The sequence below is a fragment of the Sarcophilus harrisii genome, chromosome 6 (genome assembly GCF_902635505.1).
Source record: "Sarcophilus harrisii chromosome 6, mSarHar1.11, whole genome shotgun sequence".
NCBI classification, from domain to species: domain Eukaryota; kingdom Metazoa; phylum Chordata; class Mammalia; order Dasyuromorphia; family Dasyuridae; genus Sarcophilus; species Sarcophilus harrisii.
Genome location: NC_045431.1, coordinates 195460850 through 195588112, shown reverse-complemented (window position 1 = coordinate 195588112; position 127263 = coordinate 195460850). Strand labels below are relative to the sequence as shown.

Below are 127263 nucleotides of genomic sequence, written 5' to 3'. Positions count from 1 at the left end.
CTTGAAAGAACATCAATATTGCTTTTACAAATGGATAATTGCTTTCATTGTGAATAGGTCCTCTATTCTGTGATTTGCAGTTTTTATTAGCGCATCATAAATTGTTTTTAATCTGTATGAATTAATACCTAGCCAAAATGAATCTGGTAAGGTGATGAGGACCAATTTTCAAACCTATTCAACATTGTCACATCAACAGTTCTCATATGTTGATCTCCAAAGAATTGTTGAGAACTTCTGTGGCAGATCATACAAATTTGGCTATGTTGCTATTCAAGGTGTTTTTCAGTTTTTAAAATCCTGGATAAAACTAGATTTAAAAAATAAATGAAGACCCCTGAGAATTTAAAAAACTTCTCAGACAACTTATTCTCAGTGTTGATAATTTCCCCTATCCCAGTGGAGTTCACATTTAAATGTGAAATTTTAATGATAATTACTTTTGCTCTTAAGGTTCTCAAGAGGTTATATCCCAAATGCTACAAAATTCAACATAAGTAAGTGCTGTCATACAAAAATAATTCCTTGGAGTGTAAAATCATCTTCCATCAATAGGTATCTCTGATGTTCTTTATTATAAGATAATATAAACACATGGATCAATTTTTTCATTTTTAATTGTATTCAATTTCATTTGTAGTTCATTTCATGGAGAGATATTTATTTCTCTTGCTATATCATGAAAATCTTCTCTTTTTGGGAAAGCAATTAGTGTTAAATCACTTGCCCAGGAAGTGTTAAGTATCTAAGGTCAACAGTTACATGTCTGTAACATGCTATGGTGCAAAGGAGCAAAGTATTAGGGTAAGATTGTATCATAGACACGTAGAAAGTGACCAGAGAATATTTCCTGAATGCATCAATATTCAAATCCTAGTCCTGTATTCTATTTTAATCTTCTTCTCTTCTGTCTAATAGGAACTCTTTCCAAGACAGATGTCTGGCAATAACTGCACTGCTGTGACTGAATTCATTCTTTTGGGGTTAACAGATGATCCAACCCTTCTTGTCATCCTCTTTATGTTATTCCTGTGTGTCTATGCAGTTACATTAGTTGGTAACCTTAGCTTAATCATATTGATCAGAATTAGCTCCCAACTTCACACTCCAATGTACCTTTTCCTCAGTCACTTGGCTTTTGTGGATATTGAAATTTCCTCATCTGTCACACCTCTCATGTTCATGAATTACCAAGGACATCACCTTAATCTCTCTGCCAGGGTGTATGGCCCAAATGTGCTATGGATTCATCTTTGGGGCATCTGAGTGCTTCCTGCTGGCTGCGATGGCCTATGATCGGTATATGGCCATCTGTAACCCCCTACTGTATTCCATTAACATGTCTCCTAAGGTCTGTACTCTGTTACTCATCACATCTTATGTGGGCGGTTCTGTGAATGCTTGGATCTTTACTGCTTGCTTATTGAATCGGTCCTTCTGTGGAACCAATAAGATCAATCACTTTTTTTGTGATTATTCACCACTTTTGAAACTTTCCTTCTCTGAAGATAATCTTGCTGAAATTCTTCCTCCTGCCTCTGCTGGATTACTACTTATGGTCACAGTATTCATTATCATGATTTCTTATGTGTACATCCTCTTTTCTGTCTTGAAGATAAACTCTACTGAGGGGAGATCGAAAGCTTTCTCAACTTGTACCTCCCATCTCACAGCAGTCACTCTGTTCTATGGAATGCTTATTTTAACTTATGCAATGCCTAAGTCTAACTATTCAACAGATGAGAATAAAGTGATTTCTGTTTTCTACAGTGTATTGATCCCCATGTTGAACCCCCTAATCTACAGTTTAAGGAACAATGAAGTAAAAGGGGCCCTAAGGAAACTAATGAATAGGAAACATCTTTTTTCATGAATTCAGCTAAATACAGGTATTTTTGACATTTATTTTAAATATTCTTTTATTTTTAAATTTTGAGCTTCAAAATTTCTTTGTCCTTCTCACTCTCTCTTTCAAAACTACTGAGAAGGCAAGTAATATTATGTCAATTATAAAGTTGAAATCATGTAAAACATATTTCCATTTAGCTATATTTCAAAAAAAAGTAAGAGAAATAAAGTTAAAGAATTATACTTTAATCTGCACTAAGGATTCATCAGTTTTCTCCTTTTTCACCATGAATCCTTTGAAATTATCTTAGATCATTGTTCTAATTGGAATAGCCTTATCTTCAGCAATCAATCATTATTTCAACATTATTGCTACTGTGCACATTAATCTGCCACTTTTTACTTCACTTTGCTTCCGTATATAGAGTTCTTTTCATATTTTTCTGAAGCCATCACCTTATCATTTCCCAAAGCACAATAGTACTTCCATAACAATAATATGCCACAAGTTGGTCAGTCATTTCCCAATTGATGAGCATTCCTTTTATTACCAATTCTTTGGTACCATGAAAAGAGTTGCCATAAATATTTTTGTACATATAGGTCCTTATTCTTTTCCTTTCATCTCTTTTGAAGAGATTAGTACTAGTATAATTGAGTCAAAGGATCTGCATAATTTTATAGCTCTGTGAACATAGTTCCAAATTCCTCTCTAGAATTCCACCAGGAGTTCATTAGTATGCCTAATTTTCCATCATCTCTTCCAACATTTATTATTTCTGATAGGTATGAGATGGTATCTCATAGTTGTTTTAATTTGCATTTCTCTAATCAAAAGTGATTTAGAGCACTTTTTATGTATCCAAAGGCAGTTTTGATTTTTCTGAAAACTGCCTATTTATATTCTATGACCATTTGTCAATCAAGGAATAGCTCTTATTTTTTTTAATATAAACTTAACTTGTCTATATTCAGTATATATTTAAGAAGTGAAAACTTTATTAAAGAAACTTAATGTAAAAGTTTTTGATCTTACATTTCTATGTACCCTTTTTAGTATAATGTAATTCCACTAATAATATTTTAATTAAGTCTAATTTTGCTTTTGCTTTGTCTGTGATCTCGATTACTATCCCTGCCTTTTTTTATATCAGCTTCAACATATTATGCTCCAGTGCTTTATTTTAACTCAATATATATCTGTATCAAATGTGTCTCTTATAAAAAAAAAATTATTGGATTCTGCTTTTTAATCCATTCTGCTATCCAAGTGGCTGAGCTCATCTCCTTTATATTCACAGTATAACAGCATAATTTAGATTACCTTCAGTTCAGCTGGACCACTATCCACTATCCTTTTGCTCAGCAATACAGGTATTTATTAAGTACATATTGTGTCCCAGGCACTGTATTAGGCTTGGGGGATACAGTGACAGAAATTAAATAGTCCCTGTGTGTAAGAATAATTAATAGTCTACTGATATAAAGGTTATGATGAAGTGATATTAATAAATGGGATTTAGAAAAAAGTATTTGTTGATTGATAAACAACTTCAATTTCATTCTCTAAATGATCTCCAGATTTCTAATATTTTCATAAAATGAAGGCAGGACTGGACATAGTATTCCATATCTGCTCTTATTAAGATAAAATCAAGTGGAATTATAATCTTTTTAAATTTTTTTAAAATCTGTTTTTCCAATTACAGCTAAAAAATTTAATCTTTCATTTTAAAACATTTTGATCTTCAAGTTCTCTCCCTTCCTTTCTTCTTGGTCTCCTCATTGAGAATAGAAGCAGTTGTATATAAGTTATATATTTTCAGTCATGCAAAATATATTTCCATATTAGTCACGTTGCAAAAGAAAACACAAAGTCAGACCCTCCAACACCATCTCCCATAAAGGAAAAATAAAGGGGAAAAAAAAGTACACTTTGATCTCCATTCAGAATCCATCAGTTCTTTCTCTGGATGTGATTAATACTCTTCAGTATAGGTCTTTCTGAATTTTCTTAGATTATTGTATTACTGAGAATAAGTCAGTCATTCACAGTTGATCATGATACAATATCACTGTTACTGTGTACAACTGGGTACTTCTCTCATTCCCCTCCTCAGTCCACTTTGCACCAGTACATGTAAGTCTTCTCAGGATTTTTTTGAGATCATCCTGCTCCTCATTTCTTAGAACACTATAGTATTCCATCATAATCATATGCCATAACTTATTTGGGAATCCCATAATTGATGAGCATTCTCTCAATTTGCAATTCCTTACCAACATAAAAAACCGCTATAAATACTTCTATACATATAGACCCTTTTCTTTTTTAATTTATTCTGTGGGTACAGATGACGAAATTGTATTGCTGCCAAGTGTTTACACAGTTTAAAAAGTTTTTAAGCATAGTTCCAAATTGCTCTTTAAAATAGTTGCATCAATTCACAAAACCAATAACAGTTTATTAGTGTTCAATATTTTCTCATTGCCTTCCAACAGTTGTCATTTTCCCCTGTTATATTAGCATCTGATAACTAGATGGTGGTATATAGAATTGTTAATTTGCGTTTCTTTAATCCATTGTGATTTTTATATGACTATAGATAGCTGTGAGTTCTTCTTTTGAAACCTGCCTGTTCATATCCTTTGAAGATTGATCAGTTGGGGAATGAATAGTATTCTTAAAAGTTTAACTTAGTTCTCTATATATCTGAGAAATGAGGCCTTGCTTAGAAAAAACAGTTACAAAATTTTTTCTGCCATTTTTCTGTTGGATTTGTAATCTTGACTACATTGATTTTTTTCAAAACTTTTTAATTTAAAGTGATCAAAAGTATCTACATGCTTTCTTAGTTTGCATATGATAGTACTTATGTCTAAATTATGTGCCCATTTTCACCTTATCTTCATGTACTTCATGTGAGATCTTAGTCTATAATTATTAAAAAAAAAAAACCCAAACATTTGTCAAATTGCTTTCCAATTATTCCAGCTTATTTGAGAGTTCTGCTCCCCACAACCAGGATATTTTATGTTTCTCAAATACCAAATTACTAACAGCATTAGGTATTGTGTATCTAATGTACTGCACAGATTCACCACTTTATTTCTTAATCAGTACCAGATTGTTTTGAAGATTATTGCTTTGTAATACACTTTGAAAGCTGATACAATTAGGCCATCTTCTTTCACTCTTTTTTCCCATTGATTTCCTTGATAATCTTGACATTTTATCCTTCAAATAGAATTTGGTGTTATTTTGCCTGACTCTACAAAATAATTTCTTGGTGGTTTGATTAGTATGTCACTGAATATATAGAGTCATTTAGGTGGAATTGTCATTTTTACTATATTGGTTCAGCCTATTATAAGCAATGAATATTTTTCCAATTATTTGGATCTCAGTTTGTGTAAAAGATGTTTTGTAATTGTGTTCATATGCTTCCAGGGTTTATCTTGACAGGTAAAATCCCAAGGGCTTTAGATTTTCTGCAGTTATTTTAAATGTAATTTCTCTTTATATCTCTTCATGTTAGACTTTGTTGGTAACATGAAGAAATGCTGATTATTTCTTTGTAAAAGATGTCAACACATAAGTTACAATCATTTTTATCAAGGTCTTTTTGCAAATTGTTTTAATAAGCTTTGCAATATGAAATGAGAAATGTCTCTGTTTCTTGTTATCTTTAGACATAAGATAATATCTGCTCCACCAATTCTCTTCTTTGCCTCTTTAAAAACAATCTCAGAACCATTTCATCATTTTGCATTCTGGTTTCATTTGAAAGAAAAAACCTTGTTATAATTCAACTATTCTAGGATAATATACACCACTTGACAGCTAGACAAGAATCCAGTTACATTTAGAGAAAGAATAGCTCAGTTAACATTTATATACAGGCAAGATCTGGCTTTTTTTGTTGCAGAGCTATGCTAGAACTACTTCTCATAAATCTTTTAATGTACCATGATGTGGTTATGGGAATGTTTTTATATAAGCCTCTAGACTCAAGCCTACACTATACTGTGTTCCTCTATTGTAGGCTGACAATAATAACTTCTCTAGTTCCAAATTTCCAATTAATAACAAGGCAACTTTACAAAAGGGTGTTTGCTTGAAAGATATCCCCTACTCCCTAATCCCTATAGGACAAGCAGATTTTCCTTTATACCAATCTGGTCCCTGGAGAGAGAGGGCTCAGAATTACCACAATTTCTACATAGTTCATATCCAAATGTGACAAAGCAACAGGATGAGACTTGGTCTCGGTTAATCTTAGACCGAGACATTAAAGAATGTCATTTATCAGTATCTGTATGCTAAACTCACTATTCTACTCCTAAATCTCAATATGATTCACCCTCTTCAGTTTCTTAAGTTGACATTTGAGAATTGGGAGAGAATATTTTACAGTAAGCTTCTCTGATAAAGATCTCACTTTTCAAACATATTGAGAACTTAGTCAACTTTATAAGAATATGAGTCATTTTCCAATTGATAAATAGTCCATGAATGTGAGCAGGTAGTTTTCAGTAGAAAAAACCAAAATTATCTGTATAAATGTGAAAAAATATTCTAAATAATAATTAATCAAAAATGAACATTTAAATAACTTTGAGGAGCCAGCTTACAGTTATCAGATTGGTCAATATGACAGAAAAGAAAAATGGCATATATTGGAGGGAATGTAGAAAAACTGGGACAATAATGTATTATTGGTGAAGTTGTAAATTGATTGAACTGTTCTGAATTGCAACACAAAACTTTCTCCAAGAGGCTATCGAATTTTGCATACACATCAATCTAGCAATAGCACTACTAAGTCTGTAGCCTCAAAGCAATCAAAGGGAAAGGAAAAGGACTTACATGTATAAAAATTTTATTGAAGCTCTTTTTGTGTTGGCAAAGAATTGGAAATTGAGGTGATGCCTCAATTGGGGAATGACTGGGGGGAAAAAGTACAAATATGACACTGAGGTCTAATACAATTGATTAACCAAGCTCTAATTTGTCCCACCATGTTCTGTAACATAATAGGCTAACACATATGAAGGTCTTTTAAAGAAGCCCTTTCAAGCTTCTCTTTTTCAGGGCATATAATATGACCTAAAATGAGTCTAAAAATGAATCTGGTGAAATTACGAGGACCAGTTTTTATATCTAGTCAACATATTGACGACCACAATGGCCACATATTGGTCGCAGAACAATTATTTAGATCTTCCTATGTTACTCTCCAATCTTGTTTTTCACTTTTTAAAAAATCCAGATAAAAACAGAGAAAAGTAAACCAAGAGCCCTGAGAATTTAGAGAAGTTCTCACAGTACTCATTTTTAGGTTGGTCATTTTCCCCTTTCTCAGTGGATTTTGAATAGCATTTCAATGGCATTTAGAATTAAGATATTTAAGATGCTAAATATTAAGGTATTTATTTATAATTCAAATGCTACTAAATTTAATATAAATATAGAGCTACTATGCAAAATAGTTCCCTGGAGTCCAAAATTATCATCTTCTTGAATCAATAACTATTGATGCCATTCTTAATTTTGTTATGAAAATATTTAGATATATTTTTAATTTGTAGCTTATTACAGAAGTTCTGTTTATTCCTCTTGCCATGCCAAACTTTGTAAAGATTTCTATTTCACATGAAGCTTAAATGCATCTCTCTCTGTCTTTGTCTCTCTATCTCTGTCTGTTTGTCTGTCTCTTCTCCCTCTGCCCCATTTAAATGACCAAGATTCATTCCTGATCTGGATTTTCAGGTTTCTGCTCCCATCTAGTGCCATATAAAGTCAAAGATCTGGAAGTGAGTTATATGTGTAGAACAATATTACAGAATTAGTAAGTAAAATTTTAACCTGCCACAGGTCATATTATACATCCTGAAACCTTGCTACAAACAGTAAATACCTTCTAGGTCATGATTAGGTAAGGAAAAGTAGATAAAGGTCTTTATGTATATATGGGTCATTGGTTTCAGGTATTCAATTTCCTCACTTCTCAAAGAGACCCTTTGCCTGAAGGATTTTTGCTCATATATTTGTTGCATCATGTAGTGGGAAAAGAATTAGACTTGAAATAAGGAGAACTGGGTTTGAATATCACCTCTTGAGTTTTACTGGCAATGAATATGTTTGTGGGTAATTACCAGCTACCTCTATGATCCTCACTTACCTCAGCTGTAAAATGAGAATGACACTATTTTCCTCTAAAAAATGTATGAGTCTTTAACTCAGAGAACTTACCTTCTATTGAAGAAGAAGGAATAAAATATTTATACAAATAAATAAGCAGAAGGTAAGTTAATGTAGGGCAGAGGTTTAGAGATTAGGCTTCCTAGAAGTAGTACCCACGAGCTGAGGCACAAAAAAAGCTTGAGATTCCGAGAAGCAGAATAGAGAAAGAGCATTTTGAGCATGGAGATGGGGTAGACTTCTGAGTCTGGAGAACAAACAACAGACTAATTAGGCTAGAATTTCGAGTACATGCCTGAAAGGGAAATTAATCTGAAGAGGGAATCTGGATTCAGATTGCACAGTATTTTAAATATCTAGCTAAGGAATTCTTATTTCATACTCAAAGCAATAATGAATATGTTCAAGTAGAACATTAAGCAGAAAACATGTTCAACTGTGTGTTATAGGAAGATCATTCATATAGCTTTTTGGAGGATAGTTAGAGGAAGGTGAGACTGAACTTCTAATTAAGAGGCCTTTGCAATAATCTAATGAGAGGAGATGCAAACGAGTTAAAATGGTGGCTGTGTGAGAGACAGAAGAGGAGATATGCTCAGTGTTGAGCTAGAAGTGGCAAGAATTATCAGTTGTCTGGATGGGAAAGAGAAGATGGGAGAGAAGAGTAGAGATTAATTTCAGGATTGCAAACCATGGTACCTAAAGGATGATCAGGCACTTCATGGAAATAAGAAATTATAGAGTTAAGTGGTCTTAACATTGAATGTTAGGGATAAGATGAATTCTCTGTTAGACTTATTGAGCTGAAAATGCTCTGAGAGATTGAGATGCAGATATCCAACTGTTAGTGATATGTGGATTTGAGTTTACAGTTAAATATATATATGTGAGATTCTTTTGATTGGAGATGTTAATGGCAACGGAAGCTAATAAGTTTGTTGAGAAGGTATAGAAAAAGGTTAAAGGGCTTAGGGCACCAGGTAGGACACATGTACAATTAGAAAGCTGCATCTGGATCATGATCTTCCAAAGGAGGCTGAGAAGAAAATGTCAGAAACATAGTAGGATTGCTAACACCAGGGCAGGTAGTGCCATGAAAAAACCTGAAGAGAATATATCCAAGAAAAGTGGATGGTTTGCTGTGCCACACACTGTAAAGAGGCCAAGAATCAATTAATCAACAACCATTAATTATCACCTACTATATTTGCTAGTGATATAAATAAAAATGCTGAAACAATTCCTATCTTCTATGTATTTAAATGGAGATTACAAAGATATCATTCTTTAAAAATTAAGAAATTATTGAAAACTTCGTAGAGAATAGTTTGAGTGGAGTGATGGGGTGAGAAATCAGATTAGAATGAGTTAAATTAGTTGGGATAATAGGCAAAGAAGAGATCTTTCCAAACTCCTTTTATGAACAAATATACAGATGCCTACCAAGAAAGAGTAAAAATAGAGAAAGAAAATGATCGATTCAAAAATTAAATACAATACTAGTTAAAGAATTACAATAATGTCTTAAAAGGTTATGACTTATGACTAATGGCATTTATACCAGGAATGGAAGGGTAGGCTAACATTAGGAAAACTATTAACATAATTGATTACAGTTTTTAATACTGTAATAGTTTTTACATTATATTATATTAAATAGACGCAGAAAAAGATTTTGATAAAGTGCAACCCTCACCTACTTAGTCAAAGCCATTCCAATAAATTAGCAAAAAAATTTTTTTCAACTAGAAGAAATAAAATTCACTTAAAGAGCAAAGGGTCAAGACTATCAAAAGGATTAATGAACAAAAATAAGGGAAGGAGATTTACCTGTATGAAATCTTATACTATGTTATGTCAGTAATTATCAAAACTTTCTGGTACTGATTAAGTAGAAAAATGGATAAGTGGAATGGAGTAGACACACAATAAATAATTATTTTAAAAGATTATAACAACTTTGTGTTTGAAAAAAATTAAAGATTTAAGCTTTTGATATAAAAATTCACTAGTTGGTCAAAACTATTGGGAAAAATGGGGATATAAAGACAGGTATTATAAGAAAAATAAGAGGACATGGAACTTATTACCTGTTAGACTTTTATATAGAAGAAGAATTGATGAAAACAAGAGATAGAAAGCATTGTGAAATGTAAAATGGATAATTATTGTGCCTCCCCCAATCATGAAATTGTGTATACTCTTTAGCTAAGCAACACCCCTATTAGGTCTATTTCTCAAGGGAAAAAGGAAAAGAATCTTTATGTTTTAAAATATTTATAACAGCTCTCTTTGTGGTGCTAAAGAACTGGAAATTCATTAAATGCCCATCAATTGGGGAATGGCTAAACCAGTTGTGGTATATGATTGTGATAGAATACTACTGTGGTGTAGGAAATGAAGAGCTGATTAATTTTAGAAAAACATGGAAAGATTTGCATGAAATAATGAAGAGTGAAATGAACAGAACTAAGAGAATGTTATATACACAGTAATAGCAATATTATTTGAAGAACAATTGTGAGTAAATAAATACTCAAATCAACTACAAAAGACATAAAAGAAAATGATTTCAACCTCTGGAGAATGAAATTAATGATTAAATAGAAGTATACATACGATCTTCTCTAGAGTAAAGTGGGAAGAGAGGAAGTTTAGAACTTAGAATTTAACTTAAATTAAATTTGGAAAAGTTTATTTGCATAAAATTAATAAAAATAAAATAAAATGTAAATGTAAAGTAACATTTTGATCCCCAAACAATTGATCCCAACATATTGATCCCAAAACAATCATTGAGAGCTTCCATGGCAGATCATATTAGTTTGGCTATCTTGCTATTGAATTTTGTTTTTAGTACTTAAAAATCTTAGATAAACATAGATAAAGAAAAAATAAATGAAGACCCCCCTGAGAATTTGGAAAACTTCTCAAACAATTTATCTGTGTTAGTAATTTTCCTCATCCTAGTAGATTTCAAATAACATTTTAATGATGTATTTTTACACTTGCTATTAAGATACTCAAGGGGTTATATCCCAAATGCTAGAAAACCCAACATATAAAGCATAGTGCCATACAAAAATAATTCCTTGGAGTCTACAGTTATCATCTTCTTGCATCAGTAGGTACCACTGCTGTTCTTGATTTCAGTATAAAAATACTTAAATCTAATTTTTTGATTGGTAGTCCAATTCAGGAAGGCTTGTCTCTTCCTCTTGCTATAGCAGACTTTAAATTGACTTCATTTTCCTTTGTTGTCTGACAATCTCTCTCTCTTTTCTCTCTCCCCTCCTTTCCTTACTCTCTATTTATTTTTCATTTCTAATAAAAGTCTTTATATTTGTGGTTCCTTATAATGCCATGTAAAGTCAAATATTTGAAATGAACAATAATCATGGAGCATTGCACTATATTAGAAAGTGTTTTGTTGTTGTTCTTTCCCTCCACTCATGTCTCACTATCCACTTAGTTACCTTTCCTGACTCATAGTAGAAATCCTCTCTTGTACGATCTATGTATAGTCAAATAACATACATCAACGGATTGGCCATGTATGGAAATGTTTGTCTCATTCTGTACCTCTAATCCATCACCTTTCTGTCAAGAAGTGGTAAGTAATATTTCCTCATCAGCCTTTTGAAGACTTGATTTATGATAATTTGGGTCCAAATTCTGAGCCTTCAAAGTGGTTTCTCCTCTCATGATTATTGAGGTTATCACATAAATTGTTGTTCTAGTTTTACTGAGTTCACTCTGTATCAGTTAATAGAAGTGTTCCCATACTATCCAAAGCAGTCATAGTCATCACTTCTTACAGAACAATAAAATGCCATGATTTTCCTATTCCATTTTGCTCAGCCATAATGGAAAGAAGCAACATGTAAAGAAGATGTGGTTAAAATAGGTTGCTTCATTGCCTCCCCACCCTCCCACTTAGAAAACAGCAACGTTTCCTCTGGGAAATTTTCCATAGTTCTTCAGAAAAGCAATAATATCTAGCATAGTGATAGCCCTTATGTCAAGTACAAAGAGCAAAATAAAATAAGAAGACTTAGAATCCAGATTTCTCCATTCCTCTTCTTTTGTGATTTTAAAGCACAAGGGTCTTCATGGAAACAAGGACTTTCCTCATAATCAGCATGAAGTGAATAACATCTTCAGTTGTGGAAGGTAATCTTTTGAGTAGTCAGGGATCCCAAAGCAGACTCTGTTTCTTTGGATGGGATTAGCAATAGTAGTTATTTGACAGAACAACATTTATATATTTGGATATAATCCTTGCATATTTCAAGAAAGATTCCTGTGGTTGGAAAACAGCTATCTTCAGTTCTTAAATGTTTTTTCATGTCGTCAAAATGGCAAAATTGGAAAATTATACAATATAGTTGGTCCATGGAGAAAAAACTGGAAGCAACAAATTTATTCATCTCTGTAATCTGGAGAAAAGTATAAGAGTAAGAATATATTATGGGCATGTAGGAAGTGGCTAGTGAATGTTTTCTAAATGCATCAATAACATATTCAAATCTTAATCCTGTATTCTATTTTAATCTCCTTCTCTTCTATCTAACAGGCGCTCTTTACAAGACAGATGTCTGGCAATAACTGCACTGCTGTGACTGAATTCATTCTTTTGGGATTAACAGATGATCCAGCTCTTCGTGTCATCTTCTTTGTGTTATTCCTGGGCGTCTATGCAGTCACATTAATTGGTAACCTTACTTTAATCATATTGATCAGAATTAGCTCCCAGCTTCATACTCCAATGTACCTTTTCCTCAGTCACTTGGCTTTTGTGGATATTGAAATTTCCTCATCTGTCACACCTCTTATGCTCACGAATTATCTCAAGGACATCACCTTAATCACTCTGCCAGGGTGTATGGCCCAAATATGTTGTACATTCTCCTTTGGAACAGCTGAGTCCTTCCTGCTGGCTGTGATGGCCTATGATAGGTATATGGCCATCTGTAACCCCCTACTCTATTCCATTAACATGTCTCCTAAGGTCTGTACTCTGTTACTCATCACATCCTATGTGGGCGGTTCTGTGAATGCTTGGTTTTTTATTGGTTGCTTATTGAATCGGTCCTTCTGTGGAACCAATAAGATCAATCACTTTTTTTGTGATTATTCACCACTTTTGAAGCTTTCCTACTCTAAAGATAATCTTGCTGAAATTCTTCCTGCTGCCTCTGCTGGGTCAATAATTATGATCACAGTACTCATTATCATGATTTCTTATGTGTACATCCTCTTTTCTGTCTTGAAGATAAACTCTACTGAGGGGAGATCCAAAGCTTTCTCAACTTGTACCTCCCATCTCACAGCAGTCACTCTGTACTATGGGACTCTTACTTTAATTTATGTGATGCCTAAATCTAGTTATTCCACAGATGACAATAAAGTGATTTCTGTTTTCTACAGTGTAATGATCCCCATGTTGAATCCCCTAATCTACAGTTTAAGAAACAATGAAGTAAAAGGAGCCCTAAGGAAACTGATGAATAGAAAACATCTTTTTTCATGAATTTACAATTAAACTTTAAAAAATGTATTTTAAACATTCTTTTATTTTTAAATTTTGAGCTTCAAAGTTTCTTTGTCCCTCTCACTCTCTCAAAACCACTGAGAAGGCAAGCAATATGATATAATATTTTCAAATTCTATATTTCAAAAGCTATATTTTCAAAATCATATAAAACATATTTCAAAGCCATCTTTCAAAAAAAAGCAAGAAAAATAAAGTTATAGAATTATACTTTAGTTTGTACTGAGTTCATCAGTTTTCTCCTTTTCCATCACAAGTCCTTTGAAATTGTCTTAGATCATTGTTCTGATCAGAGTTGCCACATCTTTGACAGTCATTATTACAATATTGCTTCTACTGTGCACAATTATCTCCCAGTTCTTCTTACTTCACTTTGCTTCAGTTTATATAGTTCTTGCCACATTTTTCTGAAACCATCCCCTTATAATTTCCCATACAAAAAGTACTTCATCACAGTCATATGCCACAGCTTGTTCAGTCATTTTCCATTTGAATAAGCATCCCCTTGATTTCCAGTTCTTTGACATCAAAAAAAAAAAAAAAGAGCTGCAATAAATATTTTTATTACATGTAAGTTATTTTCCTTTTTCTTCATCTCTAATAGTGGTGTTATTGTATTAATAGGTATGTACAATTTTATAGTCCTGTGAACATATCTCCAAATTGTTGTCCAGTATGATTAGATTAGATCTCTATCCCACCAGCACTTCATTAGTATACTTGTTTTCCCATCATCCCTTCCAGCATTTGTTATTTCTGATAAATGTGAGGTAACTATACATAGTTTTGATTTATTCTGAAAATTGCTTATTTATGCCCTGGGATCATTTATCAATCAATTAATAGCTCTTTTAAATAAATAAATTAGACTCTTCTATACTTAGTGCACATATATATATATATATATATATATATATATATATATATATATATGAAAAATGAGGCCTTTACCAAAGAAACTTGATACAAAAGTTTTTGACAGACTATTGTTTATGATACCTTTTAGCATAATGCAGTTTTCCTAATTATCTATTTTAATTAGGTCTATTTTTGCTTTTGTTGACTATCCCTGCCTTTCTTACTTCAACTGAAGCATATTGGATTCTGCTCTAGCCCTGTATTTTAAATCATTGTGTCTTTCTGTTTCAAGTATAAACAAAATATTGGATTTTCTAGCTTTTTATCTATTCTATTATACAGTTCTATTTTATGACTGATCTCATCTCATTAACATTCAGTTTGTGATTACTAACAGTATAATTCCATTCATTCTATTTTCTCTCCCTCTCTCTCTGTCTCTCTTCAAAACTCTTTTTGCTTGTAACCACTGCTTTTCCTAGTTCATCCTCTCTTTTGTCATTCTACTCTCTTTCATTTATTCCAATGCTCCCAGGTAAAAGAGTTCAAGTAGCAAGGGAAAAAATATTCAAATATTGTAGAACCACAGTTAGGTTCACATAAGATTTAGTGGCTTCCATGCTAAAGGAATTATGGGATTGGTATATGAATGTTTTTGAAGATGAAAGAGTAGGGATTACAAGCAAGAATACCCTACCCAGCAAAATAATAATAATAATAGAGGGCTTGGGAGGGCATGAGCATTCAGTGAAATAGAGGATTTTAAAGCATTTCTAATGAAAAGGCCAAAACTGAATAGAAACTGACATTAAAACAGAAAAATTAATAAAAACAAAAAAGGTAAAAATGAAAAAGAAATCATAAGGGAGTCAACAAAGTTGAATTGTTTACATTCCATTTTCATTTTTCCCTCTAGATCTGAGATATGAAGGAAATTCTTCTTGATAGTTTTTTGAAAGATGATGTCTAAGGTCTTTTTTTTTTTTTGATGATGGCTTTTAGGTAGTCCTATAATTCTTAAATTACCTCTCCTGGATCTATTTTACATTCAGTTGTTTTTCCTATGAGATAATTCACATTTACTTCTGTTTTTCAATTCTTTTTACTTTGTTTTATGTTTCTCAGTGTCTCCTGGAGTCATCAGCTTCCACTTGCTCAATTCTTTTTTTTTTTTTTTCTTGCTGAGGCAAATGGGGGTTAAGTGACTTGCCCAGGGTCATACAGCCAGTCTGAGACCGCATTTGAACTCAGATCCTCTTGACTTCAGGGCTAGTGCTCTATCCACTGCACCACCTAGCTGCCTCTCAATTTTAATTTTTAAAGAATTATTTTCTTTACTCTATTTGTGTACCTTTTTCCCAACGAGGCAAAATTGTTTTTTAAGGAGTTCTTATCTTCAGTAAGTTTTTATATCTCCTTTTACATTTGACCAATTCTACTTTTTAAAGAGTTCTTTTCTTCAGTGGATTTATAGATCTCTCTTACCATTTGGTTAATTCAATTTTTTAAGGTGTCATTTTCTTCAATATTTTTCAGGATTCTTCAGTATTTCTTCAGTATTTTCTTCAGTCTTTTACCAAGTTGTTCTTTTTTCATAATATTTAAAAAATCACTCTCATTTCTTTTCCCAGTTTTCCCTCTATTATTCTTATTTATTTCTTTAACTCTTCCAGGAATTCTTGTTGAATTTGGATACAATTAGTATTTTTCTTTGTGGCTTTTTCTGCTTTTTTTCACATCATTGTTTCCTTCTGAGTTTATGACTTGGTTTTACCCTGTTACCACTGTAGCTTTCTAGGTTCAAACTCTTATTGTTGTTGGGGTTTTTTGCTTATTTGAAGCCTATTTCTTGGCTTTTGATTTTATGTTAATTTTGGCCTCTGCTCACCTAGGGAATGGGAAGCATTGTCCAAAGTTTCAGGCTTTTTTTGTGTTACTGTTTTTAGAGCTAGTTCTCGGACTCTGTGTGTATGTATGATCCTGGGAGAATGCACTCACTACTCTCCTGGTATATACTCCCACCTCAGAAAGAATCCCTAAGCCCCTGCAATCCCAAACATTTTGGAGTCCTTGTTTCCTTGTCATCACTAGGATACCTCTCCATTCTCAAACTGTAACCTAGGGAACTGCATATGAACAATAGAATCTCCAATCAGTGCCAGCTATGGCCAGTGCCTGCATAGGGTTTTCTATAATCTCTGACCAGATATCCAACTCTCCTTGTTGTCTCTGGGTTGAGAGCTCTTGAAGCTGCTGCTGCTGCTTGAGCCACTGTTGCTATTATGACATGGATGGACTCCAGACTAGCCTCCACTTGGGTATACCAGATTTTCCTGCTGACTTTTAGTTTTCTTAGACTGGAAAAATATCTCACCTTGACCTTTTGTTTGTTATGTCTCTCTTTGGTTAGTTAACACTTCTTTTTGAGGTGTAATTTTGGAGAGGAATATTGGGATAGTTCAAATGGAGCACAGCCCCTATTCTGCCATTTTGGCACTGCCCATATAAGTATTTATTAAGTACATACTATGTCCCAGTTATTATGTTAGGCTTGAGGGGATACAGTCACAAAAAATAAATAGTCCCAGCGTGTAAGAATCTAACAGTCTACTGCTGTAATTGTCATGATTAAGTGATAAAAATAAATGGGTTTTAGAAAAAGTACATTTTCATTTACTGCATTAAATTTGTGAATTTATATGTTGACTGCAAAGATCTGAAAATACATGCAATATTCCACAAATGCGGACCATCCCATCTACAAAGGAGTAAGGAGAAGTGTCTTTTCTTCACTCTTATTTGGGTCCGCTATTTTTTAAAATATTGCAGTATTCATTTTCTTTTTTTTTATTTTTATTTAATAGCCTTTTATTTACAGGTTATATGTATGGGTAACTTTACAGCATTGACAATTGCCAAACCTCTTGTTCCAATTTTTCCTCTTTTACTCCCCACCCCTTCCCCCAGATGGCAGGATGATCACTAGATATTAAATATATTAAAATATAAATTAGATACACAATAAGTAGTGTTCATTTTCTTTTAATTATGGGGGGTTAGTCTTTCTATTACATTAGTGTGTATATTTTATATATTGATTTTTTGGCTCTACTGTTATCACTTTTTATCAGATTATGTAAATATTTTCCATCTTTCTGTATTAATATAATATTTGACTATGTTCATATGTCACAATTTGTTTAATCATCCCTCAGTCACTGGACATTTGCCTGTTTCCAGTTCTTTGCTACCACAAAAGTGATGCTATAGTTATTTTAGTATATGCAGAAACTTTCCTTTTATCAATGGTCAGTTTTGTGGCTTAGTATACCTATAAAATGTACTCTTTTTCTATGAGATAACTCTTTGGAAAGATGAGGAGGAAGAGCCACTTCAAGAAATTTAGGTCATGAAAAACAAAATATATCAATAAAGAATAATTTGAAAAATAAAGACCTTCACAACTTGTCCCATTCCTACATTTCTAGTCTTTCACTTTACTCCCATTCATACAATCATATAATCTAATTATACTAGATTATTTGCCTTTCCCCAGAAATGACACTCCATCTTCTTTGTCTTTATACTGGATGTCTAATAGTCCCAAGATACTTTGTTCTTCCACCTTTGTCACTTAGTTTCCTTGCCTTTCTTCCAGAAAACTCAAATCCTAATTTTTCCAAGAAGCCTTCCAGACCTCTCAAGCTAATAATAACTTCCTCTGAAACAAAGTTTACCTTTTCATCTATTCTGTGTATATGCTATTTTAAAAAATAACATTATCAGCTTTAATCTGTTTTCCCATTTTGGATTGTTCTCCCTGACATCAATCTCTAGTGGCAATTAATACCTCCCTAATATCATAATTTGATTCAATGACTCATTCCCCAATTTCATTCAACCAATTACCATCAATTACTGTTACCAAAAAAAAAAAAAAAAAAAAAAAGACAATTCCTGAGAAGATGTAATACAACCAGAAGTTAGATACATATCCCTGTGGATCATTAGCATACTCTCCACTTCCACCTCACCTTTGGGAGAATGACTTGAAATTTAAAGCAGCTTTCACAAAGCACTGGCTTTAATAAGTTTACTCCTAAATGCGGTATAGCTAAAGAATAGTCTGTCCCTTGCTTGTAGGAGGCATTGAAATCAATGCCTTGCTGGTATGGCTTCTGGTCACTTAGTACTCTGATAATAGGTCTAGAATTGGCTGCCCACACATTCTACAAACTCTTCTTCTGATTTTTGAAATTCACATTTCTAACAGTCTTTCACCTAAGTCACAATAGATACAACATAGACAGAAGCAAACACAGAATCTTTTGTTCATGGGTTCATGTCAACCTTGGTAAGGAGATTAGGTCATTAACACTGTTTTGAATGTCAGGAATTTTCCTAAATGGGGACTTAGATAAATTGTGACTAAACTTATAACTTTTCATCTTAAACTCCCTAAAGTCAAAAAGGAGGGAACTACATGGACTTTTGGGGACTACAAATCAACTCTGACGCTTAAACTAAACTAAACTAAACTAACAAGCCCATGAATCCAGCACAATATGAGTATTATCCAGTCCCGTGGGAATAGTTTATAAGTGATTATTTCAAATCATTAGTTGATGGGAGCGTAGGACCAGAGTTCTGGGACAGGAATAAGTTCTACAATCTTTGATTCACTTCACATAACACACGAGTGCATTGTCAAGAACTGACTGATTATTTCAAGCTACATTAAAGTTTGACTCCCAAGTCAGAAGAGGCAGCTCTGAGAATTCTAAATTATTAGTATATTCATTACTCATGTCATCTTGATAATTATGAAAATTATAGCAATTTTTCCTCAGTGGAAATGTGGCCTTTAGGGAAATGAACAGATACTAATGTGAGGCATAGATGGAGCTGGCTTGATCTGCTTTAGTGGAACAAGTAAGGGACTTATTCTTGTACAGTAAAATGGAAACTTCCTAAGTAAAAGAAGCATTATAGTGAGTAGAATTTATTTTTTTCTTTTCTTCTTTACTGTTGAGTGAAGACTTTTCTTTGAAAAAAAATTTTTGTGACTACATATATTGCAGCCAAAATGTTCAATAATTTTTTCTCTTTATAACCTGTAAGGAAAAAAACTGGGGTGGGGGGGGCTATCCTTCTACCCCAAACTTAAATTGTAACAACTATAAGATAATATTAGCTTCTTTTCAAATCACACTCAAAATCACTATTACCGATGTTTTGTGGACACTGTTCACCAATGGATAACAGTTAAATTCCAAGATCATTAAATATTTCATCATTAGGCTAATTGTGAAAAAAATGCTCTTTGTAGGCCTTCCCTCTTTTTAATAGTAACATGTTTCTAAAGCTGCAGAGGTAGTTGATTGTATGCTAAGTCTGAATTGACATTCCTGGCAAATAGTGAATTCATACGCATTGTTCATAATCTCAATTATGAATTCTCTAGCAGAATCTCCAGGAGGATTTGTTTGTATAAATTGAAATGAATCTGTTATGTTCCAGCAGAAAAGAAATGATTAGGAATTTTAATTTCTCTCTCTCTGGCCCCCAATTTTGGTTTGTGAGAACTGACAGTCTTTTCCAACTAACCCCCTCCTCCTCCTCCTAACAAATGTGACTTTTTCTTTAGTCCCCATCTTTGGCTCCATTCTTGTAAGAAGGTCTTTCTAAGAATGGGCAGAATGAGGAAGACCATATTATCTACCACCTTGTAATTTTGTCAAACCCTTCACCAGACAGAAACTATTGTTGAGTTCACCTTTTGTCTGAGGGGAAAAAACAGATTCATGTTTTTTACTCCACTTTTGGAAGTCATAGAATAAAAATCAATATGATCTTTTAATTGAGATCAGAATTTTCAGGAAGGAGGATCTTATTTCTGTATTATTTTTGTGTAACCTGCCATTACTCCTCTCTTGCATTCTATTTTCAATAATGAAACGTATATACACCAGAAATTACTGTGATCAACCACACTTTTGGCTGATACCATATTGCTATGCTGATCAAACAGAAATGTAAACAAATGGGATAAAACAAGGAAACTTTTGAATTAACATAGACTTCCCCAAGCTAGGTGGAGAAGTACAGAACTGGCAAATCACTGATATCAATTATGTCAAGTGGAAGGGTAATAATAATTGTTTTTCCCAGACAGGATCCTGCTTTCCTGGTCAAAAAGGATAAAGCTCCAATTGCTATTTTACCACCAAAACATCTCCAGTCTTTTAAAATTCTTGTCAAGTTCAAGCTTATCCTCTTCCTTTCACATCTTAGCACAAAAATTTTCCAGCGGAAGGGGAAGAGAAAAGAGAAGGAGCCTCTTTAAAGTATATTCTCTTCTGTGCTCTAGCCTCCACAAATGTAGAGGGATGATTATAGTTTGCAATGCTTCTTTTGAGATTTATTTGTTCATGATTTTTAAGCATCTATCTGCTGGGAAATGGCTTTGGAATGTTGTATATAGGTGTGTGCATATCCACATGTATATATTTTGTATATAGAATTTTATGTATATGGTCATAAATGTTTGTATATATGTAATACACACATGACAAGAGAGATGAGCTGAAAATAGAATGACACAAATGATATTCACATGTATATGTGTATGAATATATCAATATTTAATATAACTATATCTAGAATACTAAACTCATTTGAGAAATTTGTTACATTTTCCTCATTCAACCACTTCTTTATTTATCCTACAAGTATTAATTTTATTGGGGCCAAAACATTATGTCATCAAAATCATAAATTTTGTCTTTTATAAGATCCTTTATCCCTTGTTAAGACAAGAATACATCTACCCCATTGCAATGAGAGCAATTTGTTCTGCATTTCTTCTAATTTTTTATGGTATGATATTTAATATTAAAGTCACATATCCATTTAAAATTTGTTGTGGAATACAGTGGCAATTAGGTGGCACAATGGATAGAGTGCTGGGTCTGAGTCAGAAAGACCAGAGTTCAAATATGAGCTCAGATAACTTATTAGTTGTTTGACCATGGACAAATCACTTAACTGTGCTAGCCTCACTTAACTGTGCTTGCCTCAGTTTCCTCACCAGTAAAGTGAACAGAAGGAAATGGCAAACCATTCCAGTGTCTTTGTCAAGAAAACTCCAAATGGGGTTTCCAAGAGTCAAACATGACTAAACAAGAATACTTGTAAGGTCCTGATCCAAGTCTCATTTCTACCAGTCTGTTTTCTAGTTTTTCCAGCAGTTATCACATTTGGAGTTCTTTCCTAAATAATTTATATTTTGAATTCTCCTTTACTGCCCCCTTCATTTTAATCTCTGTTCATTATATTCCTTGATACTCTAGATCTTCTGTTTCTCCCACTGATATTGTTACTATTGTATCAAGTTCTCTAAAGGTTTTATTTTATTTATTTATTTATTTTTTTTGCTAATTTAACTAATATAGCAATGGGGAAGGAAAAAGGAATGGGCAAGCATTTATCGATGCCTACTATATACAAGCACTGTGTAAGCACTGTATGGATATTATTCAAACTAAATTAATTTTGGTGGCATTATGGTGGCAATCATATTGGCCATGTCTCAGCTATGAAAACTGAATACTCCTTCAAGCTAATTCGTTTTTTATTTCTTTAAGAAGCAAATTGGAATTATAGCTATACAAATATTGAAAGTGTTTGATTCCTTAATATTTATTCATTTTGTAATTATTTGGAATGCAATTTTTCCTATTATTGCCTTTGTTATTATTATTACTATATATGGACATGCTATTAGTTTTGCTGGTTTTATTTTTGTTTACTACTTTGCTAAAACTCTGAGGTGCCCCATTGACTTTATTTGATCATCTTAGATTTTCTAAATCTTAGGATTTTCTTAGTAAGCCATTCTAAATATGTCAGCAGCAAATAGGGTTAGTTTTTCCTTGCTTTACTCCTGTATTTATTGGGAGAGTTTCTAGTACATTCTAGTTGCAAATGACTTTAAATATTTTTAATGTTAAATAAACTGTCCTTTATATTTTGTAGGGATTTTAAAAAACATAAATGAATGTTATATTTTGTCAAAAGACTTTTCTGTATTTATTGAGATAATTATCAGGTTTTGGATGTTTTTGTTTTTAATGTGATTAAATATATTCATTGTTTTTCTAAAAAAAATTATCTCTTTAGACAGTGGATCCAAAAACAGAGGATATTTTGCTAAGATAACCAAAATATACAAATAATACAAATGCAAGATATCTCAATTCTTTATGATCCTATTCTGCAGTCATGATGGTAGTGGGGACATCAAAGAGAGCAAAGTATTCCAAAGATCATGTAGTTTTTGATTGTATATATTAAGGGGCAGTAGGTGGGGAGGAAGGAGGCAATTCTCCATCTTGAAGAGACTGAGGAACCTGCTTCCTGAAAGATATGATATGTAATGGAAATGCCTTGAACAGGTTTAGAGCAAACAGTGATATTCTGCAACTAGTTCTGAAAGTCACACAGTCTCTTTGATTGGTTATGGAATTAGAACAGAACTACTTTTTTAAAAGGCACTAATCAATGATGGTCATTCTCTTGCCTCTGGCTCTTTCTGGACTTGCTGACATTGTAAAAGAAGGTCTAGCTGACTGCTGAAGGCCTGTGTCTGAGGGAAGATGCATCAGGTTCTTCATTCCTTAATTCAGGAGTTATCCTTAAATATATACATGATATTGTCCGTTTAGCACATAAATTTCATCACATAACATCAGTGCCGAAAGAAAACTTAGCTAATCGAGACAAATTCATTTTTAAATAGCTTTTTATTTTTCCAAGTGCATGCAAAATTAGTTTTCAATATTCACCTTTGCAAAACTTTTGTATTCTAAATTCTTCTCCCATGATCCCCCCAACTCCCCTCCCCTAGACATTAAACAATCCAATATAGGTTAAACATATGCCATTCTTCTAGATATATTTGTAATATATTTCTATTTTGTAATTTCTATTTTGTAATATATTTCTAAATATATTTGTAATAAATGTATTTGTCATGTTGTATAAGAAAATTCAAATCCAAGGAGGCAAAAAAAAAACCTTAAGTAAAACAAACAAACAAACAAACAAACAAACACAAAACCAAACAACAACAACAACAAAAATGAAAATACTATACTTTGATCCACATTCGGTCTCCATAGTTCTCTCTCTGGATGTGAATGGAACTTTCTAACACAAATCTATTGGAATTGCCTTGAATCACTTCATTGTTGAAAAAAGCCATGTCCATCACAGTTGATCAACATAATCTTGTTGTTGCTGTTACGCCCCTATGGACTACTCTACCCTGGTAGCTCTTCTTTGAGCTACTCTTAATGCCCGTTCATCAATGGCCCGGCTAGGCCACACTTACCCGTCTTTGGGCACCAACCCGGATCCCACAGAGACAGACCACCAGTAGGTAGGGGTGAAGTGAAAGAGAACTTTATTCTTAGATAGCATATATTTATACCCCCTTGAGGTTCTGGGGGAAGGGGAGGTCCTCTAGGAACCTGGCAGAATGGGATTGGCCCGAGAAGAAGGAAGGAGGCGTGCTAGGCTTTGAGAGCACTAAGGAGGGAGATGTGGCACCTGGGGTCAGACACCGCCTCCTGGGGCTATGCCCCATCATCACATAGGACTCGCCTGTGCCTCGAAATCTCTCATCCCTTAGGTCCTCCCACATGCCTTGAACTGCATTCCTTGCTTCTAGAGGCTTTTTAACATTTACATTTCCCCCTCTTTTATTAATAAGACCAAATGTTCTCATGTTGACGAATGAGAAGCTCTTCCTTAAGCACCTCTAAAGAATTTTTAAAGAATACATATAAAGCATCCTAGCAAAGTAGGCAAAAGCAAAAGAAGCAGCAATACAAAATGGCTACATAGAGCCCATGGGATACAGTAAAAGGGGTTGGGAAAAGAAATATGTTGGATCCAATCACTAAGCCAGTCCAGCAAGGGTAGTCATCTCTCTGCTATGGTGCTGTTTTGGGCGTTTCTTGGGTCATCTTCTCTTCTTCTTCAGCCCCTGTTTTAATAGGGGCAACTTTCCTTGTCCTTCTTTCTGGAATCCAGTGGCTTTCCCCATCAGGATCTGCAAGACATAAATATCCCAGCCCTCTCCAAAGTACTAAGGATGGACCTTGCCAATGTCCTTCCTCGTCCTTCCAAAGGGCCTTTTGAATGTTCTTTGGTGCTTGAAGTGCAGTTTTCATGAAGCTTAGTTTTCTGTTCTGTCTATAAGATTGTGCCAAATGTGTCATTCCTGGAGAGAGGCCGGTATCCCTATCCAGGCACAAAAAATTGTAAGTATATAAAGTCTTATTCACATCTGCCTGTGTGGGCCTTTGGGGATTCTGTCTACTTTCTCCCCCTTTCTGTTTAAGAGGGGTAGCCTTCAGAGTACAATAGGCCTATTGCACTAGAACCTGACCCTGTGGATTATAGGGAATCCTTGTGACATGTTTAATGGTAAATGCGATGAAGAAGGTGGCCATCTGCTTAGAGGTATAAGCTGGCTCATTGTTGGTTTTTATGGTATTAGGAACTCTGTGCAAGGAGAAGTAACTATACAAATGTTTAATGACTGAAGGAATGTTCTCATGGGAGGCCACTGTGGCCCAAAGGAATCTAGAAAAGGTGTCAATACAAACCTGGATGGCCACACAGTCCATATGTGTCACATCCATTTGCCACAAATCATTAGGGAATAAGTCCTGGGGATTAACTCCTTTACTGGATGGAGGAAGGAGAACCTGAACACACTGGTTCCCTATCTGTCGGGTTTGTTCCCAGGTGAGGCCATAAAGGCGATGTAGAGAACTACTGGGTAAGTGGAGAAAATCATGGACACATTCAGGGGGTGTGGTGCCTGTGAGAAGGGAACATTGTAAGGCACGATCCACCACCTCATTGCCCCCAAATATGCCTCCTGCACAGCATTGGTAAGAGTATCCATGCAGGATGTAAATGGAATGTTTCCTAGTCTGTAAAATCAGCTGCAAATCAGCAAGTAGGTCAGCAATTGAAGGATTCTGAGGCTGTAGGACAGCATCCTCAATGTCTCTGAGCACTTAGCACATAAGCTGTCTGATATGATGTTAATGGGCTCTGGGTATCTCTTACATCCTTTCAAGATGCCATATAAAGGCTGCATCAAAGAAATAGGAATAAGGGCATGAACTCTTAACCACTGAATTTGTCCAACCAGTTTCTGAAATAGGTTCAGAGTATTTACCTTGTCTAAATGTAAGTTAGGTATCTGATTAGTCACTGCAGAAGTCCCCATGCAGAATCCCAGGTAAATGATGGGATAATTATGTTGGATCTTTTTGGGGACTACCACCAGTCCATGTGGAACAAAAACGCTCATGGTCTCTTTGAGCAGGGCAGAGAGATCTTTCCCACTGCTCACTAATAACAGTATATCATCCATATGGTGCAGTATCATGGCATGAAGCCACGCCTTCCTAGTTGGCTCTAGCACTGGCACTATGTACGCCTGACGCAAAATGGGACTACAACACATCCCTTGGGGGAGAACTTTCCATTGGTAATGCAGATCAGGTCTTGCATTGTTTACAGAGGGAATGGTAAAAGCAAATCTTTTCTCCTCCTCTGGGGCCAGAGGGATAGAGAAGAAACTATCTTATATGTCTGTTACTGTAACTGGCCAGCTGGTGGGTACTAGGTTAGGAGATGGCGTGCCAGGCTGTAGGGCTCCCATAGGTTCAATAGCAGCATTAATGGCCCTAAGGTCCATTAGCATTCTTAATTTTCCAGATTTTTTCTTTATGATAAATACAAGGCTATTCCATGAGCTGGACGTTGGTTCTATATGTCCAGCCTTCAACTGTTGTTGCATAATTTCATGTAAGGTTTGGGCTGTATAAACTGAGAAAGGCCATTGGGGCACCCAAACCGGGGTGTTAGATTTCCATGTTAATGGTTTGGGCTTGATATGAAAGGTGGTGCCCAAACCCCCAATGACCCCAATTAAAAATCCTGTGTAGATGGTATATAAACTGAGACCCCACAGGCCTTCAATATGTCCCTGCCCCATAGACTGTACCTGAGACTTGCAACCACCAGGGATTGGAATATCCCCTGTTTGTCTGCAAACTGCTAGGGCAGGTCTTCTGCTGAAATCCCTATAGATATAGCGGCCACAAGAGCATCCATTTGAAAGGCACTGGAGCTAATATTCTCACATCTCTTTATCAACTCTTCCAGGCCAGGCTCCCCATCTAAAGTAAGCATGACTTCCTGGTAGTTACTATTAGCATTCTCCCCTGCCAATTTCTGAACAAGGAGGCTGGAGGCTTCTCCTCTGCCCACTGATCTCTCAACAGCCGCCTGTAGGCGGGCCATAAAATCAGAAAAAGGTTCATCTGGGCCCTGTTTAGTTCTAGTCATTGAGGGCCTCTGCTTTCCAGAAGCTTGAATTTTGCTAAATTCTCTTTGGACATACTGGGACACAGCTGCATATACTGCTGCATCATACTGCATTTGATCCTCATTTCTTTTATACTTTCTAGCTTTCTGTATCATTTGTCCTAAACTTGTCTTGGAATCTCCAAAGCCTTCACAAGCGGGAGCAGAGGGAGCAGAGGGGAGACATATCTCCTCAGGGAGGACAGGGGAGGAGGGAGAAGGCCATGCCTCAGAGACAGAGGTGACCTTCCCTCTCTTCACTTTCTCCTCCCTTGTCTTATCACCTTCCTTTACTTCAAGGTCATATGTCTCTCTTTTTACTTTCTCATTACTCATCTTATCCCTGCCCCCTTCTGTTCTGTCACATCCACTTCCTGCTTCTTCCTCACTACCTCTTCCTTCTTTCACGTCATATCTACCTCCTTCATCTTCCTGTTTATTTCCTGGTTCTTTCCCACAGCTAAGTTCCCCCGGCTCCATTTTATGGGCACAGCTGGTCCCAGTGAGTGCTGGTTTATGACCCTATTTGTTTTATGATTCTCCTTTGTTTTATGACTCTCCATTTGCACTTCATTATCTACTTTTAATGGATTGCGGCTTGCACCTCTTAAAGTGCCCCCAATCACTTGATGCCATTCCAGGATGACTCCTGGAGTTTCTTTATCATAGGAAGCCATCTGACTACCTACTACCTCCCATGTTTTTAAATTCATTTCCAATTCTGCTTGTTTTACTATTCTATAGTAAATTCCCTGTTTCAGTATTCCCTGATACCTCCTGGTCTGGGACCCTCACAACAAACTGTCCCATTTTCCTAACTTTCTACTCACTCACTTGAGCAGAGTTCTGTCTCTCTTCCCACTTGTAGACCTGCTACAAGGTGAGGTCCTAGTCAAAATTGTCCCTGTTCGGGCGCCACTTGTTATGCCCCTATGGACTATTCTACCCTGGTAGCTCCTCTTTGAGCTACTCTTAATGCCCGTTTGTCAACGGCACGGCTAGGCCACACTTACCCATCTTCGAGCACCAACCTGGATCCCACAGTTGCTATGTACAATGTTCTCTAGTTCAGATCCAAATCCTCTTATCTGAACTAAATGGAACCATCTCTTAATTGGACCTATAGCTTCCAAATTCCCATTCTTCTAAATCAGTATTATTACTCTGGAGTCCATTGTCCCTTTAGAGGTCCATGGATAGATTTTTAAAGTCCATGAGTTAAATAGGGGGAAAAAAAATTACATCTTTATTTTCATTAACTTTTTTTGCTACCATTGTAATCTTATATATTTTATTTTAAAATGTTATTCTGGATAAGGGATCCATAGGCTTCAGCTTATTGTCCAAGCATTCTACAAAACAAAAAATATTCTAGAACTTTTGCTCTAAATGATTCCCTACAAAGCTAAAAATATGGTTTCCCTAAAGCAGAGGTCTCTTTGGATGACTCTCCTGCTCTCAAAGTTATGGGACCATTAATGGTTTTTCCTACTTTCCAAAGCTGACAAAGTCATAATCTTAGCCATTCCATCTCCAGATATTCATTCATGTAGGGGAAGGGAGGGAAAAATTTTGGATCACAAGGTTTTGCAAGGGTGAATGTTGAAAAGTACTCATGCATATGTTTTGAAAATAAAAAGATTTAATTAAAAAAAGAGAGAAACATCAGAGCATGAAAGCTTCAAAAGGAGTATGTAATTACAGAAAAAGTGATTTTTTGGGGGGTCACAAAATTGTAGACTCATAAGCAACCAATGGCTCCCTCTTGCCTCATAAATAAAACACAAACTCTTCAGATTAATATTTAAAGTTTTTTTACAATCTTCATCTACTCTGTTCATTCAGATGCATTTCACAGTTATATTTCATTCACTCAGCATTCTATTAAAACTGGCCAAATTGCTATTTTCTGAATCTGGAATTCCATTATCCACTTGTGTGCCTATGCAAAGCTGAATCCTTCCAGCCTCAAAGGACTGTCCTCTTATAACCCTAGCATCTTTTAAGTCTCTGTTAATGTGCTACTTCTTACAAGAAATTCAGTTTTCCTTGTTCTCCCCTTCCCCTAAATTGTCTTTTACTTAGTTATCTGATTTTTGTAAACTATAAGCTCTCTAAAGATAGGAATTTTTAAAAAATTTCCTTTGTATCTGCAATGCCTGACATAGTGCTATACATATAGTAGAAGCTTAATAAATGCAAATTGAATTGAATTGACTATTCACTTTTGAAAACTTCATTTCATTTATTATGGTATCATAATCATAATAATCACATGTAACTCTCTGATACTATAAGCTGTATAGCAAGTGGCAGTCCATATTGATAGAGGTACTATCTTCAATATGATTTCCCTATACCAATCAAACTACAAGTCTTGTCCAAAAATTAAAATCATATAACAGGAATACTAATAAATCAATTTAACATATTAACATTATTGTGTGTTCTGTCTATTTTTTACTTCTTCAGAATTTCAAAACTACTGTTTTAAATTACATTCTCACTGTCAAGTTAAGCCCTCAAAAGGCTGCTATTATTTCATGTTCCAGGGATAATCAGAAAGGGTGTTTTTTCCCTTTCATTATAGCTCATGAGCCCCAATCCATGCTTTTCCTTTTAGGTTATCATTTGATATAAATTACTAACCCAGGCTTTATTAGCTTTTAGAAAAGTGTATTTACTAAAGTAATATAACAAGAACAATTGGTACATATACATTTAACCTCCATCCCTAAACCTGCAATATTGTCCGGATAACACACACAAGAGAATACAAGAGAAAATAGGTTCAATCTTGGAGCAAAGGAGAATGTAGAGAATTTTGGAAATTCTTTTTTTAATAGGCTTCAAGATGTTCTACTTGGTTATTGACTAACTCTCTACTGGGTTCTTTCTAGAACTGCAAAGCTGCTTTACCTCCATGTATCTAGTTTATCCTTGGTTCCAAATACTACTGCCATTATTTTGGATGCTATCCTTTGATGGTGGTTGTTGGAAGACAGAGGAGCTCTACTCCCTACCCACCCTCCCCCCTTCCCAGAACATCTGCCTCTGAGCATCTAGGACTTTGTACAACTCTGGTGGTTTAGATATTGTAATTCTCTCTCTTTTTTTTAAATTAAAGCTTTTTATTTACAAAACATATGCATGGGTAATTTTTCCAACATTGACCCTTGCAAAACCTTTTCTTCCAAATTTTCCCCTCTTCCTCCCCATCCCCTCCCCTAGCTGGCAGAAAGTCCAAAACATGTTAAATATGTTAAAATCCAATGTATGTATACATATTTATACAATTATCTTAGTGCACAAAAAAAATCAGATCAATAAAAAGAAAACCTGAGAAAGAATACAAAATGCAAATAACAGAGAGAATGCTATGTTGTGTTCCACACTGTTCCCACAGTTCTCTCTCTGGGTGTAGATTGTTCTTTTCATCATTGAACAAGTGGAACTGGTCTGAATCATCTCATTGTTGAGAAGAACCACATCCATCAGAATTGATCATCGAATAATCTTGTTGTTGCTATGTATAATGATCTCCTAGTTCTGCTCATTTCCCTTAGCATCAGTTCCTGTAGGTCTCTCCAGGCCTCTCTGAAATCATTCTGATTGTTTCTTACAGAACAATAATATTCCATAGCATTCATATACCATAATTTATTCAGCCATTCTCCAATTGATGGGCATCCCCACTTTCCAATTCCTTGCCACTACAAAAAGGGCTGCCACGAACATTTTTGCACATGTGGGTCCCTTTCCACCTTTTAAGATCTCTTTGGAATATAGACCCAGTAGAAACACTGCTGTTTGATAACCTTTTGAGCATAGTTCAAACCGCTCTCCAGAATGGCTGGGTCTGTTTACAGGTCCACCAACAATGTATCAGTGTTCCAGTTTTTCCACATCCTTTCCAACAGTCATCATTATCTATTTTTTCCCCTCATTTTAGCCAATCTGACAGGTGTGTAGTGGTATCTCAGAGTTGTTTTAATTTGCATTTCTCTGATCAATAGTTATTTGGAGCATCTTTTCAAGACATTCTAATTCTCAAATGATAAATTAGCTTACTGATTTTCTGCAAATCGCAAAATATATGGCAAAATCTCAACCACTGTAAATGTAATCCCTGTAATACTTTGCTGAAACATTTTTGCTATATTGCTTGATTCAATAGACCTATTGTGTGGTTTGGGTGGATATTTTAAGTGGGTTGTCATGACTGATGATCCCACTCTTGTGCCTCTAAGAAAGGATCTATGGAATTAGTAAGACATAGAGGTTTGGTTTCACTCAAAAAGATCCTATCAGACTACTTTGGTCTCTAGTTCCCCAGAACAGATTGAAGCTGTTAAGTCTTAGAGAGGATCTGGCAGAGCAAAGTTTGGGCAGAATCTGCTGACCTTGGGGGAAAAAAGAATCAAGAGAGTTGGATACAGTCAGTTGATAGCAGACTTCCCCTTCTCTTCTCCAGAAAGGGAGCTAGGAAGAGAGGTGTTCTTAACTGATTCAGAAAGTAGAATTACCTAATTTTGTGGGTTTTTTTTTTTTAACTTTAATGATCCAAATCTGTGATCAGACCCCACAACTCATGTAATTTACTATCTTGGAAGTTGTTGGAGGCAGTAGAGATAAGGGAACCGGGAAGAGTTATGCCTTTTCCACAGCTAGTAGAGGATGTAGGCAGTTCTTGAAAACGGGTTTTTCTGATTGCTAGGCCTGCCACAATTCTACATCTTGCATAGTCTTGCATAAAAGCATCAAAGGGGTCACTCTGAATCCAGGATCTGGATGCTGGGGCTTAAAAGAAAAAGCTGGGAACTAACTGTGTTGGGGGAAGGGAAGGACGTAAGAACTCTTTCCTTCAACCTTCTCCTTTGAACTGTGAATGAAAATAATTTTATTGTGTTTTGTTTATGCACCACCGCGTGTGTTCGATTCTCGATCAAAGACTGTTCTTCCTCTGCCAATGAACGTCACCTGGGGTCCCTCCTTCCCGTGCTCTTTCTTTAGGTTGCGATAACGTCACCAGGCAGCCCCCTGTCCCGTGTTCTTTTTAGGTTGCAATTTTCTCTGTGTATTGTAACCAAGATTTTTAAACATAAACGAATGTGATTGGACACCGGAAACCCAGCGGGGAGAAGCCGTGACAAAGATCCCACGCACCTCCTCTTCCACCTTAATCCTCTGAGGTCCATGGCAACAGACTGTCACTTCTCAGCGTCACCTATCTGGCCTTGGATCCAGCTTCTAAGATGAAGGTAGAAACAGGAAATTAACTGTTTGAGATCATCACATCGAGAACATCTGAGTCTCTTATTCTGCTAAGGTTTTCAGGGCTGGGGATGTAGCTCAGTGGTAGAGCGCATGCTTCGCATGTGTGAGGCCCCGGGTTCGATCCCCGGCATCTCCAGATTTATTTCTTATGCTTTTTGATGACTAACCCCTCCCTTTGGAAATGCGCACCCCGAAATCTAGTCTCCAAGCCAAGTATTTCCAGAATACTCAAAGTGACACAAGCACAATAAACGCATCTGCCATTTCCAGTTTCGCTTAAAGTTCTTTCCTCAACTTGTGCACTTCGTTTTCGGCCCTGAAACGTACTCAACTTCCAGATGTTGAAATTCGCGCTGATACAGATCACTGACTTTTAGAGTTGTTTGGGACAGAGATTAATTTATTCATGCTCACTTGTGTCAATGTTCCTCCTAAAATGAGGCAACCACAATTGATATTCATGAATAACTGTTTCAGAGACATCAATCCCACTCTTTCAATACTTTTCCTATCTTTTTGTCTTTTCCTCTACTCCTTATGTGTTCTCCCAAGGGGTCTGTCTTTGGTATACTTCCCTTCACTCTGTAAGAGTGTCTCCCTTGTCTGCCTTATCTGTTAGATACTTGAAGAGGCTAGTTAAATAGGTGACACAGACAGAATGAAGGGAGGCATCTGTCTGAATAGTGGTGATAAGCTAAATAATATTTTCAGTTTTGGACAAATTGAGTTTAGGGTTCCTGAGGACTCCAAACAGAGGGACTATTTTGTGTACTATTGGATAACGATGCAGACACTGAAAGTCATTATTAAGGCCTTATTCTAATACATACTAGTTTCTGTAACCATGGATAAGTCATTCAACTTTTCAGGGCTCTAAGTAACTAAGATGTACCCAACTTGAATACTGTACCTCCAACACCCCATCTTCCAAAAACCAGGATACAGTTTCTGTGGATAATCATTCACTAATCACTAGATTTGCTGTAGGCCCCAATCCAGATGAATGGAGCCTGGGTAAAAATTAATCCCCTTAGCCCAGGATATCTGCTTCTAGGATCATACTTGGGCTACACTCCCATACTGCTATTCACCTGGACCATTTCACCTTGTACCTATAGCCCGGAATGCAATTCATTTCTCCAACCCACAATCCACAATTCTCTTCTTCACTCCCCAGAGCAAAATAGTCCTTCCTGGTCACCAATTTCCTAGATGTGCCATTCACCTTAATATCCTTGCCAGAGTGTCTAGGGGACTTATATGCCCGCTGGAGGTAAGGTACACATTTGCCGTCCCCCATCCCCCCTATGCTTGGCCCTGCTGTAACCTCGATCAAAAAAAGCAGTTTCTGTAGCTCGAACATTAGTGCCATCGACTGCTTATTACTCAAAGGGATAGTGGCTCTAGCCTTTTTTGTTGTTCTGCTTTTAGAGCACAGAACGTCGTTTAATTTTAAAAATACGTCAAATTTTTAAAATACGTCAAATTAGCGGTCAGCTAATTGCCCTTTCATTCATTTTATTCATTCATGTTGAGATGGTCTTTAATTGCAGTGGAAGGGGGGCAGTTTTCTTATTCAGAGTTCACTGTAGCGAGCTCTCCAGGAGTGTAGACCAGGGATATTTCTGGGCAGGGTCTTTAAAAAAAAAAGGGGGGGGGGGGAGAAAATTGGGAGTGGGGGAATACATAAAAAAGGTAAGACTTCAAAAAATCTCCAAACGTCCCTGAGTGGGCTTGAACTATCACTAAACTTTCGGCTAATAGGCGAAGCACTGACCGATTGCGCCACAGATGCCAGAAAGCATTATGATTTGGGTCAAATTGAAACTAGAGAAGACAAAAAAAAAAAAAAATCACCAAGGCAAAGTTTATGGCCACAGAATACGGTCTCTTCTAAGGAACCTCAAAGAAGAAATAAAGTCTCAGTATGGATATGGAACAAAATTAAAACCTAACAAATTCCAAAGTAGGAATTAAGAGTCACATCTTTCCTCCTGGGGAACACTAGCATGCGCCAAAGTCACACGGACTCTCCTTACTTCGGTGCTGAGGGACAACTATCTAAAAACCTGCTAGTCCAAAACTCCCATAAACCAAAAAGTAGATCTTTCCTTTGGGGATAGAGAGCATATCTTTTCCAGAGGCCAGCTGCTGAAGACTCGTTAGTGGAATGAGATGCAAAGAGAAATTCACGTTAGTCCCAAAAAATTGTGTTGGGAAGGTTTTTATGTCCTTTGATTTTTTTTTTTTTTTGAGCTTTTATTTCTCCAAAATTATAGATCTCAGCCTACCCACGACAGTCTCGTCAGGGTGCCCAGGGAATTTATGCCAGCTGGAGGTAAGGTACATATTTGCCGTCACCCATTCCCCCCCCCCCCCACATGCTTGTCTCTGCTGTAACTACGATGAAAAAGCAGTTTCTGTAATTCGAACATTAGTACCTTCGACTGTTTATTAGCTAAAGTGGCTTCATCCTTTTTTGTTGTTGTTGTTCCTCTCGGACTCTGCAAAATGGATTCGTACTTACCACAAAATATTTTACTAATTAATCTTTCTTCTCTGCCTCTTCAGTCCTTCCCTACGTCTTTTCCCATCTCTCCATTCCATAAGGCCAATGACCCGCATTCAGATCATTTTCCAGCCCTGACTTGTGTTCCATTTACCAAAAAGTTTCCACGAGGAAGTTCTTCTCCATCGCCTCTGCGGACTTGAGCTCAAATCGAAGGCTTGCATTTTCTGTCTTCCCACACTCAATAAGGACACCTTAGTTCCTCTTCAAATTTGCGAGGTTCCACCGTTACTCAGGGAGAGAAGGCATATAACAAGGGCATTAAAAGGTCTAAGCGGAAGTACCAAAAGACGCAGAAGGGCTAGGAAAGTGTGGTGAAGCAGAGCGGGGAAGGGATGGGGAATAGAGTTCAGAGTTGTGAGACTTAACAGATGAACCTTGTGGCAGACTTGAGAAATAGGACCACCAAACGGCAAACCTTTGATTCTTCTTTCTCCATCATCTCTCACGGGTTCTGTAACTTCCTAAGAAATCTTCCCAAAGCCTATCAATCCTAGCTCTGCTGCCACAATAAAGTTTCCTTTTAAAATTCGTAGTTTTCTTGGTATCTTTGTTTTTATTTCTCTTTCTTTTCCGAAATAATTTTGTTTCATCTCTGGCAAGCCATCTCTTGTTTAAAAAAAGGCGGGGGGGGGGGGGTAAGGGAGGGAAGTAATGCAGCAAAATTAATCAATCTTTCAAACTAGATTTCTCCCACTCCCTTTTTTTCTTCTTTCTCCTTCTCCGTCTGTTCTCTCTTTTCTCTTACACCTCTCCCTCTCTCCCTCTCTCTTTTTCTCCTTCTCTCTCTCTCTCTCTCTCTCTCTCTCTCTCTCTCTCTCTCTCTCTCTCTCTCTTTTCCTCAACTATAGTCTGAATTGGAGAATGAAATCGCAGAGCGTTTGCCGAGAAAATCCCAAATGGGATCACAAAGACTCGGACACGAAATTAACAAAAACCTTTAGTGTTTCCCAAGTAAAGTTCAAAAAAAAAAAATTTTTTTTGCTCGTTCGATTCCATTTCGAAAATTCAGAACTCAGGTGGAAGAAAGGCAATGGAAAATATCCTCCTTTCTATTTCTATGGTTACCCTATATATTCCTTAATGTTACTATCAGAATTTTTACCATCCTCACCTAGTTTAATGATACAACCAAAAAGGGAAAAAACTCAATAAATCAATTTTAGGAAAAGACTAAAATCGCAACATTGTGACGGGGATGTAGCTCAGTGGTAGAGCGCACGCTTTGCATGTGTGAGGCCCCGGGTTCGATCCCCGGCATCTCCACTATTTCTTCTGGATTTAAATTCTCAGAATTTAAGTCAATTTACCTTCTTGTCCAATGTGTTCCAAGACTCAGAAGTTATAGAGTCAATTGTTTAAATGGGATTAAAGGGCTTCAGTGCATGTTCGAGGCTCTCCCTTGAATTTTAGCTATTAAGTATCAGCGCATTTTCCACCCCTAAACACCTGCCTTTTCTTTCCCCATTACTGGCTGTCAAAACAGTTTCCTGATGGAATATCTGAAGAGGGAGCAGGGTCATTTTAAAATTTACTCTATTTTGAAATAGGACAATTAAATTTAAATCATGGCTCTCACAGTTCGTTTTTGTAAAACCTGATACCAATCATTAAAGGTCTCTGGGATTCATTTTCTTAATAAAAAAGAAGGTAAAGGGAGTGGTTGGGATATGTGGGCTATGAAGATTCCTAGAAGATCTATGTCAACCATGCCAGATACCTTGACGAGGTCATACTTTCTTCTCTTGCTAATAAGACCATTTTAGTGACTATCTTGAAATACTGTGGAAACAGATTCCTTTGCAAAATACATTGAATGCCACCTCTTCCAGTGATCCGTTTAGCTGCCTGGGAAAGGGCCTAGAAGATAAGGCTCTTACCCTTGTAATCTCTGTATTCTGTTACATACACCTTACTTAAAGTTGAATCCCAATGGAGCCTCTCTTAAAATTACAAGCAGTATCTATCTAAAATCAAGAGCAAGTATTATCTGTAAGGAAAAACTTGGAGCATTCCCAGTAAGATCAGGGGTGAAGCAAAAATGTAGATTGTCACCATTATTATTAATATTATACTGAGAGTTCTAGCTAAAGAATTAAAAGAAAAGAAATCAAAGTAATAAAAATAGGAAATGAAACTACCACTCTCTGCAGATAACATAATTGTCCTCTTAGAGAACCCTAAAGAATTTACTAAAAACTAGTTCAAACAACTTAACAAAGTTGCAAAATATAAAATAAACCCACATAACTCATTGCCAACAAAGCCTAGCTGGAAGAGATAGAAAGAGAAATCCTATTTAAAATTATTGCAGACAACAAAAAACACTTGGGGAGGGGGGCTGGTTTATATACCAAACACACCTAGGGATATATGAACAAAATTACAAAACACTTTTCACACAAATAGAGATCTAAACAATTGGAGAAATATTTATCGCTCATGAGTAAACTGAGGCAATATAATTAAAGTGACAATTCTATCTACATTAATTTACTTACTCAATGTCATACAATCAAACTATCAAAGAAAAAATGTGTTTCAAATAGAAAAAAATTTGAGAAGCCCTACTCTAGTTATACTAGACACGATGAGAATAAGATTAACCTAGAAGTTAATAAAAGTAAATGACTAGAGCAGTTTCATTAACAGGCATTGGGAAGATATTTTAAGACATTCATTACTCCATGTGATATGGCCTCATCTCATTATCATACTTTGAGACCTTGTCATCCGGTGTAAAGGTTGAAGCAGCAGCAATTCAATAGCACGAACATGAGAAGGTTTCTGGTTGGGTGTCAGGGTCTGCAGTTTGTGTTTATAATTTTTATTGTGGTGGTGATGCATTCATTCTGTGCCTTTATTCATACTCTTCCCTATGCCCTCCACGCTCATCTTCTCATTATCCCCATTAAAACATTTCTGTCCCAGGGAGTCTTGCCTGATGATTCTTAGCATTGTCCTCTCCCTCAGTATTTTACTTCAAATTTACCTTTGTAACTCCGGTGACTTTACCATAGAATAGCATGTACTGGCTTTATCCATTTTGATACTAGTGACTGTTAAGCGGTGTCTTCAGGTCACAATTGCCATTTTACATTAAGAAATATGAAAAAAACTATTAATTTTTTTTTCTTTTTTCATGTCTCAGGGTTCTACACACAATAGGAGGTAAGGCAAGGTAACAAGGATTTTTATATACAGTCACTATGTGCTAGGTACTCTGCTAAATGCTGGATATACAAAGAGAAGCTTTAGCAATGTTTCTTGTATTGGTAAAGTCAACAGCTTTGCAAAACCCAAGAAAGACGTGTTGTTTAATGGTTGAGTTCAATCACAGTTTCTTCTTCATGGATTTTGTCAAGAATATGGGCAAGTGTTATAGACACCTATGGCTTACTGTGGACTTAGAACATATCTCTCAGAAGATTACTATGCTCTCCTGCTAGAAGTTCATGATTCCACATTCTTTGGTTGAGTGGAACATACAGATATTAACACATACAGCACAGAGAATGAATCGCATCTGGACCATTCAATTTGAATAATAAAAATGTCTATATTTCTGTTTAAGTCTGCCATCTAGTGGGGAATATAAAACATCCTTCAGTTTTTTTCTCATCCTACACACTAGGGTTATTAGACTTATTTTTCTCTCCAGATTAATGTTCATTTTTTAAAAATCGTTCATTTCCTGAAATACTCCCTCTATAGCCTGTTGTTTTGTAAGAAAGAAAAATTAAAGAAAACCAACCTATTGTAAGATTTTAGAGGACAACAGCTTATTTATTCCCTAGCTCGAGTTCTACTAGGCTGTATCTAACACCTAACAATGTTCACATCTTGAACATTATACATTAAAAATGCTTAGCTTATATTTTGTTCAAATAACATCAAAACATTATTACAATCTATAAAAACAATACAAACATAAAATCTAAGTGTTCCAGGGATATCTAGAATGAAGTTGAGTGAACTGGTATTGTTTCTATGATGTAAATTAATTTCCTTGTTTAAGTTGAAAGCTCCTTTATACCTAGTATATTTTAACAGTATCCCATCCTACAGTTCTAAGGTCTGATCCTATCTATATTTCCAAAGTCCAATTCCAGTCTCTTCTTGAAAATCTTCCATTTGATAAGGAACTCTTAGCTTCCTTAGAACCCAAATATTTTTTTAAATTTATTTTAAAAAGGCATCAGTTTCTTTGTTTTTAAATTACCTTCCCTTCTAAATATATGTTTTCTGCAAAGTTTGATGAATCAGCCAAAAGATAGTAAGATTTAGGTCTAGTTACTATTGAAGGGAAGGCCAACTACTCAGATTTCCACCAGTTGCTATTTTTCTTTAGGTATGTTTTCCTATGATTACTAGTTGATGATTTGCCTTTTTTTTTTTTTTTTTAAGAGTAAGAAAGAGGAAGAGAGATTTGTCATTTATTCAAAAACCTCAGGGACTCCCCCATGATTATTTCAAGTCTTAAACTCCAGATACTGGCATTCAAGACCTTCTCCAATCTAGCTCAAATCTATTTTTCCAGTCTTATCTCATATTATTTCTTTTCAACTACTGGCCACATTGAGCTAACACTCTTCTCCCCTACGAGTACTATGCTCAGCAGTCTTTCTTTATTCCTTTCCTTGCTCCCATTGTGCCCCAGTTAACTTCTATTGAAGTTTCTTCATTCTAGGCCATCTCTAGGAAGCCTTTGGCACCTCAAGAGGGTGCAAAATTTGTATTTTGCCTTTCTTTGTATTCCAAACTCTTAGCAAAGCATCAGGCATCGAAAAAATAGTAGCTGACTAGTCAACTGACTCCCACTCCAGTTCTGATTCCTCCTCAAAGGAAAATCACTTTTCCTATTCTCTCAGGAAATCCGTGAGAGAGTTAAAGAAAAAGTAGGCCCCGCTGGGATTCGAACCCAGGATCTCCTGTTTACTAGACAGGCGCTTTAACCAACTAAGCCACGGAGCCGAGACCTTAGCTGCTTTTCTATTCAAGCAGGAAAAAAAGGGCGAAAACCCATCCAGATGTTTTGACACTTTCCCTTTCCTGCCCTGACAGTTCCCCCCGCACACGAAAATAAATCACTTGCATTTTTCCTGCTTTCTCCTTCCCGCTCCGCCTCCACACAACTTGCCCATTTCTTCCTCTCCGCTTCCCTGGCCTACAATGCAGACGCCTCAGCCGCACCTTCCTGCTCCCTACTCCGTCCACTCCACTCCCACCTTCTCCTTTCTCCTCTGCTTCTCTCCTCCACCACTCACCCTACCCAGGGACCCTCTACTCACTGGATCCAGCTCCTACCTCGCCGGCAGCCCCTACCATGGCATTGCGGGACAGCCCGCAGCTAACTAGCCTGCTCTAGAAACGAGCAAGAGTGCCAATTTCCATGTACTTCAAGGGGCACCGAGCTGAAGCAGAACCGACTTCCCCAGCCCCATGCTGGGCTGGACGGGAAGGGAACGAGAGCTGGAAAAGCGAAAACCAGAAACGCCTCCACTCGCTGCCTTTCCGGGACTCTTGACAGAACCTAGAGGCAGCCTTCCTCCTGTCCATCAGCTAGCTCCGTCCCGAACGCTGCGTATCCCCCAGACAGTCGTCGGCACCCGGGCCTCTCCTTCTGGGCGCCCTTCTGTGACCGCTTTCCTTTCAGGGATTTTTTTTTTTTCAGGCGGTGGGGACTGAGGGAAAGATCGGGACGGGGCCCTAAAAAGAGCTCTCAGGTAGCTCGTGGCTAGTTTCCTTTTGCTTTCTGCGACATTTACTTTCTCTTGTCCTGGCAGCGGGATCAGGTGTCAGTTTCCTGAGGAAGCCCCGCCTCGACAAACTGTTTTCGTCCCCCTCGCCCCCAAATCTGTGTTTAGAGAGGGAGCAAGAGGAGCTACAACCGTCAGTTTTCTCCATCTGCGCCCAAAGAAAAGTGTTCTCTTTGGTTCAGCGACCGAGCGAATAACCTCAAACCCAGCCATTCTCTCCCCGCGTCTCCATCCCCGTCTCTCTCTCCGGCAGGGCATCCTGAGCAAATGTGCCCACAGTAGCCAGCAGCCCTTTCCTGAACCTGAACAAGCCCGGAGCTGGGGCTTCTGCAGCCTGAAGGCGACGGGTCCAAAAGAAAAATAAAAAGACTCTCCTCTGCAAAGATCCCGCGTGCCCTTTTGGTTAATTGCTTTCGGAACTAAACTTTAGGGTGTAGGTGTAGGGGGTGAAGTACAGAGACTGGAACGCGGTGGGTTCTGTCAGCAGCACAGGAGAGAGCCTTTGTCCGCTCAACCAACCGACAGAGAGCAGCCGTTGACTGCTTTGTGTAACAGAAGTGGCAAAGAACTCGGGCAACAGCCCGCCCACCTCCTCCGCCCGACTTTCAATTCCGTTGCGTCCCTTTCAGGAACGCGCTGGATTCTCCGTTATCTCCTGCTGCATTGCCGAAATCGGGGTTCAGGGGAGTAGACCGGGCATTGTCTGCCTGTCACTGCCTCTCTCCGACCCCCGCCACTCAGTCCCTGCTCCTTCGCCCGCCGCCAGCTTCCGCACAAGCGCTCCAGCTCGCTCTCCGGACCGGGACGTTCGCCTGTTCGGAACTTTGGGAATCGCCTCAGCTCACTGCCGCAAAAAGAAGCCCCTACCCGGTATCAGAGGGAAACTCCCGGGGCCCCGAGTCCTCGCCAACCCAACTGGGGCGCGTTCGTCGCTCCGCCAAAGAACCAGTGGGCCAGCCCGGCAACCATCGCACACAGTGTCCTGGGAAGGAGCCCTAAAGCAGTGCGGCCCTCGCCCTGGCTATCCCGGCTTCCATCAGCCCTCAGGTCCGAGTCTGGCTTCCACTCCACCACATGATCGCTCCTGGACGTCCCAGACACTAGCTTGTAAGAGGCTGTTAGGATTATGGTGTTATATATGCCCCAACATCGGGGGATTAGCTCAAATGGTAGAGCGCTCGCTTAGCATGCGAGAGGTAGCGGGATCGATGCCCGCATCCTCCATTTTTGATTCCCCTTTCTTTTCACCACCATCCCCCTAGTGCGGTTCGCCCCCTTAAGCCCTGTGCTTGGCCCTACGCGCAGGCGGCACTCGCCGAGGGGGAAAAAAAAAAAAAAAAAAGGCAACCTTACCATAATCTTCCGCCTACCCAGGGGTGACAGGCCCTTCTTTGGAACCCTTTCCAAGCAGATTTCGCACCCACCACGTCAGGGCAACTCTCGGTCAGCTAAGCATTGAAAATTAAACCCATTGCAAAACACTGACTACAGAAACGAACAGCTTAGTCCCTTGAGCCAGGGATACAACTATAAAGCTAGTAGGCTCAAAGGAGTAAGAAGGGGGAAAAAAAGACAGAAGGGAGGTAATTTTTTTTTTTTAATGACGAAAAAGTGGGCCAGACGACAATTTTTTATTTAATACCCAATTTGTTCAGATCAGAGATTTTACTGAAGTGTTGAAACTTTCTAATCAAAGTAAATTAGCAATTATTCTGACTCCTGTATTTTTAAGAGTTACCTGAGACCCTTTTAAAATAACGTTACATTTAGCCTCCCAGAATTTGGATTTGTCAGAGCTGGGTGTTTTAGCTTCAGATTTAAGGTTACTTTGTTTCTGCCAATTATTTCTTCCTCTTTTCCCCCTTGCTCTTCTTTTTTCGTCCGTTCCTTTTGTTGTTCAGTCGCGTCGACTTTTCGTAACACCATCTGGGGTTTTCTTGACAGAGATATGGGAGTGTTTTGCTATTTCCTTCTCCAGCTCATTTTATGGATGGGGAAACTGAGGCGAACAGGGTTGAATCGCCTGTCCATGGCCATAGTTGTGTCTTGAGGCGAGATTTGAACTCGATTAGTCTTCCTGATCCAGAGCTGGAGCTCTAACCATTCCACCACCTCGCTCCCATAATTGGCATTTCTGGCACCATATAAAAATAGTGTAATGTTTAACCTACAAACGGATTGCTGGCTGCCTTGGGGAGGGGAGAAAGGGAAAAAGGAGAAAAATTTGGATCACAAGGTGTTGTAAAGGTGAATGTTGAAAACTTAACCTGCATTTATTTGGAAAAATAAAATGGTATTAAAAAAAATAATAGTGTAGACAGTGTGCATACTCCTGCTTTGATTCTGAACTTGAGATTCCAGTGCGTTTTTTTTCCCTGATACAAACAATTGTAACTTTTGGTTATATTTTAATTTTTAATAGTGCATTGAGACTTCTCCTGTCTTGTTATTGATAGTTTGATCTTGTTTGAATTGTCTGATCAAATCCTTTGGAGAAAGGATCCCCAGACTGCTACTCAGCAATACTTCACTTTATACTCATTACTGTCCTATTTTACAGATCTCATTTTACAAATGAGGAAACAGAGATTAAGTGACTTGCTACTCACCATGCTATTCTATTTGCTTTTAGGTCTTATGTATCTGATATGTAGCACTGATCAATTTTTCTATTTTATAAATATCAGATTGAATTAATACTTCCTAATGGAGCTTGAGATATGGTAGTATTAGCCCCCCCCCCCTTTTTTTCATTGTTAAATCTGAGATTCTTGGCTTTTATTAGATTCTATTTTGTTTATATAGAATATAATATATACTATATATAGGATATGTGTATAGTATACACATATACATCTAGATATACACATATGTATCCTGTTAATGCAGCACTAAATCTGTAAATTTCAGTAAGATTGTGATTTTAATTATCTTGCTATACTTTTATCATATTAATAATCTTTTGATTTCTTCCCCAACCCTTTTTAACACAAAGGAAAATTTATGTAGGATGTTTTTAATTTTCCTAATTGTGAATCAACCTTGAATTTCTAATATAAATCCAAGTTAGGGGGCAGCTAGTATTAGTGTATAGAGTTCTGGCCCTGGAGTAAAAATGCAGTCTCAACTCATTTGACATGGAGTAGCTGTGTGACCCTGGATAAGTCACTTAATCCCATTGCCTTGTATAAGTCTGACATGGTTCGTGGGCCAGCTAAGATGCCAAAGAAGCATTTATAAAATGCCTACTATGTGTTAGACCTTGTAATCATTTCAGAGGCTAGAAAGATCATAGGGAAAGAGTCCTTACTATCAAAGTAATTATTTTATATTGGGTAAAGATGAAACGTTCAAAATATATTGTTATTATGCATGATGTTGTTTCCTCTGTATACTTAACAGATTTTTTTTTTCTTTGTAACCAAAGGCCCTAGTATTTGGACTATGTTTTTAACAGAAAATAGATGTCTGGTTTATCGCCTTCGTTTGAAAGTGTGGAAGTTTTTCTTAAACTCAAGTATGAAATAGTGTATGTATATATATATATTTAAATATTGTCTTATTATATTTTGCATAAATGCCGGGCCTATCAATGATAGACCATTATAGGTCCTGCCTTTGGAATCCTAAATGCTGGATGCTTAAGAAAGGCCTCAGTTATGTTGTATAGAGGATTCGTGCATAAGATATGATATTGGACAGAATTACTCTCGGAAGTCTGAAATGTTAGATTTATTACACTTTCCTGCATTTATAAATTTAAATATCTCGTAAGGCTATCATGGCCCAAAGGCTATGTACAATTTAGTAAATTGGGTAGAGAAAGTACAAATTGCTTTCCAGAGTGGCTGGAGCAATTTACTCAAAAAAGAGCCCTACTGGGCTTTTCCAGAATTAGCTTGTTTTTGTTTTTTTGTTTTTTTCTAACTTTTCTGGGAAAGGAAGGGGGCTAATCCCTTTTACTAGTTAGTCTAAAGACTTCGAAAAGCTCGAGAGAGGCTGAAAAGTTCGTTTCGGCAGTCATTAGTGTTTTTGCCGCGTATTTTGTTTCTAATTCTTAGTTGACCGAGCAAATTTCCCTGATGTAATAGATCCGTCACCTCTGGGGAAATGGAAGGATGTCATCGTTCTCCCCGGCCCCGATTTCAGGAGGCTTTTCTCAACGAGAGTGTGCGGGTAGGGCCGAGCACAGGGTTGAGGGGGAGAAGCTAGAAAAGTAGGTGGTCGTGCTGAGAGGTTGGTGAAGAGGACAGAGAAAGGGGAAAATCAAAAGTGGAGGATGCGGGCATCGATCCCGCTACCTCTCGCATGCTAAGCGAGCGTTCTACCATTTGAGCTAATCCCCCAAACCTGACGCTTGCGTCACACAGTAATCCTAACAGCCAGCACATTTACATAGCTAGTGTCTGGATCGCAGGTCGCGAGTGAACCCTGTTCACATGATCCATGGGATCCCATGGGATCAACTGGGATCAACTGGTGATCACATGGTGATCACATGGCCAAGTGGACCCAGACTCGGACCTGAGGGTACCTGGAAGCGGGGACCTTCCCAGGAAACTGTGTGCTATGATTGACTGTCTGGCCCGCTGGCTCTTGGCGGAGCAATAGCTGCAGCCCCATTTGGGTTGTGAGGACTCGCGGCCCCAGGAGTTACCTCCAACACCGGGCAGGGGTTTCTTTCTGCGGGTCTGGGCCGCGGCGTTTCCCAGAGCTCCGAATAGGCGAACGTACCTCCCGGAGAGCGAGCTGGAGCGCATGTGCAGAGGCCGGCTGCGGGCAAGGAGCAGGGACAGAGAGGCGGGGTCGGAGAAAAGCCGGCCAGGCAGACCCTGCCCCTACTCCCCGACCCCCGATCTCGCCAGGCTTCTGAGTCCAGCAGGAGGAAACGAAGATCCCACGGCGTTCCTGAAAGGGACGCGGCTGGGCTGGAAGTCTGGTGGAGGAAGTGGGCGGGCCGCTGCTGCGGCTGCTGCTGGCACTGCCCGGGCTCCTGGCGACTTCCGTTATACAAAGCGAGAGTTAGGCGCTTTCTGTCGTTTGGCTGAGTGGATAAAACCTCTCGCTTCTGTAGAAGACAGCGCTGTGCTCCCGCGTTCGAATCCTCGCGCTTACCCGACTTGGTGTCGTTCTCTGCGTCTCGCCCTGAAAGTACTTAACCCAAAGGGGATGTGGGATCCTTTCAGAGGCGAGTCTTTTTTTTTTTTTTTTCCCCTCTTTTGGACCCGTCGCCTTTAGGCTGCAGAAGCCCCAGCTCCGGGCTGCTAAGATGATGGGAAAGGGCTGCTGGCTACTGTGGGCACATTGGCTCAGGTGCCCTGCCCAGGAGAGGGACAGGCGGAAACGCGGGGAGAGGATGGTGGGACTGGAAGTTACTCGTCCGGCCGCGGAACCAAAGAGAACACTTTTTCTTGGGCGCAGATGAAGAAACTGCCCTTTACAACTTTCCCTCCCTCTCTAAACTCGGATTCGGGGTGGGGGGGGGGGGGGGGGGGGGGGGGGGGGGGGGGAAGGGAATTCCAAAAACAGGTTCTCTTGGCGGGGCTCCCTCAGGAAACTGGCATCTGAAGGCCTGCTGCCAGGATAAGAGAAAGTCATCACAGGAAGCAAAAGGAAACTAACCGGGGGGTGGTCGCGAGCTCTTTTTAGGGCCCCCTCCCAGATCTTTCCCGCAGTCCCCATCGTCTGAAACTCCCTGAAAGGAAAGCGGTCACAGAAGGGCGCCCAGAAGGAGGGGCCCGGGTGCAGACGACTGTCGGGGGGACACAGTGTTCCGGACGGAGCTAGCTGATGGACGGGAGGAAGGCTCCCTTTAGGTTCTGTCAAAAGTCCCGGAAAGGCAGGGAATGGGGGCGTTTCTGGTTTTCGCCTTTCCAGCTCTCGTTCCCTCCCTGCCCAGCCCAGAGTCGGGGGTGTCGGGCGGGGCGAAATCGGTTCCGCTTCAGTGCTCGGTGCCCCTTGAAGTAGATAGAAATTGGCGCTCTTGCTCGTTTTCAGCGCAGGCTAGTATACCCGCAATGCCATGGTAGGGGCTGTCGGCGAGGTAGGGGCTGGACCCAGTGAGCAGAGGGTCCCTGGGTAGGGCGAGTGGTGGAGGAGAGAAGCAGAGGAGAGAGAAGGTAGGAGTGGAGTGGACGGAGTAGGGAACAGGAAGGTGCGGCTAAGGCGTCTGCACTAAAAGCCAGGGAAGGGGAGAGGAAGGAATGGGCAGGTTGTGTGGAGGCGGAGCGGGAAGGAGAAAGCAGGAAAAGTGCAAGTGATTTATTTTCGTGTGCGGGGGGGGGGGGGGGGGGGAACTGTCAGGGCAGGAAAGGGAAAGTGTCAAAACATCTGGATGGGTTTTCGCCCTTTTTTTCCTGCTTGAATAGAAAAGCAGTTAAGGTCTCGGCTCCGTGGCTTAGTTGGTTAAAGCGCCTGTCTAGTAAACAGGAGATCCTGGGTTCGAATCCCAGCGGGGCCTGACTTTTCTTAAATTATCTCACGGATTTCCTGAGAGAAAAATTATATTCCTTTGAGGAGGGATCAGAGCTGGAGTGGAAGTTGTCTAGTCAGCTATTTATTAGATGCCTGGTGCTGTACTAAGGACTTGGATTACCAAGAAAGGGGAAATACAGACCTCGCTCTCAAGCAGCTCCCAGTCAGTTGGGCAACGGTTACAAGCAATACACAAATACAAAACACGATATAGATCATTGGCATTCTCTCACTGAGATGGGGAATGTTTCTTGCAGAAAGTCGCTTGCTGAGATCTCAAGGAATTTAAGAAGTGACGGTGGGGAGGAAGAGAGTTGAAATCATGGGAGGCCCTTGAAATTCAGTCTCTGGATTGAAATATAGTGTGCAGGGCAAGAGGGAGGACAATATTTTTTTTTTTTTCCTAGTATATTGCTTTATGAATCATGTTGGGAGAGAAAAAATGAGAGCAAAAGGGAAAAACCATGGGAGAGAGAATAAAAAGAGTATTGCTATACATTGTCTTAGTTCTTTTTCTGGATGCAGATGGCATTTTCTGTCCAAAGAACGTTGGGATTGCTTTGGATCACTGAACTTCTGAGGAGAACTGTCTTTCATAGTTGTTCATGGCACATTCCTGCCGTTATTGTGTACAATGTATTCCTGGTTTGGCTTGTTTCGTTCAGCATCAGTTTACGTAAATCTTTCCAGGCCTTTCTAAAATCGGCTTGTTCATTTTTTTGAACAATAACCCATTATTTACATATACCACAACTTATTCAGCCGTTCCCCAATTGATGGACCGCCACAAAAAGAGCTGCTTCAAACATTTTTACACATGTGGGTGTTTTTCCCTCCTTTATGATTTACTTGGGATACAGACTCAGGAATGGCACTGCTGGGTCAAAGGGTATGTATAGTGTTATAGTCTCTTGGTCATAGTTCCAATTTGCTATCCAGAAATGTTAGATCCCGAAGTCTTTGTATTGTAGGTGAAAGACCGAAAAGATTGAAAGGAGTCGACTTAGTGGCAATGAAAGAAAACTGAAGAAAAACCAAAGAAATTGTCCCTTACCCAAAGTAATGAGAACTAAGACTCGCAGATGAGATTTTCCACACAGCTTCTCTGAGATTTGGGGAAGGAGGGAGGAAATTGTGAGAGTGGGGATTGGGGGGAGAGGAGGGATGTCCAGGAAGGCTTCCTGGAGGAGGAGGACTAGAAAAGGGGAAAAGGATTTCAACAAAGATTACTCATTTTAATAAGGAAAGGTAGGTACAAAGGCTATAGAACTCCCAGCACAGAATGAGGGCTAGAGTGTTGTCAATTTGGCTAGAAATTGATGGGGAATCATTTGAGATTGGCTCCCATAAGTAGCCAGCCAGCTTTCTCTACTTTAAACTACTAAACTTAAGAAAACATATGTAAAAAAAAAAGAAAAGAAAAGAAAAGAAAATGAGCTCCCTTTCCTTTCAAATGTAGAGTAGGTATTGTAGTCCAGTCGTTTTTCAATCGTGTCCAACTCAAAGTGACCTCATTTGGGGTTTCCTTTCAAAGATACTGGAATGGTGGTTGGGCATAGAAATCTATCTTCCCATAAAGAAAATAGGACAAAGGGATGAGAGGAAGGGCGGGGGAAAGTGGGGAGGAAGGTGATAAAAAGAAAAATGATTTTGAGATAAAAGGCAGAAGCGAAACACCTTTTGAGAATGCACTGGGTGAAAGAGACATAATTATATAGAGAACTGGTCAAATTTATACAAAATGTGCCATTACTGAGTTAATGGTCAAAAGGATATGAACAAGCAGTTCATATCAGTCAACAGATGCCAAAATCAAAACTATAGATGTAAATCAAAATGAAAAGTTCTGAGCTCCCACCCTACACCTACCATATTGGCTAATGTAACAAAACGAAAATGACAAATTGTGGGGAGCCGGCACTAATCTACAGGCCATAAGACCATACAGGTGATAAGGCCACATTCCAAAAGACTGCCCTAACCTTGAATAGGAATCTCCTAATCACATCATGGAGTTTTCTACATGACCAAGGCCTACCCTAACCTTAAATAGGCAGATATCTAGGCATCCCATCACATCCTGGAGCTTCCTACGACCAAAGGCACCTGATCTGCTCATCCTTGAGCGGGAAACCAATCCTTTGTCTAAGATCCCCACCTTGTACTAAGTTCGCGCAACCCTGCTGCTATATATATATCTGTACTATTGCACCCATTAAAATGAGGCTTGATCAGATGGTTTTGTCTTGCCTCCATTCTTCTGCGCCACCCTTCTCTCTTGCCCTTATCTTTTTTTTTTCCCAGGGTCCACACACTCCACCTGCGGACTCATACCAGAAAAAAAAAAAAAAAAAAAGGCATTTTTGATGGTGACAAAGAATTGGAAATTGAGGAAATGCCCATCAATTGGGGAATGGCTGCACAAGATGTTATATGTGATTGTGAGAGAAGCCAATTGTCCTGTAAGAAATGACAAGCAGAATGAAGTCAGAAAAACCCAGGAAGACATATGATGCAAAGTGAAATAAACAGGACGAGAAGATCTATTTAAGTGACAGCAATATTGTATACTGATCAACTGTGAACTTTGCTTATTTTCAGCAACTCAACAGATCCAAGACAATTTTGAAGGTCTTATGATGAAAATGCAATCTATAGAGAACTTAGGGAGTCTGAAAGCAGATCAAAGAATACTTTTTATTTTTCTTGGGTGGTTGTTTTTTTGGTCTGTGTTTTCCTTCACAATGTGACTAAGAGGGAAATGTGTTTTTCATGATGCACATATATAACATGCATCAAATTGCTTGTCTTCTCAGTGAGGGTGAGGAAGAGGAAGTAGGGAAGGGGAAAATTTGGAACTCAAAAATGTTAAAAATTGTTTATACATGTTATGGTGGAAATGAAATATTAAATTTAAAATTGAATTTAAATTAATGGAGTCGTTTTCCATTTCTTTCCCCACATTTTACTGAGGATGCAACTGAGGCAAACAGTTAAATAACTTGTTCAGGGTCACAGAGCTGTCTAGTAAGTGTCTTGAGGCCAGACTTAAACTCAAAAAGTTTTTACTTTAATTCTTGGCCTTGGCCTCTATCCACTACATCACTCAATTAGAAGTAAAAGTTGTGCTTCTCCTGACCAATTCACTGAGGTTGACAGAAGGGATATATTTTAAAATAGTTATATCAATATTTTTAAAAGTAGGAACACAAATTATTTTAAAACAAGAATGAGTTGCTTAAGGAACAGTTTTCAAAATCTTCAAATAGAGGCTGGATGACTATTTTGGGAATAGGGGGTGGACTAAATCTCAGGCCTGTGAGATGGAATAGTATTAGAAAACACCAGAAATCTTGAGCTTAAATGAAAAATTTAAGGAGGTTCATTTGCATCTCAGATGCAATTCCAAACTATTAGTCCAGGCACTGGGTACCTGGCATTTTAAGTTACTCAATTTGATATTGTAAAAATATAATTTTATTTGGATAAAACGAATTTTTTTTCCTAATGGAGTGTTCAGGACACTATGGCGAAGTGTTAGGTGTAATCTAGGGCAGGACTTCAACTTGTTCACTTGTGACCCCTTTTCACCCCAGAAATTTTTACCAGACCCCGGGTATATAACTACATAAAACAGGTGTAGCATTAACTGATAAATTATAATTTCAGGACCCCTACCCATTCAGTTATGCGATGCCATAAGGGGTTTTGATCCACAGTTTAAAAAGCTTTTATCTAGATAGCCTAAAGGATTTTAGAACCATACTTTGAGAGAAAAAAAAAAAAAAAAACTAGCTTCCTCATTGAAAGTGCCTATCAAACTGAAAAGCTTTGTGGTGGTGGTTACAGTAAAGAGCTTATGAGGAAGTACATCTCGAAATGACTGGGTTTAAAAAAAAAAATAGAACTTAGAACTTTAAAAAATCTTTTCCCTAGTGAAACTAGGGTTACCATCCCATGTTTGTATTTCCTAACTCCCTGAAATAAACCCAGTCCCAGTAACCCACATTCCAGTGTTTCCCCACGTTTCTCCTTGGAAAATAGCTCTCAAGGCTCCTGGACAAATGTTCTTTAAGGAAAAAAAAAATGTCCCAAGAAGATAAATTGGTATCTCTTTCCATCCCCACTCCCTTCAACTCAGTACAGCTAGAAAATTGATTTTGAAAATTCGTTTATCAAGAGGTATCATGTGGGACAGCTGACGTACTGCCCTCCTAAACCCAGAAATGTCCACGGAACTAGAGGAAAGCTTTCACGACTTTGGGAGAGTTGCTGACAGAATTTGCACAACGGGTTGAGGATGAGAGAATGGTTTTCATTTTCTGTCATCGTGATTATCACCCCCTCTCCCCCCCCCATTGAGGAAATCCTCAATCCATTAAAGCACTGAAGTCTGTGACCAAAGGACTGAGCTCCACCGACAGACTAGTTTCAAGTCCAAGACAAAAAATAAAACCTAACAAATGTAATAGAAAGGGAGTATTAACTGGACACGTTTATTACTTACTTAAAAGAGAAGCTATTGATTACATCCCTTCTCAGAGGGCAGAGTCAAACAGAAATTTAGAAACTTTTTTTTGTAAGCTAATTTGCAGCAATTACCCAGAGTATGTATATATATTTTGAGTGGCCCACATGGATTTCATTTTCTGGGCTGCATATATCTCCCAGACAAAAGACATAAAATTCATGAATTGGCAAAAGAGTGCAGCAGTCTTGTGAGAAATGGACACCAAATTTACAGTAGATTACAGGATTCAGGTTCCTGTAACACTTGCCAGGATCCGTTAAAGAATCCACAAAGAAGAATCCATAGCTGTATTCCACCCATTAAACAGCATGTCTACCTTGCGTATTAAAAAGGAGTAGGCTTTTCCAAGACATTGCTCAAGTTCTTTCTTTTTGTATCCCCGGGGTTCAACACAGTGCCAGACACACAGCTGCTTAATTAGTCCCTGTGGGCTGGCTTCCTCTTAAGTGCAGATCCGGGTGACTGGGACGTAGGAAACCTCAAAGTTTAGGTAAAACTTCATGCAGCTGTTTCCCACCTAGAAGAAAGGAAACGCCAACCTGGATAAAGATAGCACTAGATATTTCGGAATAAACTACCTGGAGCTCTAATGGAAAGTGCGAAGCGGAGTTAGGGATGGAGAGGATCAGGGATTATCAGGATCCCTTCCTAGGATAATCAGACTGGAAAAGAAGTGTAGGATTTTATCTGGTGAAAATGTGAACGAAAGGCATAGATATGGAAGAGTCTGAAAAGGCTTGCATTGTAATCACAATCAAAGTTCTAAACACAAATTGCAGAAACTGACATCCAACCAATAGGTCGTTCCACGCTCAAGTTTGGAGGATCGTTTCTTGAATTTTCAGTTAGGATTACAGGGATGACCGGAGCTCTTATTAAGAGAAAGACTCCGTGAGTAGCTGGTGAAGTGGATTTCGCATAAACAGAGTGGATTATATTCCTAAAACCAGGACCTGTCAAATTTTTCCCCAGATCTTGGGATCACTGAAAAGTGTGGAAAGCTAGTGAACAGAAAAATCCAGTTGGAGGATGCGGGCATCGATCCCGCTACCTCTCGCATGCTAAGCGAGCGCTCTACCATTTGAGCTAATCCCCCGTACGAAATATTACCCCTAATAGATTCTTGGATGATGTAATTCATTCAATACCTAGCCCTTTACTTTAGAAATTGAAATCCCCTAAGCATGGAATTTACTAGAGAAAGAAAGGTCTAGGAGGAGAAGATTGGAAATAGCCGTGTGGTGGAAAAGAGGAATTCGACTTTAGGGAAGGGGAACAGATGAAATTGAAGGTGTCTCACTTTCTGGGTTGGCTGAAGACAAGTACTAGTGGATAATTGTAAGAAGCAGCACACCAGGCAAAGTTCATAAGGAAAATTCTTCGCAAAAGAGTTCCTTTCAAAGATCTGTAAAATGATGTGATTGATAGGAGAAAAAAAAATGTGGCTTAACCAAGGCCTTGATCAAAGCACCAAGGGATGTGGCCTGGGGAGACAGACATGAAAAGAGCATTTTATATATGAGGCAAAATGATTCCCAGAGCATTTCAGTAATTGTCCTTGGGATACGCAAGGAAAAAAAACCGAGAGCCGTGATTAGAATTTAGTTTTCTCAACTCTAAATCCAGGACGTCACTGACTTAGGTAAGGTGTTCTCATTTGAACTTTGTCATCATGTCCCCAAGAACCTCATAAGGAACCTCATGTCTTATCAATCATGATATTCACATTCATCAATACCCTCTGTTCCTCTGATTATAGTTCAGAGGGAAGATTTCCTCCACAAATCTTCATTTTAGGGAGGACATGGAGGTGAACATCTTTTCCTTTACCATGCGGCTGTGGTCCTTTGATTTCTCCATTATGAACCTTCAATCAGTAACTTTTCTCTATCTTTTCCTCCCTTTTCAATTTTTACCTTTTGTTTATTGTCTTCCCTCACGGGATTGTGGAGTTCTCTAAGGCAAAGACTGTTCTTTGCCATATTTATGTCTCTATGATTTAGTGCAGTGAGTAGAACATGTCTTGTCCAATTTTTCATGACTTCATTTGGGATTTTCTTGGCAAAGGTAGTGGAGTAATTTGCCATTTCTTTCTTCAGTTCATTTTGTACATGAAAAAAATCAAGGCAAACAGGTTTATTAAATTATTTACTCAGATCACAAACCTGGCAGGAACAGCAAAGTGGTGTATTAGTGATCTAGGTCTGGAATCAGAAAGACTTAGTTTCATGAGTTCAAATCAAACCTCAGACAATGACTGAAAAAAATATATAAATGAAAGTACTAGAGGTCAGTTTTGAAAAATGAGAAACAACAATTAGAAGCAGATGACTTGAGAAAATAGTAAAAAACACAATCTGAACAAAGAGAAGTACAGTATCTCATATCAAAATGATTTAACCTGGCAAATGGGCCAAGTAAAAAATTTAAAACCATTTGGATGAACTGAAGGATAAATGGGAAAGGAATAGAAAAAATTCCTAAGTAGTCAAAATCATCATGGTAAACAATCTCAAACACAAGCAAACATTGCCAAGAAAGTGCAAACCACTAGTGGTAATGAAGCTATTTTGGGTTAAGACCCAGTGCCACTAGTATCCCTCACAGAATTCTTGTAGGAGAGATTGTAACCAAATTCCCATCATTAAACAGCAGGCCTTCCCTGGGAATTACAAAAGTATTGGATTTACCAACGCAATACAACAAACATTAATAAAGCTTATTTAATGCAGACACCCCCCCCCCCCAATGAAAGATTGAGAAACAAAATTTGACCAAAATTCAGTGTTTTATGGAACTTTCCTTCCAGTAAGGAGATAGAGAATTTAAGTTAAAATGGTACCATCAGGTCTTGGGAGGGTCAAGTTGTCATCAGTGAACATAGGCTGCCACTACATATATGGGCATATACTTCTTCAACTATTTGTTGAAGAGATCTGGGACTTTATGATTCTAAAGGCCAACTTGACAAAAAGGATTGATACCAACTGGGTAGCAGAGCAAGGTTTTCCATGTATTGGACAGTCAAAGAACTATTCAGCTATATGGAGCTTTCTAATTCCTAAGAAAAGTCCAATTTCCTACATGAGGTATCTCTACCAGTTGTCATATTGGGTGTCAATATTTTCACTTTTTCACAACCTTGTATTGCAAGCCAGTGTTACATATAGGATGATGATTGAGGACATAGTTTTCATAAAGTTATGAGTATAGAAATTAACACAGGAATGTGCAGGTCCAATGAGCAATGACCAGTAATGTCCATTTTTTGTGAGAATTTTTCAGGATGTTGTGGCTTTGTGAAATGGAATTCCAGAATGTATTTTGTGGCTTTTGTGAAAACGGTTGTAAAAAAAAAAACAAAAAAACTATTCATTCTGTAAAATGAAAAGCTCAGTTTCATGAATCTATCAGCAATCTCAGATGTACTGTTAAAGAATATAAAGTGCAGGTAAGATGAAGTGGCAAATGTAGGGGAACAGAGGAACTATCAAGAATATGGAGGACAAGTAATTATCATTACTGCAGAAACTGGCATGGATCCATCTGCTGTTGCTTAGATTTGTGAATCCAGTAACTGGTGGTAGGTAGGTGGTACAATATATATATTGTTTGTCCTGGAGTCAGAAAGATCTAAGGTCAAATCCTGCCTTAGAATTTACCACTTGTGTGACCCTGGGTAAATAATTTAACCCATTTGTCTCAGTTCCTCATTTGTAAAATGAAGCAGAGAAGGGAATAGCAATATCTCTACCAAGAAAACCCCAAATGGGATCACAGAGATGGATATGACTGAAAACAAAATGAAATCATTGATGTTTACAGGAAATAATTGTGATGTAAGAGGACAGATCAGTGTGATATATCTTAAAAGTCAAGTTGTGTGGAATGAAGCTGGAAAATGAGGATAACAGTCCACTTTTGAGAAATCATTGGGCTAAAAGATAAGGGACCTAAAGTAGAAGGTATTTTTCTATAGAAGGTTTAGAAAAAGTAGAAAATGCCTCCCTTCCCCTTCTTCAGTTTACTAAAGAAGGAACCAAGACCATTGTGATGTCAAAAAAAGATAGGAGTTACAGAGCAAGGAGGGCTACTGTTTAATAAGTAGGAGGCCAAAGAGAAGGAAGGAGGAGGGTAGTAATGATGTCAGCCTGAAATCAGGAAGGGCAGTCACCCCACACTCGGACAGCTGCAGAGAGGGATCACCAGGCTGGTTCCCACTGCTCTTTATTCTACTGACTGCCAGGAAGCAGGGAAGTTATCAGCAACCTGTTCTGGCATGATTAGCAAAGAATAGATTCTAGGTTGTAGTTATGGCATTATGAGGAGACTGAGGGAAAAGTTCCTGAGTTAAGAAAAGAGTGGGAAAGGACTGAGTTGGAGGATTCTGTTTGGGGTCAATTGCTGGGTGAGATACTGTTTAAGGGAGCTTCCTTTGGGCAGGTGGGGGGGGGGGGGGGAGAGAAGGCTGTTTGGCAAGAAATGAAGAACAGCCCCTCGAGCTACAGATAGAGCAGCACATTGGAGAGAGATTTGAAACATGGGACATAACAGTAAAATAGTTCTGATCCCCCTGGGGGGAGACTCAAGTAATCCCTCCCCCCATTCCACATGTTGGACAGGCTGTATTCCGGTCTAGGCCCAATGGAATAGTTTCTTTACCCTGACTTCTTCACAACAGTGCTGGCTCACAGCTGCCCTATAACCCATCCATAATCACAACTGGTCCCTTGAAGGAAGGGAGCTGGAAATGAGCTTCCACTGGCCCAGGGTCCAGGGCAAAATTCCATACTTGGGTTCCTTTCTGTCTATATAAGCTGATGCATGATTTTGACCTAATGGAATTAATGGGCATACCAGCTGTGGAAATTATGCAAAGGAAACTAAAGAGAAAAAAGAATAATATTAAAGGGTACCTGTCAGATTCCATCTGACCAAGAGGTGTCTTGTTCTGTTAAGAAAGCAATCTACTTCTCACTGTCATTTGCTGCAAGGGAGATTTCTTTCCTCAATAGTTAGCTGGCTTTTTGATCTAGTGGCTTCCTTTGTGAATTATGTATTCAATTATCAACACCAGCATGTTTGACAATTCATAGTATCTGAGAAGGTCCTTCCCATCTAAGTCCAAAGTCTCTTTGCACAGGTGTTTCTTCCAACAAACCCAATTTTCAAGTTTCCCAGCATTAGTTCTTCCTGGATCAAGAAGTCCCACAGAGCAAATGTTTTGGAGTCAATTTTGCTTGTCTTTAGGTCAATTGTTCAATACATTGGTATGACTGAAAACATTTATATTCCAGATATGAAATGGAAATTTACCAAAGGCAAAGAATCTGGCTGATATAACTTCCAAATTTTGTTTTTATTATTCATTTTCCCCATGTGATTGTGCCTCAATTTTCACAATTACTTTTTCATAGGGATAGCAAAAGAATGCCATTTGGAGTCCATTCTTTTCACTGGATATAAATGTAACTGCCTTTCCAGGAGATATAAAGAAGTGTCTATATGTACAAAGCATGCATAGTATGTCAAAGGCAAACACATTTACAGTATAACTGTCTGTTCTGCCTTCTGCAAATTTATGAATTCTGTTTAAACTATGTGTTTAGCAACCTGAACTGAGCTGCAGGAGAGTTGTACTTTTTAAAGAACTAGGTAAAGGATTTTAACAACATTGTCTGTGAATCTCCCTAACTTGACCTGAGGGAAGACATGTTATTAAATAATTGAAGGTTAACACTTAGAAGGGGCATTTTAGAATCGTTTGTTTGCTTGTTTTTAAATTTTTTTTTTCTGTTTTCTATCTGATTTTTCTTGAAGAACTACACATGTTTAACCCATATTAGATTACTTGCTGTCTAAGGGAGGGAGAAGAGTAGAAGGGAGGGAGAAAATTTTGGAACACAGGATGTTGCAAGGGTGAATGCTGAAAACTATCTTTGCATATATTTTGAAAATAAAAAGTTTTTTTTTTTTTTAAAGTACTTGCCAAATAGCTCTCTGCTTTTAACAGCTCAGAGGTTAGCCATTCCAGCACAGCAACTCTAGTCTGAGGAGAAAGACTTTCAGCTCTCTGAAAGAGCAGAAGGGAAAAAAGATTCCATTCTGGATGCCTAAAGGTAACGGAAAGGGAGGAAAAGGAATAAGAACGTTAGGAGCTTTCTGGAGAAAAGAGTCCATCTCGGGAGAGACGCAAAATGAAACAGACTGAGATCGTTGGCCTAGGAGACTTAAGCTTTTAAACCTGGATCGGATCTGTTACGTCAAGAGGGCATAATTTGGGGCGATTTTTAAAAAATTTACGGTTCTCAAAAGTCTTTCCCTTTGGTCGTATTAATGAGCATCCTCTTAAATATCTGAACGCCTTCCCAAAGGTATCGGAGAACTTTCTCAGGACTTGGTTTCTTTTCCCCTAGGGGTAACTCTTATTTTGTCGCACAAAAAAAGGAGGCTTCAAGTTCGCTTTCATTTTGGCGGGCAAAGATCATATTGCATAAACATATTGCAATCAGACCAAGTCCACTAATGTGCCCGAGATCTGTTTACAATTGGAAGAGCAGATTCCTGAGTTCAAGAGACTGCTCTACCTATTCACTTTCCCCAAATTTTGGAAGGAGAATCTCGGAGTTCAAGGTGGCTAGGCCCGAAGAAAAATGTAAGTAAGACCCCTGGAGATGCCGGGGATCGAACCCGGGGCCTCACACATGCAAAGCGTGCGCTCTACCACTGAGCTACATCCCCACCTTAAAAAGCGTTCTTTCACTTTTTAATATATGACATAACTGAGTCCCAGAGGTGTTAAATGACATGACTAAGAAGGTAGGATTTAGATTGAGATATTCCTAATTATGTCCAATACTCTGTTCTGCACTTCTTGTTGCCTTTCTTTTGAACCTTAATATGATGCTGAGAGTGATGAAACACTTAAATACAAAAATGCAGTACGAATCTTGTTTTATAAAAAGCAAATCACCGAAGATCTAAGTAAATTTTAAAAAGTGTGCTTGTTGACATGGATAGAAAAATAGATATGCATAATGTGGTACAGCACAAAAATTAGATTTAAATATTTTTCAATGATCCAAGACAATTCCAAAAGACTCATGATGGAAAATGCTATCCACATCCAGAGAAAGAACTATGGAGTCTGAATGCAGATAGAAGTATACTATTTTCACTTTTCTCTCTCTTTCTCATGATTTCCCCCTTTTGTTCTGCTTCTTCTTTCAGAATATGACTAATGTGGAAATGTTTAACATGATTGCACTTGTAAAATATATATCAGATTGTTTGCTATCTTGGTAAGGGGGAAAGGGAGTGGGGAAGAAGGGAGAGAGGGAGAAAAATTTAGAAATCAAAATCTTATAAAAATGAAAGTTGAAAGCTAAAAGAAAAGTTTTAATTCTTTTTTACAGTTGTGTTTCCTGTTGATATAAAAAGCTGGTGAGTCTAATCTTCAAGGAATTATTTTTGTTTGGCACTATTGTGTTTATAATTTATATAGTGCCCTTTGGAACATAATCCCTTGAGCACCTTCAACATTAACTGTAGCCTAAATCGTTAAAATACCACTTAAAATTCACTGGGATTGAGAAAATTGCACACATAGATTATTTATCCAAGAAATTCTCCCAGTTCTCTAGGGCTCAAATATCTTATTTCAATATTAAAAACAAAATCCAAAAAGTAGTGGATAGCAACAAAGGCAAAGTAGTCATTATGATCTATCATGGAAGTTCTTTTAAAAATTATTTTAGACGTATCTTCATTGTGGCAATGAATATTATTCATGAAAACTATCCCAAGTATATACATACCAGATCCATTTTTGTCAGGGTTTCCAACATGTTATCCGTACTATGTTGCTTACGGTACAGAATCCCTTGAAATTCAATATTAGTGGAAATTAGTTTCAAGTAGAAATATGGTATTCACAGCCAAGTCTCCTTGTGGAAAGCCAGCTGGGATGTGAAGTGTTTCTGATTTATGAACTGATTTTCCATAGACTAGCTAACATCTACAGTGAACTAATGGAAGTAGAGATCATTTACGACCAGCAGTGAAAGGGATCAGAGAACATATCTTGTTGATTTACTCTGCCTTCTCTCTCCCACCCTCTCCCCACTTGACAGGACTTTGAAATTGGGATCCTTTAAAGTACTTCTCTTCAAAACTTAATAGCCTCCTTCATTGCTATAAGATTATTGACGCTTGTCACAGAAAGAATGTGAAGAGAGCTAAAGCTGGGAGTGCTCAACTGCTTTCAACTTAATGTTACATTTTATTTTTTCTTTCAATGTTAGTAAATGCAATTTAACTCGAGCTGCAAATAAATGAATTCTTTTGGGTCAACAAAATCAGGAATCCAGTTGTGGGGAGAGGATAACATTAAGCCATGCATGTTATGGGTTTTAATTCTTTTGCACACGCCCAATTAAATGAAGGGAAATTCAAACTAAAATGGCCAGCTGGTGGTTTGATAAGACATATCATACTGAGTAGCTAATCTAATCACATATTCCCCAGCTGCTAGATGAAACAATCAGTACTTTACTGAACCTGATAATTTATCCTACAGATGAGAAAAGATCTTGGAATATTATTTGCTAATAGGCAAAAGAAATTGGATTACAATTCCAAGGAATTTACTCCATGTTTTTTTAAGGAAAAAAAAATTGGTTTTTAATGGAATAGAGGACTTTAAGCTATTTTTGATGACAACAAACACAAGAGAAAGTCAGAAAGACAGATTTATTTGAGCAATTGGAAAGAAGTGTCATGTGGCGATGGGGAGAAGAAATGTTCTTTCAGTACTTTATGGTGTCTAAAGGGCACTGAGGAGTTTAAAAAAAATCATTTCCCACCTACTGAGATTTCTTGGATTTAAATAATGCCTTCAAAAATAGCACCTTCGAGAAAGATCACAACTCCGAAACTCACAGGTTCTCTATGCTTCTTGCCCCTAAGGCCTTTCCCTCATCTAACAGCTGTCGGAATTTGGTCAAGTCACTTAAATTTGTCTTCTCTACTTTTCTCAGCTGAAAAATAGAAAAGCTAATAGAATTTACCCACTAGACTTGTTAAGGAGATAAGATATTTGTAAAGTGCCTAGCACGACGCTTGATATATAAAGGTGCTCTATAAATGCTGCCGTTTGTTATTGAATGTGTGGAGGATGGACAGTGGAGAACTTCTCCTAGATCCTCCTCTCAAGGAAGGACACTCACATCATCTCACAGCCTCGCCATCGCACTCCTTATCATCATCAGTCTTTTACTGGATGTTGTTTTTCCTCTTCTCTCTTTTCCATTTTTTGACTTCTTTTTATGAGCTGACCTCCCCCAGTGGGTTATGAACCCCTGGAGCGCAGGACAAAATAAACCACCATTTGCCTTTCTTTATATTTAAAGCACTGAGGGCAGTGCCCAGTACATAGTAGGTGCTTGATAAATGCTTCTCGACTGAGTGATTGATAGAAGATCTGAAGTTGACTGGTTATGCTCTTATAAGCAAAAGTAAAAGAAATAAACACATTTAGAAAGGAGGGAAAGAACTGCTAGTTTTCACAATTGATGTGCGTTAGAATATATATATATAAACATGGAAGAAGAAGTGCGAGATTTGGAGTAAAATAGCTGAGAATTTTTTTTCAAAGACAAGAACAGATTTTACATTTCACCATAATTTTTATAATTTCCACTATCTCACCTAGAAATATTATTTGGAAGCAGGCAGAACCGTGAAGTGGTTTCATGGTGTAGTGGTTATCACGTCTGCTTTACACGCAGAAGGTCCTGAGTTCGATCCTCAGTGGAACCAACCTTTTCTCTAAAAGAAAACGGGAATTGGGAATTGACATGGATATCACAACTATCTTTATAATATTGAAGAGAGTTCCGCAATCGCAGATCAGAGTAAGTACAATTCAGATATTCACTTCTCTTTGAAAGACTACGGAACATAAGGGAGGCGGCAAAGCTACTGCTAATTTAGCCCTGAACTCTAAATTCTATAGATTTTGACAGAGTACTATCTTTGGATCTCGTGGATTTCCGAGTTGTGCTGGCTTCAAAAAGATAACGACTTTATAAACCACTGCCTATCAAAGCAAATCCACAGTTAGATGTGACAGATTGAAGTTTTCCGGTGAGGGAGTGCGGGGCCTTAATCAGGAATTATTTTCTCCTAAAAAGGAGAAAAATTACACAGAGACGAGAGAGAGTAATTACAACTCACAACGAGCAGCTTGAATGTGGAAACACAAAGAACATTTTATTTTCATTTTGGAATCCCATTCAAAAGACGGAGTAGAAAAGATACAACCGGTTCTCCCCCTCAAGAACTTTAGAAGCGGAAAGGTTTGGAACGATATTTAGGAAATATGTGCGGGATGGGATGCAGAAAAGCTTGGAATTTGCGTAGAGAAGAGAATTGGAGGAGTTGTTAAGATAGCAGTTTACAGAGGGAGAATGCAGGGAAGGTTATTGGTTTCTTGAGACTTAAAACGCTCGTCCCTGGGTGGGCTCGAACCACCAACCTTTCGGTTAACAGCCGAACGCGCTAACCGATTGCGCCACAGAGACTGCGTGTTAACAGTTACTTTGTTGTGGAATACATATAATCGAATATTAAAAGAAAGTTCTAAAAAGTTTACTTTTTTCAGATTCGCATCTTCCAACAAGCTCAAACTCAGAGAACAAAAATAAATCAAAGAAACGAAACCAAAAATCAAACATTTTCTGGTTTGGAATCCCGGAATTCCCGAATCTAGTTACACAAAACGTCTTGGATTAATTTCTTCCAAACAACAACAACAACAACAACAAAGGGAAACTACCAGTCCCATTTTCTCGCCTTTTTCATTCCCTCTGATAGTTAAATTTCTAGAGCATGGGGATGGGCAGATTCAGGGTGCTCCCCATCCATTGGAATGGGCTTATTTTATTGCCTGATAGTGGCTGGTTAATATTTTTCTTGATTTGGACCCCCCCCCCAAAAAAAAAAAAAAAAAGATAAAAGAAATAAAGAGAATTCTTGTAGTTAGCTTCTTTTATCCTGGATTTTGGGGCAGGCAGACTTGATGCATTTTCCGGCTTCTTTGGACTCGAGTCTATCTTAGTTCCTAGGTAATCCACTTTGCTACTCTCCCTTCCTTTTTCTTTCTTCCTCTTTCTTTCTTTTTTCCTTCTTTCCTTTCTTCTCTTCCTCCCTTCTTCTCTCCTTCCTTTCTCCCTTCTTTGTCTTCCTCCCTTCTTCTCTTCTTTTCTTCCTTCCTTCCTTCCTTCTTCCTTCTTTCCTTCCTTTCTCTTCCTCCTTTCTTTTCTTCCTTTCTCTTCCTCCTTTCTTTTCTTCCTTTCTCTTCCTCCCTCCTTCCCTTCCTTCCTTTCTCCCTTCCTTTCTTCTCCCAAAAGGCTCTATGACACACACAAAAGATTAAAAACATAAACTAAAGACATCTCCCAAACCCCAAGACAGAAACTTAATAAAAGTACAAAATAAAAGGATGGCAAGAATGACATAGGTATCATGAGTCTAAACTCATGAAACCTGGAGAAAAAAAAAGGTAATCATTTTTGGAAGAGGCTCTGAGGATGCTGAAACCCAAATGGGGCCATGAGACCTCTAAAAAAAAAAAACAAAGGCTGGTCTCAGATCCTAGTAGAGAGATACTGTATCGAGAATTCTGAAACATGGGTTTGAATATCAGTCCTTATTATCTGTATGATGGTGAACAAGTCTTAACTGAATTTCAGTTTTTATAAAACGGGGACAAATGATAATTACCTACCTCATAAAGTGGTTTAAAAACAAGTTAAAGCATTTTAGTCAGGAGACTTTTGGGGCTATACATCTAGGTTCCTTTCGGGAGGCTTACTCTGGGAAATTTCATTTCAGGGAGTCAACTCCTTTTGTGGAAGGTCGCATTTTAAATACACACATGATCAACTGCTTTTATATCATTCCCAAGTAAGGTTTCTCCTTCACCCAAAGAGTAATCTCAAGGTGCCCTTTTGTGACCTGGGTCCTGGGATAAGGACTGAGGGGAAAAATAGAATTTGAAGGAAGAGTTCATTGGTACATTAGGGTAAAATAGTTTCAGATGATTCATGAGGCTTGGAAGTCATATTTGAAAGACCTGAGAAACAAGTTAGAGATGTAAAAAGGAGACACAGAGATCCATCTTGTAGAATTAGGATATAATAGGATCTAATGAAAGTTTTTAAAGAAAGAAGAAGATCTAGAAATGTTTTTAAATCGGGAAGGAGTAAGTGAATGAGAAGTGACTAAAAGTTAGAGATCGGCCAAAACGCCAATAGAAAGTAAACACCAAGGGCATAAAAGAGGGGGAGATTAGAATGACAGTTTATGGGAGGGATTTGGTTGATCTAGATAGTTAGGGATGAAAGAGCAGGGACTCATGGCCAGAAAAGGGAGCGCTACTGGATGTGACTTCTGGTTACTGAGAATAAAGGAAGTAGGAAGTTAAGCAAAACCGGATCATGCCGCCATCAATTCTGCAACCTCTTGCTTGTTAAACGACCTCTATTAACCAAATCAGCTGGGGAGGAAATATTGTTCGATTGTTTCACTCGTATCCGACTCTTCCTCACCCCTTCTGGGGTTTTCTTGACAAAGATACAGGAGTGATTTGACATTCCCTTCTCTAGCTAATTTTACAAATGAGGAAACTGACGCAAGGGTCACAGCGAGTAAATATCTAGAGACGCAGCATTCTTCATTCACTGTTACATTAAATGAGAAAATATTTGTAAAGCACTTAGCAGAGTGTCTGACACATAGTAGGCATTTATGTAAATGTCTACGCCTTTTCCCTTCTCCACCCTTCTTATAAATCTGTGACGGAAAAAGAGGCTTAAAAGATGTCATTAAGACAATAAAAACCAGTCTCTAAAATCATGAGACTATGCTCAGGATTACATTTTGTAGTTCTTGGTGATTAGAGGAACTATGAATAGGGCAAATTACATTGTGGATCTAAGTTATTATTTGCTAACACACATACACACACATCTCAATCATTCCAGAAGATTGTAAAAGGATATTAGCATTTGCTTTCCACTGTGTCTGAAGATGATCAGTAACAAAAAGGAAGACGCCACACACAATTACCTATTTATAGAACCACTTGGGAGTAGATTAAAATATGTAGTATATGAATTTCATGGAATTTTGCTGTAAGATGACAATTAATATGATGAATACAAAGAATCCTAAATAGACTTATATGAGCTGGTGCATATTGATGCATAGTGAATTTTGTCAAGAAGACATCATACAATGATTACGGTAACATAACACAAAATAGTTGAAAATGAATCATAAAAACGTCTAAAGAACAATCTCAAAGATATGAAAAGACACCATCCACCATTCCTTTACAGATTTAGAGGCACACAGCTGTGGAACTTTACATATAAACATCAGCTTTGCCCCCCACCCCTACCCCATGATTTGATAAGTTTTGCTGGGTTTTTTTCTTTTCTTCTTTTGTCAGTTTACTTATTAAAAATGATTTGTCATGAATTGTGACTCTATGGAAGAGAGAAAAAAAGAAAAATACAGGTGGAAAGTTAGTTAACAAAAAATAATAAAAATATTTGTTTTTAAACTTACTGAAAACTATTTGATATACTAGAGAGATCTCTAGGTCAAGGAATATAGATATTTTGCAGCCACTTTGTTTTTATATTTCCAGATTATTTTCTATAAGGATTATGTTAAGAACAATTAGAGTAACAATGTTTAGTGTGATTTTTTTCTATAACGCCTCAACATTGACTGTTGCCTTTTTTTTTTTTTATCATTTTGGCAATTTATTGGCAAAACAACTATCCTAAATTAATTCCATATATTCAATTGTTTATTTTTATTATTTTCCTTATATGAAGACCAGGACCTATCTTCTCTTTGATTTTAACATAATTGACTCTTGAAAAATTTTTTTCATATGAAGAAAATCTGCAACTTCAATGAATTATTTTGACAAAAAAATTCATTAAATGAAGTTTAACAAGTATTGTGATAAGAAAACTTTGAAAGAAATCACAGATAATTTATCACATTTTCCTTTCCTATTAATAGTTATTTAATTTTTTAAAATTCTGAACTAGACATAGAACAAGTGAAATGATTATTTCCACACACGATATAGAAAAGAAGAGAATTATCCATGAAACGGTAAATCTCTATTATGTAGATTTTTTTTTAATTAAAAGAAATTTATATATAACCTATAAATTTAGGCCTGCTTATCCCCAATATTTTTCTGGCCTTCCTTGGGTTCTCCCCCTTTTTTGCAGTTGGAGTTGTTAATCATTTCTCTAATCCCCTTGTCCTTTTTACCTTCTCCTCAATTAAAAAAAAAAGAAAAAGAAATATCATTGTAACACATTTGTATAGTAAAACAAAAAAATAAATTCCCATAGTAATAATTTTCAAAAAATGTGTATCTCATTCTGCATCTTGAGTTCAGCATCTTTTTATTATAAGATGGATAGTAAGCTTCATCATTGGCCTTTTGAAATCATGGTTGATCAATGCATTGATAAGAGCTCTTAAGGCTTTCAAAATTGGCCTTTCTATATAGTGTTATTGGAATTGTATGATTTGTTCTGCTGGTTCTCATTTCATTCTTCATCAGTTCATACAAGTCTTTCCAGTTTATGCCTGTTTTCCCACAGATCCACCAACAGTCGTCACTTTTATTGTCATTGCCAACCTTATAGGTATGATGTAAAACAGAATTACTTCCATTTCCTTTTCTCTGTTAGTGATTTAGAGCATTTTTTTCACGTTTACTGATAGTTTAGACTTCTTTCCTTGATAACTACCTATCCATATCCTTTGATGACTTATTTACTGGGAGAAGTTTGAAGCCAGGGTTTGTTTGTTTGCTTGTTTGTTTGGATGAAGTGCCCCACCCTCATCTCTGCTGTCTCTTTCACAAATAAAGCAGAAGTATGTGAACTACTCAAGTTGTAACCCTGATAAAAGAACAAGAACAAAGTAAATGTTTTCATATCAAGAATAATGTTAATACTTAAAGGTTCTCAAGAGAACTTTCATATTTTAAATATATTTTGATGTCTTCTTGAACAGCATCTTTTATTTTCAATTCTTTTTATCTAGAAAGTAAGTTTTAACTTAAATTTTTATATGTTAGGTGAACAAACAAAAAAAGACATTTGGATTAGCTTGAATTACTATTGAGTATTTCAAGACCGAAAAATTCTTTAGAACATAAATTGGAACTTCATAAAGTATCCAAAGTATGCCAATTTGTTAATTCTCACTAGCACACCAAATGTATGACACCCCCCAATAATTTATTAATATATAATTGCAATGAATAAATTATGCAAGAGGATATTGAAGTACACTTCCAGATAGAGATAAATAGAGAAACAGTAGTCTAAATTGTCCCTACCAACCTTAAGGCATTTAAGGTCTACATCTTGAGATTTCCCTATTAATTCCTAAAATTGTAATATATATTCAATTAATCTATTATTCTCATTCTAGTTTATCAAACAAGTGGTATTTAAGAATTTCCAAATAAGAATTTTAAAATAAATCATTTCCCCAAAAGTTTTTGTTTGTACATATATATATGTAATATGTGCATATATGTATATACATGTGTATATATGTATACACATATTGCTATATATTATACACATGTATCACCTCCCTTCTTCCACCACATCTTAAATAGACATCAAGGTTACTGACTAAATTATTTATTACAATATCACAAACAATAAAAATACATATAAATAAGTATTTATAATCTATCAGGTGTGAGAAAGATCACAGACAAAGGCACCTTAACCATCTATATAACTTCTGACCTCCCAGTTCTGTAAACGCAGTTCAACAAATGACTTATTTCAGGATAACAATTCAAGTCCCATCAAGAACTATGTTTTATTTGAAGAAAAGGATTTTGATTAGACCTCTCAGGAAATGTTATCTTAACTCTTATTTTTTTTTTTTTTTTTTTTGCTGTCCTCTTTTCAGCTATCAGTTAATAGTTTCTCTACAGCATGATAGTTAAACTCATTCTTCTCAAAGACAATTCATAGATTGAGGATTAAATTGTTATTCAAAGAGTCCACAACAACATATCTTCAATCTTTGTAGGAGAAGCCATTGAAATTAGTATTATATTTATATCAAAATTATTTTTTGTTCTACAGTATTAGCATTAGAGAAATTTTGTTTATATTTAAAAAATATGTATCAAAAAGCATATCCAGAACACCAAGACATTTCCACATGACAAAGTGTATATTGAACACATGAATTAATTCTGTGATGTTTGACTACACAATCAACTCAAGCTAATGATGCATTAAATAATCAATAACAATTGAGCTATATTTCCCTTTAAATGCATTTATTACTAACTTTAATAATCATCACAACATTTTTCTTAATAAAAACAAGTGTTTTCTGCTTATCAATTTTCTTATGGCCCCCTTTACTTCCTTGTTTCTCAGGCTGTAAATCAGGGGATTCAACATGGGGATCATTACTGTGTAGAAGACAGAAACTACTTTATTCTGGTCAGTTGAGTAGCTAGATTTAGGCATCACATAAATGAATGTAATAGTCCCATAAAATAAAGTGACTGCAGTTAGATGGGAGGTGCAGGTGGAGAAGGCTTTGTGTCTTTCATCAGACGAATGCATTTTTAGGACAGAAAAAAGAATGTACATGTAAGAGATGACTACGATTAACACTGTGACTACAATAATTGACCCAGAAGTGACAGCAGGAATAATTTCAGCAAGAAAATCATGGGAGCAGGAAAGTTTCAATAGAGGTGAGTAATCACAAAAAAAATGATTGACTTTATTAGGTCCACAGAAAGACAGACTCAATAAACAACCAGTGAAAGCCCAAGCATTCATACAACCACCCAGATAGGATGCAATCACTAATACTGTGCAGAGTCTAGTGGACATATTGGTGCAATAGAGCAAGGGACTACAGATAGCCACATATCTATCATAGGCCATTACAGACAACAGAAAGCATTCTGCTGTCCCAAAAGTGACAACAGAACACAGTTGGGATGCACATCCTGCTAGAGGGAGGGAGGGTATTTCCCCAAGAAAATTCATGAGCATGACAGGTGTTACTGATGAGGAATATCCAACATCTACAAAAGCTAAGTGGCTGAGGAAAAGGTACATTGGAGTATGAAGTTGAGAGCAATTTCTGATCAATATGATTATGCTAAGGTTACCAATTAATGTGAAAATGTAAACACCTAGAAATACCACAAAGAGAATGGCACGAAGAGTTGGAGCGTCTGTTAACCCCAAGATAATGAATTCTGTCACAGCAGTGTGATTTTTGAATGACATCTGTGTGAAAAAGGTGCCTATTGAGAAAAAAAAAAAAAAAAAAGAGATTTGCATGAAATACAAGACTAAGATGAAGATATCTTTATATGTATGTATGTAGGTAAGTAGGTAGTTATCTCTCTATTGAACATTTATTACATAAAAAGCCATATTTGGGGGAATGAGGGAATACAAAGATGAATATCATTATCTTTTTACTGAAGGAGTTTAAAAATCTAACAGGATTTAGAAGACACACAAATAGTGATGATAAAAAATATAAGATTATAAATTAAATAATGCTTTATTGGAATACTAAAGTAGGAACCAAAGGAGACTTCATGGAGGACACATATTTTTGTCAATTCCTTATATATTTTTCAGAATCTCTTGGAAATAAATTGTTTATGAAAGATATGAAGTTAAAAAAATGTTTCCCCTCTACACTCCTACAGCTTGTCTTATTATAATTGCATTGATTTTATTAATGCAAAATTTTAGTATTTCATGTAGCAGAAACTATCTATTGAGCAGCAGTGTATCAAATGGCTTACTTTATATTATTTTTTCCAGTTCAGGAACTTTCATTTAGATATGAGCATGGATTTGTTTATTTAGCATGTAAACTTCAGCACTGGTCACAAAAGATCATCCCTAGAAGGAAACTTAAAGATGCCTGAAGAAAACGCTTTGATTTTACAAAAGAGGACATTATTTATTGAAGGTTAAAGTCATGGCTAAGACAAAGACCAAGTCTGACCAGTATTTTTCATCACAATTCAACATTATATTATAAAATATTGATTCTTCAAAGGCAACTTTAAGAATGAAAATTTCAGTAATTGTATTGTCTATTTTATTTTGAAAACATAAAAAAAAGGTTTAAAATAAACTTTAAATTGGTCAGCTGTATCTTAATTAATTATTCTTGCTAAGTAGATGTCACACTAAACTTTATACTGCTAATGGAATGTAAGTACTGTAAGAATTCTTTAAATTTTGATGTCTGGGGTTAAAGAGCAGTTCACCCAATTCAAATTGTCTAACATTGGATTGTCATCAGAGATGAAAGGTATTTTTCAATGTAAATGTTCAGGCAGAAGCTGGATAACCACCTGCCTGGAATTCATTAGAAATCTCTGGGAATCTGAACAGGGAATTCCTCCATTTGGTATGATTTTGAAATGGATGACCTATAAATTAGTTCATTGTATTTCTAACTCTACTTACTATGAGCCATTTTCTTAGAGGAATTCATTTTTTGAGTGGTCAGAGGGCAATGAAAAGATGTCTTGTAACATATGTAGGCTTCAGCACACTTCCAAAAATAGCTATGAGAAGTATTAAGCACACTATCATAATATGTATGATTGGGAAATACAATGGATTTGTATTATGAAGCAATAACAAAAGGTACATAACTGACTGAAATCACAAAATCTCTACTGCTATCCATTAACTATTAAAACATCCAGATCTAGACAATAAAGCTGTCTAAGGGAGGGGGGAAGGATGGAAAGAGGGAAAGAGAGAGAACAATTTGGAGCACAAGATTTTGCAGGGGTGGATGTTGAAAACTATCTTTGCATGTATTTTGAAAAATAAAAAACTATTATTAATTTTAAAATTAAGTTAAATTTTTAAAAATCAAGGATTAAGATCTCAACTCTACTCCATGAAAGATTTGTCATAAAATATGGACAAGAATTTCACAGGATGAGGAAGTATGGATTGGTTGGGTCCACATAGGTGGTGGCAGAACACATATCAATAAGATGCCAGATTCACTAAATTATCAAAGACGTCCTATAATTTTATATGAATATATATGTGAAATAATTCACCTGTCATTATTTACATTTCATCTGACAATACAAAGAAGATGTTTTAGATAGTCACAGGAATTATTTCTCTCAGACATCAATGAATTTTGGTATTGTATGCTACCAGTAGAACTCTCCAATGCTCATAGGAGATCTGCCCTGATCTAGGTAATAGGCAGTAAAGAAGGGATGATTTAAAAGGGTGGAAGAGAAAACAGTTCAAGTATATGAGAAAAGAAGGAAAACACAGCACAGGAGAAATAAAAAGCAGATATGTCAGTTTCTGAAGGTCAGATATGTCAGGTTCTGAAAGTGAGCAATAGAAGCCCCAAGTGTCCATACTTTTCTTTTACATAAGCTAAATGGTTGTAATCGATGGTAATTTTCTAATATAATAATAACTTTCAGCTAATTATCAAGAATAAAATCTCCTGTTAACTCGGAAAGTCATTTAGAATCATTCAATTGGGGGACTTTTCGACTACATACAGAAAAGAGTTAGAAAAGCAATAGTCTAAGCCTCCATGTCCCCTAAAAACCCAGCCATCAGTCCACTTGCCATCAGGACCCTGGACAGGACCAGATGGCTCAATATTAAGTTTCATCCTTAAAAATCCTTTACTTGTCCCAATCATCCTGTCATCCACTCTATCTTCCTATGTATTTTCTTCCTTATAAAGATAAATATCCAGAAAAGAAATCTGTTTGCTTCTATCTCTTTCCTTCCTCCCTGCCCTTCTCATTTCTTTTAAATCTGGCCTCTGAATCAAATATTCCACTAAAAATTGCTCTACGCAATGTTAAAAATTATCTCAATTTCTAAATCTTATAGCCTTTTCCTCGGTCTTTGTTCTTTTTGATCTCTTGACAGTATTTGGCAGTTTTCATTACTGATCACCATGTCTTCCTACATACCAGATCCTCCCAGGAATTTTGTGACTCCTTTTGCTTCTCCTTATATATCTGTGTATCTCTGTATCTCCTTTGCTAGATTATCATCCATGTTCTAATTTTTTTTTAACCATGGTTGCTCTGTCCTGAACCTTCTTCTCTTTTCCTTCTATACTTTTTCTCAGTGATTTTATTCATTACCACCGAATCAGTTACCCTTATATGAAGATAATTCCCAGATATATATATCCAGACCTAATCTTGCTCCTGAGGTCTAGCCACATAGATTGAAATGACTGTTCAGTATTTCTACCTGGATACACCATAGGCACCTCAAACTCAGCATATTCAAAACAAAATTCATCATGTCTATTCTCCCTGAATCTCTATTTCTGTTGGGATTCTATCATCCTTGAAGTCATACAGTTTCAAAACTTCAGAATCAGCCCCTTATTCCTCCTACTGCCTCCCTTCTCCCTATGTACCATCAATTCTAAAATCTTGTCAATTCCTTTTTCACAACACCTTCATATTTACCCTCTTCTCTGCATTCTCACTATTACTATTATTTCAGCCTGTCATTCCCTCCTGCCTGAACTATTCTGACAACCTCTTAAGTGGACTCTAAGCTTCTGGGCCCTCCCCACTAAAATATATCCTACACATAGTGGTGAAAATACATTTTCCAAACTACAGCTTTGACTATTTCATTATCCTGTTTAGGGATCTTTAGTAGAAGAAAACCACCAGGCTCACAGTATTGATATGATCATCATAATCACATGACAATAAGTCAATATGCTTTAAATTTTACAAAGTATTTCCTGCCAAACAACTCTTTGAAATTTTAGTTTTAAAGATAAAGAAAACAAGACTTTCCCATGATACTTACTTTTTTAAGTGTCAGACATGGGATTTAAACCTGAGACTCACTCAAACTCTAGCTCTCCTTCTTTTATATTAATTCAATGCTTTTTAATGTTCAAGATTTTCTGCCTCATTTGAAGCTTCAACCTGAGATAGGGAGAAAAGAACACACAAAACATTGCATATATGAAGACATTTAGATTATGTATTTAACTGATCATGTTTTATCATATACTTCTTGTTTGTAGTTATGCTTCAGCATACATGATATAACCTGTAGTACATGTGAATTTATTCAAGAGCATGCTATGTTACCATAAGGCTTTATATAAATATGTTAATTCCAAATCATTAACTTCACATGTCATTACACAAGGGATCAAATACATCTGGAAATAATCACTTTTTTGGGGGAAAAAGTGAATGGACAGAAGACTGACAGATCAATATACATCAAAATATTCATAAGAAAACTTTTAAAATATAAAATAAAGCAAGTGTTCATCAAACAAACTGGTACAGAAATGTGGTAGTATGCATCAATACAAATGGATAGAACCAAACTTTGTAAAAAAAAAAACAAAACAGAACAAAACAACAATAACTACAACAACAAAACCCAATGATTACCAAACTGCAAATGGATAAACCAGCAAAAACAGCAAGAAATTCAAATCTAAACACTAATCATAGTGACCAAATTTAATTGGGGAAAAAAGTTGATAAAATGCATCTCCCTTTTGTCATTTCAGATATGGAAGTCTGTGGCTATACAATATTTACTATGTGCCATTAGAATGGGTCATGTTAACTAACTTTTCAGAATAACTATCTCTCTTAAAAAATTGTTTTAAACAAGTGATGATGAGAGTAGTGATATATTCTGAAACAAATGTGACATAAAAAGAAGACATCAATAAAAATAAGACAAATATTTTAAAAAACCAAATGGATTAAAGAAATAAGCAAATTAGATAATTGCATACAAGTGGACATGCCTTATGAGATGTGACACAACACAATAATTAGATAATATCTTTACAGCACCATTAAGGAATAGTAATGGTACATGTTGATGTAAAACAACAATGAATTGAGATTCTAAATAACTTTCTTTGCATGGTATTTTTGCCACATTTATGTCAAGTTAATGACACCTGGGATATAATCATTTCAGTAGCTTAGCAACAAATATAGGCAACATCATTAAAATATCTTTCAAAACCCACTGGGATTGAGAAAATTGCATATACACAAAAGAGTTCTCAGGGGCTCCATTAATTCTCTCTTGTTCTTTATCTGTTTTGGCTTAAAAATAAGTAAAAATGGACAACAAATTGGCCAAACTATGACGTGGCATAGAGGGTCTTAAAAACTGACTTGATTCATCATGTAGCAATTAGAGTGGTAACAGTATTCATTTCATATTAAAAAATCTTCATTTCACATTTCCCCTAAGAAATCTAGTTCACTCACTAGATCCATCTCTGTCACAATCCATGTTGTCTCCACATAAAAATATTTGATTGGATGGTCTCACTGTGAAATTCAACTTTACTAGAAATTCAGCTCCTAGAACAAAGATACTATTCCCAATGTGGAGAACAATCCATGTTTTGAAACAACATTGACATGTTTTCAAATCTCCATGTGATCATTTCCTGGGATATGAATGATTCTGATATATAAACTCAGATTTCCTATAGGACAATTAACATATTCTATGAGTCAATAGTTGGAAATGGTGTTGATATTTGTGAATTATTCATCCTTAACAGCTCCAGAAATCCCATATTACCATTTCCTCTTTTTGTAGTATCACAAAAGGTTAATGATCAGCTGCTTAACAGACATTTATTAAGCACCTAATATGAATAACAATATACAGTAGGTGCTCAGAATTTAGGGATAAATATGATGCAAGTGAAAGAATTGATTTCCTATACTTATTTTAAAAATCTTATTTCATGAGTAATAATTCATAAGTAATATACATTTAAAAGTTATTTGTAATAGTTTCACATTTTCATATGCATCTCTTTTTTTATATTGAATTTTTGTGCTTACTGATAATTAAAATTTATTTAATTAGTTAATTGTTAATTAATACTTAAACAGATTTCTCTTTTGAGACTGGATTTTCCTATCTTGCACATGTGGAGCTAAGTCACCATTTACAAACCCAACCCAACTGATGACCACAACAGAAGCTTTGTGTTCCATTTCTTACTTGGGTTTTTTAGGCAGTTTGATAATCGCTTGCTCTGGAGGACATTACCAAACTTATTGTAGATCCTAGATTGACTTTAACACGATTACAGCTCAGAATTACGAAACTCTACCAGTGTCAGCCTCCTCAGTAGCAAGAAAAGAGTCAGACTAGTGCCCAGAAAGATTGTGCCCAATCCAGGATCCATGCTCCAATCACAAAGAAACCTTCCAAAAGGTGAAAGGTCCAAAGTAGTATATAGAGTCTCACAGAAGGCCTGGTACCAGGCAATTGTCAACATCTGAATGAGGCCTGTGTTTTAGACACCATTCAGCAACAGCAAAGGATAGAGCCAAATCTAATTTCAGGACTATTGTGAGAAAAAAGGGAAAGTCAAAGAATGGAGAACAAATCTAAGTCAAACCATCAGGAGACTCGGCTAAAACCCAGGAATTTCTGCAGAGTATGGCAATTTCGCTTAGCTGATATATACAGGCCAAAGAATAACATTCAAGAATATCAAAGATTGTATAGTCTGACCCAAGAGCAAAGTCTCAGTCAAGAAACTGAGGTTTTAGATATGAATGTATAGATGACAAATACAATGAAGATAAACCAAGGATTGGGAGAGCCCAAAAGATGAACCTAGAAAAAAATAGATCCAAGTAGAGGACCTCCAGAAAGCTAACCAGAACATTACAATATAGTATCCAAACTTGGATCTATTTTTTTGATGAAATGTTTAAGAGGAGAAGAAGAAATATATGACCTTTCAGAACCACAATGTCATCAAGAGTCATAGGAGATAATAATTATAATAACCATATATGTCTGCATACACATATAGGTATATATATGTACATGTGTTTTATATATGTATTTGAAAAACTATATAAAGCATAATATTTTATTTTATCCTCAAAACTTGCTAGTTGGTTGGTTGGGTGGTTGTTATCCTTTGTACTTGAAGAGGACCAAAATGCTATCATTATTTAGAGTCCAGTTACAATGTGTCCGACTGTGGCTGATCAGATCAATATGAGCTCAGAAGGCTCTGCCACACGTTGGACACAAATAGTCCCTATGAACATTTGGGGTGGCTGCTCTAATTTTGCATATCTCATATGTCTTTTGGGCTAATTCAATTCTTGTTTGCCCTATCTGATGAGGGCATATTATGTTGGGCGGTCCTATGCCAGTGTCTTCCTCCCATGTCATATAATTAATTCTAAAGTTCTTAAAAGAGACTTTGAGTATATTTGTATCACTTTTTCAGACCAACTTGCTCTGTGTTTCTCTATAAAACATTTTTTTTTTTTGGCAAGCATACATTTGGCATTCTAACAATGTGGCCAGCCCACCAGCATTGTGTTCTCTGCAGTAGAGTTGGTACGCCTGGTAGTTTAGTTCAAGAAAGGACCTCAGTGTCTTATCCTACCAGGTGATCTTCAGAATCTTCCTAAGACATTTCAAATGGAAGCAATTCAATTTCCTGGCATGGTGTTGGTATACTGTTAGGTTTCACAGACCTTGGGAGGTAAGTACTATTATTATTCCCATCTTACAGATCAGGAAACTGAAGCAGACAGATGTAAAGTGATTTGCCCAGGTCATGAAGTTAATAAGTGTTTGAATCTAACTTTGAACCCTGGTCTTCCTAACTTAGATTTAGTGCTTTAGTCACTGGGCCACTTAGCTAAGAAAAACAAAAGACCTGGGGTATGTTGTTTCTATCTTGTGAGTCTTAAGAGATGAAAGAAAATAGAAGAAACAGGGAATATGCTAAGGAAGCAAGGAAGAAGGAGGGGAGGAAACTTACTATTTCATGTGAGGAGCCTGCACTAATCTACAGCCACATAAGGCCACATTCCTAACCTTGAATAGGAATCTCCTAATCACATCATACCAAAGACTTCCTGAATAGGAATCTCCTAATCACATCCTACATGACCAAGCACTGCCCTAACTTTGAATAGGCAGATATCTAGGCATCCCCTAATCACATCATAGAGCTTCCTACAATCAGAGACACCTGAGCAGCTCATCCTTGGGCAGGAAACCAATCCTTTGTCTAGGACCCCCATCCTGTACTAAGTTCAGGCAACCCTACTGCTATATATATCTGTACTACTGAACCCATTAAAATGAGGCTTGATCAGATGGATTTATCTTGCCTCCATCCTGCGTCCCCTCTCTCTTGCCCTTATCTCTTTTCTTCCAGGGTCCACACACACTGCCTCGCGGGCCGAGGCAATTTCATATAACAGAAGTGGAAAGATGGAAAAAAATACTAAGCAGCAGAAAAGGTTGTGATCATGCACATGACATGATCCTGACTTTCATATAAACTGAAGAGAGTTTGTTCATTGGTATACACATACAAACTTTAGCATAGACATACATTAAACAGAGAAATAGTGGGCAGAGAGATAGGATAGCAGTTAAAGAGGGAAAAGGGAATATATGAAGGACAAGTCATAAACAAAACAAAGTCATGTGGATGGCACATGAATGGAAGTACAACCAGATTGCTCTAAGGCTTTGAAGGCAAGATAGATTACATCTTTTTTTTTTTGTTTCCTAAAAAAAAGTTTTTTTTTTTTTTTTTTTTCAAATACATGCAAAGACAGTTTTCACTATCAAAGCTAGGCAAAACTTTGTATTCCAATTTTTTCTCCCCTCCTTTTCCTTCCCTAAGATAGCAAGCAATCAGATATAAGTTAAACATATGCAATTCTTCTGAACATATTTTAAATTCTAGATAACATCTTCTTAATAATATCAAGGAAATCAGCAACGAGATCAACCAAATCATTTCCAATGGAGCAGTAATGAACTGAACCAGCTATGCCCAGAAAAAGAATTCTGGGAGATGACTAAAAACCATTACATTGAATTCCCAATCCCTATATTTATGCACACCTGCATTTTTTATTTCCTTCACAAGCTAATTGTACAATATTTCAGAGTCTGATTCTTTTTTGTACAGCAAAATAACGTTTTGGTCATGTATACTTATTGTGTATCTAATTTATATTTTTTATATATTTAACATCTACTGGTCATCCTGCCATCTGGGAGAGGGGAGGTAGGGGGTAAGAGGTGAAAAATTGGAACAAGAGGTTTGGCAATTGTTAATGCTGTAAAGTTACCCATGCATATATCCTGTAAATAAAAGGTTATTAAATTAAAAAAAAAAAAGAATATCAAGGAAAGCTTCATGAAAACAAAAGTTTCTTAGTGTTTGGGCAGAGACAATTTGTAATAGAGATGGCATTTAAATTGGTACTTGGTAGGATTTTGACATTCTTCGTTGGGGATGGGGGTGGGGGGTTGTGCAAAGGTATGTAGGTGGAAAGAACCACCATAAAGGCATATCTTCCTGCCGGAAAGAAAAGAGCCAGTAGGGAATAGGGATAATTAAAAGTTTGGAGAGTTAAAGGATAGCCATAAGGGACATGGGATACCAAGAGAAGGATGGTGACAAGACTCTTGCTTCTCTCACTCTCACACAGATTTTGTGGATTTTGTCTCTGACACCTCTTTTTTCATAATAGCTTTTTATTTTTTTCCAAATACATGTAAAGATAGGTTTCAACATTTACCTTTACAAAACCTTGTGTTCCAAATCTTTCTGTCTCCCTTCCCCTCCTGGTACCTCCCCAGACAGCAAACAATTCAATATAAGTTAAACATGTACAATTCTTCTAAACATATTTCCATATTCATTATGCTCCGAAGAAACATCAGATCAAAATGGGGGGGGGGGGGGGAGGAGGGGAAAAAAGGAGAAAAAAAGCAAACAAATGATCACAAAAAGTTGAAAAAAAAAGATGATCCATATTCTGTCTCCATAATTCTCTCTATGGATGCAGATGGCTCTCTTCTTCACAAGTCTATCGGAATTTCCTTGAATCAATTCATTGTTGAAAAGAGTCAAGTCCATCACAGTTAATCATCACACAATCTTGTTTTTTCTGTGTACAATATTCTCTTGGTTCTACTCACTTCACTTAGGACCAGGGTTCTCTGAAATCAGCCTGCTTGTCATTTGGAGGCTGTTCTCCACCCTTTATTTCCATTATAAACCTGCTCTGGCCTAAGTCAGTAGTTTATAAAAGATCTTTCCGTCCTTCTCTCTGTTGTCAGAAAAGACTTTCCCCTCCTCAACTATTCAGCACACTTATTGCTTACATATCTAATTCAAATTGCATTTGTTTTTTTGTTTTTTTTTGTTCTCATTTTTACATTCAGAAAAACTTTTTAAAAAAGGATAACAGAGGACTCAATGTTGTGGGGCAGAAAGAAGATAGAAATTTTATGGGTTCTTTGAGATCTAAATGATAACTGGAGTTTTCTTAACTGAAAAGTTTTCTTAAAATTCTAGTTATTGGTATTGGAAGCGGTTAGATGGCCTTAAGTCAAAATAAATCTGAGTTTAAATCAGACCTCACAAACTTACTAGCTGTGTGACATCTGGGGAAAGTCACCTAATTTAATTTCTCAGCTTCGACTTCTTCTCTCAACTAGGGGTAATAGCATTGCCCTTGCAAGGTTGTTGTGAAGATCATGATTTAATATTTGTAAAGCTCTTAATGCAAAGTCTGGCACATAATAGGTGCTATATAAATATTTATTTCCTTTCTCTCAGACTCCGAACTGTTCACCTCAATACGCTTGATAAATCAGATGAGTGCCACGAGAATTGATAGAAAAACAACCAAATATGTTTGGGGATGTAGCTCAGTGGTAGAGCGCACGCTTTGCATGTGTGAGGCCCCGGGTTCGATCCCCGGCATCTCCACTTGTTTTTCCCTTGGATTCTTCTCTTCCCATTTCAATTAAGTTAAACCATTGTAAACTCTCTCCCTCATTCTACTTGAACAAAAAATCTCAAAAAGGTAATGCCAGGCCCTTTCCCGCAGCCAGGCATCTGGGTTTCCCAACACTGCTAGTTTGGAAAAATCATAACTCTCAGATACTTAGATCCACTGAGTTTACATAAATCTGACTCAACCCTAACCCAACCGTGCATTGTGGAAAGTATAATCCTTCCATGCGTCTGGAAGGAATATAAACTTGAGACGATTAGAAAGTGCAACTGTAATATTTCTGCCGAAGAAAGAGGTCAAAAAGAGAAGAAAAAGAGAAAGGGGGAAGGAAACAAAAGTGGATCCCTTTGGGATCTCTTTGAAATGGTCACAGTTAAACCTGGATATTTCTAGGAACTTTTAGAGGAAATGCTCTGCCCTCCCTTTTCATGGTCACACTCATACATGAAAGGCGTCAGTCAGTTAAACAAGACTCCCATTCTCTCCCTATGTCGGAATCAACAGTATCACCCTGATCTCTGTCGCTTCTAACTTGGACTTTGTTTTACCGCTGCGTGCCCCACGTGCTCCAGGCTGACCAACTTCCCTTCCAATTGCCTTGAGGATCTCCTGCATGAATCTGTGGCCTTTCGTTCCACCATCAGAAGCGGCTGATGTTCCATTGTAGGACGCCTGGACAGGAAATCTGTCTCACGTCTCTTTAGCAGCTGAAGATGAAGAGCTAGTTTTCTTATGCTTTATCCTTGTGTTTTCCTTTTGAAATGGACTATCGGTCTTTTCCAGAAAATTTCCCGGACCCCTGAGCTTTTCCCGTGCAAAACCTTTTCACATCCCAAAGGGATGTCTATTTTTAGATGACCAGCTGATATGACAGCTGAGTGGCTGATATGGACAGTGAACCTTGTTGTTTTCTGCATGATTGAATGACGTTCCTCTTTCTATGGTCCCCAAGGCTCACATCGGCTTTTATTTCATGGGCATCTTCTGACATTTCAGTACAGTATTTCACTCAGGCCCCTAATGTACAAAATAAGAACTTAGGAGTCATGAATGACTTCGGGAGTTGGGGGGTGGGGGGGGGGAGGGAGGGAGATGAAAGGTGGAATCTGTTAACCTGTATTCAGATCCAGCCTGAGCCACTGAAGAGGAAAAATAGCAGACCAAAGCTCACTTCTAGGGAGATTCGAAAAGTGGAGGATGCGGGCATCGATCCCGCTACCTCTCGCATGCTAAGCGAGCGCTCTACCATTTGAGCTAATCCCCCAAGTTACGATTGGCTTCTGCACCGTTACCACACCACTATAAAAAAATATCCCAAACTACCCCAAACAGGTCTTAAAAGGTTACACACTTTTTATGCTTGAGGTTGTCTGTACCTGAGAACCTAAAACCAAAGACCAAGACCTACTCCCTTAGACCACTTTTGCAAATGGGAAAGACCAGAGAAAGGAGGAAAAGAAGGGAGGAAAACTTCAAAAACAAAAAACAAATATAAACTCAAAAATAGGGGAAAGACAAATAGAAAGACAAGCGGAGCAGACTCTTCCACCTCCATCTCCCTGTCCCCCAACTCTTCTGCTTTTTAGTATTCTCCATCAGATATCCATAGTCTCCCTTCTATTAGAGGCTGGACAAATTCAGCAGGATGAAATGTAGGGCTCTTTCTGGGATCAGAAACAACAATCCTGACAGGAAGGCCCAAGTTCAGACGACGTATTCAGTCTGCTTTCCTTGGTCAAAGAACAATCCTAATGTCTCCTGTAAAATTCTATTATACTCCGCTCAACGGAGGAATAGTGTAATGAATACATTAACCCTGCAAACAATGCATGACCTGTCTAGGATTTAGTAGAATATAAACTGCTTGTGAGCAGAGACTGATTACTGTGGTCTTTGTATTCCTAAAGTCTCTCTGAAGGACTTGTCCAAAGTAGGTGCTTTTATAAATGCTTATTGGCTTTCATAGTATCAGATCAGGAGAATTCTGGAAGCACTCCAAGAGGGCAAAAGGGAAAGCCTTCAGTGGTTCTTCCCCAGATTGCTGGACCCAAAGATAAGACTGGAGAAAAGAGAGAAAAGAAAAGGAGTCCAGCAGGAGTTTCCAGCCAGGATTTCCTGCTTAGAAGGTGAGAGTTTTAGCAATAAAGTTTGGATCAAGCACTAGGAGCTAACCCAAGTGTCAACGGGAGAAAGTTGACCTTCCTTTTCCAATTGCTTTTGGGTAACATTGGGGAAAGGAGTGCTACAGAGTCAGAAGAACAAGGATCAGCCTCAGTTCTGCACTTTTCTAGGTGCTGGCTCTCAATTTTGCTGCAAGCTGTCCCAAGAAGCTGTGAACAGTCAGTCATGTTTCCATAATTAAGCCTCTGATCCCTGAAACTGAGGATAGTGTACTCAGTCAAGCACAAAATGTGGCTATGCATAATTTGTAGTATATGTTGGGCTTTCTTTCTATTTCTGAGTTCCTTGGATTCTTTTTTTTTTTTTTTTTTTTTTTTTTTTTTTATTTAATAGCCTTTAATTTACAGGATATATACATGGGTAACTTTACAGCATTAACAATTGCCAAACCTCTTGTTCCAATTTTTCACCTCTTACCCCCCCCCCCTCCCCTAAATGGCAGGATGACCAGTAGATGTTAAATATATTAAAATATAACTTAGATACACAATAAGTATACATGACCAAAACATTATTTTGCTGTACAAAAAGAATCAGACTCTGAATTATTGTACAATTAGCTTGTGAAGGAAATCAAAGATGCAGGTGTGCATAAATATAGGGACTGGGAATTCAATGTAATGGTTTTTAGTCATCTCCCAGAGTTCTTTTTCTGGGCATAGCTAGTTCAGTTCATTACTGCTCCATTAGAAATGATTTGGTTGATCTCGTTGCTGAGGATGGCCTGATCCATCAGAACTGGTCATCATCTAGTATTGTTGTTGAAGTATATAATGATCTCCTGGTCCTGCTCATTTCACTCAGCATCAGTTCGTGTAAGTCTCTCCAGGCCTTTCTGAAATCATCCTGTTGGTCATTTCTTACAGAACAGTAATATTCCATAATTTTCATATACCACAATTTATTCAGCCATTCTCCAACTGATGGACATCCATTCAGTTTCCAGTTTCTAGCCACTACAAAAAGGGCTGCCACAAACATTCGTGCACATACAGGTCCCTTTCCCTTCTTTATAATCTCTTTGGGATATAATCCCAGTAGTAACACTGCTGGATCAAAGGTATGCACAGTTTGATAACTTTTTGAGCATATGTATGCTGGATTCTTAAAAACCATCCTAATGAGGCACAAACTTGGGCAAGTTTTACCTCCAATTATTTTTCTGTGGTAGGGAAGATTTCAGTGTGCCTCAAAATACGATAAAGATATCTCATCTCCTTTATGGTCTTTAAGTCTTTAGTTATGGTGGAAACACTATCCACTTCTGTCTCGACCTCATCACACCTCTCAAATAAGAAGACAATAGGGCTGGCTGGAGGTGGGTGGGTGGAGGAATTTGGGAGCTAGTAACCAAATCTCAACAGCAAAATCCAAATATTGAAAGGTATAAGTTCATCCTAATGCTAGCCCAATGGACCTATTTCAATGGTCGTGTGTGGTATCCAAATTTTTCTCTTGGATCTTTTATGGAGAACCGTCCCCGTGGGATAATGGAAATATAGTCCATATCCACTACTTGGGTAAAGTATTCAGCTCTACTAGGAATCTCTGCCCTGCGGGATGTGGAGTCTGATTATGTAGTATTTACCTTGGGTCAAAGAAGGAAGCGTGGACACATTTTATTGGCTATCTTCTGTAAGCGAAAGTAATCAAAACCGGAGCTGGAGGATGCGGGCATCGATCCCGCTACCTCTCGCATGCTAAGCGAGCGCTCTACCATTTGAGCTAATCCCCCACGTTGCTTTTTAAGCAGACTATGAAACAATCTTATTAGGAGCCTTCAGATTCTCCAATAAATACATCCGGATTTCACGCATCTCTACAACCCGCTGTTCGTTTGGTTCCCCACTCTCTCCTCCCATATGCCAGGCTTCATACTTTGGGGTTCCTTTCGAAGTTTTTTTGCGCCTAACAGCTTCACCTTGTCCCAGTACTTGGGAAGTGGATGGGGAAAAAGAGATTGTCTCATATAAAAGGTAAATCTTTTCAAGGCAAAAAACAAAAACAGAAAGCAGGAGCCTAGAGTGGAACTAACTGATGTGGGGCTTGCACTTGAGTAAATTTTAAAATAAAAAGGGAGAGAGTAGAAATTAGGAGGCACAGGTATAAACAAAAGACAATGAAAGAAATGGAAATTCAAGTACATAGGATAGTAGCTCCAGTTTTCTATTGCCTTAATACCAGGGTAATAACTCTAAATGACAAGAGAACTATTTCCTGGAGTTTCTAAAGACTTTCCTTTCCAAACTTCAAACATCTCTAGGTGAGTGTTTCCAGTAACTTTCAGATCTGGCTGGGTATGGTCAAAGTTTTCCCCACTTTTTAAAAAACTTTTTTTAGGGTTATCTACATCCTTAAAGCTGATTTGACTTTGTCTCTCTGGTTCCTCATTCTCTAAGACTTATTCCTCTCTCTGCACATCATTTCCAGAATGATTTAATCTCATGACTCCCCTTCTTCCTTCTCCTTTCTCCCTATCCCTTCCTAAATGCTCTGGCTTTAGCTTTTGAAATACAAGGTAACCTGAATAGTGAGGTAAGCTGGTCTGCTGGCTGGCACTTAGGGAAGTTCAGAGGGGTTCAAAGCCAGCTTAAGATGACCCCGAATCCTGCAACTAAGCAGATGTTAGGCAAGTGTTGCTGCCTGGGGAGGCATAGTTTGAATAGTTTCCTTGTGGATCTTATTCCTTCTATTCTCTGCCCCCTCCAAACCATTCTTCAGGCAGCCAGAGTGATTTCTCTCTCACACACACACACACACAGTATACATAGTCATGCAAGTTTTCTGTTCAAAAAATCTTCAGGGATTTCTTATTATCTCTAGTATAAAATTATCTAGTACAAAATCAACTCCCTCCCCCCTCCCCCCTCCAATTCAGGGGTATCAACAATAAGATGTTATCTTACCTTCTTCTTCTTTTTTTTTTTAACCTCAATCTTAAATATAAAGAGAGGAAGAGTGCTCACTAAACATCAGTTCTAATGAAAAAGAACTTTTATTTAAAAGTGCATATCCTATGAATTATGACTGATAAGATAAAGGTTCAGAGAAGCAATAACGTATTTTCCCAGTTTAGTAATTTTAAAGTACAGTTTGGGTCTTGTTCCAGAGCCACCCCTTGAAAATAGAGGAATAGAAGATGCATGAAGGATAAGGAGTGGAATCATGGTCCCAGAGATGGTGGGGAGGAATAATGCCAAGGGTTCAAGTGGAAGGATAGATAGTAATAAGCATATGCTTATTACTCTTATGGTCTTATAAAAAAGGAAGAGGGTGATGCTTCTGGGGTTGGAGGTACTGAGGAGAGGGGATAAGGAAATTCTTTTTGGAAGGTCTCCATGTTCTCAGTAAAGTAGGATCTTCTGGGGTGTGTGTGTGTGTGTGTTGGAAGGGATACTTTGTAGAGGGTAATGAATGTCAGAATGGGGCTGTGTCTAAAAGAAGGGAGAAAAGTTATAAAATTTGACATATGGGAGTTGAGATAAGGAATCACTAAGAATGGATGAGAAGGCTTATCAAGCACCAGAGACAGATGTTTCACTCATGACAGATAATGAGTGAAATTATCTCTATCTTGCATTTTCCTCCAACAATGTTCGAAAGTTGTAAAGGAAATCTTCCCAAATCTCAAGGCTAACTTTACCCAGGAGATGTAATGGTGACTTCAGAAGAGTTTAAGTGGCAGCGTTCAGATGGTATCAAATGTTTGACCTTGAAGTGGGAAGCAAAACAGTGTCACTGGAAGATTAAGAACTGAAGAAATCATGTATTGGCTCAGAAGGAAGGATATAATGGCCATTGAAAGAATAAGAGAAATATTGTTAAGATGGTAAACATAGAACCCTGGAGGAAGTGACAAAAGGAACAAAAACAAAACAAAACAAAACACTCAAAGAATTCAAGATCTCCCAGATCTATCATGCCCTTAACTGTTCCCCATTTCCCTCTTAATCTCTAGATAGTTTTTAAAACCACTTCTGACCATCAATTTTTTTTCCAATTCGGGGTCCTTTATGCTCTCCCAATCCTTTTATCTTCTTCCGGGTCTTACACACTCTTTACACTGATGCTTACCTTCCTTGATCAGCTTTCTATTATTATCTAAAACATTTTAACAAAAACCGGTAGATATGGAGGGGTTGGGAAGAGTAAGTGGAAAGGATCACAGATGGCCTCTCAGTAAATGGATGGAGACCAGCAGAACAGCCAGAATTTAGAGATGTAGAAAGATTAGAAACTAAGATATCTTAATTTTAGAAAAATATACACGTCCCTGGGTGGGCTCGAACCACCAACCTTTCGGTTAACAGCCGAACGCGCTAACCGATTGCGCCACAGAGACAACGCTGTTGGAATTTTTGGACCAGATAAATTGAGATAATCATCGCACTCTTGCCCCCTCCCCCGCTCAAACAAAAGAAAGACAAAATTTAAAATGCGGGCAATAGAATTTCTCCAGTGTATACTAGCTTCAAAGTCATATTTTTGAACCAAATAACTTCCCTACATGTCAGTGAGAAAGCAAAGGATTCTTCTCCTCATTTGAAACCCCAGGACACGATAAATTAGTGACAGGATTCTCATGGTTCTGTTTTGGTTCCATTCAGAAAAAAGGAAAACTACAATCGCCTCTTCTTTGTCCCTCTCCATTCTCTCCCTTTTATAGTCTGGGCACAATCAGCCAATTTTTCTAGAAATATATTTGCTTCAGACTTTCGAAGCAATTATGGGAATTTTAAATTCAGCAGGATCCCACGCTTGGAACACCTTAGGGAATAAGATTCCATTTTTTTGCCCTAGTTTGGGTTTCCTTACGTAGTCTCTGTGGCGCAATCGGTTAGCGCGTTCGGCTGTTAACCGAAAGGTTGGTGGTTCGAGCCCACCCAGGGACGGGATGCGTTTTTTTTTGTTTTTTGTTTTTTTAATAAAGTTCACTAGGGTCTCCGTGAACGCTCTTAATCTAGTTTTTAAAAGCCATATTAGTGTCTAGGTGAAAGCTCTTAATCTTATCTACTTTTGTTTGGTGACATTTCAAGGCATCAGCTAATTCCCAAACATTGCTGTGCCAGGCGCTCCAGCCACAATTCTAATATCATACATAATCTCCAACGATCCAAATAGAGTTAAACTACTTCTACTTCTAGAAATTTTGGAATCATCTTAATGATTTCACCATTTCATTAATCCTCTGTGTCTCTTAAAATTAACATACTTAAGGATGAGAGTGAAGAAAGAAAAGTATTTCCAAGGAACTGAGCAAAACACAAACCTCAAAGATTGGAGAAAAGTATGAAGAGAGACTGGGAGAGTGGGAAGCTTTTGATGGAAAAAGCAGGAAGAGCGGCGTTAAAACTTCTGAGAGTTCCTAACGCCGGGAGGACCAAAAGTTACAGGTTTGAGGAAGCCAGACACCGCCTCCTGAGTTGTCACAGAAGAGATCTTTCTTTGAAGTTCTGTAGGTTCCTTAATCTGTCCTAGCTCTTCAATTTGTCTCCTCTTTATTCCCAGAATGTAATGTTTTGGTTGGTTTTCTGGAGGTCTTTGGAGCAGCTTTCGTTTCAGCAGATTAATCACCACGAGAATAGCAGGTATAAAGTCCAAAATCTTTACTGTCTCCTTACCTGGAGCCTGGACTAGCTTGGTCTCTGTGGAGGCAATGCGGAGGACAAGCCAGTCATCCACGGTGAGATGGAGTAATCTCTGAGTCGGAGGGCTTGTGCTCTAGCCTCCAGCCACCACAAAGGTGGGAAATGGAATGAATTTGTCTCTCCTTGGCTCCCAGAGCTTGAGCTCCATCCAGTCCTCTGTCTTCTCCAAGTCTGACCCTGGCTAAATTTGTCCCCGTTTATATGCTCTATTATCATTAGATCATTTACAGTATACTGAGTACAAATTAATCATTAAATCACTAGGGAACCATTATTTGTTGTAAGATTAAATCAATCATACTGAACTGGAAAACTATTAATCACCATGCTAAACATAGATAACCATCTTATCAATTCCACTTAGTTAGTACCTTGTAAGAATCCTTGTTTCAAGTACGGAATTCTGGTCCATAACACCAGAGCAACTATCTGGTCCCCTCAGATTCAAGTTCTCATCCCATCCATCTAAAGCTATTGCCATATCGTACTACCAGGGCTTCAGGTTTCCAAACTGTCTTTTCTCTAACTGTTGCAATTATCATTCTTACTAAAAGATTACTCCTGCTTAAAAAAATCTTCGGTGTCTCATTATTTCAGGAGAACATTACAAATTATGTATCTTTGTTTTTCTCATCACTTCCCTCCGGCCCTACTTTTATTTCTATTCTCTCGGTGTCACAGTCAAATTAGCTAAGAAGACTTTAATTCAAGTCTCACCTCAGATCACTGAGTGATCCTGGGCAAGTCATCAAAGCTCCCTCAGCCTCAGTTTCCTCAACTGCGAAATGGAGATCTTTTGGAAAAATGGAGTACCTACCTATTATAAATGCTGTGAGGATCAAATGAATTACTATTTATGCATATAGTAGGTGCTTAAAGAAAAAAAATGCTTGTTTCCTTCTTTCCTCCGGAAAAGGAGTAACTCAAGAGTTCAGTGGATAGGAAAGGAAAAAAAGTCAGGTAAATTTTCCTTGTTCCTGAAATCTGGAAAATTAGTTTCTAGATTACTTAGCTCTAAGTAACTCCTGAAGAATATAATGTGTTGTTGTTGTTTGTTCTTGGTTCTTGAAGATAACCATGACATCAGGGAGGTGATGCCATGATATGCAAGTGAATTGGATTTAAGTGAGGGAGGGGTGTGCAAGGGCATTTGCCTCATTTCTCCTCCAGACCCCTCTGTGTCCAGTGATAAGATATAGATCAAGATGGATGGGAGATGGCCTTAGATAAAATGGGAGACCTTGACCTATTTATTATTATTATTATTATAGCTTTTTATTGACAAAGCTTTTCAACAATGACCCTTGCAAAAACTTCTATTCCAACTTTTCCCCTCCTTCCCTCCACCCTCTCCTCTAGATAGCAGATAGTCCCATACATGTTAAATATGTTAAAATATATGTTAAACACAATATACGTATACATATTATCTTGCTGCACAAGAAAAATTGGGATTTAGAAAGAAGGTAAAAATAACCTGGGAAGAAAAACAAAAATGCAAGCAAACAATAACAGAAAGAGTGGAAATACTATGTTGTGGTCCACACTCATTTCTCAGTATTCTTTCTCTGGGTGTAGCTGGTTCTGTTCATTACTGATCAATTGGAACTGATTTGGATCTTCTCATTGTCGAAGAGAGCCACTTGCATCAGAACTGACCCTCATATAGTATTTTTGTTGAAGTGTATAATGATCTCTTGGTTCTGCTCATTTCACTTAGCATCAATTCACCTAAGTCTTTTCAAGCCTCCCTCTATTCATCCTGCTGGTCATTTCTTACAGAACAATAATATTCCATAACATTCATATACCACAATTTACTCAACCATTCTCCAATTGATGGCATCCATTCAGTTTCCAGTTTCTAGCCACTATGAAAAGGGCTTTCACAAACATTTTTGCACATAAGGTCCTTTTCCCTTCTTTAATATCTCTTTGGGATATAAGCCCAGTGACCTCAACCTTTTAAAGCTAAGGTCTTTAATAGGTCTCAGTTTGACTGAGGCCACACCCATTCAGTGACTAAAGCTAAGTAGCCATTGAGGCAAAGAATCTCCTCTTTCACCTAGCTCTACTAGAGTGGAATCTGGTCCAAACAACCTTGGAGATGTAGAGTTCAGGATTTTTGTGTGTATGAAGCTGCCATTTGATAAATAACATCTTCATCTGCTTTTGCTTTGGTTTCTTTAGGGACTTGAATTTGTTCAGCATTTTAATATATGACTCTAAGGTTTCTGCCTCTCAAGTCCTTTCCCTTCCCACAACATCAGCACTAAAGGAGGGAATCTATCCCAAACTTCAGACAATTAAAAAAAAATAAAATTTCTGAACATTCTCTGAGTCAGCCCCTGGGCATAATAATTAGGAATCTAACATCTTATTTCAATTTTTAACAGAACTTAAAAGTCATTTCTTTGGAGGACAAATGGCTTCTTTGGTTATATACTTTTAATATTGCTGATTAGATCTGCTGTAAAACTCATGAAAATGTTGATTTCTACTGTGGTTTGGAAGAAATACTGTTGGCTGAAATCATAAAACAAACAAACAAAAAACAGGCACATAAGCCAAAAGAAAAGTTAATTGTTTAAACAAAGGAAACAACTCATTTCCTGACAAAGAAGTGATTAATTAATTATATTAAAACTTAAAAATAAAATAGAAAAAGAAGAAAAACATTATCATGTGCACAGCTTTGAACAAGAAAGAATTCAAAATATAAAGCAGTTAATTTCTATTTCAAGAAAGTCTATATAATAAATACTACACATTGTGTTCAGAGTTGTCCATCTTTGCTTGCTTGTAGTTTTGTGTGTGTGTGTTCCTTGCTATGCACTTTTTGCTTTATTCCCTTTCTCCTTTCTCTTGTAACCAAGGCTACAATTAATCATGGATAATACACAGATGCATATATACACCTACATATATATCTATAATCATATACATATATATATCACATATATCTATGTAAGACTGTACTAGGCTTGTTTGTTCTCTGTTTCTCTGAAAATGGTTATCTTCTTTTATAAGTCAAGATTAATTTAAAATTGAGAAAGAGACAGAGAGAGAGAGAGCCTCTAGAGACATGTAATAAGAATTTTTTTCATAGCTTTATGGTTTAATATTTGTTCAGCAGAGGAGGGAAGGAGGATCTCCCCCCCCCAATATATTTTCATTTATTTAATTAAATATCTCCCAATTACTTGTAAAAAAAAAAAAAAAAGCTTTAACATTCGTGTTTTGAAATTTTGAGTGCCAAATTCTTTCCCTCCTTATTTTCCCCATTCCTTGGGAAGGAAAGCAATTTCACATAATATGTATATATATATATATATATATATATATATATATATAAAAAAGCATATTTCCATTTTAGATAGATTCTGAAAGAAAACAAGCAAGAAAAATAAGTAAAAAGTGCATGCTTTGATCTGAATTGAGACTCCCTCAGGTCTTTTTCTGGAGGTGAATAACATTTTTTCATTATAAATCCTTCAGAATTATCTTGTTATCATCTTTTTGATCAAAACTGCTAAGTGATTAACAGTTGGTCATCAAAAAAATTGCTATTACTATCTACAAAGATCTTTTAGTTCTGCTTACTTCACTTTGCATCAGTTCATTTAAGTCTTGAAATCATATACCATCTCAATCATATACCACAACTTGTACAGCCATTCTCCAATTGATGGGCATTCTCTCAGTTACTTTGCCACCACAAAAAAGAGCTGCCATAAAATATTTTCATAAAAGACATCCTTTTTCTTTTCCTTCGATCTTTTTAGGATACAGACTTAGTAATAGTATTGCTAGATCAAAAGCCCTACTCCTTTGGGCATAATTCTAAATTACTTTCCAGAATAGTTGAATCAGTTCATATTCCACTAATGGAATTAGTGGAGGGACTAATTTTTTTTTTTTTTTTTTTTTTTAGTGAGGGACACTTTTCTTTTTTAAAGCTTGTTAATTAAAAAATAAACTTTGCCATAATCATTCCTGGATTTTCAGTGTCATAATTTGAAAAGTGAAAGGAGTGGACTGCATTACTGATAAGGTTTTTTTTTTCCCTCTAAATTAATTTTTTTTTTATGAAGTGCTGAAAGATAGTGCAAACTAGTAGGTAAAAATTGGATCTCAAAAGTCAAGAAGACACATTGTAGTTTTGTGACCCTATTTACCTATTTCTCAATGCTCCAAGCACATACAGAAGGCTGTAAGTTGAGGGTATTAAATTTATTATGTTCTTTAAAGAAAAGTAATAATAGGGAAGAGATCCATGAATGTGAGCCTAATACTCTTCTTCTACATATATGAAAACACTCATACATGGTGACGCTTGTCAGATTCACAGTAACAAAAAATAAATATTTAAATAAAAAATGAAATGAAGGAAAATGAATTCTATTGCTCTGAGCGCTGCTCCTGCTATACTGGTGCATTCTGGGAGATCTGCCTTCTCTGTGTTTTACATTCTAGTAAAGTGTCCTTATACTGTCAGATTATACTTGGCATACGAGTTTGTTGGCCAGTACAGAGGTATTTATTTTGTCCTCTTCAAAACCTACTGTGGGAACTTAGCCTCTTAAACCTTTATTACTGAGCCATGGAAATATGAAATTCTCTATATATTTTTTTAGATTTTCCAGTCTTCAACTCTTTAAAATGATCCCCACATTAATAGCTCCATGTCTAATTTCTCTTCTGCATTCAAGAGATACAAATACAATTTCTTGCATATCTCCATTAGGTTGTCCCTTCTCCTCCACAACAACAACAATGTAATTTCTCCAAAACGGTGGTTATTGTCTAACCTTCCTCACTTCTACAGATTTTTAAGAGTGTGTCTCATTCTGACGCCACCATTTCTATCATTGGGATCACCATTCACTGGATCTGTCCATAAAATGAATTCCATTCCAAATATTCATGTGGATTATTTCTACCCTACCTGTGGTAGAACCTTCTGAGCTCATTTTGGTCTTATCAGATATAGTCTGGCATGCCATGTTTTGGTCCCCAACATCGTGAGGTCATTTTGGTCTTCCTGGAGAACTGAAAGACAACAACCAATCAATCAATCGATTAAGGAACAAAATGTGGGGAGAGGAGAAATGAATAATGTGAAGAACCAGTAATAAAGACAGGACATTTTAGGAAGAGTGAGATGCCCCTGAAGCAGAAAGGGGTTGAAAGTTCAGATCAAGTATTTTCAATGCTATCAAAATAGTCCAAGAATTCCAGGTAAACACCGAATGATATAAATATGTGAAAATTGGAAGATTTGGCAATGGTGATGGCAAAGTATAGACCTTTGACTTGTCTCTCTCCTTAACTTGTTATGTCTAATTACATACCAATTTTGGGGATTTCCATTTGGAATCTATTTCCATAGCAACACTGACCCGGACTGTTTCAGTAGCTTCCCAAGAAAACTTTTCATCACCCACCTAGTCTCCTCTCTCCTACCAGAAAAACAAAAGCTCTAATGTTCAGGGTTTCCCCATTGTTTTCCATTTTTAAATGCAAATAAAATAAAATAAAATGACAACTTGGGAGCGAACTTTCAGGTTCAGAAAAGGAGAAGGAAAATGTGTCGATTTTTAAAGATCTCTTTAAATGCTATGACTTATCCCAAGACAACCATTCTGAGAAAATAGCTAAAACCCTCATGAAAGAAAGTAAAAAAAAAAAACAAATGCAGCATTGGGGATATAGCTCAGTGGTAGAGCGCACGCTTTGCATGTGTGAGGCCCCGGGTTCGATCCCCGGTATCTCCAATAAGATTTTCCTGGATTCATCTTAAATTTGATATTCTTCGTGAAGTTGCTACAGAAAAGAAAGCTTTTCTGGATACAACTCGTTTTTGGTAGCAATTCTATTCCAGACACATTCTGGATACAATTTAGCATTGGTAACGACTGCATTCTGGATACAATACAATCTTTCGAGTCCCAGAAACGTGGCAACTCCTTTCTTAACACATCTTAACCTTTCGAATCCCAGAAGGGTTTGGGAAAGTCAATTCAAGAAAAACTTCCTCTGGGCCACTACTTCTAGGTTTGCCACCTGCCAGCACTGCACCATCCATACCTGGAATCATATTTATGCTTTTCAGACACGTTCGCATACATGACTGTCCATATAGAGGTTGACACATTGATTGCCAGAGCTAGCTTAGCATCTGGGAGGCTTTGAAAGAAAATATGCGAGAGAAGAGGTATCAGGGTGCATACCAAATTGAAGGTCTACAGAGCACTTGTGCTGACTTCATTGTCAGTGAAACCTGAGCAGTATACCAGCACCATGCCATAAAATTGGACTGCTTCCGTTTGAATTATCTTAGATTCTGAAGATTATACAAGATAAGGTACTGGACACTGAGGTCTTCCCTCAAGTCGAACTGCGCAGCTTTCAAACTCTACTGCAGAGTGAAACAAGTTCGTTAAGTTAACCACATTAACTTGAAGGCCAAACGACTGATTATCTAAAAGGCTATTCATGGAGAACTCGCACATGGTGAATGCTCACAGAGATCAGAAGAAGCAGTAAGAGGCTACTCTGAAGAACTTTGGTATTGATTATGACACAAGGGAGATGCTGCAAAGGACCATCTAGCAATGGTATGCCTGTATCAAAGAAGGCGCTGTGGTCTTTGAGCAAAGCAGAATCGCAGTAGTCCAAAGAAAACTTGAGATGTCCAAATCTAGGTTCATCTCCATCCCATATGTCCAAACAGACTACTTGGGCCTGAACTGTGATAGGCTTCCGAGCTTGTATTGGACTTATAGGCTGCAATCAAACATATTTTATATTGACCCTAATACTTTGACATCTATCTGCTATTACTAAGGTAAAATAAAAACAACAGAAAGCAATGTTGAGCTTCTGTGTCTTGGTTCCTCCAGAGAGTTCAGGGGACTCCAAAAAAGGAAGTTCCTTTTTGTTTTGTTTTGTTATTTTATTTTATTTTTTAAATTAAGGCTTTTTATTTACAAAGCATAAGCACAGGTGATTTTTCAACATTGATCCTTGCAAAACCTTGTATTCTAAAATTTTCCCTCCTTCCCCCCACCCTCTCCCCTAGATGGCAGGTAATTCATGTTAAATATATTAAAATATATGTTAAAATCAGATATGGATACATGTTCATACACTTATCTTGCTGCACAAGAAAAATCGGATCAAGTAGGGAAAAAAAAACTGAGAAAGAAAACAAAATGCAAGCAAACAACAACAGAGAAAGTGAAAAATGCTATGTTGTTGTGAACCACAGTCTTGTCTGTGGGTGTAGATGGCTCTCTTCATCACAAAATTATTCGAAATGACCTGAATCATCTCATTGTTGGAAAGAGCCGTGTCCATCAGAATTGATCATTGTATAGTCTTCTTGTTGCTGTGTACAATGATCTCCTGATTCTGCTCATTTCACTTAGCATCAGTTCATGTAAGTGTCCCAAGCGTCTCTGAAATCATCCTGCTGATTCCAAAACGGCAAGTTCCAGCACTCGATTACTAATAGCTGAAGGCAGGCAGCTGGTTATCTATAGCTCTATTACAGAGATGGTTCTGGTTGCAAATGGTTCAAATCCCTTTTGCTGAAAACTCACTTGTGATCTATCAGAAGGCTTCCTCCTTTTTCACGGAAAGCTTCTTCACGTGTGCAATACTTTAGGAGATAAGGTGGCTAACTGGTTAGCTAGATCAATATGTCCTTCCTCTTGCCTCAGTTTTCAAGACAACTAGAAAACTATATCATTTCTATGTTCCTGCTATTTGGTGGGGCATTTACTGAGGGCACAAAAATATATTGGACAAAGAGTAGCTTTATCTTCAGACAGATTTTCTTCCAGGATAGTCTTTTTTTCCAGCGATGGGAAGAAGTGCCAACAGGTCGCCATGCAGGATTCCTGATGGATGAGAAGAGGTAAAGCAATCAAAACTGGAGAATGCTGGCTTCTGTTCCGTTAATTCTCTCTTGGAGAAGCTAGTTTACTCACAACCCAGCCCTACCAATAGAAAAGTACTTCTTCCAAACAGCTAAAAAGATAGGGCTTATGATGTTGGGGTCCATGCTCGTAGATTCCTGTTAAAAATTGTGTAAATGCCTTTAGCAGGGGGTTCACTTTCGATACACTTAAGGATTTCACCTAAAGTAAAAACCCTCATACAAACAAAAGGCTGAAGGCAAGAGGTGACGGAATTGGCTAAAGGCAATGAACTGAGAATGCTTAGTGAGTCCTGCGCTTTGTGTCTGGAAGACTGGATTTCAAAATCGGGCTTCAGATATTTAATTAGTTCTATGGACCGGGGCAAGTTCGTTAATCTCTGTTTTCCTCAACTGTGAAATGATGACAAATTATAGCACCGATCTCCTGAACGACATAGGTATAAGGATAAGATTCTGTAGGCCTCGGCCCTCAGTTTCCCTGCATGTCCATGGGAGTAATTACAGTTCGATGAACTATTATTCACCCGTGTTTTGCAGCTGTTGAATAACCCTGGGAACAAATATAGTTAAAAGAACACCGTCTTGGGTGGATTCTGGCCAAATCCACCAAGGACGTGTTATCTATATACTGGAACTAGCCTCTCCAGGAGTAAAGCTTCACTCTTGACAGACTCTGGCGGGACTGGCCCCTCTTCTGGATTCTCTCAAGAAAGTGAAGTCAGTATTGCTGGCATTTAGCCGCCTTTGTTCCCTGGGATATTTAAGTCATGATAGATCAATACCCAAATTGGAAAGGACTCTCTGCCTGGGACCCTCTGGGTTCATTTGTTATTAAGCATTTTCATACAACCTGGTATCTTAGGTCTTGTGGGAGCGAGCCATTCTGCAGGAATAAATCATAAATCTTAGCCTAATACCTCCCAAGGTTGTCATGAGGATCAAATGAGATATTTAAGTGCTTAGCACTTAATAAGAGTAGGCTCTTAAGAAGTGCTTGTTTCCGTCTTTCATTGCTTTGTGCCTCGGCGTGCCGTCTGCAGTTTTTGCTCTCCCTTCCCACAGCCTATTTCTATTTTCTTCAACTTCCATTAGGAGGATTTGCGGAGTACCAAATAGAAGTCAAGAAGGACACCAGAGAAAGAATGGTGGGATTCCTGTTTGACAGCCTCTCTCCCGGAAATATGGATGAGGTAGGAAGGAAGGAATCTGATATCCTGTTACTCGAGGAATCAAAACTGGAGGATGCGGGCATCGATCCCGCTACCTCTCGCATGCTAAGCGAGCGCTCTACCATTTGAGCTAATCCCCCACCACAGAAGTACCTTTTTTTGGGGGGGTGTATTCTAACTGAATCTAGAGGGCCACACGCTTTACTGCTTGTCCCTGTCTCCTGAGAATTTAAGATGAAAAGGGGACTGGTGGTGACTGGGAGACACTAGAGACCCCAGGAAAAACAATGATGGGGGAAAGTTCAAGGAGGGACAAGTATACATACAGGATAGTGGCCGACTTGAAAATAAAGATTTCCTTTACATAAGGAAATAAGGAAAAGAAATCTCCTGTATTTCACCACATCGAACATCCACGAAATAAAGCAGTTTTAAACATAGCTTTTTGGATTTTTTTTTAGCACTCGGTTTGAAACCTGTCAACGCGTCGGCTCCGTGGCTTAGTTGGTTAAAGCGCCTGTCTAGTAAACAGGAGATCCTGGGTTCGAATCCCAGCGGGGCCTTTTATGTTTCCCAGCTGGGCCTTATTGCCTTTTTTTTTTTTTTTTTTTTTTGGTCGCTGCTGCCCAGAACTCCTGCATTTCGACGCAATCTCTATAGGACAAGGAGAAAGGAATAGCTGAATGAGGTCGTGAGATTTACCTTCCTCAGGCCTTAAGAAGAAACTGAGATTAAGCATTTTAACCTCACCTGCCCCGGCCAGTGACTTGAAATTGATCAGCCATATCAGTTTGCTTACTTTTAGGCTTGGAAATTTTAAAGTGGCAATTGAGGCTTGATGTAAGAAACTATTTCCTAAAATGGAGTCATCCAAAATTGAAATAGACTTTGCAGAATGACAAGAGATTCTTCCTCATTGGAGATTCCCCAAGTAAAATCAGAATGGCCATTAAAGGGATAGGATATCTTGGGGGAGTTGGGGGAGTTGAGTTAAGAATCCCAATTATTTCACAGCACCTTGATGGATTAGACTGGTGGTCTAATATTAGAAATCAACCTTCTATTGAAGATCAAATTAAATGTAAGAAAGTATGCAAGTGGAAGGTCTTAGTCAAATGTAGTGACAAATACTTGTTATTTTGCATGAGACCCTGTAGTTTTGTCTAAAAGGAATTCTTCTTTTATTATAAAGGTATTTCCTCACTTCCCCTTGTCTCCTGATCTCAAATAGGAAAAGTTTTCTTTTAACTCGGAAGCTGCTTATACCCTATATATTCTTCTTTCCTCCGGAGGCTGTTATCCCTCTTTTGATATCTCTCCTCTCTTTTGAAATACATTATTTATCTATCCTATTGCTGCCTATTGGTCGTGCACTTTAAGAAGGCCTGAAAGGTTGTTTAGAAAAATCTCTACCCCATGAAGCTGAAATCATCATTCTTTAATACTGTAGTGACCCACAGTCATCTGATTTTCAAAAAGTCTCACTGTTCAGACTCTAACAAGGGCAGAAATTGAACCCACAGGGAGAAAGCAAAATTAATAGTAGTCCATGATCGAACCACTCAAACCACCTTATCTCCCAAATAACTAAAGTCTATTTCATGTTGGTTTCAGGAATGTTTGGACATGAAGATGAAGGGCAAGGAAGCTAGCTGTTTCCGGGATTTAGAATGTGATAGGAAATATTACGCAGAAAGGGCACGATCTGCCCTTCAAGAACCAAAAAGAATGAGATTTCTTGCTCAGATATTCTGGACGACCAAACTCGAGATCCAAAGGAACACAAAGGAACAGATTCACTGCAAAGGTATCAAAAGGAAGCGAAAAGGATTCACCCCCCAGAACAATTGAGTCAAGCTGGAGCAAATCATGGGGAAAATGGAGATAGTGATGAACAGATAGACTGTCAAATGAACAAAACTAGTAGGAAGTTTTGGACAAAAGGTCAGAAGGCCCCGCTGGGATTCGAACCCAGGATCTCCTGTTTACTAGACAGGCGCTTTAACCAACTAAGCCACGGAGCCAACTTGAAAGCTGACGCTGAATCGATAGTAAAAAAGCATGACTTTTCTTTATTGTTTTCTGTCCAAGAGACATTGGGCCGAATAATGAAGCTTTCGACTTTCTCTTCTGTTTCATGTCTACTCCGAATTCCTAATCTTTTCCTTGTAGTTCAGAAAATCGAAGCAAAAACTCAACCTCAAGTCTGCAAGCACTTCCCTCCCCTTTCTTTCCAGTTGTCTCCTCTACTCCGATTTCACACAATTACAAAGTTTTAGCAGTCCAAGGGACGCCCAGGTAAGATACTTTGCCCACTTGATGAAGTTAAGAAAAAGAAGAAAGGCAAAGAGTGGTTAGAGAATGAGTTAACTCTTATCAGGAATAAGACAGTTCTTGAGAAGAGACTTGAATTAGCATAAGGTGAAACTAAATGGTGGGGCTGTCTTTACAGAAACAGAGAGACAGCAGTAATTGTAGAGATGGCTTTTGTGTCCTTTCTCACAGGCGGTACATGGGAAATAAGTTTTTATAATAATATATATATTATTATTATATTATATATTTTTATATTATTATATATAAGTTTTATATAATATATTTAATATAATAAGTTTTTTTTAAAGTGTTTATACCTGTTGTATTGCTTGCTTTACTGTTAATAAATAGTAGTCACTGACACTGACGGTTATTTAAACCTAGGACAATAGGGTGAGAGTGGAAGTTGAGATACAGAGAGGTGAGTCTATAGGGAAAGAAGTCTCTCCAATGTATTAAAAACACACATTTCACGAAATACTTGAAAATAGCTATTATGCACGAGAAATTTTCCAAGGTCTTCTTAATTTGAGTTCCAGCAAGACACATTCATTGTTTAACTTTACGTCAGGCATGCTATTATGTTCCACGAACTTTTTTTCTCTCTCTTGTTTACTATAGGCTTGCTGAAAAAGAAACTATCAAAAGAGAGATTTGAGAGAATTGAAAACATCTTCAAATGTTCTTGCAACCGATCCAGGATGAGTGTATCCTTTTTACTTCACTGTGGCAAGCAGCACCTTCCCCTCCCCCCCCCTCCCCCCCCCAATTCTCTGGCATACCCCAATGCATGATTGTTCAATTCCCAGGCCCCCGATGTACTTTGTTTCTCCGGGACCCATATGTCTTCAATCAGATATATTGAGTACCTTTTTAATACGGGCCAACCTGCCTTCAGTCATACATATTGAGCACCTTTTAATGCGGACCAACCACTCGAATTCAGATCCGGACTCCGAGAAGTGTTTTCGGTGATTTTTGGTATATCATCCCTGGGAGTGGATTCCAGGCAATTCAGCCCGGAGGTAGCGTTTCCCAAGATTCCTCACAGATTCCCCGCTAAGAGACCCGAAAGGTCAGCCACCAACCAAGTCTTCACTACTAGTTGCTCCCAACTTCCTCCTGCTCTTTCTCCTCTGCTATCTGTGGTTTCTTTGAATTCTCAGCAATAGGCAAGGCAGAATACTAAAGTTTGAGGCCTTCTAGATTTTGTAGGAATAGCCTAAAAAGGTGAGCAACGGGGCGGGGGATTAGCTCAAATGGTAGAGCGCTCGCTTAGCATGCGAGAGGTAGCGGGATCGATGCCCGCATCCTCCACTCTTAGCATGCGAGAGGTAGCGGGATCGATCCCCGCATCCTCCACTTTTGACCTGATTTCTAGCTATTGAAGTTGAAAAGTTAATTAATCGGCCTAGAGAAACCCGGTCCGAGTATAGCCTAAAAAGGTGAGCAACATCCTCCACTTTTGACTTGATTTCTAGCTATTGAAATTAAAAAGTTAATTAATCGGCCTAGAGAAACTCGGTCCGAGTATAGCCTAAAAAGGTGGGTAACGTAATGGGGGATTAGCTCAAATGGTAGAGCGCTCGCTTAGCATGCGAGAGGTAGCGGGATCGATACCCGCATCCTCCACTTTTGACTTGATTTCTAACTATTGAAATTAAAAAGTTAATTAATCGGCCTAGAGAAACTCGGTCCGAGTATAGCCTAAAAAGGTGGGTAACGTAATGGGGGATTAGCTCAAATGGTAGAGCGCTCGCTTAGCATGCGAGAGGTAGCGGGATCGATGCCCGCATCCTCCACTCTTAGCCACTCTTAGTCCACTCTTAGCCACTCTTAGCATGCGAGAGGTAGCGGGATCGATGCCCGCATCCTCCACTTTTGACTTGATTTCTAGCTATTGAAATTAAAAAGTTAATTAATCGGCCTAGAGAAACTCGGTCCGAGTATAGCCTAAAAAGGTGGGTAACGTAATGGGGGATTAGCTCAAATGGTAGAGCGCTCGCTTAGCATGCGAGAGGTAGCGGGATCGATGCCCGCATCCTCCACTTTTGACTTGATTTCTAACTATTGAAATTAAAAAGTTAATTAATCGGCCTAGAGAAACTCGGTCCGAGTATAGCCTAAAAAGGTGGGTAACGTAATGGGGGATTAGCTCAAATGGTAGAGGGCTCGCTTAGCATGCGAGAGGTAGCGGGATCGATACCCGCATCCTCCACTTTTGACTTGATTTCTAGCTATTGAAATAGAAAAAAGTTAATTAATCGGCCTAGAGAAACTCGGTCTGAGTACCGGGGTCAGAGTTTGATTGAAAGACCACTACAAGGACGAGAACGCAGGCACACTTTTAGGAAATTGAGGGGTGGGGGAGAGTATGTGGAGGGAAAGAAATGCATAATTCAGTTTTCTTCACCTCGAACTCCTCCGCCAATAGATGGATTAAAGATAAACAGTTCTTGTACTCGTGAGGACATTTCTTATCGAAAAAGTCGGAGACGTGTAAGTTAATAGTTAAGTAAATTCTATGCAAACGGTGTTTAGTAAATTTTTTTAAACAGGAAATTTCATAAAGATTGATCACTTGGTAACAACTCTTCTCTCACTCATCTGTTTAGACACCAACTTCTGGATTTTCGTTTGATGTGGTTTGTAAAATGATCTTTTTTGTGGGGGGATCAGCTCAGATGGTAGAGCGCTCGCTTAGCATGCGAGAGGTAGCGGGATCGATGCCCGCATCCTCCATTTTTGATTTCCTTGATTGTTTATTCTCAATGGAGAAAGAGAGAGAGAGATTGAGGATTTTATCAGTGAGCTGTTCTCTTCCTTTCCTCTTCTCTTCATATACTTCAGGGTCTCCAGATCCTTCCTTTAGGAACTATGCGATGAAACATCATTCGTAATTTTAAAACTGGACATTCGACCTTAAGGAGAATGCACCAGTGAGATGCGCTGGGGGCAAAAGAAACATCTAGGGGGAGAGAGGGGCAACAAAACCACACTGTTGACTCTATAGGGGAAAGGATAATATTTATCAGATTCTATCAAAGGGAAAGGATAGCATTTATCAGATTCTATCTGACTTCTTGAGACATAAGTGAGGCTGTGCTAAAGAGAGCTTTCCTTTTATTTATTTATTTATTTGTTGTCTGCAGAAACCTTTTCTTCTGGATGTTTCCAGTGACCGTGTAAACGTGAGGCATTTCGTGTAAACGTGAGGCATTTCTCCAAAGGACTCTTACTTGCAGGACAGTGACACTGCTTTGTTTTGGGTATCCCTAAAACCTCAACATTTCTAAATCCCAAATCGTGGATAGGAGGACTATATACGGGAAAGAAGGAAGGGGAAAGGGGTCTGGGAAATTTGTAGAGACGAATCACAAGAAAACTGCTGGAGATGCCGGGGATCGAACCCGGGGCCTCACACATGCAAAGCGTGCGCTCTACCACTGAGCTACATCCCCTACCTGTCAAATAAAATGGTATCAATTTCATTAATTAGGATGTTATGTGTTTTCTCTGGAGGGATGAGATAGAATGAATAATGTTACTTGAAGATATATCAATACCGTTTGGATCCCAATGATCAAAGAATTTTCCATCTCCTTTTCTATCCCTAAATGTTGAGCCATTTATGACCGTTTTATGGAAGAGTCTCTTAGCTCTCAGAAATGGTTACATGGAGAACCAAGGTAAATACTAGGGGAAAAAAAAATAGTATCATGAGCAAATGGAGATGCTGGTTAACGAAAGGTGGTCCATATATATACAGTTTCTGTTTTATCTTCACTTCGTCCTTTGAGTGAGGAGAAATTAATTGAATGATTAAATTGACAGTTTTAAGCAAAGATGTTCTCTGAGTTGAAATCTTTTAATGACTTTTTAAAAACAGCTGCCGTCCCTGGGTGGGCTCGAACCACCAACCTTTCGGTTAACAGCCGAACGCGCTAACCGATTGCGCCACAGAGACGTTACAAAGGCTCATTATTGAATCATTCATCCGGACAAAAATTGTATCTCGTTCTACTTGTCCTGAAAACGGGCTTCCAGTAAGACTGCAAGTCCTCCAAGTTACATTCGAAATCTGAAAAATCACGTTCAGAAAACAAGTCACAGGAAGAAGGAAAATTCAGATTTTACCATTTGAGATTCCTTTTCCTTCCCTTTTGGTCAAAGCAGGAAAAATCCCAAACTGCTCATCTCCTAGCAACAAGTACTGGGCTTGTTTCAGGGAGTGGGGAAGCATCTTGAAGCTAGTGATGCCCAAGCTGTAGGAGGGAGGGAGGGAATGAGGAAAGTCAAATAAAGAGTTCTCCTCCCCGACCCCTCCGGGGAAGAAAATGTAATGGAAATCCTCGTGACTGGTTTGTTGTATCTCGGGGTTTTAGAGAGGGAGACGCGTCTATTGGGAGGAATCAAAATTCCTTGTTGGTATTTTATGGTTTATGTTTGTTCAAAATGATGACTGCAATTAGTAGGCTATTAGCAAAACTTTACCATCCTCATTTTTTAAAGCTGAAGAGGGAAATGGAAATGGGGAGAATTCTTTTAGTACTTCTGGTCTAATACCCCAGTCAGCGTTGTCTCTGTGGCGCAATCGGTTAGCGCGTTCGGCTGTTAACCGAAAGGTTGGTGGTTCGAGCCCACCCAGGGACGACCTTTGCTTTATTAATTGTAATACTAAGCACCTTTCATCCCCCTTGGGCATTGTACTTAACCGGGTCAGGTTTTGCCCTGTCTTCTGGTGCTCCTGACTCATTAATCACTAGTCATTATACTTGACCTCCTCTACTTAGAGACTTTTCTTCCTCTCCCTTCTCTTTAACAGTCCTTTTTCTGACCGGGATTTCTGCCTCTGGAATCAACTATAGAACTGGCTACAGAGGAGGAGACAGAAAACCATTGAAAGAAAACATTGAAAATATAATCCTCCAGAAGCAGAAAGAGGAGCAAGTATTCGACTGTTAAAAAGCGCCTGAAGAGTTTCATGATAGCTAGAAACTGAACATTACAGGGCTGTGCTGTTGGTGAATGGCCACATGATGGTACAAACATGTAATGAACTGTTATTATGCCTGAGGGAACGACCAAAAGGACCATCTCAGAGCAAAAGGGAGACCTTTGGCAACTGACACAGAGTGAAGTGAAGAATTTATACAGTGATAACATTGTAGAGAGTAACAATCTTAAACCAGTATAAAAATCAGATCAACAAATAAAGTAAGGCATTTATTGAAGCTCAAAGAATCGCGATCCAGATCAATCACTGTCTTCAGTGAGGGGAATCGCAAACAAATTATAAGACGCTCAGGAGAGGCGGTTAGGTAGATAATTGGAAATGGGGGGAGGGGAGCAGAATCTCAAGTTATATATAGCAGGGTAACGGCCCGTGTCCTAGAAAACCCACAGGATCGGTTTAGGCTGCTTCTAGCCAACAGAGACAGGCCGATGATCATTCCCCTAGCTAGGAGCACAGAATAGTCGAACTCTCAGGAAGACAGAGGTTGCAGAAGTATCCTTGAGGCTGTTTCTGAACCGGAACAGGGGCATTTAGAAACTGCGAATCTCATCAGAAATTCCCAGGGGCTGATTAGAAATTGCTTGTCAGAATAGCTTAGGGCGTCCTACTCAAGGACTGACACAATATTAAAAAGCTTTCGAACTGATCAATACAATGATAAACTACAGATCTCGAGGTCTGAAGAATATTACTATTCTTCTGATAATTGATCAGTTTTAAATGTGAAAGAGACAGACGCCTTGAAAGTGTGTGCATGCGTGCGTGTACATGTGCGTGTGTGCGTGCGTGTGTGTGCGTGTATGTGTGGGTGTGTGTAGAGGGAGGAACCATTACACAAACTCCCAGTATTCATCGTTTGTTGTAATTTTTAGCAAGTTTTCCCTGACAGCCACTTTACATTTGCCATTTCAGAACTTCCACCCATTGCTAGTAAATTCTAATCCCTTGACTAAAGTGACGATTTTATTCCCTGTTCCAAGGGATAGTCTAAGTTCGAAAATAGCTATCTATTGTTATCCAACACCTCCACCATTCCACCTTACAATTCAGTACGTTAATCCCAGCTTGGGACAACAACAACACAACAAAAGTAGTTTATTTTGAGCAATTGGGAAAATGAAACTTAAGAAAGAATTGTTCATGCAGATCCCTAGAAACAGATAAATATGGGAATGGGCAGAAGCAGTGGAAGGGATTCTACAATTTACTTGGTTGTGTCTCTGAGCACACTTGGTAGTAACTGTCCCTGAAACTTTTCTGTCAGACTTTGCTTCTGACTATCATTTGGGTTGCTGCTAGTGAAGCTCCCCTTTGAGCTTCCTTTGAGGACACTTTTCACTCTGATTCGAGGCTGGTTGATGACGCAGTGATTGTCCAGGGTGGGAGCCGCAATCCTTTCCTAATTGGGAATATTTGAAATCTGTCCAAGGATTCTGGAATAACTTCCTGTAAATGAGAGTGATCCAACAAAGAAATTAAGCTATCACAGAGGGAGGGAGTTTTTCATGAATTGAGTTGAAAAAGAACCTGGGTGAGAGAGATCTGGGTTATTCCATGAATAGTTTCCTGCTTAAGACATGGAGCAGCAGTAAATTAATTGTGAATTATTTTCCAAGATTAAGATTGTATATTAATGACAATAGCACCTTTTTGCAATTCCATTTAAGCCTAATGACATTTCTAATGATCCGCAGTATGAAAGTATGACAACTTTTACGGGATTATTACATTTAAAAAAATTTGTGGTCAAATCTCATAACTGTATTTTTTTTTCCCCTGAGAAATTCTCAAAGAAGATGGGAAGGTTCATCACTTGGAAATAACAACTCACATTTTTGTAGCATCTTCGCCTTTCTCAATGATTTTCTCACAATAACACAACGCACAAAATATAACAAATACTAACCTACTGCTCCAGTAAATTGGAATATAACCTGTTAAACAACAAAAAAGATTGAGAAATCATGACTACGTAGACTGAAACCATTGAATTTCTGTTCTCCCTTTCACCTCACCCCAAAAACTTTCAAATGTACTAGTGTGCTTACTCATCCAAAAGAACCAGGGGTTTAAGCAAACAAACAGCCAAAAAATTTCCTTTGCTTCTACTAACACTAGTACACGAAAGATTCACTATCCTAATAAATTATAGTACAATTTGTGTCATAGTTTAAATATGAGACATGCTTTGGGAATGAATTCAAGTCTATCCCCCATTTTCTTAGTACCTCTGAATTCCATTCAGGTAAACACAAGGGAGATCTTATCTAATTTCACTTGCTCATATAGATCAATGGAAAAGGGGGGAAAATGACCAAGCAAGAGACAGACAGCATTATGAAATGTAAAATGGATAATTCTGAATATATTAAATTAAAAAGATTTTGCCCAGACAAAACCAATGCAACCAAAATTAGCTAGAAAGTGCTGGGAATTCCCCTCTCCTCCCCTAACAAGAACTGTCTCTGATCAAGGTCTAATTTCTGTAGAGAATGGAGTCAAATTTATAAGAATACGAATCATTTCCCAGTTGATAAATGTTCCAAAGGTATGAACAAGCAGTTTTCAAATGAAGAAATAAAAGCTACCCGTAGTCATATGAAAAAATGCTCTATATCATTATTGACCAGAAATATGTAAATTCAAACAATTTGGAGCACTAATGCATTGTGGATTGAGTTATGAATTGATCCAAACAGTCTTAAGAAAAAATGTGGAATTGTGCTGAAAGTTGTATAAAACTACACATACCCTTTAAAACAGGAATACCACTACTAGTCTGTAGCCCAAAATGATTTTTAAAAAGAGAAAACATATTGATAGTAACTCTTTGTTGTGGTGGCAAAGAATTGGAAATTGAGGGAAATCCATCAATTTGGAAGTAGCTGAACAAGTTGTGGTATATGATTATAAAGGAATATTATTGTGTTGTAAGAAATGACAAGCAGGAAGATTTCAGAAAAACCTAAAAAGATCACATGAACTAATACAAAGTGAAGTGAGCAAAACCAGAAGAACACTAATAGCAATATTGTATGATAATCAATTGCAAATGACTTAGGTATTCTCAGCAATACAATTATATAAGATAATTCCAAGGGCTTTTGATAAAAAAATGCTCTCCACTTCCAGGGAAAGAACTGAGGGAGTCTAAATAAACATTGATGTATACTATTTTTTACTTTCTTTAGCTTTTATAGTGAGTTTTTTCTTTCTTTTTGGTCTGTCTTTTTTCACAATATGTTTAATATAGAAATATGTTTTCCATGATTGCAAATGTGTAACCTATATCAACTTGCTTGCATTTTCAATAAGAGGATAGGGGAAGGTGAGAGGGAGAGAATTTAAAGCCCAAAATAAACAATTTTTTTTTTTTTTACATATTATGTGCATTTCAAAAAATTATTATTTTAAAACATTTTACTTGCTTACAAACAATCCATTTTGATCACTTTAATGCTACACTAAGAACTGCCATAGTACCTTTTTGTTATCCTGACTTTCTGGCACTCTGAACCTGGAAAATCTTATGCCTGGACAAGCCAATCACATGATTTGTCCTGTATTCCTTTGCTGCTTCTGAGCATTGTTGGAGAAAACCAAAAAAATGGATCTTCAGTAGGGCCTAGTAACTGATAGGATGTAAGAGGTGAGGGAGAGGAAAGATTGCAAAATATGTTATCAGTTCCAGACATTAAGTGAATAGTGTTATCATGGACCCAAAAAATGAAAGCAGGGCGGGTAGTAGGACTAGGGAGAAAGAAAATAAATTGGGTTTTGGATATGTTGAGCTCCTTTTACAGAATGTAATGGGCCAAGAATTATTTCGAAAAGGCCCCACCTAGGTCCCTCCATTATGTCATTGTTCTTATTATTCCATAAAACCATGGAATGGTTTGACCATCATGCCTCTTGTCCAGCAGCTCAGAAGTCCAGGTCTGGGCATCTTACCATATGTAAAGAGAACGAAAGCAGATTCGTTCTCCAAAGAACCCAATGACAATTTGCCATAGGCAGGAAGAGGAAAAGGGAAAGAAAAAGAGAGACACTGATCCTGAGAAAACTCAACCAAATAAACCTTGGAGCCCAGGAAGAGCAAAGAGATTCATCTGACTCTGAGCTGTTGGGTGCAGACTCCTATTGAAGCAGTGTTGGAGAGGTTTGGGACATCGTTACTGACCTCAATCGAGCTTTTTTATCTGGCTGTTTCTGAGACTGTTTCTTGGGCAGATAATTTACCCAAAGAAATAATTCTCACAAAATTTCCCTTTCCTTCCTTTATCCTCAACTTCTCCTTTCTTCCTGATAAGACACTTTATCATGATCCTTCCTCTTCTACAAATTGTACAAAGATGTCTTCCCTAAACATTTTAGTTCAAAGTGCCAAAGGTTTGATTCATCTTAGAGGTTGATAAGGGATCCTGGAGTTACTGGAGTAGGTCCATGGGGGTCACTGAAACAGTTCATTTGAAATCTGGGAATTATTACTAGAGATCTGACTCAGAATCTGAAGAAGCCTCTTCTGCTTTCCTTAAGATTCGGATACAAAAGTCAGTGCAGTAGTAGTGTGGGGAGGAGGGGACATGGAGAGGACATAGAATCAGCTTAAAGTGATGTGCAGAAAGATGGTGGAGTCTTAAGAAAGCAGGAAATCAGAGAAAGGAGGTAGGTAGGCCAGCCTTAATGTTATAGCCACCTCCAAAATAGACCCAAAGATGTGACTGAAGTTTGGAGGAAAAATGGCTGGAAATAGTTCCCTTTCCAATATCTAGTTAGTTGCTTGGAGATTAGGGTAATAGGAACTTTGAGTCCCTATTCTACTTGCTCCATTCCTCCATTGTCTTCAGAGTATAGCTAGTTTCCTAATCTGTCCTCTCCACTTCTCTGATTTAAGTGATAGCTCAACACTAATCTTTTTCTCTCCAAACTCCTGCTCTTCCCTCAGGATGTAATGCCAAAGAAACTGAGCAAGACAGAGATTAGAGACCAATTCAAATTAGTTTATTAAATGGAGAGAAATACTGGGACCAATGGATCCATGTTGATCCCAGGGCTAGACGAGACTATCATCTCAAAGAGTCTAGCCTCGAATCACAGGGTAGCAAGCTTTTTATGGAATAACAAGAACAATGATATAATGGAGGGACCTAGGTGGGGAATAACCTAATGGAGGGAGGTTACTGATATTCTAATGACATCTAAAATGGATAAACCTTTATCTTGTTAAACATTAAGGAATATCTATAAAACCTTTATCTCAAACATTGAGAAGGAAAGGTTATAATCTAAGGCAGAATAACTAAACAGGACAATTGGAGGAACTGGGTCACCACATTAAAAGGGAACTTTGGCATAACAATGAAGGGTTACTTTTTATGAAACATAAACTGGCTTCCTTTCTCCTCTCCTCCACCTGCAGGTGTAGGAGAAATTGGGATGATCTTTTTAGAGGGGGGATCAGCTCAGATGTAGAACGTTTGCTTAGTGGGTAAGTGCGAGTAGGGTCAATGCTCACATCCTCCCGTTTTGATTTCTTTCACATTTAGTAGGGAGTGGCTAAAGGGCAGAGACTTTCTAGTCTCCAACTTCCCCTTCATTCTTATAACAGCAATGTCAGTCAGGATAGAATATCTGATTTCTTTTCTCCAGGAAGCAGGGCAGTAATTCACCATCATCTTGTGGGAACTTTTTGCTGAGAACTGCAAAGATGAGCAAACTTGAGAGTTTTTTCACTCACTTTTCACTCATGTCCATTGAAATAGATTGTTTGGGCCAGTAAAAGAATTTATAAATTCACTGGTTTGTTTCCAGTTTGAGGTTGCTGTTGGGATTCAATTATTTGTCCCAAATCCTCTTGTACTACAATAACTAAAACTTTAAGTACAAGAAGGAGTTATTAGGACTTCCTTATATCATTTTGTAAAACATTGAAATCCTTCCCACCCAAATCAATTGTGACTTTTAGCTCTCTTTCTCTACTCTGTTTCTCTTGTGGGCCAAGGACAAAAAGAAAGGGCCTGAAAAAGAAATGGAGAAATAATGGGAGGACAAGACTCAAAGATTAGGTCTAATATCAATCGTTCTTCACCAGGTTCTTAGTTGTGTTTCTTGCCTCAGAAAGATTTGCCACTTGTACGAAACTACTTCTCTCCCCATCTGGGAGAAAGTGAACTTGTTAGGGAGCTATGTGAGATGGGGGATTAGCTCAAGTGGTAGGGCATGTGAGTAGTGGGATCGATGCCTGCATCCTCCAATATTGATTATACAAAAAGCAGTGTAAGCAATTCATTTTTACACAGAGTAATGTGATTCATTTTTATACAAAGCAGTGTGAGTAATTCATTCTCTGAATTGAGAGCTAAGTGGAATATAATCATATTTCATATTACACTGCTGAGATACACAGTCAAACTGACCACCTTTCTTTTCATTGGGGGATCACATCTTCACCATCTCATGGAAACTGTTAGCATCCTATAGGAACTGTTCTTGATGAAAACTGTATAAGACAATAAGAGAAAATGTTGGGTCTCACCCATGATGATTGAAATCGATCAGTTGAGCCATTACTAGAGTGAACTTTTTATAGTTCACTGGTTGGTTTCCATATCTTTGCTGTTGATATTTGATTATAGGTTTTAGTTTTAGTTTTTTGTTTTGTTTGCTTTTACAGCAGTGCTGTTGTATCTTCCTTCCTATGATAGCTTCTTTTTTGAGGGATGGGGGTGTTCTGCTGGTTCTACTCACTTCAGATCTTGCATCAGTTTGTGTGGGACGTAAAAGACCTATACTCAAAATGACTATTCAGAGATCACTCAAAGTAGAAAGCAGAAAATTGTTTATTAGAGAATCTCATGAGAAGTGGGTGGTCCAGCCATGAGCAAAAAAGGAAAGTGAAAGTACAGCAGGAGAGCTGAAGAATCAGTGAATACACACAGCTTTTATAGATTTTACCAGAAATTACATCACAAATTAGAGAGCATTGAGAGGTGTGGGGCATATAATTGGTTTTGCTACCAGGAAAGATTGGAGTGGAAGGTTTCAGTTTCCCTGAAATCACCTGATTTCTAGGAAACAGAAACTTGGGCCTTCAGGCTTTAGATAATCAAGCTGATAGTAGTCAAGCTAATAGACTAAATATTGATAAATGTCAAATAAATGTCACTGAGAAATGTCACTGACTACTGTTAAGTAAATATGTGTGCATATATTATGCTTATGCAGGACACAGGGAAATAACAAACAAGGTGGGGTTCATATAATACTCATCTTGTAAGTTCTTCATCTTTTCATCTCACACAAGTTTAAGTAAATCTTTCCAGGTTTTTCTGAAATCATCTTGCTTTTCATTTCTTATCATACAATAATATTCCATCACAATCATATACCATAGCTTGCTCAGCCATTTCCTGTTGATGGGCAGTCCCTTGATTTCCAACTCTTAGTCATCACAGAAAGAGCTGCTATAAATACCAAACATCCTTCTGATATGTACATTTTTTGTAACGCCTCATTGATTTTCTCTGCTTTCTGTTGTTCATTTTATTTTGCATCTCTATTATGTCCCATTCATATTCCTCTAGTCTCATGCTTTTTTATTAAGCCCATTGATATATGTCAGTCTTACTATTTAAAGGTCTGGAGATGCTTATCAACCCTATCATCATTTAGCTTGAGAACTATGATGGCCATTTCTTGGACATTAGGCAGACTGAATATTCATATGATAGAGGAGAAGTCTAAACCACTACACAAATTAGTTTTTGGATATGAGCATCAGTTTTTCCTTCTCCCAAAGATTAGGTCTATTAGAGTAGGATGCAGCTTTTGAACAGATGCAAGGAATAGTTTGTGGGAATTTCAAAAATCAAGCAGGTCTTGGGCCTTGAACTCTTATTTCAAAATAAGCTCCAGCATTTGAGCCAAATATAGCTTTCTTTAGAAGAAAACCCACATTAGTCACATATTCTGATCACAGATATTTCCTTTCCTTTACCAACGTGTGACCTTCAAAGCTAAATTTCTAAGAATTTCAGGATATCAGAAGGCTAAGGATAGACTATTCACTGAGAAACATTGAAGACTTCAGGAAAATGGAAGCAGGAGATTCCAGAATGCTCTGGATAATTTACTTGGCAGTAAATTATTATGATCTTAGAGACAAACATAGCCTTTCTCCCACCCACCTTATTTTTGTTCTCAACCCAGTTTTCATTTATTATTCTCTTGAATGGCATTGTCAACCTGAAGCAGGTAGTGGCCCCTTTAAGAAACTGATTTGTGATCCTTTCAGATTGATTTGTGATTCAGATTACTCCCAGCCCCTCCTGGCTGATGCATTATTAATTTAGGAAACCTCCACCTTTGATTCACAAATCCTGGTCAAAAGCATCCCTTGAATTCCAATCAGAGATCCAGGCTTGTCCCAGCCCCCACTGGATCTGAGGCAACTTGGGACTCCGCCCACAGGCCCGCTTTACTAAATCTCTCATTATAAAAAGAGCCAAACTAAAATGCTCTCTTTGCAGAGGTTCCAAACGGGCCAGTCCTATGCTTGGCACGCCAAGGGACTCTGACCACTGAAATACTGTTTCCAGTGCCTTCTATCTTACTCTCACCTATTTCCTTAACCAGACTTTAACCTTACTTTCAGTTCCCATAATAAACCTCTTTTATCCATCTAGGTTTTCTGGTCTCTAAATTGCTTTACAGGGGACTTCTTGTGCCACCAGAAGGGAGTTCCCCAAAACTCCCCACCCTTGCGCTGAATCCACAGAGATTGCAGGGATCTCCATTTGACTCCCTGAACCCTGAACCTGCCACTAGACCTCATTTAACTCCCTGACCACCAGAAACCCTAATTTCATTTGGGTACTCCAAATCTAAACCTCATCAAATCCAAGCCTGATGAATCCCACTGACTGAAATTACCAAGTTTCCTTCCTATTACCTTGAACTCAGTTCCCAGAGAGCAATGTTAGACCTTTGAATGCTCATTGTCTGTCTGCTTCTGAACCACTGAATTCCATTGCCAGGGACTCTCTAGGGCATTTCTCCCCCCTAATTATTTTGGGAAGTTGGAAGCATTTCCTCAATTTTGAGAAATCTGAGATGCCAGTGAAGCAATGTTGAATTTTATTTTATTTTGAGAAGGTGAAATTGTGTGGGAGGAAACTCTTCAACCATCAGAAGAAATTTCTTGTGAACAATAATGCCATTCACTGGGGGTCAGAATTCCCTGCTTTCTTCCATTTTAGGGTTCAATTCTTGGTGACAGGGTCACACCACTGTCCCATCTCTACTCTTGTGATTAATTTTTTTTTAAAAAGAAATTTAATATTAAGGAATCACTACTGGACTCAGGGTCCCAGGACACTATATCCTTCTCCACTAAAGATTCCTTCTGTCCTATATCCAGACACTGGTCCATGTTGTTTCAGCCTGGTATAGTTGTGATTTCACCTAAACTTCATAAAGGAAAATTAAAATACCCTGAACATGCTTTCCTTTATCTCCCCAACAGGCTGGCTGACTCTTTTGCTTTCTTAGTCATACCTTTTAAAGGGGAGTGTTGTTATGTTCTCCATAGTCAGTATCTGGAGATTTCACGATCTCATGGTTACAACTTTTATCATGAGGACTTCCAAATCTCTGACTAGGGTCCTGATAGCTGTCAGAATTAATATTCCTTAAGCAGTGTGACTAGGACAATTTCCTTGTCAAGAAGGTTCAATAGCTTCCTGCACTTTCTGATAACATCTAATTTCTGTTTAACATTTAAAGCTTTTATACATTTGGCTCTTACTTATCTCTCTTGTTTATTGCAAATTACTTCCCCTACCAGCATTGTAGATCCAAAATGGCTGACTTAATGTTCCCCATCTGCTCCATCTCATTTCCTGCCCATAGCTGGATTGCTCTGTCTCCTCACCTCTGACACTTGGAATTCCTAAATCCCTTCAAGGAATAGCTCAAATGCTTCCCCCGAGAACCCTCTTCCCTCATATGTTTAGTACTTCTTTTCTTCTGCTATGTTATTTGGTATTTATTTTGTTTATAGTGCTAAAGTCTCACTATCTACAAGAAATGTTTTTCAATCCTCCTTAATTTTAGTACCTTCCCTTTGAAGTTACTCCCTATTTATCTTCTTTGTACATGGCTATTTGCATGTTGTTTCCCTTCTTTGGACCGTAAACTCCTCGAGGGCAGGGGAACTGTTTTTCTTTTTCTTATTTGTATTCCTAAGATTTAGTACAGTGCCTGACAGAGTGTAGATGCTTAATAAATGTGGATTGATTAAATTGGGAGTCAGTCAAAAAACACATATTAAATGCCTACCATGTGCCAGGTACTGTTCTGATCTCTAGGTATTCAAAAGAGAAAAAGAAAGACAGTTTTCCTGCCCTCAAGGAGCTTGTAGTCTAATAGGGAAAGACAACCCACAAAAGAAAACCGAAGGGGATGGGAGGGTGAGGAAGGTGGAAACTAGTACAGAAGCATGGTATAATCTAGAAGCTATTTCATGAAGTTGGTGAGAAATAAAAACTTTTTGAATTCTTCTTAAATAGAGGATTTGAGAGGAGTTATTTGCCAGTCCTCCAATTAGAGGGGCAGAAAGTAATGAAGAGGGTGAATATTAAAACTGATTAAATCTCACAGCATGATGAATTTAGTAGTGAAGAGATTTCCTGGGAGCATGATAACAATGAATCCAAATCTAAGGAGTGCAGTTGGTGGAAATGAAGGTTTAACAATTCCCTGAAGCCCCTACAGTGGATAGTTTTCTAGCAGAGAATTCAGAAAGAATTGGTCTTGATTTTGACAAATTTTAAATGACTCTAGTTGAGTTCTTATATCTTCTTGTACCTTGTGCCCTAGACAGCTCTCAAAGGGAGTAAATTCTAGAACATGTATCCCTATTTTAAGAGGAACTTCTTTAGTTGTTTCTTTTTTTAAATTTAAATTTAAATTTATTTTTAACACACATTGCTCTATGAGTCATGTTGGGAGAGATAAATCAGAGCAAAAGGGAAAAACCATGGGAGAGAGAAAAAAAACTGAAAAAAAGAATTGCACATAGCATGTGTTGATTTATATTCAGCCTCCTTAGTTCTTTTTCTGGATTCAGATGGCATTTTCTGTCCAAAGTCCAGTGGGATTGCTTTGGATCACTGAACCACTGAGAAAAACCAAGTCTTTCATAGTTGATCATGGCACATTTCTGCTGTTATTGTGTACAATGTATTAATGGTTCTGCTTGTTTCACTCAGCATCAGTCATGTAAATCTTTCCAGGCCTTTCCATAATCAGCTTGTTCATCATTTTTTATAGAAAAATAATATTCCATTCCCTTTATATGCCACAACTTGTTCAGCCATTCCCCAGCTGATGGGTATCTACTCATTTTCCAATTCTTTGCTACCACAAAAAGAGTTGCTACAGACATTTTTGCACATGTGGATCCTTTCCCCTCTTTTATGATTTCCTTGGGATACAGACCCAGGACTGGCACTGCTATGTTAAAGGATATGCCTTTTATAGCCTTTTGGGCATAATTCCAGATTGCCCTCCAGAATGGTTGGATTATTTCACAACTTGGTTGTTTCTTACATAAGTGTTTAGAGATACTTTTTAGGAGTGTGTGTGTGTGTGTGTGTGTGTGTGTTTCTTTTTCCATATTGAATATAATCTATCTAGGGAACTATTTACTTTTTTTCTTTTGTAATTTAACTGTCCTGATGTAATTCAAAGCTTCTCCCCATAGGAGACATTAATTCCTGATAGGAAGTGAAGCTAGAGATTGGGACCAGAGGCAAAAAACTACTGGGTTACAATTAGATCTATTTGTCCCTTTAAATATTTTCAATAAGGAGAAAATAACCATAAGATTCAAATTAAATGTCTCATCAATATTCATTAAAAGGAAAGTGAAGGGACTAAGCTATACATCCAAGCTTGACTCCCTTTCCATCCAGTCCCAGTTCACAATATTGACATTGAAAATATTTAGCAAATATCAAAAAGCCTATTTATCTAAATTGAGAGCAAAACAGAAATCAGAGAAAGTATACGTATGAGAATACATTCCAGATAACACAGATTGAATGAGCTTTCCCATTAGGATTGAGATGTCTCTGCTCAAGCAAGAGAGTCCTGGATCTTACCCAAGGGGAAAATTCTGCAAAGTCTCTAGTGTGGCAAGCTGGGGATAGGGACACAACAGGACTTCCGACTTCTCTAATATCAGCTTCTTCCCTGAGTCTTTCTTTCTTTTCAGCAATCTGAAAAGAGATTGACATCTTGCATCTTCTCTTTTTAAACTGGATGTCAGAGGAGCCTCAGATGTCCCTCTCTCATGCAGGATTGAGGCATTAAGTCATTCATCTCCACCAATGAGGAGAGAATCTCATATATTTGGCCTTGGAACCATGGTTATCCTTTGTATCACTTGCTCCAACTGTGGTTTGTGGCACACAGTAAATAGGTTCTTATTATATGCTTGCTGAATTAAATTCAATTTATTCTATTTTTGAATGCTAGACCCATATCACCAATGGTCTACGTGACATAATCATTTAGATAACCTTCAATTTCAAACCAAACTTCCCCAAATCATTGCAATTATTTACCCTTTCTACTCATACTTCATTTTTTTTATTTCACTCTTTTTCTCCATAGCACCACCATTCACCACCTCTCATTTCACTACTAGAGATATGGTGAGAGAAGAAAATTTAGCCAAAGACCCATTCTTGAAAGAACAGACACATTAAAGAATAGAGAAAGGTAATGTCTCAGAGGCAGAAAAAGGATGGATGATCAAAAGTGGTGGGATTAAAGGGGGATAATATCTGAAATCATGAATTCTGGAGACCTGGGAGACCCATCATTAGTATTGGAGTTGTAGCTGACTTTTGATTCTTCTCTTTTCTCATCTCTCATTTCTAATTCCCAGGATCTGCTAATTTAATTTCTCTCATTGTTCTGGAATCCATCCTTTCCTCAACAGTTCCACAACAATTACCTTAGTCAGAGCTTTATTTCTATCCCTTAGTCATTCTAGGAGCCTTTTATCAGGCCTTTCTTCTTGCTTTCCCTTGGTACCCAATCTGTTCTTCCAGCTGCTGTTAGAATAAGCTTTTTTTCCTCCTACTGTTAATATTTTATTTTAACATTCCTTTTTCAAATTTTGAGTTGCAAATTCTCTCTCTCCTTCTTCCTGTCTCCATCCAGAAGGCAAGCAATTTGACACATGTGTACTGGTGCAAACATTTCCATTTAAGTCATGCTGCGAAAGAAAACACAGACAAAAAAACCCAGGAAGAATAAGGTAATGAAAAAAGTATCTTTGATTTGTACTAAGGCTCCACCAGGTCTTTTGCTGGAGATGGACAACACTTATCCTCATAAGTCCTTCAGAGTTGTCTTGGATCATTGCATTGCTGAGACTAACAGCTAAGTTATTTATAGTGGATAACCATACAATATTGTTGTTACTGTAAACAATGATCTCCTGGTTCTGCTCATGTCATTTTGCATCAGTTCATGTAAGTCTTTCCAGGTTTTTTGGGGGAGCATCCTGCTCATCATTTCTCATAGCACAAGAGTGTTCTATCACAACCATAAGTGATTATGCTATTGGTGAGGATTAGAGAAGAATAAGATCTGAAATTATGAACTGTGGAGATCCAGGAGTCTCCCAGACTTGGTCTGCCACAGAATAACCTTTTTTACCTATGGAAAAGCTTTATTTTGCCTTTTCTTTAAAACTTTCTACAGCTTCCCATTAACTTTTACATTCAATCCTTCAGTAGCTTGAAACCAACTTAACTTTCTTGACTCACTTGTTTTTATTCCTTTTTTTACACATTTTATATTCCAATCAAACTCTGTGTATCTGTATATCTGTCTTTTCTGTGTCAAAACAGGTGCAATCTTTGGGGGGGAAAAAAAAACCCGAGGCCCCGCTGGGATTCGAACCCAGGATCTCCTGTTTACGAGACAGGTGCTTTTACCAACTAAGCCACGGAGCCACATAACTGCGTCCTTTTGGATCTGTAAAAGAGAGGAAATGTGGATGAAAGCAGCCTTTCTGTTCGCGTCCAATTTAGAGAAGCCGGCGGGGATCCTTTCCCATCTTTTCCTCCGGAATCATTCCGACTCCCTTTCTCCACTCCCTCCCGCCCTGAGCTGAAGGCTTGTCGAAAGACAATCTCACACCCAGAAGGAAGTAAACTATCGCTTGCGGATTCCATTTTTCCCTTTCGCCCTCTCGGTGAATAAACACAGTCTCGAGATTGGAAGGGATGTCGGAGGCAGCACAGACTGGCGCTTCCCCAGCTCCCCTGGCAAGTGCGAGCGCAGCTTCGGCTTGCACCTAGTTATTACACGCTGGGGTCTGCAGCCCCGTTGTACACTCCGAGAGACCCGAGCGGTTTTCGGAGACATCCCGGGCCTCGATGACCTCATCTGTAAAATGAAGAAACGGCGTTAGATAACCTTTTAACTTAGTGACTTAAATCCAGTCCCTCCTGGGCGGAGGGATGCGGCATCTACACGTGTAATTCATTTCATTTGGGGAGAATGCTCACGAACGGTCCCCCTTCTAAGCCTCTCTGCAACTTTCCCCTAGTGCTACGGGTCCTGGTCTCCGGGAATGTCTTGTCTTCCCTTCATTTCAAAGCTCTACAAATAGTTGAAGACAGCTGTCATGTCAAGGAGAGACAGAGGAAGCAGTAAGGACACAGGATTCCTAGTTAAAGGATACGGATTTCTATCTCTGCCCTGCCACCTGTTTAGTCTTCCATGAGCCTGAGTTTTAAGTAGTAAATAAGGAAAATTTTGGGTTGGACAGCTTCTACTGCTTTGTCCAATGCTACATCCTTTGCTTTCTTTTAAGCCTTCTGCCGGCAGAACATTTCCTCAGCAGGTCATCTTTTAGGATGGTTTCTTGTCCCCTTTCTCTCTGCTCCTTTTGTGGCTGTTTGTATCAACGTGTCTCAATACGTGGCAGCTAGAAATAAATGAACCATTTAAGAAGTGCATACACCAGTACAGATTACTATTGCATCCTGTGGTACTTTTTTTTTGGCTGCATTGTCAACACATTAGTGGGGACTCACACTTTTTTGAACTCCATCAAAATCTCATTTTTACATGAATTTTTAGCCAGGCCTTCTCCCATCTTATGCGAATGCAATTGATTGTTTTGGAGAAAGATGGTGTAAGTAGCCTGGTTAACTCTAATAATTCCTGATTGGCTTTATCCTTCCCATCACTTCTTTTTACAATCTACCCTCCATGTAACTGTTTAAATTATCTTTCTCTTGTTCAAAAAATTATGGGGAACTACCTGTGCATAATATATGGAATGAGAAAGATCTACAATACTCAAATTATGGGGAGGGACAGTGACAAACATTTCCCCTCCCTTTCTTTCTAGGAGTAAATTGAATATGCTTGTTGGATTATTTACTTACTTGAAGCCTTGTTTCCTTTCACTTCATCCACGTTTGAGGGCCCGGGAAGAGAGAAAACTCTAGAAGTTTCTTTTCCTATGTCTTCTCTATTGTTTTTAAGTCTTTAAAATATATTTTATTTTATATTTTATTGTTATAACAAAGTCCGAGAAAGAAATCATAAGCAGTTTGTTGCATCTTAATGTTCAGAAATATAGATGACAGCAAAGGAGAATTCTCCTTTAAAGAAGAGACTTTTTCTTCCTTCTTCTCTCCCTCCCTCTCTCCCTTTCTTCCTTCTTCCCTCTCTCTTTCTCTTCTTCCCTTTCTCTCTTTCTTTTTAGCTCCCTTTCTCTCTCTCTCCCTCTCTCTCTCTCTCCCTCTCTCCTTTCCTTCCTCCCTCCCCCCCTTCCTCCTCCTCCCTTTCTTTCTTTCTTCCTCCCTTCCTCCCTCCCTCCCTTCCTTCCTCCTTCCTTCCTTATTTCCTTCCTTCCTTCCTTTTTCTTCTTCCTTCCTCCTTCCTTTCTTTTTCTTCTTCCTTCCTTCCTTCTTTCTTTACTCTTTTTTCTTTTTCTTCTTCCTTCCTTCTTTCTTTCTTTTTCTTTTTCCTTCTTTCTTTCTTTACTCTTTTTCTTTCTTTCTTTTTCTTCTTCCTTCCTTCCTTTTTTCTTTATTTTCTTTCTTTGTTTTTCTTCTTCTTTCTTTCTTTCTTTTTCTCCTTTTCTTCTTCCTCCCTCCCTCCTTCCCTTCTTTCTTTCTCTCTCTCTCTCTCTTTCTTTCTCTTTTTCTTCTTATTTCCTTCCTTCCTTCCACTCAGCTCTACTATGGGTTGGAGGAGAGTTAATTAAAGTGGGAAGACTAATGTTAGACTTTCACAGATCTCCCAGAAATATCTGGGACCAAATTTAAACAAATATCCCTAGCAAATATATCCATTCTTTTAGGGGTAAGGATAGGGGTAGGAATCACTAGCTCAGAATGTTAGGCTAGAAGTAAGCTGTCATTTTTAATGTGAAAATGTAGAGATTTGGTTAATTCCTTGAAGAGCTTCAGGGTCAGCCAAAGTCAGGATAAATCAAAGTCCTTGCTCTTTAGGGGGAGGAGTAAAGGAGGCAAGCAAACTGCCATGAGGCTTGTCAAAAATCCATCCTGGATTCTGGAGTCTCCGAGTCTCCAGTCTCTCTCCTCCTTGTCCTGCCATCAAGTGACTCTGGCCTCTTCTTCCCCCCTCCCCCCCCAATCCTTGCCTAAGATTATTGTAACACCAAACATTCAGCAAGCACCAATGATGAGGAGAACCATTACCCAAATATATACTAATAGAGTCATTACCTCACATCGAATAGGTAATTGGCCTTAAGTGCTCAGTTGTCTGATTCAAGCACACCTTTTTGGAGTTTCAGCCCTCTACATGAGAGGTGTGGAAAACTCCTCATTTTTGCAGGTTTCTTGGATCCCAAATTCTAGTGAAGGGAGGATCAGGGAGAAGGAGTGAGGATACTACCTATGTATCAATACTTACTGCCTAATAGGGCTTTTCATAAGCTATTTGTAACCTAGCTTGTTTCAGGCCCCCTAACATTGCTCAGAAGCTATCCCAGGTGGTTAGGGAAGCAATCCCCATCATTTTACTCTGTCACTGTCACTCTACATCTGAGGTGTTGCATTTGGTAATGGTTGCCACATTAGGAAATATGTGGCTAACCTAGAGTGTCCAAAGGCGATGTGGAACAGAGGGGAAACTCGGGTGAGGAACAGAAGGCAGATGGAATCTTAGGATGTAGGGCTGTGAGAGTGCCTAAAGATCAACTACTCTAGCTCCTTCATTTTAGTATGATAAAATTGATGACCAAAGTGGAAAAGTCTCTACTTCCCATCGCTTGGCCCACTCAGCAAAATTGGGGTAGAGCTAGGGTGAAAACCCAGCTATTTTGGCTGAAATTTAATGCTCATATCCTCCATAGGGAGAGGCAAACTCAAAAGCAATGCTCATCTGCCTGCAATGACTAAAGAGCTGCCCCCGTTCAATCCTTAACACTTTGGATTTATTTATTTTTAATGGTTAAAGACCTAAATAGTTGTCTAGAAGTCTCTTCAGGATTTCACATTTATTAGCTCACAGGCCCAGTCATTTCTTTTGTTACTTTTGTTACCTGTTCACACTCTCTATATGCTGCTCTCCCTTACTATGAATAATTGTTTTCAGCTCTTTGGAATCTACCAAATTCCATGTCTTGCTGCCAATTAACAAAAATGTTAGAATATTGATAGTACAAATTTTTGTTTGTTTGTTTCTGGAAGAAACTTGGGATCATTATAAGACCTTTGAAATTTCCTGAAGGTAACTGAATCCACTCTGCTCTTGTATAATCTTGGATTCACTTTATCCATTTGTCTGTCTCAGACATTCATACTGATGGACAAAGATTTCTGAATGATTATAGATCTCTTCTGAGAGGCTCTGTAATGTCCTAAAGCTGTGGATAATAAGTAGCATGATGTCAGCTACAAAGAAGTGCATTTGGAAGACTTGATAATCTATTTAAGAAAATCCTCTTCAGTTTGGAATCTGTGCTAGATTTCCTGTCGTAATGTTCATATTTCTCCCTTTAAAAAACATGCTCTGATGTACATGATTAGGAATTTGTTAAAATCAGATCATTCTTTTCAATGTATATCAAATAATTATGTTATAGGGAGTGGAGTAACCTTGTTGAAAGAGAGCTTTTAAGGAAGCACAGTGGGACTTTGAATTCTCCATAATCCTAGTATTGTAAGATTGAAAATTGATTCTGATTGTATTTTGCTAAGACTTAATCAAGCCAGTTTAATATTCTCTTTCTTGGTTCTTTCCCTTGTAAACTTTACCTACCATCTACATTCCACAGAAACTTGGGTAAAGGTCAAGTTTGTGTTTTGTAATTACTTCCACCTTTTAAATTTTACCCATCTCCCACTTTCTAGAGAAATCTCAAAAATATTGTATCAACTCTAATTATTTGAAGACTACTTCCATTGCCTGACAACCTTTGTCTTTTAACATCAACCACATATCTTTACTGTGGATAAAGAGGTTTCAGAAGGGGAGATTCAAATAAAGTAATCTCAACTCTGATCATGTCATCAATGGCCAAACAGAAGAATACATGTCTTCGTAGCTTGCAATTTTACTCTGTCATCTTGTTAACTGCTATAAAATACTTTGTTATCCTTCACTTGGGTTTTTTGTATTATTGAGGTAGTCTTTGACCTACTTTGTTAGTAGATCCGAGCTCAACTAAATAAACAGATAGTGCTGAGAACTTTGTATATAATTTCAACTTAATTTTCAAATGTTAAAATAAAAATGGGAAACCACTAAATTATGTATAAGGATTCCTGCAAATTACATATTTTGATTTAAGAAACCACATATTAACATCATGTTATATTATATTTTATTTTATTTCACTAAACATTTCCCAATTGCATTTTAATCTGCTTAGTAGCAGAACTAGGGAATGTTGTGGGGCAGCTCAGAGGTATCGTGTTTGATACCTCTGCTCTACATCTTACAGTCAAATTTGTGATGGCAAATATTTAGTTTATTGTGAAATATGGATACCTTCTTTGCATGGTAGCAAGGTGTCCTAACGTAAATATAGTACTGGATCTGAAGCTTCAGACGTTTACTAGCTATGTGATCCTGGGCAGTTCACTCCCCAACTTTCTGCCTCAATATCTTCATCTGTTAAATGAGGATACCAGTTGTTCCAACCTCCTAGAATTGTTGTAAAATTGAAATAAAAATATTTGTAAAGCACTTTTAAAAGTGCTATGTAAACGTTGGCAGTTATTATTGTTATTATCATGATTATACAGCAGGTCAGGGAATTCTCTATAGTATATCACACATGAAGGCAAAGAAACACTGATGGGATATTTACTAGTAAACAGAAATGAAATTTACTTAGCCATATTGGGAAAAAAAAGTTAGTGAGGACATATGTAGCCTTAGTTAGGTTGAATATAATTTCTTTAACTTTGTGCCCATAATAGGCAGAAACCTGAAGGAGAAACTGGAACTTCTCATGGCTGTTTTGCATTTATGCAACCAGAAAGTTACATCAATGAACTAAACCTTTAATCTTTTGACTCCATGGAGTCTCTAGGTTGGATTCAATATCTTTTATGGAAATAAACTTATTGAAAAATAAGGGAAATGTCAGGGGAATATTGGTAAGTGTACTTCCAGCTATACATGTAAGAATAATTCTCATATAAATTTTAAATAGCAAATCAAATAGGTATATATGTACCTAATTGTTAATGTGCCCTCAGATTAATTTTTTTCTTTTGGTATGAATAAGATTCAATTAATAAGTTCCGATAAGATTTGTTGCCTGTCAGACATCCTGTGTATCTACACTTCAGGGCCTTCATAATTATTTTACCAATTTATTTACCAAATTTTACAAATTTCCTCTCTGTATATTTGGTATAATCTGCTTGCTTTTCCCAACTTTGTTTTCTTTAGTACCATTTTTAGTTTTTCTAAAAAGACATGGATTATGTTGTTAGCCCAAGTATGGCAGCTCCACTATACTTGATAGTTGAAAAAAAGTTTGTTATAAACTTTCCATTTTCCTCCTTTTGATTGTTTTCCTTGGATTTTAAACTAAAATTCCCTTGGGGTGACTTTGCTTAGTTAGATCACAATCCAAGTTGGCCTTTAGTCTCTGCTACTCTGTTGGCTGAAATTGGTAGACTGCTTGAATGCTCCAGTGCTGAGAGGAAATAGAGCAAAAGCCTGCTAGTTTATCCACACGAATATGGTGAACTCGAATAGCATAAATATCAATATGGTAAACTCTAGCAGCATAAAAAACTGCAGCTTGTATCAACAGGGGGTGAATCAGGCAGCTCTGAAAAATAGGACAAGTAAAACCTTCCCTGTTGATCACTATTGGGGTATTCCTGGATGATTACTGCACTTGCAGACTGGGTGAGATAGGTTGTCACAAACAAATAGATTTTACCTTCCATTGTTTCTCTCTAATTTATGAGGTAATACTAATCATACTCTCCCAGAATTCTTTGTTTTATAAGATTTTGCAAAAGAATTTCTATTCTAAACTGACACTGTTTGATGATCAATCTATCTCATTGACCAGTAAATCAAGTGTTTGCCGTCTACCATAATTTTAAGCCCTTCTAGTCTGTTATTTGTTACACATCTGTATAAAGTGACAAACAATGCTGATGGCCTTTTCTCATTTTTTTTTTATTACCAACATCTCAGCTCTGTCACTTAATCTCTTCTTTAGACTGAACAAATCCATTCTCCTATCTCGTACTCAGGTTTTTCATCTAGAAAACGAAGGGATGGGAGTGGGTAATCTGAGTTCCCTTACAGTTCTAAATCTGCCATCCTATAAAAGACATTATATACACACTGGATTAAAAAAATAAATTTCATTGATGCTTTTAGGTTTGACATTGCCATTATTTCTGGCTTTACCCTTTCTCCACTGCTACTTCTCCCCTTCCCCCCCAATTAACCCATTAGATTAGAAATCGCAAAGAACAAGATATTCAGATAGATTTTTAATTCCTATTCCTGGAGATTTAATTCACTTAAGTTAAAAAAAAAAGTAGCTGCTGGATTGTCACTGGTCCAGAACGCAGTAAAGACAAAATGAGTTGAACTGCACTTTTTCTAAGGGACCTTCCTCTCCCTACGATTAAAATGATGCTATGATTCCGGGGGGCGCCAGAGGCTCTTGAAGGAAAGAGGGAGAAATTACATGCAGCTCCTCCCGTGTGGCGGCTGAATTCTGTGGTTTTCAAAGTATCCCAGAAGGAGTAACATTGTGAAAGAACGTATTTCGGTACCAGATTCAGAAGTCCCCGCTGTTACTCGGTGATAGGAACAAGCTACGCGCTTTTCTAGGTCGACGCAAGACCGTTAATTACCTGGGCTCCGTGGCTTAGCTGGTTAAAGCGCCTGTCTAGTAAACAGGAGATCCTGGGTTCGAATCCCAGCGGGGCCTTTCTTTTCAAAACTTCCCATCCCCGATTCGCGGGCGGGCGGGGCCACTAAGAAATGATACATCTTGAATTCGGAAATCGTGGACAATAATTTAATCGCTTCACTCCTCCGACAAGGGCGCTTTGCGCTCCAACCCGGCTGGAACTCCAGACTGTCCGAGGATTCTTCCAACTGCGAGACTGAGCCCTTTAAGCTAGAGAGGAGGCGGGGGCACCCCCAGGCGCCCACCACTTTCTGCCTTTTAGCTTGGCCCTCCCGGTACCTGGGACCGACAGAAGGAGCAATTTCTTTCCTGGCTCCTTATCAAAGCAAAACAAGCGAGGAGCGCCTGAGGGGTTCCACGAGCCCACAACGGGGCTAAATGGGCTTCCGATTGTCTCCGTGGGCCAGGGAGGAAAGAGAATTTGCAATAGAAAGGTGTTATTCTTCTATTTTCCGCTAAGTGGCAGAAGGAAACCATTGCAGACCCCAGGAAAAGGGAGCCTGCTCCATAAATGGCCGCGTATTTTCAGGGCTCCCGATCTGACTTCTTGTCTGCATTAAACCTGGCAGCATCTTGTCTACCTTCCCTTGTCCTCCACGGCCTATTTTTGTCTCAGGGCAGGAGCAGGGACGCTCTCTAACCGTGCGTGAGTGCAGTGCCTCGTCCTTTTGTTCAAATGCATTCTATCCCCTAAATCCGGGAAATGTGTCCCAGCAAATGAAAATGACTCGGTTTTCCTCTTTTTACTTTACTTTTAAGTAATTACTCTAATTATTTAATTACTTTAAGTAGTACCTACCTCACGGCGTGGCGGTGAGGGTCAAGGGAGATAATTTATGTAAAATAGTCTTCAAATCTTACATTGTTATACAGTGGGATTATTAATCCTGGAGTTGAACATTGAGGTTCACGTAGAATTCAGTAGTGAGTGAAAGAAATAGTTATAACATAGACATTTTATATATATGCAGATGTATATATGTTTGTAGGCACGCGTGTGATTGTATATCACACAGAATGTATTATTAAATCCACAAGAATTATATATTATAGATTGCTATATATAATCAAATGTAATATACTGTTAACTTCCCAAGAATTATATGTAATATACGATTGTATTATATAGCATTATTGTAGGGAATTATGAGACTAAGGATCAACAAACACAAACATTCTAATACAGTGGAAATACAAACATTTTCCTTTTTTTTTTTCCTGAGGTAATTGGGGTTGAATGAAGTGCCCAGAGTCACACATCTAGGAAGTGTCAAATTTGAACTCAGGTCCTCCTGACTTCAGGGCTGGTGCACTTCACCACCCGGCAGCCCCCAAATTTTCTTTTTAATGAGAAAAAAAAGAATTACATAGCTTTCTGATTATTTCTGTTACATAAAGTTTTCAAAGTGTATGCTAAATTTTAAAATACAATAACAAAACCATCCTGTTTGTATACTCTCTCGATTTCTTTTTTGTTTTCTTTTGAATATTTTAGTGATGCTCTTTTTTGGGGATCTCTATCGCTAGTCCTCATTACTCCATTCCCAACTCCCCACCCTCCAAACTTGCCTTGTTACAAGTAAGTATAATTAAATAAAAAAGTATAATTAAAAATAAAATTAAATTAAATAAAAAAATAATTAAATAAAAAGTATAATTTAAAAAATTAAATAAAATAATAAAATAAAATAAAATAAAAATTAACCAGTTGTGAAATTATTTTTAACTCGGTACCTTTAGTGAACTATTTCTCTGCCCACAAGGTATCAGTATTCTAAAGAAATAATTACTATTTTTTTTGTGTGTTGATCAGATGTTCTGAAGCTCTTCAAAATTCATTTTCTTCTATGTTATTGTTGTCATTGTGTACACTATTCTCCTGACTCATTTTGCTCTGCTCATTCAAAGGTATTAAGAGTGTATCACATGGAGCAAATGTAGGAATGGATCTGTAGAAGTTACATACACTATCCATGGGAAACAA

At 37.8% G+C, this 127263-nt stretch overlaps 2 protein-coding genes, 30 non-coding genes and 1 pseudogene across 32 annotated transcripts; 19 read left to right on the top strand and 14 right to left on the bottom strand.

The window, feature by feature from the left end:
* Positions 1 to 930: 930 nt before the first annotated feature.
* On the top strand, positions 931 to 1873 carry LOC100917972 (annotated as a pseudogene).
* Positions 1874 to 12629: 10756 nt separating this feature from the next.
* LOC100917711 (olfactory receptor 480-like) lies at positions 12630 to 13651 on the top strand. The gene has a single exon (XM_031941651.1). The coding sequence runs from the start codon at positions 12648 to 12650 to the stop codon at positions 13584 to 13586; it is 939 nt and encodes a 312-aa protein (XP_031797511.1). The 5' UTR covers positions 12630 to 12647; the 3' UTR covers positions 13587 to 13651.
* Positions 13652 to 32262: 18611 nt separating this feature from the next.
* Positions 32263 to 32334, top strand: TRNAA-CGC. The gene has a single exon. It is a non-coding gene; the product is annotated as a tRNA-Ala (tRNA).
* Positions 32335 to 35961: 3627 nt separating this feature from the next.
* TRNAA-UGC lies at positions 35962 to 36033 on the top strand. The gene has a single exon. It is a non-coding gene; the product is annotated as a tRNA-Ala (tRNA).
* A 3634-nt stretch (positions 36034 to 39667) lies between these two features.
* Positions 39668 to 39741, bottom strand: TRNAT-AGU. The gene has a single exon. It is a non-coding gene; the product is annotated as a tRNA-Thr (tRNA).
* A 1936-nt stretch (positions 39742 to 41677) lies between these two features.
* On the top strand, positions 41678 to 41750 carry TRNAA-AGC. The gene has a single exon. It is a non-coding gene; the product is annotated as a tRNA-Ala (tRNA).
* A 3049-nt stretch (positions 41751 to 44799) lies between these two features.
* TRNAA-AGC lies at positions 44800 to 44872 on the bottom strand. The gene has a single exon. It is a non-coding gene; the product is annotated as a tRNA-Ala (tRNA).
* A 2040-nt stretch (positions 44873 to 46912) lies between these two features.
* On the top strand, positions 46913 to 46986 carry TRNAT-AGU. Its single transcript has one exon. It is a non-coding gene; the product is annotated as a tRNA-Thr (tRNA).
* Positions 46987 to 52554: 5568 nt separating this feature from the next.
* TRNAA-AGC lies at positions 52555 to 52627 on the bottom strand. Its single transcript has one exon. It is a non-coding gene; the product is annotated as a tRNA-Ala (tRNA).
* Positions 52628 to 58200: 5573 nt separating this feature from the next.
* On the bottom strand, positions 58201 to 58272 carry TRNAA-UGC. The gene has a single exon. It is a non-coding gene; the product is annotated as a tRNA-Ala (tRNA).
* Positions 58273 to 61277: 3005 nt separating this feature from the next.
* Positions 61278 to 61350, top strand: TRNAV-UAC. Its single transcript has one exon. It is a non-coding gene; the product is annotated as a tRNA-Val (tRNA).
* Positions 61351 to 62040: 690 nt separating this feature from the next.
* On the bottom strand, positions 62041 to 62114 carry TRNAN-GUU. Its single transcript has one exon. It is a non-coding gene; the product is annotated as a tRNA-Asn (tRNA).
* A 5859-nt stretch (positions 62115 to 67973) lies between these two features.
* LOC100917196 (olfactory receptor 5P3-like) lies at positions 67974 to 69014 on the bottom strand. The gene has a single exon (XM_003773538.2). It carries the CDS (start codon positions 68979 to 68981, stop codon positions 67974 to 67976), a length of 1008 nt encoding a protein of 335 aa, XP_003773586.2. The 5' UTR covers positions 68982 to 69014.
* Positions 69015 to 79428: 10414 nt separating this feature from the next.
* Positions 79429 to 79500, top strand: TRNAA-UGC. Its single transcript has one exon. It is a non-coding gene; the product is annotated as a tRNA-Ala (tRNA).
* A 1219-nt stretch (positions 79501 to 80719) lies between these two features.
* TRNAA-AGC lies at positions 80720 to 80792 on the bottom strand. The gene has a single exon. It is a non-coding gene; the product is annotated as a tRNA-Ala (tRNA).
* A 2579-nt stretch (positions 80793 to 83371) lies between these two features.
* TRNAA-AGC lies at positions 83372 to 83444 on the bottom strand. Its single transcript has one exon. It is a non-coding gene; the product is annotated as a tRNA-Ala (tRNA).
* Positions 83445 to 85977: 2533 nt separating this feature from the next.
* Positions 85978 to 86051, bottom strand: TRNAN-GUU. Its single transcript has one exon. It is a non-coding gene; the product is annotated as a tRNA-Asn (tRNA).
* A 476-nt stretch (positions 86052 to 86527) lies between these two features.
* TRNAN-GUU lies at positions 86528 to 86601 on the top strand. Its single transcript has one exon. It is a non-coding gene; the product is annotated as a tRNA-Asn (tRNA).
* Positions 86602 to 93062: 6461 nt separating this feature from the next.
* Positions 93063 to 93134, top strand: TRNAA-UGC. The gene has a single exon. It is a non-coding gene; the product is annotated as a tRNA-Ala (tRNA).
* A 3407-nt stretch (positions 93135 to 96541) lies between these two features.
* On the bottom strand, positions 96542 to 96614 carry TRNAA-AGC. The gene has a single exon. It is a non-coding gene; the product is annotated as a tRNA-Ala (tRNA).
* Positions 96615 to 96963: 349 nt separating this feature from the next.
* TRNAT-AGU lies at positions 96964 to 97037 on the top strand. Its single transcript has one exon. It is a non-coding gene; the product is annotated as a tRNA-Thr (tRNA).
* A 1387-nt stretch (positions 97038 to 98424) lies between these two features.
* Positions 98425 to 98498, bottom strand: TRNAT-AGU. The gene has a single exon. It is a non-coding gene; the product is annotated as a tRNA-Thr (tRNA).
* A 1536-nt stretch (positions 98499 to 100034) lies between these two features.
* Positions 100035 to 100107, top strand: TRNAA-AGC. Its single transcript has one exon. It is a non-coding gene; the product is annotated as a tRNA-Ala (tRNA).
* A 242-nt stretch (positions 100108 to 100349) lies between these two features.
* On the top strand, positions 100350 to 100422 carry TRNAA-AGC. Its single transcript has one exon. It is a non-coding gene; the product is annotated as a tRNA-Ala (tRNA).
* A 97-nt stretch (positions 100423 to 100519) lies between these two features.
* TRNAA-AGC lies at positions 100520 to 100592 on the top strand. The gene has a single exon. It is a non-coding gene; the product is annotated as a tRNA-Ala (tRNA).
* A 173-nt stretch (positions 100593 to 100765) lies between these two features.
* TRNAA-AGC lies at positions 100766 to 100838 on the top strand. The gene has a single exon. It is a non-coding gene; the product is annotated as a tRNA-Ala (tRNA).
* Positions 100839 to 100935: 97 nt separating this feature from the next.
* Positions 100936 to 101008, top strand: TRNAA-AGC. The gene has a single exon. It is a non-coding gene; the product is annotated as a tRNA-Ala (tRNA).
* Positions 101009 to 101459: 451 nt separating this feature from the next.
* On the top strand, positions 101460 to 101532 carry TRNAA-AGC. Its single transcript has one exon. It is a non-coding gene; the product is annotated as a tRNA-Ala (tRNA).
* A 647-nt stretch (positions 101533 to 102179) lies between these two features.
* Positions 102180 to 102251, bottom strand: TRNAA-UGC. The gene has a single exon. It is a non-coding gene; the product is annotated as a tRNA-Ala (tRNA).
* Positions 102252 to 102683: 432 nt separating this feature from the next.
* Positions 102684 to 102757, bottom strand: TRNAN-GUU. Its single transcript has one exon. It is a non-coding gene; the product is annotated as a tRNA-Asn (tRNA).
* A 612-nt stretch (positions 102758 to 103369) lies between these two features.
* On the top strand, positions 103370 to 103443 carry TRNAN-GUU. The gene has a single exon. It is a non-coding gene; the product is annotated as a tRNA-Asn (tRNA).
* A 14323-nt stretch (positions 103444 to 117766) lies between these two features.
* Positions 117767 to 117840, bottom strand: TRNAT-CGU. The gene has a single exon. It is a non-coding gene; the product is annotated as a tRNA-Thr (tRNA).
* A 7383-nt stretch (positions 117841 to 125223) lies between these two features.
* Positions 125224 to 125297, top strand: TRNAT-AGU. Its single transcript has one exon. It is a non-coding gene; the product is annotated as a tRNA-Thr (tRNA).
* The last annotated feature ends 1966 nt before the right edge of the window (positions 125298 to 127263 follow it).

Excerpts from the sequence above, each read along its gene's own strand:
- LOC100917196 (XM_003773538.2), bottom strand. The coding sequence starts at position 68,981 with ATGCAAATCTCTTTTTTTTTTTTTTTTTTCTCAATAGGCACCTTTTTC.
- LOC100917711 (XM_031941651.1), top strand. The coding sequence starts at position 12,648 with ATGTCTGGCAATAACTGCACTGCTGTGACTGAATTCATTCTTTTGGGA.